This window comes from Electrophorus electricus, chromosome 9, assembly GCF_013358815.1.
Source record: "Electrophorus electricus isolate fEleEle1 chromosome 9, fEleEle1.pri, whole genome shotgun sequence".
Lineage (NCBI taxonomy): Eukaryota > Metazoa > Chordata > Actinopteri > Gymnotiformes > Gymnotidae > Electrophorus > Electrophorus electricus.
Genome location: NC_049543.1, coordinates 2,368,193 through 2,500,000, shown reverse-complemented (window position 1 = coordinate 2,500,000; position 131,808 = coordinate 2,368,193). Strand labels below are relative to the sequence as shown.

Here is a 131,808-nt window from a genome sequence, read left to right as displayed (position 1 = left end):
TCAACATCCACAACCATGTCATTTCCATGTCAGTGTTAACGATGTGTTATGAATGCTCCCCCACCTTCCAAATGGCATCTGGTCAGAAGTGGTCCTGTGGTCAAACTGACCAGTGAGCATAATAGAGGGAGACTGATGAATTGTGCAAAAGATTGTCTACAGTCTGTAACTGACACTCACACAATACATCTATAAGGTATATGCACCTAATAAAGTAGCCAGTAACAGTAGGTACAAACGAGGTCTTTCTGAGAAACTGATTGGGGAGGGTATGTGTACCTTATACTTTTAGGGACTCTTTAGTATGTTTAAAATAGGTTTCCCATTACTACAAGTAACTCCATGTTCAAATACAGAGTATGTTTCTGTTCACTCTTGGTTTCCAGACTCCGTGTAATAAGCCTTGGACATGAACGTTAGAACTACGGCATGCTGGTCCCCTCTCTGACTCTTCCATTAGAGCAAATGCACAGGAGCACATTACCATCTTCATATCATAGTCAGAGGCCTGTATGCTGGAACCAAGAGTCAGTGGCAACAAAAAGCCATTTTGTTCACATTTGCATGGCCTGTAGACATGTGGTATCAAAACCTCAAGTATTTTGGCTCGGGGTAATGCAGAATACTTGTGCTTGAAAAATGAGGCATCTAAGAGGTGTAGTCTGAGAGAATGAATGGGAATATTCCATGAAACGAATGGAAACAGAAATGGCTTGACAAATGCCTGCTCGCGGTTTTAAGTGGAGCGGGCATATCCTGTGATTAATGCTGGCAGGCTGACAGGATGAGTAATCATCTTTAGGTTGATACCGCGTGCGGCTGAAGCATCTAGAGTTGCAGCAGTGCCGAGGGGAAAGCAGAGGAGTTTGTGAATCAATGCGAGGATGTGGGGTGGGGGGGGGGGGTTACTACTATATGCTTCACCGAAGAGGATCTCCATGGGGGATGAAGTGTAGCTCCCAGTGGAACAAGTGCAGAACTCTGTCTCTCTCACTCTCACTTTCTCTCGTTTGCTCTCTCTCACATTACATCAGAATTCTCTATATTGCTGCTAATTTTGTAGCTGTTTCATTGAAATTTTATGAGGTATTTAGAGAGGGAAAGAGAGGTCCCAAATCATTCTTTGCCCCGCCTGACCTGTGCTCATACAATACTTTCAGCCTCATCAGATCTACCATCAATCCAACCCCACAAATGTTAGTTTTGTTTTGAGAGATGGACGTAAAATAGCCATAAAATAACTGAAATGGTCATAAAATAACTAAAGCATGACTGAAATACTTCTATTTCTCCTCTTCTATTTCCATTGCATGTTTACACAAAAAATAAATTCTGAATGCTGAAATTTGCTGAACACATTAACCTCTTAAACTGCAAATAACCATAGATGGTTCCAGACTTAAAGGAGCAATAAGTAATTTTTACCAACAAAAGTAGCAAACAATATTTATGAAAGTGATAATTTCTTATTTTTACATTTTTCTATCAAAGGCAGCTCACATGGGATGAACAATCAAATTGCTTTATAGTCCTCAAACTAACCAGTTTATGCTTCATGTGGTTCCCCCATATGGAGGCAGCCATGCTTAAAACATATTTAGCACAGAATCTCTGAAACATCCAGGCCACTAGCTGTCAGTTTAATGGCTATTTCATAATGTGAAGAAGAGTCATAGTAAAAATTACTTATTGCTCCTCCATTTCTTGACACTACATATATTTTATATTCGTTACATTATTGCTGATGAATAATTTCTAATAGATACTGAACATTATATTTTAAGATGAATAACTGAATAATAAGCTTGTAGGTTAAGAGATTGAGCAATTACACGTGGAACGTAAATGCTTTTTTCATTATTTCCAGCATACGGTATGGCGCAGTGTCACAATAACGAATAGTAGTTCAGATCTTCTGTGTGGTGCAGCATACCTCTGCAATGGGGCATAGACTTGATTATAGTTTGGCCATTGAGACACGCACTGGGGCAAGTACCGCAGTCTGTCATCGACTGGAACTGTCGAGCCCACTGGCTCATGAGGCCATGGTGCCTGTGAGTGGCAGGACTGCAGTGGCGAGACAAACAGGCGTGCATGCGGGGAAATAAAGGCAGTGCAAAGGCCAGACAGTCGCTTCCCAACATGCTCGCACTACTGGTGGGGAAGAAACGCTCCCCTAGAAACTGCACCAAAACACTGGTGACATCCACGGAGCAGGGACAGTAGACGTCGTCCCGACCCTTCCCACTGCTGGCCTCCCGGGCTCTAGTTACACACACGCAGGCGCGCCCGCACGCCAGGGCACATGCCGCATAATTAGTGCTGTCGACGGGCTCAGGCACCGTGTGGCTCTCCAGTGTCACCTAGCGTCTCAGTGCCGTCACCCCACATTTGGGTTCAGGGGGTTCATAGCTCCAGGTCTCCTTTAAGCCCGCGTGGTAATCGGCAGGCTGGATAAGTCACACTGACTGGATTTTTTTTTTTTTTTAGAGCTTCAACTTAAAGTCGAACTTGTTTTTGCAACTTGAATGTTTAAGTGTTTATTCAAAACTGTTGGCTTTAACGCATGCCACAAGTATTTGGGGTAATTTAAGTAGCATTGTCCCTTCTGTTCTTGCTTAATGGTACCCTCTTCTCAAAAACATCCTTGTTGGGTCAGAGTCTAGCAATTTCTTTTTATGAGATCTAATTTCTGCAAGCAGACCTGTTGATCTGTGCGCTTCCTCAGAGGTGTGCAGTCCCTAAGGCACACACGTTGAGTACCAGCAGGTCCATCTCTCTGTCTCACCGTCTCTCTATCCCCGCCGTCCCTTTGGTTCTGCTGGCTTGCGTTTCATCTGAAGTGGCAGTCTAACCTTGCCAGGTCTCTGCTTAATTGTTAGTTTCCAGATGGTCTATGTTACATCTTGATAGGGACATGTAGACATGGCACACGCATCATTACTATTGTGTAGAATCCCTAAGGTAATTTGTTTATAATTTACTTTGAAAATTAAAAATTGGAAATAAGAAATCTTGTTCTGTTACTTGTTCTATTACACATAAAAGTTAGTAATGCGCTGGACAGTGGATATAGGCTGCTGATCAAGTATGATTGAAAAAAGCTTTCTGAGATGGTATACAATGATGTTCCATATGAAATAAAACTATTATTTATTATGAAGAATGTTCTCATCAGAAGTTTGGTGTGTGTGTGTGTGTGGGTGTGTGTGTGTGTGTGTGTGTGTGTGTGTGTGTGTGTGTGTGTATGTGTGTGTGTGTGTGTGTGTGTGTGTGTGTGTATGTGTGTGGTGTGTGTGTGTGTGTGTGTGTGTGTGTGTGTGTGTGTGTGTGTGTGCTCCCAGAGCTGCCAGTCTAAGGTATTTGACCTCTCTGATGGTGTATCTCAGTATGCCTGGTTTCCATGTGAAGAGGCAGGGCACGTGTGGAATGGCCAGTACAGGTTAAAGGTAAACAGGACACAGTGGTGTCACTGACACACAGCTGACTGGATCACAATTACAATCAGGCTTTTACCAACTATGTTTGCACATATAAAGATTTTGTCTTCAGTTACACAGTAGTTCATGATACACAGCAGAACAGTAACCACACAGTCATCCATTCTTAAATCTTCATAAGTGCAAACATTTTTTTCTAGACCTTCACACATACACACATTCAAATGTATAAAAACAATATACATTCATAAATATACATGTATAGGTGTTCAAAAATTCTGCATAGAGTTCAGGTAAGTATTAGACAGCTAGAAAAGTATTAGATGCAGGTTAACACAGAGTAATGGAAGGTAATAGTACTATACAAAACACTTATGTTCACAAACTTATGGGCACTTGCATGTGTAGTCAGGAAATTACTCACTGTACCATATCCAGCTAAATAACTAGAATTACCATTCCTGTAAATGCTCAGAATTTGGTTGCTATACATTGTTAATTGACCTACAGTATTAACATTTGTTTGTACTGATTCCACGGTTTAAACATTTGATTCCATTTGTGATCTCCATTGGTAATCTCGCACTCTCTTCAGGCGCACTACGAACACCCCATGGTAGCTGCAGCTGTCATTATCCACCTGGCCGCAGACGGAACGGCCTACAGTGATCAGACCCAGGGCAACGTCACCGTCCAGCTGGTGGACACCAAGGAGCAAATCCACAAACTTGGTCTGCCTTGCTTCATTCCAGCATGCATTTCATACAAACATATAATTAGAAAAAAAGCGCAAAACTGGATGGAAAATGCAGAGAGGCGATGGAACACAACTCAAGCTTTGGGACATTTAGCGGAAGGAGCGCCTTTTAGAGCAAAAACTTTCAATTTTTTCTTATTCTTATATGTTTCTGTTGTGTTAATATAAAAAAGTACAAAAGAATAGCCTGGTTTGGTGAACCTAATGTATAACCACTATGTATGAGAGTGTTATGTTCTAAATACTGGTGCAGTTGACTTGACATGATTTATCATTACAAAAAAATCTAAGGCTGAACATTTTTTGGCTATCCTGACTTCTTGAGTTCTTTCAGCATCATATTTCTGATGGTACCACCAGTTCTTCCTCTGAAGCATTCATCATTTCATCCTATACAATAGCTAGTGCTAAAAAGACCATGTGTCCTGGGCTAAAAAGACCATGTGTCCTGTGCTTTCAGGTGAATGGAGGCTGAGTTGCCGGAACAATCCACTGGTTATCCCTGTGAGTCACGACCTAAGCACAGCCTTCTACAGGACCAGGGCCATCGTGGTGAGCTTCCGCTCCACCCTGGTGGCTATCTCAGGTGTAGGCCTGCGCTCCTTCCAGTACTTTGATCCCATCACCATCAGCGGCTGCCAGAGCAATGAAATCTATAATCCAATGGGCAAAAGGTGAGCATTTACCACTAGCAGAGGTGAGCCAAAGACCAACCAGTCAGATCTCGCTTGGTTCGGACTGAGGGCACTTCTAAGGGATAAGGAATCAGATTACACTGAGGCATTTGTTGAATTACTACCTAAACACAGCAGTACACAGTCCCTGCAGTGAAATTCAAACATAGTGGCATAACTTGGAATTGATTTTTTTATGTATCTAATTTTGTTTGGTGTTATAAGAAATTACAGCAACCACAGGCAAGCTCTTAAATGCAGTTCATTGAAGTCTGGCTAACGTCAACATTGATGCTTTTTCAGCTGTGTGCATTACTCATGTGATGCCATCGACTGCCAGAATCCTCTGGTCCAAAACGCCGTGATGAACTGCAGTAGTCAGAGCTACTTCAATGGCGTACGCTGCACCATCACCTGCAACCGCGGCTACACCCTCAAAGTCCACCAGGATGACATCATCATCAAAACACAGGTGCTGCGCTCTCATACGGTGGGATGAAATATCCGTGCACAGGAGTTTGTGTGGGCATCCGTGTGTATGTTTGTGTGAGTGGGCCTGTTTGTGGTCTCACACCTTCTCTGATGTTCTGCCCCAGCTTTTTACAAAACAGCATTTCATCTGGACGTCATTGCGCCAGTACACATGTGCAACCTTACACCCAGGCAGGATGTTACACCTGCACACAGCAGTCCTGTCCCAGTGCCCTGGGCCCTTATGGAACAAGCGACAGTAAAATCCCGTGGTTCTCATGGGCTGTGTGCCATGAGCCAGGCTGCTGACGAGGACCACAACGCTCCCGCCAGCTGCTGCCTGGTGCACTGGCTCCACGCTGCTGCTGTCTTCTTCCTGGTTTTATGTCATTCTTCTGAAACCGCTTTGTTTGAGGGGCCTGAAACCATGGGAACGGTTGTGTGACTCAAATAAAAGTGAAGGTCCTCCTCGGCAGCATTGAGGAGTAAGGGGAAAACGCGCGGGGCGTGCCAAATGGTGGACGTGGGAGGGTTTTCACTGCATCCGTTTTGGTTGCAGAGCAGCTCTGGAGATTTAAAAAACTGCATCAGAGTGAAGTCAGCGAGTCTGTCCGCACAGGTTCAAGATCAGAAAAGTGGAGGTAACCTCCACCGTCATTCTCCCTGAGAGCCCCGCATCGATCAAGCATGCTGCTAGACTATCGCTAACCCTGTGAGGTCATGACCGGCTGTCGAGACCCGGTCACAGGACTGTATTTCTGGCTCTGTATAACGGAGGGCAGAGGTTCCGCTGCAGGCTTCTGCACCTGCCTCGGTTCTGTTTCAAAAAAAAAAGAAGAAGAAAAAAATCCAGCAGGCTGAATACAGTGAAAGACTGTAAACAGTGGAGCCGGAGTGGCAAAAGTGTAAGACCACATCCACGGTGTTTTGCAAGCATGAGGGCAGTACTCTATGTAGGTGTTTTGGCTGCCAGTTGCCAGAGACTGCTGTCCACTGAGAGGCTTGGCTTCCGTACAGCAGCTATTACGCATTTGGAAAGAGGAGAGAGGCAACAGACAGATTTCCTTGGCTTTTTGAAGGCTTTGGTTTATATAACAGTAGTGTGCTTTGGGGGCCAGTGGTGGAGGACGGTAGGGGCCCTTACAGGGGAGATGTCTGGTCTGGGTATGTAAGGTGAGAGAGTTTTCATAAAGTCTGCTGCTCCAGCCATGGCAACAATACAGTCGCCACTTCTTGCTCTAGATTTGTTACTTTACCATATTGCCCAGTTTGAACAATTCAGCACAGTGGCACAATGTCTGACTGCGAGGAAAACACATGAACAATGTTTTACCTTCGTGAGCGCAAACGCCCTGTGCGTAAGCGTGTTCAGAGTGTGAAAGCAGGTCTGTTCGCTGGCTAGAGAGTAGCGCATTACACTTGCGGCACCTTTCGATCAGATGCCCTGCTTGCGAACTCACCTGAAGGAACTCCCTAACTCTGCCAGGATCTGCTGGTAATAGCAGAGAAGCGGAGAGAAAAAGAGAGTGGAAGAGGGGAGATGGCCTGATGGATGACGTCAATATGAAGGGGCCCATGGGCTTGCATTGAAAGGAAAAGTGCTGATCCCAGCATAGCAATTACTGCTTATCCGCCATCTCGAGGGACCACTAACGTCTGCTTCTGAAAGGCCCAGTCAGTGAGAAATTAGCCATTTCACCATTAACCTCTTACTATAATGGAACTCAGAGCGTTTGCAAAAACCTTGCGCTTAGGAACAACGGTGTGAAGCGTTGCTGAGCCAAGCGTGGCAGTGCGTGCATGAGCGGAAAAGGTCTGGACGAAAGCGCTTTCCGTTGGGCTCGGAGCGCCGGCCCCTGGGGTGGCACATCGCTGCGAGTGCAGCGGCGTTTGCGGCTGCCGCGTCCTGGCTGTGCACTGCTTGTTTTTGCCAGGGTGTTATTGAAAGCAGAGCATGTCCTGAAATCACCATTAGACAAACAACAACATCTCAGCAAGCCAGAAGGCAAACGGAGAGTCTGAGGTTTATTTTGCTTCTTCTTTTTTCCCGCTTTCTAAAAGGTGGGTGCATGTATGTGTCCGTGGGCGAATGCATGTGTGCGTATGTGTGTGTATGTGAGAGTGTGTATACGTGTGTGTGTGTGTGTGTGAGAGAAAGAAAACGGCTGGGGTGGGGAGCAGAAGGAGGTCCACCAGGCAACAGGGGCATCTGTGTTGAATTAGGCACAGTAGTCAGTGGTAGTTAAATTCTCAGTGGAGGAGGAATCAGAAGCTGTAAATTTTTAAAAGAAGGAAACTCCTTGCACGCAGACACCCCTGCTCAGCTCCGCCGCCCCCCACACCCCAGCCTTCTCCCAGAGTCGCTCTCACTCAGACGGGATGCCAGCGATCTTTTGTGACTAGCTGCTCTGAAGCCATCCCTCTGTAAAGAGAGGAGAAGGAAGCCTGTGACAGCCTGTTGAGCAGCTATTTCTAGTTCTAGAGGTGTGTGTGTGTGTGTGTGTGTGTGTGTGTGTGAGAGAGAGAGAGAGAGAGAGAGAGAGAGAGAGAGAATTGCAATAGGGTGTCTGGTATTTAAACAGCTCCCTCATTGTGTATTAGTTAGTGTTTGCTTTTCGTTGGCACTCCTCTCCGGCACGTCTCCTGACACCCCCGCCGCTCATGCAGCTTGTGTCAGGGCTGCAGTGGCGGACCAGCACTGTACAGCAGCCGTCTGAACTGCTGCTTGGCTTTCAAACAGGAGAGGGAGTCAGAGCAGGGAGCGCAGGGGTCAGGAGGGGGATGCCTGCTTTATGCTCTTCTGTCATACTTCTGGGGAGTTTGTTAGCATGGCGGTGACGCTTTCTGTATAAGTTGTTGCACAGTAGTGAGGAATAGTCAGCAGACAATGAAAGCCGAGAGGGAAAAGGAGCAAGATGGAATCTTTGTGATCAGGCATCTTTCTCGGGCATCTCTGCTCTGTTAGCTTCCGGCTGCTGCAGGTTTGAGTGTTTTGTGAAATATCCGCACGAAATATGGAACGCTTGTGTTATCCTGCCAGTGGCGAGTTGTTTTGAATAAGAGACCTTGTCCAAGAGGAGTAAGAGGCAGAGAAAAGGGCAAGTTTTGTAACTGGGTCTGGATTGCATTTCAGCTGCTTCCTGCTGGCTTGCACAGTTGTAGGTGCTGGTATGTTTCCTGAGAGGGGTACGGAACATTAGATAAGCATTGGATAACATAGCCTTGCTGGATTCCACTCTGTCTTAAATCTGCCAATAGAGTGAAAACAATAGACGGAGAGAGAGAGAGAGAGAGAGAGAGAGAGAGAGAGAGAGAGAGAGGGGCCAATGCACAACAAAAGGGCTGTTTCTATAGTGTTTAGTTTTGTAGAAGTGAGTAAAAGTCTGTTTGCCACAATAATCTATGGCTCGCCAGCAAAAACGTTTTGTCTTCACAGAAACTGTTTCAACAAACATCTCTGACATCTTTTTTTATGACCAGTCTTTTGGCACTTAAACAAATGAAGAGATCTGTACAGGAGAGCACGCTTTATTCTTTGTTCTACTAAAGCAGGCTGGCCCCTGAGCATACACACGGCCTGAGTCCAAACCTCCAAGGATGGTTCATGTTAAACAAGACTTGTTCCCGAATGCCTGATACCACACAAAAGAATAGGACAACCCCATAAACCACATTTTATAAGCTGGGAAGCTCACATTAGTTTTGTTGGCCTAAATTTGCAATCATCAACTAAATTTACAGGCATTTTATTGCCCCTTCAATTGACTATTTAAAGATTCATTGACAGTTTGGTTTTTTGTTTCTTTGACAGTAACTGTCAAAAAAAATGTTTCATTCCAAGTTAGATTTCATCCTTCTTCAGTTTGTGCATATAGTTTTTGGCTTGTACACTGCAGGTGTAAAAAAAAATGTATGTGAGTTATATAAACAAGGATCCCTACACATAACTTGCGATGCTAAATAGCCATGGTCCAATAAAAACCTCCTACCGCATCTTGCAACAGGCTAGCATCCCTGAGCCTGTACAAACAGGCTAGCATCTCTCAGCCTGTACAAACAGGCTTAATGCTCTAATGGAGCTCTAGTGGAGGCAGACTGTTCCTCAGTGCTGGACCACCTTTGGCCCTGATGTTGCCACGTCTTTTCACAATAGCGAACCGGTTTACGGCGCTGTACAGACGTCACTGTGCACTTGCCGCTGCAGGGGAACGGCGTGCGGAGGGGAACAGGCAGAGAGCGCGCAGGAGGAGCCCTGGCGGCTATCGTCCCCTCCAGCGACTCCGACAGCCCTCCGCTGATGTCTTTACAGGCGTTCCACGCTCCTGAAATGACTTATTAAATCAGCCGAAATGACCCCTGACTCCTGCAGCTCCTGCTCCTGACAGCTTTATACGCTGCGGCCGCGTCGTTTATTACGGCGTCAGCCTGCACAACGACTGCTGCCCCCTGTTCCCTCTTGCCAAGAGATCAATCACAGACACGATAACTTTTTATTGGGAAGGGGAGGTCTCCACGCTCCCTCGTGTCAGATATTATCCTCGCTCTTTTTCCGTGCGTTGCTAGAGCTCCAGGAACCGCCACGGGACAGATCTCTTATCAGGTTCAGAAAGAGTAAGAAAAAGAGAGAGAAAGGGAGAGAAAAAATTGACTTTTTCGGCCAATGTCAGTTTTTTCCAAAATTTTTTTTTTTTCCACCCTGGACAGTTGGACTCCAGTGCAACCCTCACCTGTGCAGATGGGAAGTGGAACAAGCAGGTGTCCTGTGAGCCCGTGGATTGTGGCCGGCCCGACAAGTACCACGTGCACCCGGCCATTTTCCACTTCTCAGAGGGCACCACCTACGGCAAGAAGTGCACTTTCCAGTGCCGACCACCAGCACAGCTCATAGGTGGGTAATGGTACGACTGAACCCCTAGCAAAAATCCTCAGGGGTTAAGAGGTCAACCCTCTAAAAGTCAACGTTCCTCTAACCACAGAGCATGGCTTTCCTTGTCCTGGGTGCATGGCAATGTACTTCAAGTTGGATTTGAATTCACCTTAAATTTGAGTCTTCTTCTATAGCACAGTGTGTAAGTGTGCTGACACCAAAGTCTTGGTGAATTGTCTCTGTAATTTAGCAGATTTGAGGATAAGGGCCTGTTGTAGTGGGTACTTGGTTGCTGTGTACTTTGTTAGCATGCTCTGCTTTTGCCTTGAGAGTGATCTCTATCCCGATTTAGAGAAGATGATTCATGCTTAATATCCACCCCTCGTCTTTTATCATCTTAACACCTTTGACGCTGCATATCAAATGTTTTTGGGTGTGTGAGTGAGCTGTGAGTGAGAGTTTCATTTCAGTTAAATGAGAGGTTCTCAAGAAGCCTTTTAAAATGCTTCCTTGGATGACTAAAGGAATAGTTTATTATTAATGCATTGCCACCTAATCCCACACTGTCATGAGTAAATATGCGCAGTGACCATTGCAGTTCGCAAACACTATTCCGCAATTCATCTGGCTTTGGCTCAGTAGTCCAAGCATCGAAACAGTGAGGTGTAAGAAGCAGAAACCTTTACTTTCCCACAATTCCCTGCACGTCTGACCTCCCATAGGCAACAACAACGTGCTGAGGTGTATGGAGGACGGAATGTGGTCCTTCCCCGAGGCCCTGTGTGAGCTGCGCTGCCCCGCCCCTCCCGCCGTGCCTCACGCCATGCTGCAGACCCGCCGCTGCAACGCCACGGGCCTCAAGGTCGGCTCCATCTGCAAGTACAAGTGCAGGCCCGGTTACCACGTCCCCAGCGCAGACAGCTCCCGAAGGTAGGCCACTACCAGCCGTAGTCAGGGCCACGCCAGACATCACCTGACTCTTATTGTTCTTATATTCAAGTGTGTGTGTGTGTGTGTGGCTTTGCGGCATTCCATACCAGGCGGGCATTCACACGGCAGTGCACGGAGGATGGAAGCTGGCAGGTGGTGGCCTGCATACCCGTGACATGCCAGCCGCCTCCGCCCGTTTTCCACGGCAGCTACCAGTGCACCAATGGCTTCCAGTTCAACAGCGAGTGCTGGCTGACCTGCCCTGCCCCCAACCACACGGTGAGAGCACGCAGCCAATGCCAACAGGTCTGTCACTTTCCCTCACTCTTCCCAGTCTGTCGTGAACTCCATCTGACATCCAACATTCCTCACAGCCAGTGCCTCGCCCACACCACTTCATTCACTTCTTGTCATTCTCAGCCATCCTACATTTCTCTCTTTCTTCTCATTTCGTGTTATAATAGAAGAGTTTGTGTAGGGCATCTCAGTCTGTGACTACTACTCATTACATCAACATCCCTGCCAAAATTGTAACAAAAGTCAGTCAGACCTTATGTTTTCATTAGTCTAATGATAATTGTGAACTAGTCATCCAAGCATTGTCTTCACTGATGTCAAACACAATTCTTTCACTATTCTTCTTTTAAGAAGCTGATTTTTCAGAACGGATCTTTCCTTCCCCCCTCCCCCCCAGGTGGACTTTACAAGTGCGATCCGTTGTAGGAAGGACGGGAACTGGACTGGCTCTTTCCGCCTCTGTCCCGACCTGAAAGGCCAGTGCCGCTTCCCTCAAAACCTGAACCCCAGCATCACCAGTGACTGCGCTGGAGAGCACGCCATCGGTCCGTACCACCACGCACACTTCACCTCGGGCTGAGCTCAGGCTCAACCTTGTGTCAGGAACGTCGGGGAACAGATTCAGCCGATAGGATAAAAACGAACGTCTAGCCTTTATGGCATTCATCAAAACAACTAAAACAACATTTCGATTTATCTGTTAGTGTAAATGTATTTGTTCAGCTTGGGAGGCCTTGGCCAAGCCTCTTTGGCTGATCTCATGTGTTGACCTTGCAATAGGAGAGGAGTGTAAGCTGACTTGCAAAGACGGCAGCAGCAGTGTGGTGCTCCTTGCTCACAACATGACTGTCGACACCGTGATGACAGACCACTGGAGAAACCCACCAAAAGTAAAGGTGCGTTCAGGTCCTGTTTTCCTCCGACTCTGGTTGCTGATATCAGAAAGTGTTTTGTGTCCTTCGTATTTGTCAGCGTTTTTAGTCCTCTTTTCTTAATGTTTTGTACAGACATGGTTGATAAATATAACCTAACCGTATTTAAAGCAGATTCTTTAAATATCTTCACTGTTTCACAGTTGTTTAACACCTAGGCATGAGATAACTACGCTGAAATAATTCATGGAAGTTTAGAACATAGTTAACATAAACATCAAAGAATGAGCGCATCCTTAAATAAATGCATTCTACAAGTGCTTTTGTTACTTTGATTAATAACAACATTATTTATTAGCATTAAAATAGAAAGGGTAAGTGCTTACTCCACTCAGTCCTAAAGTCGACGTATCACATTGTTTACTGGACTGAACTGGAAAAGTTTGGTTGGACCACACACTCTCACTTTCTCTCTCTCTCTCTCTCTCTCTCTCTCTCTCACACATAAACACATTCATGTGGGGGGGGGTATGAAATAAAGAAGGGCTTTTCTTACCTAATATATATATATATATATATATATATATATATATATATAATACAGCTTCCAGTCACACAATCAGCTATTACAGTAAATTTCAGCAAAACCCAACATCTACAGTGGTATTTTTTCACATTCTTAACATAGTGCTTTTGAAGCTGTTTTCAGACGCCTAACCTCAGTAAACTTACATTTTGTCCTAAAACATGGTTCAGACACAAACACAAGCATTTAGACAGTCATGACACATATCTTTTATGTTCTCTTTTCTTACGAGTCTCCGACCTGACCCCGTAGTACCTCTCAAAACGATTAGTGTAGCGGATGAGTGGGCACGCCAACCGTTATTTTCCTGAGAATGAATTTCCCTTCAAAACTGTCTGACCACTGTGCTGGAACTGAGGCGTGGTCCCCAGTGGCCCCAGGTCGTTTGGGAAAGGGCCGTGACAGCCTTCTGAACTTCCCTTGAACCTCCAGCCCCTGCGGGAACAGCAGGTCCAGCTGCTTGGCCCGGGTCTGGCAGTGGTGTGGCACAAGCAGAAGCCCATAACTGGCACTGCTAGCCCGTCTTGCCAGTCAGTCTGCCCCTCCGCCCATCGTAGTGTGTCTGTGTGAGCTTTCCTCACAGCGACGATGTTATCTCCTTGTGTATCAGACAACCACAGAAACTAGTCTAAGCCTAAAAAAAAAAAAAAAAAAGACTATATTAAATGACTAATTATTTAGACTCAGTGGTGGGGGTTTGTTGGTTAGAAAGGTCTCCTGTCTTTATTCTTCTCAGTCTTTGTGGAGGAAGGCAAGATTTCATGTAATATCAACAGAAACATCAAATAAGCCAAGAGAATCCAGGCTCTGATCAGAAACGGATCACAAGAAAGCCGAGAGGAATAACCATCTCCGCTACTTATTATGTCATTGATTTATTCCTAGCAGACTGAATGGTGTTTGGGGGTGACATCATGCCTGTGAGTGGTTAAGAGGTTGTCTGGCTTCCTCTAGCCTTTCTTTCTGTCCCCAACTCCGAGAAGCTATGGAGGATTTTTTGAGAAGCCTGACTATTTTTCACTCACATTGCGATTGGCCTGCCTAGCTCAGGCAGCAGTGGAGTTTGAGGTGGCAGAATGTGAGCGTGTGAATGGTTACTCTCTCTCTATCTCTCTGTATCTATCCATCTCTCTTTCTCATGCTCTCTTTTCTCTCTCTCTCTTTCTCTCTCTTGCTGTATCTGTCTATCCTCCTCTCAATATATCTTTCTCTCTCTCTCTCTCTCTCTCTCTCTCTCTCTCTCTCTCTCTCTCTGTCTCTCTCTCTCGCTTTCTCACACTGTGTGGCCCTGCTGTAGGGTTGTGTGCTGATGGACCCACTATAGAAATCAGCATAATAAATTAGTGAAAGTCAATTTAAAAATGAAGAAAAGCAGAGTTTTAGAAAGAAAGACCAACCTAATCTAAACTCTTAGGAAATCACCCTTAATGCCCTACACAGACGCTACAAATGTGTTGGAAAATGTCCATGTCCCAATGGCACTCAGAAAAAGGCTCAGAAGCACGGGGGAGAAAGCAAATGTCCCTGTGATATGGACAGTATAAAAGATTATTTAATAGAAGGCAGATAGTGCTTCTCCAACCCAGAAACTGTAAAAACAAGCACACGGCTGGAAGAAGACAGTTTAAATGAGCCCTGAGTGAACATGCTGCTTAGGTCCTCTGTGTAACACTGAATAATAAGTGTGTAAGAGCATATGTGTGTGTGTGTGTGTGTGTAGATTGCCCAGGCCAAGGCTCACCACCCTAAGCCATGCAGGAATGGCAGGCAAATGCTTGCTTTCTTGGAAATGTTATATTTACGTTCCGCCTTTTTCCCTCCGCATGGCATTTGGAGCTCCCCCGGAGCGTGTCGTTTTGCCTCTCCAAACATCCTCTATACATGGGCTAACCCGGGAGCCCGGGCCATGGCGCTCACCCGCCAGACAGCCAGCCTGCCAGCTACTCCAGTTCAACGGATCCCCTGCTTAAGCAGGGCTCTTAAGAGCGTACTCCTCCAACCCCTCTTCTATAATGCATTCACCATGACTCCCAACAAAAAAAACAAAAAAATTCTGTAAGCAAAAGGAGTTTTTGTTTGTTTGCGCTTTCCTGTGCTTGGATAGAAATCTACCAAAAGACATGGTCATGAATACTTTCGTGTTTAGTTCCATGAAATGTTCTCAGCCTGGAATTTGTATCCATGAATTCCTTTTTAGCCACAAATACCAGCTCATATAAACTCGTCACGTGAATGGTTGGATTTCTAAACTAAAAATAATACCTCAGCCTTTGTCTTGGTGTCTCTTTTGCAGAGTATTGTATGCACAATTGGACTGAACTGGCATCCCAGCCCTGGGACTCTCCATTGCATTAAAGGTTGTGAGGTAAGGCTTATTTACTGTTATTTTTGTGATATTTTCAGATTGCATGAATAGTTCACTTGAACTCAGAAATACCTAAACAGTACCAGTACTTCGCTTTTATTTTTTATCAAACTAAAAATGTCATCTTATCCTCAACCCTATCCTATAGATGTGCGTGGTTAAGTGATGGTTTTCCAGAGTCTGACTTGGAACCCTTGTTTTTACCAACCTCGCCACATTGTATTGAAGTCCAGCACATAAATAAATGTGCAGTTGGTGGTTGGGGTCTTCCCTTTTTGTTATGCGCCATGACCGAACCCCAGCCCGGTGTGAGTTGACTTTAGCAGGGATGAAGAGAAGCTGATGGGGGCGTTTGCAGACAACTCTGTTTTATTTAGACGAGGGCGATTTGTTTTTCCTTGGTGTTTTAGAGGGGCCTACAAACCCCATCTTGGACTTGACTTTCACAGGCTGTAGAACCAGGGTGAAATGATTCTCCTCATTACACAATTATCAAATTTCCAATTTCCATGATTTAAGAAACCCTCCAACAAATCATCTTTAAGAAGGCTGCTCAGTTTTGGAGCACTAATAGCATCTGACCGTTTGAACAACTGTTCATTTGGTTGGTTAGTTAGTTAGTTAGTTTGTTTGTTTGTTTGTTTAGATTTGTTTTGCTTTTGTGCCAAAATTGCATGCTTCAGAGCCTAACACATCCTAACCTACTTTCAGAGGCTGGGTAATTAATTAGTGGTCCTCTGAAAACAGTTGGGTCAGGACTGGGTGATGATTTCAAGCTGGATAAAGGTCAGAGGTGTGCCAGGCAACCTTTGGAGCCTGTCAAGATGGAAATGTGTAGTAACTCTCAAAGGAGACACATATAAGTTTAATAGGGCTTCAGTTTCCCCATTAAAAGAGGCCTCCATCCACAAGCTCGGCAATACTAACTCAGTTTTTCCAGGGCAACATAATTGCAACAGACTCTAGACTGTGTCTATTTATACGTGGTTTGGATGTATATGTGCGAATGCTCTCTCCATCTCTGTCTCTGGAATTACAGAGGACAGGTTTATCCCAGTATATGTGATTTTCTGTCATCATGCCACACATTCATGATTAAATAAGTTTTTTAAAAAACCTTGTATGCATGCTCCATTTCGTTCAGAAATGCGCCGCAGGAAGTGTTACACACTTTTCAAAGCCTGCTGTTGTTCTCCCTTCTGTAGCCCTTCATGGGTGATAACTACTGTGATGCCATCAACAACCGAGCATTCTGTAACTACGATGGTGGAGACTGCTGTCACTCTACTGTTAAAACTAAAAAGGTGAGCAAATGCATTTGTTGAACAGAAAGAATCCTGAATCGATTGCAAATGTCACCTTACAGTTTATAGCATTGGATTTGCAGTGCTAGGTGCAGTGGAAGGAGGGCCAAGCCTAGAGCTGGGGAAATCATGTGTTAAGGTCAAGCGGTCATGGCTAGAACCCTCTGTTCTCTGCTCCACCATCATACCTGTTGTTAATTGATCAACAATTTACAACTTCTCCCCACCGATTGATACAGATGTTTGTTACCCATAACCCCAGTCAGGAATGTCTTTTATTTTGTAGTCTATAGATTCAATATTATGTAATGCAGACTAACATTCACAGGGGAGTGAGCTGGTTTTATTTCTCATATATTTGTTGTCTTCTATTGGTTGATCCTCTCTTTGTTTTGTTTTGGGGGATTTTGTTGTTGTTGTTGTTGGTGGTGGTGGTCTTTTCTGCTTTTGAGGGGGGGGGGTTTGTTGGTTTTTTTTGTTTTTTGGGTCCAACCTCTTTAGAATTACAGCTCCTTTTTCTTGTAAGCAGACATAGCTGTTGAATCACTATGTGGAGCCAGAAAAAAAGAAAGATGGAAAAGATGGCTTATTTGGCATTTGTTGTACAACGTTTCCCAGTGGAATCGTTGTGAAACATCTAGCATAAGGAGGTAGATTCTGAAGGTTTCAGTACAGCTGCACATAAAACAGTTTCTGAATTTGCTTGGCCACACCTAAGTACTACCCAAACAAATAAACAGAATGTGTCATCTGCCAAATATTAAGGTTCTGACCAGGGAGCTAAGGGCATGATTTCCTGAGTAGTTAAAATAACGCTAACTAGAGATTTATTAAAGTGGACAGTATGGTCATAGGGCTAAAGGACAGAATGGAGAATCCTGTCACTGTGAACGTTTGGTATGAATTTAAAAAGCTTGTTCAGTTCCAAAGGTTTGCAAATTGCGATTATAATCCTTCTTCCCTTTTAGTGAGTTAGTGTTTGGTATGTTTGTTTGTTTTTTGACCATCATTATGTGAGAGCTCTTTTACTGAAGTTATGCTGGTAGACATTGCAGCAAGTTTCTGAGAATCTAACACGTTTACTATCATATCTTTGCCCAAACTCCAACCTCCATCTTTCACCAGCTGCATTGTAGTTTTGGATGGTGTGCGTGTGTATGTATGGGTGTGTTTCGCTCCAGGATTCCAAAATGTCACGGCGCACATTCGTGTGCCAAACCTGGTGTCAGCCAAGGCCTTTTCCTCCCAAACATGCCAGCAATAGGGCATAACTGTTCTCTTTGGACCCACTGAGCTGTTGGTCGAAGGAGCTTGCTGCAGACAGCAAGGCAAGAGTGACACAAAGCATCCTCGCGCTTCTGCGGGACTTGAGGTCATGATGAGATCATGGCCTTGCTTCCAAAAAGAGGTGTTTTAGTTGGGGGAGGTGCAGACTGTCTCCAGATTTTTGTCTCAAACCCAAATTCCAGTCCTAATCTGAACAGTCTTTCAAATTATGTGATTATCAAATAGCATTAGAGAGAACTGCAATGCCACTCTAATCCTAACGGTATTAAAATGGGAAATGTTTGCGAGGAATTTAGATTTAGATCAGGCTTAGATTTCTCGGGTTAGTCGAGCTATCTAGCAACCTTTAAACTGCGGTCGTGTAAAAGAAAGCCATGTATGTTAAGATAATCCAAACTTAGCCCCTATGTATGTGTTCCCATGTGAAACCCTGTAGAAAGCTCATAGCTATGTAGGATATAACATCACAATGTTTGTATGGTGTCCATATGCAAATTCCATAATTATATATGCAATTGAATTAGGAATACACCTCTGATTTGAGATCATGGTAAAATAATGCTTATATCAAAAAAAAAAAAAAAAGGGTCAAAGTGGTATCATTATTCATTGCGCCAGTGTCATGGCTTTGAGTTGAAAACTGACTGTTGGCTCACAATATTCCCATGGAGACTGTTGACAGAAGGCACACCCCCCTGCCTTCTGGATGGCTGAGTGACGTCAGTATGAATAAGGTCAGTTGTTGTCAGAACATCCAGTGGTTCTTAGATTTGTAAGGACAAGTAAGTAATGTCAAGGTTTTTGTATGTTTGTTGTTTTGTTTGGGGGTGGGGGGGGGGGGGTTGTTTTTACTCTGCTTATTCCATACCCAAGTCTCACCAGCACTGTTGAAGCTTGTGTTCAGACTTCAGACTGAAACACATGATATTTATACTATCCAGATGTTGGGGTCCAGGAGACTCACAAGGAATGGTGAGAAGCAAGCTTGCCTGTGTCTTACCTGACTTTGGCTTTCAAAGTCATCTTCTCTCAAACACACAACATTATGGGTCAAACTCAAAACAGCCAGTATCATTATACCTTTCTGTGCCAGTCCTGCTTCTAAGCACTGGGAGTTGTTTCATATGCCTTTACTGGATGAGAAAGAATGCTATAGTTCACAGAATATAGTACATTAGTTTGTGACAGCGAGTTGAAAGAGGATCGTTTTTGATATGGAATGATTCATTTTTCTTTTTTTTTTCCTCAAACCATGGCTTCTTATACAATAGAAGGTTACATTTTTTCTCAGTCAAATATATCTCGCTATTCATTTCAGATACTTACGCCTTTGAATCGGACGCTGGACCTGGAGAGAATGTGTAATGGATTTTTGGTCTCCACAGTTTGTGTTTGTTTTCTTGCCCCCCAACCCCCTCCTCACCCCCACCCCCACCCCCACCCCAATTTCTGAAGATGCCTGAGGGCAACAAAAACATTTTTGCGCTTGCACACAGGCGAAATGAGTAGCATGACTATGGGGGAATGCTCTCAGTCTCTGCTTATGGCCATCATGAATGGGCTGGATTTATAGCTGGGAAAATCCCCCGTGGTGTATGGGGACACCAAGAGGGAAGCCCTGGGTGTTTCGCAGGGCAACGAGAGGCCATTCCTCCCTCTGCCGCTCTCTGCACAAGAGAGCCCTTGTTCCTCAGTGCCCATATATGCGGCTTCTCCCCTCCCCCATGCTGGGACCCTGTGCTGCCATTACCCTGGGATGTGTGCTCAGACACTCAGACCTGCTGGCAGAGGGCACGCAGGTCTGTGGAAGCACGGGAAGCCCCAGGAAACAGTGTGCTACTGTTCGCACTGAAAGTGAAGGGAGGCATTCGTTTAGGTGTCCTGCAGTAAAGTCTGGATGCAGCGTCTGGGTTTTAAATGGCAGGATGGAGCGTTAGGAAAGCCAGCTTACCTTGTGACATTTCGTATGGTAATACACAAGACAAATGTCTGGTTTGTATTCATGCAAGTCTGCTTATCACACAACTTTTATGCTTATGTTGGTTGCAATCTTGATCTCTCCAGCTGGTACTACAGAAATGGAAAGATGTTGCCCACAGGTGGCATAACCTTGATGCTGGGTGTTTTCCAGGTGATCCCGTTCCCCTCGTCGTGCGACACCCAGGAAGACTGTGCATGTCGAGACCCAAATGCCCAGGAGAACAGCAAAACACTGAGCTACCGCTTGCTAGGGTGAGACCTGGGCCACCAGAATGCAAGCAAACAAGCAAGCAAGCAAACAAGCAAGAAAGCAAACAAACAAACAAACATTCCTTTCCATGCTGCTTACAAGAGGGCCAATCCACTCACACCATCCTCTGACATGCTCACTGGCGCATTCTCGCCTCTCCCCCATCCAACGATGCCTACCCACCAAGTATAGCATCCCAGAAACATATGATACAATGCAACAACATACACAAGGTTCAGACACAAATAAAAAGGGGAGGTAGATCTTTTTGTTTGTTTTAGGAACCAGCGCAATAGCAAAACCAACTGTAATTGTCATCCATGGAAGCAGGACACAAGTCTGGACCTCACACCATTATTGCTTTTATGTTTCAGTTGCAATTTGTAAGGTTGACTCACCTCAAGGTTACATTTATGTGCATGTTATGTACTGCAAATTGATCAGAAAGGGATGCAAAGAGAAAACCTGAATCAATTTAAATACCTGTTCAATTTAAATACAGTTATTAATATATTGAACAAAAAGATTTTTAAAAAGTTGATTATTAATAATCAAACACAAAAAAATGAAATGGCTATTTACTAAGTGACATAAACCCTATGAGCACCCAGCATACTCACAATTCCTTCAGGTGTCTTACTGTGTGACATCTTTGTCTTGGACTGTCTTAGACTTGTCTTAGACTGTGTGACAACAGTCTTAGGAAAAGTGGAAACAGTGCATCCTCTTTAGACTGGCTGAAGGTACAAGGGAGATCAGTTCAACAAACATTCCTCTGAGACCAAGGCTTGCTGCAGGAGTGGTGCTAAGCCAATAATCTCTCCCCATGCTAGACTGGAAGAGGCCAGTTGCCTGGTATGGTGGCAAACTGAAGGAAAATAAAACACAGCACCTGACTGGGAGATGCATTCATCTGAGCCTGATAAAAGTGTCAACTCAGAGAGATACTGATCCAGTCAATTAGAGTTCCAGCAAAGAGAGAGTAAGTGAGGGAGGGAGAGTGAGATGTGAAGCAGACGGGTCAGCACAGCTGCTGCTTCTGGCTTCGAGGTTTTGGCCGAGCACCCAAATTTCTCCGCAGATTGAGTTTCGTCTGGAATCAAGTCACCCTGCATCCAGTACACCTCCCATCATACCTCTTGCTATAATGCAGCAGTATCAACCAAACAAAAGTGTGCAAAACACTCGCAGACACACTTAGACACTTAGCTGGTTGTACAATTTCCCCACCTGGAGATTAAAGTCTGTTCTGCATGTATGCACAGAAAATGCATAGGTGCATTTGAACTTTGATCTCCTCTTTAGCATAGCCCTGTCATATTTATACAATCTCACAAATGACGTGAGAATTTACACTCAGCCTTTGAGCAGTAGAATGGTATACTGTAAACACAGGCTCTCATTACTCAATTACATCATCATTCCTATGCGTTACTAATCAGTAGTAGAACCAAGGACCCAGCAGTTCATTTCTACTTATGTAAAAACCTTATTGTGACATTAAGAATGTAATTTGGAATTACACAGTTGTACTTGTGGCAGTATACTCACATGTAGCATTGTCAGTACGGCAAAAACCTTCTGGAAAATGCGTAAACCTTTGAAGAGAGCACAAAAGAATTTCTATATGCAAAACTGACTCTTTTCCGCCATCCTGAAATTAAGTGGTAGTGTATCTTAATTTGGTTTATGTTTGCATTTCTGGATCATAAACATTAGTTTAACATTGCACGTTTAAACCAGCATTTCCCAGCCCTGTCCTTGGGTGCCTTAAGACAGTTTACACTTTTGCTATGTCCCAGATCTCAGCAACACTATACCAGATATTCAGTGGGGGTTTTTTTTTATTGTTTGGGTCAACTGTGCTGGAAGCTGGAGCAGAGAAAAAATACAGACTGTCTACGGGTGCGTAATGACTGGACTAGGAAACTGGTTCAAACCATTCCAAGGTCATCTGGGAATACTCTTTAGGGACTAATATGATAATGAAGTGAGTATGGCAGTCTGTGTCTGAATATCCGTCAATAATATCGCGTATACCCATCTGTTCTTTTCACCCGTTGCACACGCATGTCTGTTCAGTCATTATATGACGTCAAGAGCTGCAGAATGGCTTAGACATTTATCAGAGTCCTTCACCATGTCCATGAACTCTTTAAGAAGACGCTCAAACTGTGGCTTTCTCTCGTGCATCTGTTACTGATAATGTGGGAATAACAGTCGATGTTGTAACATAGTCACATAAATGCAAGACTGCAGATGCAATACAGCTGGAACTTTTGCCACTTCAACAAGTGATCTGGGCAAACAGGTCTTTCTGGGTGGAATCTGTGAAGAAATGGTTGCAGTGTGTTTTTGTGAAAATTGGAAGATCAGAAAAGATGAACTATGTTGATTCTTTTATCATGTCTTTATATTTGGTGGTGTATTCTTAAACTGTATCACTATAAATCAGTATTTTTATCATTGACCTCAATTACTGCACTTGTCTTTTTAAAGGTATATGTAGATTTTAAAAAAGTGAAAAGTTTACCATAAGAAAGCTGCTATGGTCAGACAGGTAATCATAATCGTTACATGAAATAATGTTGGTATTGTATTGCATCATGTATCCATCATGGTTTTTTTTTATATATTTGTTTTTTCAAAACTAATTATGGATGTAAAAAATAAGAAGAAATGTGTATGCTTCATGAGCAATCCAAATACAGCCAGAATACAGCTTTCCTCTTATGGTCATCCAAAGGAAAGACATCAACCCCAGTAGAAAAAACATGGCAATAAGTAGAGTGAAAAGACAGTATAGATACCATGTTAGAGTAGTGGGTTTGTTGTTTAGCACTCAAAAGTAGATCTGTGAGCAGTTTCTCAATGTACCCTGTGATATTTAGTCATTATCAATGTCTTTATACGTAGTGTTAACCTGTATGCTATTGTATGTAATAATTAATACAAAAATACTGCTGCTTTATGTTTATATCAGTTGGAGAGAGTGCCTAGAACAAATGCTCGTACATGTGCAATTACATGACCAAGTATCACAGATCATGTCATGCCTCTGAGCTTTTCCAGTGTGTCTTCTCCTGTTTTCGGGAAACGCTCATAAAACCTCAACATTTTAATTTTGGTCAAAATATTATGTTAACCTGTTTTCTTAAGCCATGAAAAACTACATTGAATTAAGTGAAGTCTGATAGAGTTGTTTGAAGAAACATTCTACTGTAAACTTAACAGGATCCTTTTGCTGTACCTCATGCCTGTAATGTTTGCTGCTTACCTATTCAGTATTTTAGTAATTTAAGTCACTTAGCAATATACGATGTTGTAAATAATAGAATTATTTATTAAGAATGTTGGTGTTTTTATTTATATTTACAGTGTTCATCTAAGTTATTTTTGTATGTCTCCTATGTCAGTTACTTGGTTTAATTGAGTTTTTTTCCTGACTCTTTCTTTTGCTCTCTCTCTCTCTCTCTCTCTCTCTCTCTCTCTCTGTAAGGCCATACCTTTCAGTTAAAACTACAGATCTAACCTTACTGCTAACAGAAAAAAACAACCCATTTTTTTTCGGCCACACTCGCATCAGTTCTAAATGATTCGCTTCTTTAAGGGAAAATGTTACAGAAATGTCAAGTGGGGAAAAAGCTGTACAAAGATCCTCTTTGGTCCATTGAATCCATCCCCTGTTTTAAATTCCATACATGTGTATATTCAGTCTGGGGGTGGGGAGTGTCCAGGGAACATCTATTTCCTACACATGTGTGTGTGTGTGTCTGTGTGTACTTTGAAAAGGTCAGGGACTGAAGGTGCTCATGTGGTTTAATGTAAATAGCTGAATCCATGAGAAGAGCAGCAGGAGGTATGTGATGGTTTAGCTGCTGATGTTTGGCTGAGTATGGATGGTCTCCTACTCACTGTCTCTCTATGATACTGCACCTTCATTTTTAGCATTATGGATAGATTCATAAACAAGCAGGCCATCAGAAATCCATTTTATATTTTGTATACAAGAGCAAATGTTAATTATTCCAATTCAGATTTTTTTCTAGTTTACATTTTAAAGTTTCTGATATATTTTGAACTGCTTGATCAGTGTGATCAATATTTTATGACATACCTACATACACGTGTTTTACAATATTAAAACCAATTATTAAAATAGCCCTGTAAGCATGTGTAAATGAAAATTATCATCCTGAGTATTGTTTCTGAGAGAATAAACCACAAAAAAAGCAAAAAAAAAATGTTTTTAATTGTAATTAATACAATTAATTGTTTAATTGTATGTTCACTCCTGTTTAGGAAACCCCCTAAAACTGAATTTCAAGATGAGGTTATTTACAATACAGTACAGTATGTTACAGTGCATGAATAATTCTGCTTTTGGTGCTGCACTTAATACAAATGAAACAGCATGTTCAAAGCTGACAGCTGCAGTTGTTCTCCTCTCTGATGTCCTGTGTGGCCCTACAGATGATGATGCAGAGGGTTAGAGCTGTATGTTCACACTCCATAAGCACTGGTCTCCATAAGCACTGGTTAAACTTACTGAATCCACTTTACTCTGACTACACACATAATGCACTAGTTTGGCCACTTACCACCCCTCTGTTTCTTTTTTATCAGTTGACTTTATCGTATTCTCAGTTTTCCATAGTGATCCTTGATGTTTTATTGTATTTTTTCATGCAACAGACAACTGGTGTACTGTATATTTTCATAAACTCCTCAAGCATTAATAATAGTAAGGACATTGACTTTATTTTTCCTGATATGTATTATTTAGACAATAAACACTGGTTACGTCAACATAATTGTAAAGTTTGTATTTAATTACATACCCATGAACAGACAGAAATGCGGATGAATACAATACACACCCACACTTTAAGATGAGGCTATGACCTTATCTTAAAGCATCATGGAAGCAACAGAGACCTGCACAAGTGCTACAGCTTCCCAAGCTGCGTCTTATCTCTTCTAAGCTTTGGTTCTTGTCTTTGTGGAGGTAAAGTTCACTCCTTGATTACACTCCTGCCCACTGTTACCCCGTGGCCCTTTAATTCTAACTCTGCCCAACTCTACAATCACCAATGGAAGAACCATGTGTTGGGGCAGCGGTAGCTCAGTGGTTAAGGTATTTGATCTGTAATTGGATAGTTGCTGGTTCAAGTTGCCACTGTTGGGCCCCCGAGCAAGGCCCTCAAGTTGTACTCAGTCATAATTGTAAGTTGCTTTGGATAAAAGTGCCACTGAAGTGCTGGGCAGGTGAGGGGGCAGATTACTGCAGTGCTGGACACAGTCTTGTCTATTTATCTATCTAATCTTCAAGTACTGTTTAAAATGTTAAATAATGTAACATCCAGTGTCATTTTTAAAACCAATTTGTGTTATTTTTAAGAAAGGATTTCAAAAAATAATTTCTGTGCAAAGTACTATCCAATATTTATTTCATCTAAGTAGGAGAGACAGAAACTTATACAGAAAGAAAAAAAATTTAGCATTTAGCTTTACTATGAACTGTATTGTATGTTTTGTTTAAAGGGTTATTTTTATAAGAAAAGTAACAGCTTTGGCAGTGCTCAGTCTTAATATTCAAATATTGTGTAAACTCCACCATGAAGCAACCCTACACTGGTTTACAACCTTTTGTGATGACAATGTTAGTGCAAAATGATATTTTATTAGTAAATTGTAGCGACTGGCCCTGGATCAGCACAAAGGCAACTTCTACAAAGATTCAGAATTAAACTCTGTCCAGAAACAAACCTACTCTGGCCATTGTGAGTCCAGTAAACATATTTACTCTCCTGCAGTCCTTGACCACTCAACTCACAGGGCAGGGAGAGGAACCGAGGCTTTGTGGGTCCCCTTTATGGGTTCAAGAGCAGCAGTGTCAGTTATGAAGCACGAGAGGTCAGTGGGAAGCCGGGCAGGTCCTAGAGGAGGGCTGCCCCCAGAGTGAGGGTTCCCCCTCGACCTCCCGTGAGGCAGAAAAACGCTGAAGGACAAATATATTTCGGAAGCATGCTTGACCTCGGGCAATTGCAGTGACCCGTTACACGGAGGTTGTTATTTTTTCATGCAGTTGCGCAAGGCTAAATGAAGACAAGATCTACCGCGATTGCTAAGGCTAGCGGTCAGAGTGAAAACACACAGCACTGAAAACAAGAGCAACAGCTATGACAGAGGGGCACTACGGCACCACTCTGACCCTGCTATGCTCCCAAATTTTACTGCGCTGAATATATGACCTGGAATTAAATCCAGTGCCTGATTATTTTGTGTGATTTAACCATTCTAACCAAAGCACACATTCTATAGACAAATGGATTTAAAATGACCGGCATTAACTTAAAAAACAGACATAATGCATTAAAATGCAATAAATAAAACATTATATATATATATGGAAGGCAGATATTGCACATTAAAATGCAATAAAACTCTGAGTATCAGTGAATAACAAAATGATCCATCAATGAATATGTCAGGATAGTAAGTGATGATTGATAGAATTTATTTTCCAGCTGGTGCAGCTGCTTTGTGGATGTTTACTGATTTGAAAGGCCTCCTGACTTTGTCCTCAGAGACACAGAAACAGGAACTTAGTTCTATTGACAAACTCAAAACAAGCACAGAATGTATCAGGATTGTCAATGAGGGTACTGCTATTGGCTAAGATTGTATTCATTATTGTTTTAGAGTCTGAGACTTTGTACTGTATCATACTATCATACAAGTATCAGTGCCTAGACATGGTGTAGAATCCTTATACAGACAACAAACAACCCAAGGGTTACAGCTAAGGACTTGCAGGGGCCTCTTGCTCTTGATGATATCTGTCTTCTTGTGTTTACCGTTAAAAAAAACACTGAACAAGTTTGGTGTTCACAAGAGGTACTACTGAGGAAACCACAATGCCGTAAAAAAGAAACACTGGTGCCCGACTTAAGTTTGCCACTGACAGTCCTGCCAATAGGGCCATATATCAGTAGTGTCTGCATTTAAAGATGTGAAACATCTTGATAAATGTATACAGCACAGAGTTTGGGGAAAGCAAAACACTGCATACTGGCACGAAGGGTGCTTTCAGACTCGGCAGCGTTGGCTTGATTAAAACCAACCATTATAGCGAGTGAGAATGCTGCCTTTAGAAGCCTTTTGCATACTAGATGAGTGGACCAAGCTCCACTGAGCAGGTCAGTCTTGGTCTGCTTACAAATAAGTTTGGACAAACTGTGGTGCAGTTTGTTTGAAGTATGAACACAGTACAGACCAAATAGATACACAAACCCCAAAAACGCATTTAGCTCAGAATAAGTCATTGTTTTCAAAATTCACCTGGCATTACTGAAGCAAAATATATGTCATAAAAGTTGCCCTGTCAGGATGTGACCTTATGTTTATATATATATATATATATATATATATATATATATATATATATATATATATATATATATATATATATATATATATATATCTGGACTACAATGTATTATTTCAGTGGCACTGAATACAAATTCACCCTAAAGCTTCCTGGATTCTGTGAAGCATGGTGGTGGAAGCATAACACTGTGGAGATGAGTTTTTGCCTTTTTTCAGAGTGGTCTGTTTATAATCACCAAGAAAGCAATGAATTCCAAGTTGGAATTGTCAGCATGCCTATCCGGGTTCTAAAACCCAGAAGAGGATTGTGCATGTAACACGACTGATCCAAAACACACGAGTAAATCAACAACAGAGTGGTGAAAACAAAAGAAATTCCATATTTTTTTAATGGGTAAGTCAGTGTCTTGACCTGAATCCCACTGAAATGCTGTGACGTGATCCGAAGCTGGCCAGTTAAGCGAGGCATTCCATAATTATACATGAACAGAAACAGTTTTGTATAGAGGAAGAGGGCCAAAATATTTCTAACCATTGTGCAGGACAGATCAGCAGTTCTGCAAAGCTTTTGATTGAAGTCATTGCCTATAAGGGAGATTCTAGCAGTTACTAAATATAAGGGGTTTACCTACTTCTCCATCAAAGACCTTCATTGACACTGTTATCCAGTTTGTGTTTTGCGTAGTAATGCTGCCTGTTATACTTGGATCAACGATAGGTGTTGAAATATTTTCTTATCCATTTCCATTCATAAAGAGATTAAAGGTGTTTAGCATTTGACTGGTAGCAAGGTATTGGCATAGAACGTAACATGTGCCAAAAAAAGCCGACACATTCATGAGCAAAACAAGAAGCTCTACACATAATGACTTGGTGAGGTAAGAGCTATTGTATAGAAAAGCATCCCTAAAAGAAAGAAATCATATATCAGTGACTAGATTTTTCTTGCCACTGGATAAAATGGTAGGCTTGGGTACAAAATGCACATGGACTCTGTATATAAGATTTTCACGGGACTGTGCTGACACCCACAGAACTCGGTACTGCTGAGTGAGAAAGCTAAAGTGCAGTGCATAGCAGGACAGCAACGAGGTTTCCAGAGGATTGTGTTACCCTCCAAATTTCTCCTGGCACCCAATCAAGATGTGGGACCATTATCCCAACAAGGATGCCTCCATAGTTTGTTCTTCCCATATCGTTTCAGAAGTAAGGTTAAGACAAACACATGTACTTGCCGTTTGTATGTGACCTATGATATGATCACCTCCTCATTTCATGTTCTCCTGTGGAACCCTCGGACCCACTCTGTCCAAGCAACACCCTTGGACCCGGCCAGCAGAGAAAAGCAGTAGTGCAGAGAAATGGTGTAATTGTGAGAAATATTGTGTGTGGAGATAATGTTTAGCAATTATCACAAATTTCATTCATCATCATCACTGTAGATGTCTTATAAATCACAAGTACAGAACCAGGGTGGGGCAAGACTGGAAGTACACCTTAAATTAAGGCCACATTTTTAAGTAATGAGACAATCATAAAGTGTTTGGTCATTATATTTTACATTACTGTTTTGCTTCATATCGAGATGCAGTAAAAAAAATTTGATTTGGAAGGACTTTGACAGAAACAGAGGCATTTGGCCCTTTTACATGGCAAAGCATTTTGTGTTCCAATAAAAAAGGAAGAAGGAAAAATTGTTTTAATGCATACAGAGGATGTCTTACCAGCCAACTATGATGTTATGATGTCACCCAACTAAATTATGGCTAAATAATACATCAAAAAGCACTCAAATGGATGCAGAGAACAGGACTGCTTCTGGAAAATAAAAATTTATCTTGAGCAGAAGATGAATGCCAGGTGACAATACAGCTGCATAACAGAATAGGTAGATTATTTTAAGGACATGAAGAAACCCTCCACATCCCAATCTGATAAGCCAGTGGCAGTTGATTTTCTACAGAGGCAGAAATATACATTGGCTAATAAAGGTGATTGCAGGAGTCGTATGTTTCGTGCCTTACAAGTCAAAGTAAATCACAGAGCATCATAAATCAAGGTGAAAAAAATCCCATCGTTTAGATTACAAAGTCGTAACATTTATGGTAGTCCTTCTCAAGGAGCTGAACCTTTAGAACCAGGACACATTCAGTACTACAAAGTGTTTCTATGCAACTTTTTTTCAAGTTGGGCTGATATACAATGTTAATATAATGTTATCTCAACCTTATTTTGTTTTTAATGAGAAGGTGTTTTATTATTGAGGACACACACACACGTGTGTGTGTGTGTCCCAGGTTTGCTAGGCTAGTCTAGTTGGCCATGCTCCATTGCTCTGACCACTCTCTCAGCACTCTCTGCCAAAAAGCGTCAAGAATAGTGTTTGACTGTCACTATATCTATGCTATGACATCACACTGCATTGGAAATGCACAGACAACTACAATTCCTTCATCTACTCTGTTGCCTGAGGGAATCATAACAGCAACAGTCAGTTCACTAATGAAGGGATCTTACCATTTCTAGGGCATAGAGGTCAGGGCCAGTGCCATGCACAGCTTTAAGAACTCACGCACTGTCAATGTGAGACGAGCAACACACAGCTGTTTAGTATTTCCCAGGAATTTTGTTTGGAGGTGGGGGAAGGGAGGGAGACATGTTGTGGAAACCCTTTAATCTTTTGTTTTGCTTCTCAATGAAAACCTGATGGCCTGCATCAGGTGAGCACGTCGTATGACAGGGAGAGAGGTCGGTTTGTTTTGAAAAGGCGTTTTGTCTTGAAGCGTTTTCATTCTCAAGGAGGAATTTGGTCTCTGGCAACTGTGGTCACTGTCAGTATTATTTATTTCCAATCATGATGCTTGCTCTGTACTGATAAGATCAGGGAAAGAGAAGAGTGTGATATTTGGAAGTGTTGACATGTTCGTTTGAAGTCAGGTACAAACTAGAAATCAAATCAGTATGCCTATTAGTACCCACAGAGGTTCCCTTACTGAATCGGAATGCCTTGTTTATCCAGTTTATTTGCTGAAAAAAACAGCAAAAGGATCATCTCCACAGCCTAAAATCAAATGCTTCCCACGTTGGTTTGATGGCCTCCTGGAATTGTGACACCACCGAACGCATTTGTGTACATGGAACCAGTACATTAAGGTTGCTGCCAGACAGTCAATCTGCAGAAGCTCCCTTGGTTACAGCCATGTCCTGAAACGACCCCTCCATAGCATCGCTGATGAAAACAGCTTTGCAGCGATTACTGTTTCCCTCCTAAATCTGTTGGCCGCTTTAATTTGCATCTACGGTGCCACATCTGGGCCACTTATCACCAACACAGGGCAAGAGTTCTGCTTTGGTGTTGCCCATGGTCATAACAGTAAGGAACAGGACAAGCTTAAAGCTGCATTCTTATTACGAGCCAAATTGTTTAATTCCGTTGGGGTGTTTTGTGTGTGCACAGATGGCATTTGTCTATCTTGCTCCAAATTGCTCCAAAACAGCACGTATGCAAATATTGATGCGTTTTTGGACGTATCACCTGCATCACCAAAAACATATTTGCGACACGATTTACGGTATTAAATCCGGCAATACTGATGCGCAAATACCTCAGAGCAAACGCATTTTGCTCTTGGAGGCGGAAAAAAACAGATGGGTCGTTTTTTTCTGCTTTTGCAGGTACTGCTGTCAATCTTGTTGCTCTCCTCCGCTGTTATTTTGCCCGGCACAGAATAAGGTGGCGTTCAGATGGCTTTTTCAAACTCTCTGAAGCGCACTTCTTCACCCACTTGTCGGTGGCACTGACGCGGGGTCTTCCCTGTGCAACATCTACCCTGAACACCCTGATGATGCCTGCTCCGCTCAGCCAATATGGACAAAAAGCTGGTTTCAGCTGGTTTCGAACAGCTCCAGCTGCACAACACTCGCAACAAAGATTCCTGTAACTGAATGTGGCTGACAACACTCAGTTATAGGGTTAAGCCCTTCTTGTTTGTTAACCTCTACTGTAGTGGAATGGTTGTTTGTCAGGACTAAGGACTAAGAAGAAGCCAGAGAACCCGAAGGCTGACCGAAAGGGGTCAAGAGCTGAAACAATTTCTTACCAAAAAAATGGAAAGATCTCACTAAGGAGACTAAGAGGGCACTCATCAGAGCTCTCTCCAGTGAGATCTTACAAGACCTTATGACTAGGATCCACTTTGCTTCCACAGATGTAAAACAAGCTTATGAAGACTTGCATCAATACATCACCCCTGATGGAGAGACCCGCCACCAAGTAGACACTTGTGATGCTGTCTCAAGTCACATCTTGGAGTATGGATGGAATTATCTTGAAGAGAGAGAAGGGGGTCAAGATACTCATGAGGAAAAGCACACTGGATAGAGACTGAGTCAGTGTTCTCTTCAGCAGCATCTAAGAGGTCTTGTTTGAGCTCTCAAGATTCAAGGTCTTCAAGAATAAGGTCAAAATGCTCCAGCCTGTCCTCTGCAAAGAAACAAGAAGCTGCAACAGAGCTGGCCACATCTCTGGCCACTCTGAAGATCTTGCCTGAAATGGAGCATGAGAAAGAAGAGCTGGAGAACCTTGAAGCTGAGAACAGACAGAGACTTGTACTACAAGAACCAGAAAATGCTGCAAGATGAAATGCCTTAGAAAGACAGATAGAGCGCTTAGAGACAGTTAAGCAGGTAAACGCTGCAAAGGCACGTCTGCAAGTCTATGAGCAAGAAATGAGCTCAGATGAAGAGATAACAGAGATGTTCCATGAGTGCAAGCTTAGGCAGAAGACACTTGTCTCTAACCCAAGAAGTTTTCCAGTATGTCAACCAACACCATCACAATATGCCACACACATACAACCTGCCATGATACGACAACCCACCAAAAGAGGGCAACTTGTTACTGACAGAAATCAAATGGATAGCACTACAGCACTTGCTAAAGCAATACCAGAGTCCATCAGTGCAAGCCTTCTCCCAATACCGGAGTCTTCTGTTTTCACTGGAGATCCACTAAGGTTTAAAGATTGGAAAATGTCCTTTCAAACACTGATAGACAGGAAGAGCATTCCAATAAATGAGAAGGTCTATTACCTATGCAAGTATGTTGGTGGATCTGCAAAGAAAGCTATTGAGAGTTATTTCTTGTTGGGTACAGATGCAGCTTACCAGCATGGGACATCTAGGACGAAAAATGAGGAAGCTCATTTGTGATTGTTAAGGCTTTCAGGGATAAATTCACCTCATGGGCTGAGATAGGACCTAAGGACAGTGTTGAACTAAGAGAGTTCTCAGACTTTCTTCAAGGATGTCAAACAGCAATGTTTCAGATCAAGAGTCTACAAATCCTACAAGGATACTCACAACGCTTCCTGATTGGTTAACTGCCAGATGGAACAAAAAGGTTGTCGAGCTTGAAGAAGCAACCAAAGCATTTCCTTGCTTCAGCCAGTTTGCTGAGTTTGTCACAAAGGAAGCTAAAATAGCTTGCAATCCAGTCACCTCTCTTCACGCTCTGAAGTCTAATGATGGTGAAAGGTTGAAGGCACCAAGGAATCGAATCATTGGTGCAAAGGTGTTGGCAAGCACCTCTGAAGAAACCTCAGATTCGAAAGGATGCATCTTCTGTGAGAAGTCACGCCATGACATTCATGCATGTTGAAAGTTCATGGACAAATTGACTGCAGACATAGTCAAGTTTGTGCAAACCAAAAAACTGTTTTGGGTGTTTGAAATCAGGACACCACTCAAGAAATTGTGAGTGTCTGCGACTTATGTAAGGGTAAACAACCAACATGTTTACATGAAGACCATCCCAAGAAAAGCAGAAAGAAAGAACAGGACAATACACAAAGGAAAAACGGGAAACGCTCATGGGAGAAAGAAATATCAAATGAACAGAGAAAAAGCAGGTTGCTAAAACGTCAAATGAAGCAACATCTAACAGACTGGTGCAAAACATAAATAGCACCTACATATCTACAGTTGTTCCAGCATGGTTGTCCACAAGGAGTCATCCGGAAAATGAAGTTCTCATTTATGCAGTTCTGGACAACCAAAGTGATATCACCTTCATCTTGCAGGAAAGCGCAGAAACTCTGAATACACAGAAAGAGCCCGTGCAATTAGAATTCTCCACATTGTCATCCAGAAGCGCAGTTATTTCAAGTCTGAAGTTAACTAGGCTGCAGGTCAGAAGCTTTTATTCATCAAAGAAAATTGCTCTCCTAGTAACGTATTCGAGAGAATTTATTCCTGCCAATCTAAGTCATATTCTTACACAAAAAACAGCAAGGCCATGGCTTCATCTAGAGTACCTGGCTGAAGAGATTCCTCCTTTAATTGAAGGCAAGGTTGGTCTGCTGATAGGTTACAACTGTTCTTAAGCCCTGTTACCCTGAGAAGTTGTGTCAGGCAAGGATAATGAGCCATTTGCACAAAGAACAGATTTTGGCTGGAGTATAGTTGGCTGCATCGATCCCTGTGTTGACTATGGTGATGTGATTGGAAGCAGCCTTCGGACTGTTGTGAGACATGTGACACCAGAGTTTCAAGCAAATGCTGGTCTAACAAATGAAGTCCGATATATATGTTGAACATAAATCAAGGAGTTAGTCACTCCATCAGATGTGCTAAAGGTACTTGAATCAGACTTCAGTGAGAGAACTGTAGAGTATCCTAACCTCTCTCAAGAGGATCTGCACTTTATATCAATAATGGTGGAAGGAATTAAGATCAAAATTGATGGTTATTGTGAAATGCCTTTGCCATTTAAGGAAGAGAGGCCAAGTCTGCCAGACAACAGAAGATGTGCAAATCACCATCTTAAGTGCTTAAGAAGGAGATTTGAAAGGGACAAGCAATACCATAAAGATTACACCGCCTTCATGAATGAAACAATAACTGCTGGAGATGCTGTAAAGATACAAGAAGAAGATATTGACAAGAATCCTGCCTGGTACATCCATCACCATGGGGTATATCACCCACAGAAGCCAGGCAAAATACTGCTCAGTAAGATTTCAAGGAATGTCATTGAATGACCATCTGCTTACAGGACCAGAGCTCAAAAACAGTAGTAGGTGTTCTATGTCGATTTCGTAAGGGTCCAGTAACCATAATGTGAGACAGTGAACGCATGTTCCATCAATTCCACGTAAGATCAGAAGATCAGGACTATATGAGATTCTTATGGTGGGACATTGGAGACATCGACTCCCAACCATCAGTCTACCAAATGAGAGTGCACTTGTTCAGGGCAGCCTCATCACCTGGCTGTGCAAACTATGGTCTCAAACACATTGCTGCTCAAGTACAAGGTTGCTTCAGTGAAGCTGCCATCCACGTCGTTGAAAGAAATTTTTATGTGGATGATGGCCTGACTAGTGTATCAACAGAAGATGATGCAATACAACTAGTCAGTGAAGTGAGGCAGCTCTGTAATACTGGCAAGCTACGAATTCATAAGTTCATTTCCAACAGCCAAAGGGTACTTGCTTCAGTTCATAAAGAAGAGTCTGCTGAAACAGTAAGAAGTCAAGACTTAGCCTTGGGCAAGCCGCAAATGGAGAGAGCACTAGGTTAAATGGTGTGTCACTTCAGATCAATTCCGATTCAGAGTAGTTGTGAATGAACACCCGCTCTCTAGGAGAGGAGTTTTATCAACAGTGGCTTCTGTCTATGACCCACTTGGTTTTGTAGCACCTTACATTCTATCTGGGAAACAAATACTTCAGCAAATGTGTTGAGACAAATTGGGATGGGATGATCCACTATCTGATGATCTTCAGTCACCAACTCTTGGACCTCTTGGAACTGCAGAACCTAGCTGATGTCAAGATTCAGTGATATTATTTTCCATCAAGCTTCAAAGAAGTCAATGGATATGAACTCCATCACTTTTCAGATGCAAGTGTCACAGGGTATGGAGAATGTTCTTTGGTTATGGGCAAGGTCAGAGTAGCCCCCATGAAAATGACCACAGTGCCACAGTGCTATTGGCAGCTATTGTTGCTGTCCATAGTACTGACCTACTAAAAATGGAGTTGGACCTAGAAAACGTCCAGGACTTTTTTTGGACAGACTCGAGGGTCGTTCTGGGATATGTGAACAATGATGCCAGACTATTTCATGTATTTGTGGCAAATCACATTCGACGTATCAGGGAAAGTACCAGTGCAAGTCAATGGAGATATGTGACCTTTGCAGAAAATCCTGCTGTTCATGCGTCAAGGGGTCTCAGAATGAAAGAGCTTATTGATTCCAAGTGGTTTACTGAACCAGACTTTTTCTGGCATGACAAGCTTCCCAGCAGAGATATTAAGGTGGGAGGCATTGTAATTGAAGACTCAGAAGTTCCTAAGGCCTTCACATGTAACACCTTGACAACAAAAGATTCACTTTTCAGTCGCTTCCTAAGGTTTTCCAGCTGGACGAGATTAGTCAAAGCAGTTGCCAGATTTGTATGATGTATCAGGGAGGTTAATGGTTTGGTAACAAGAACCAATGAAGCCACAAGTCTTGAAGAGAGAAAGGATGTAGAACTTACAATCATATGCATTGTCCAAAGGGTAGCATTTTCTGAGGAAATTCTGAGGAAAGCTTTCAGTACAAGAAGGAGATAACTACCAAGTATAAGGCCAGCAGGCTACACAGATTGAATCCTTTCTTGAATGAGCAAAGCATCCTCAGAGTGGGGGGTCGATTAGAGCGTGTTGCATTGCATCCACACATAAAGCATCCAGCAGTCTTGCCAAAGGACAGCCACATATCAAAGTTACTGATTAAACATTATCATCAGCAAGTACACCATCAAGGGCGTGGCATCAACTGGCATTTGGATACTCAGATGCAGTTATGCTGCGTCTTCGTACATCTACAAATGTGTCAAATGTAGGAAGTTCAGAAGGTATACAGAAGAGCAAAGAATGGCAGATTTACCCCAGGAACGCGTGGAACCAACACAATATGTGAATGGATTGGTTCCACGGGTTCCTGGAGTAAATCTGCCATTCTTTGCTCTTCTTCACATATTTCACATATTGTGGGATGGATTTTTTTGGCCCATTCATTGTCAAGGAAGGGAGAAGGGAGCTGAAGTGTTTTGGTCTGCTCTTTACTTGTCTCTGCTCTCGCGCTGTGCACATAGAACCGCTCGGCAACATGACAACCGATGCCTTTGTTAATGCTCTTCACACCTTCATTGCCCTCCATGAAAACACTTGACAACTTCAGTCTGATCGTGGCACTAACTTTCTAGGTGCAAAACATCAGTTTCTGGAAGCCGTAAAGGAAATTAACCAAGAAAGTTTAAGGCAATTGGGCTGCGAGTTCGTCGCTCTATCTGCCAGCCATATGGGTGGAGTCTGGGAAAGGCAAATCAGGACAATCGGAAGTGTGCTGAGATCCATTCTGGATCAGTCATCCCAGAGGCTTGATGTTTCATCCTTGCGAACCTTCCTTTATGAAGTAATGGCAGTCATAAACAGCAGACCTTTAACAGCACACTTACCCAATGTGTGGGGACACGGCCAGTGAGGTTTGGTCTAGATGGCGTAAGGAGTACAACAGAGACAAAGAGATGGCACAGGGCACGCAGAAACGCGAAGATCAATGACATAGTGATTGTATAAGATGACACTGCACCAAGAAATCAGTGGAAGTTGGCCAAGGTCATCAAAGTGTACCCCATTGAAGATGGGTGTGTGAGAAAGCTACAGTTGCTGATAAGTGACTCTGCATTAGAGGAACCAACGAAAGCGACTTACCAAGTCAACCTATCTAGAGAGGCCTATACACAGGACGGTTACTCTGCTTAAAGCTGAATAATACAAACCTGCCGTTTCTCAGCCTCATGGGTTCTAGGCCTTCTATTACCTTTATCCAAATCTTATACTTCTCAGGTATTAGAGAAGTCAGAAGTGATTTGGTGGGAGTGTGGCTGACAACACTCAGATATAGGGTTAAGCCTTTCTTGTTTGTTAACCTCTATTTTAGTGGAATAGTTGTTTGTCAGTTGACAAATATACTTAGGAGCATGTCCATTGGTGTAGGAACCATGATGGAATTGTTCTTGTTGTAGTCGGGTTGTTATTATTGGAGACACACTTTGTATCTCCATGAGGAGCAAAACGTAGTTGTGTGGTTTGATGAAGAACAATTTGAGTTTGACTAAAGCTGGAAGATGTGTAGAGCCTGCGGTTTCCTTTCTTTTCCCCCTTTTAGTTAATGTGACCAATGAGTTCTGAAGGCATGTTTGAAGGCATGAACATGCCAAATAAACGCCTGTAATCAAGAACGCCTTGTGTTCGTGACTTAACTGGAAGAGAGCTAGAGGAAGCTACACTGAGCGTGAAAAAGAGAGAGCATAAGTCCGTTTAGTTTTCTATTTTTATTGGCAATCTTGTTCTTTGTTACTTTGTCTTTAATTTTATTGTGTCTTTTTTACTTCTCTTGTTGTCCAGTGTTTACCTATTTGGCTCTGCCCACCCCCAAAGAAACGCGCTTTGCTTTTTCGACAGCGATATGCAGCGCGTTGCGTTTTTAATAAGATATAGTGGACGCTCCACCGTTGCGTTTTTAATAAGACAGATAGTGGGCGCTCCATCGTTGCGTTTTTAATAAGATATAGTCGATGCTCCTGCTAAGTCTACTTTTTTTTATCAACAAATACTTTGATTTTGGAATAATCCAAAAATAAATGAAACTGTTTCGTAGGCCTGCTATTCCTGACCAATGCATAAGCTGTGAAACGTTGGTAAAATTCTGGTATGAAAGAAATATCCCAGTGTTGCTTATCGTATGATACGCTGCCTGTGCGTTTACACAAAAGCTACGTGTTGCACTCGTTTCGGAGTAGGAGATGTCAACTGCTTTTTATACAGTTGTATTTAGCTTAAAATTTTATTTTTATCTGTAGAAAATGGATCATATAGCTGGCTACAGGCATGCTCATAATATTAACTAGCAAGCGTAAAATATAGAATAGCAAAGGCTAGTCTTTCTAATAAAATTATATGTTAATACTCTTCAAAACCCACCAGAGACACTAGCATTCTCTGCAACGTTTCTCCAGGCATTGTTGCGTTGATAGAAGTTCCTATAATTTGGCAGTGATGGATCCAAAAGGACAGGGATTGCTGATACTATAATAATAAGTTTGACCAGAACACCTGTTTATACCTGTTTATGAGGAGTCTGGAGACATCCTATTCCTCCTGTTATATAATTTAAAAAAAAAACAACACTGCAAAATTCCAGAAGGTGTAAATATAGCAAAGAAACTTTCCTGAATGTTTCCTTTTTTCTACATCAAGCGGGTTTTGTACTCTTTGACTATACTGCATAGCACTATTGGGATCAGTATGCAGTATATACTGAGTGCAGTATGAGGTATACAGTATGTAGTGTTTCGAACATAGCCAAAAGCATTGCAATTCATTTGAATAAAGTTCAGCTCGGCTAAAGTTATATATGAAATATAAAATAAGTTTTATCATCAGAAGCATTTACTTGTTATTACAAATGTAATAATTTAGACTCTCAGCTGTCCAGTTATCCTGAATCACTGGCCACCACACTACTGCATTTCTATTTACTGCTTCAGGTTGCTTCAGGCATCGGTGGCAGGACACTCGGCATCCGTTACCCCTTACCAACGTCTTGAGTGCCGTGTTTGGGCCACCGCATCCCTCTGTCACACAGATAGCTTCTCCCCAGCATAGCGGCTCTGAAATTACCTTCTTCCGGAGTCCTCCAGCACGTATCAGCAGGGCAGGTTAGACTGAGGGGGCAGCCTCTCACGCATTGTTTTGTAAAACTGGAAGTGATTTTCAAGACCCGAATACGGTAGGGGTATTAGCATCTACTTACCTTGCATGTACTTCGAGCCCAAGGTGGGAGACACTGGAAAGCATTTTTTAAAAGGTTACGCTGTTTGTAATTGCCCAGATTTTTCAAATCATCCCATGGCACAGTTTGAAGCAGGCTGAGTGAAGCATATGTTAAGGTGAATGATGCAAAATGAAAACGTTTGGAGGATTTCAAGCGTTGGCAGAAGGATTGCAGACTGGGTTATTTACAGTGGGAAAAGGAAAACCCTAATGTGAAACATCTGAGGCTCTACAAGAAGGTGGGCACCAGAGAGAACAGTGTGATAGTGCCTCCCACAACAGTAAGGGGGCCTTGTCGTTATAATGAGGCCCAGCTGAACTTTTATCATTCGGAAATGACCAAATGTTGAGCTGATGGCCCTAAACTTATACAGAGTCACCACAGCCAGCATTGTCATTTAAAGTATTTAAAGTATTTAAGTATTTGGAGCAAAAATTCAAATGGACGACAAAACCGTTGTGACCCATTTTATATCATTGCGAGCAGTTTGGAATTTACTCTGACTTTATTTCTCTTCTCATAGCACCTCGAGGCCACAGTTGGGGTTGCCAGATAGGGCAATTGATTAAACTGCTAAGCACAGGAATGATAGACCCATCACCCAAGCCAAAACAGAGTATTAGAGTTGGCTTTCCCATTATACTCCAGAGCTCCCTGCCGTCTCAAAAGGGACGTCCGTGCCGAACTGCGTGGTACTGCTTGCAAAAGCAGAGCTGTAAGCATGGGGTTTTGGAACTGTGGTGCAGTAGGATACACTTCTATAATGCCCTTTGTGCAAGTTGATCCTCCACCATGGACACTTCCGCCTTCAGAGTCGTCTCAGAGGAAGGTTTCTATAGCTCACGGACATAATCGATGTCAGTAAATTGGCCTTGATTGCGTGTGTGAGCGAGAGGTAGCAGAGAGTGAGACTCAGAGCGCCCTGGCTTTTGAGGTACTGCGCCTCGCGCGTGCATGAAGGGAAGACATGACAGAGGCTGTGGGAAGAGAGACAGAGAGAGTGAGACAGAGAGAGTGAGACAGAGAGAGAGCTAAGGGGGGAGAAAGAGCAAGAAAGCAGAGGGAGAGAGAATGGAAGCCAGAAAGAACGGTAGAGGCTGTGCCTTTAAGAGATGGAGAAAGCTGGCTCCGTGCCCATTCTCCAATCTGCTGATGATGAGGCAAGGAAGGAGCCTGGAGCCATTTTTAGCGATGAGGTCATCTCTTATGGCAGAAAAAAAAAAAATACAGAAAGAATGTTGCCGTAGACGATGTCGTCGATGATCCTGTCTGATCCTGTCAGCCAGTATGTGGTAGGTCCTCCCATGAGCATCTACGTCTGCGTTTGTCAGTCTCTTACAATGCAGCCCTTGCTGCATTCTGCAAGAGATTTCTCCATCAAGGGAATAGCACACCTGATTTATGATATTTATGCAACAGGTTCTTTGGCTGGTGTGTCATACTTACATACATAGTCTGCTGGTGCATCTTTGAGGTATGCTGCAGGATGCTGTAAAATCATAAATACTGATAAATTCGCATATTCATGAATTCAAACCAAAAAATAAAAAATAAATCTAAGAATAATTCCTCAGATGTTAACAGCATGTCCATCATTGCTGACATGGAGACGGCTCTTACCTAATGGCTTGAAATGCATTCAGTTCCTACCTTGCAGTTCCTACTTGCTTCATCAGACTTAGCTGTATGTAACATGTTTGTGGTGAATCAATAAATGTTTCTAATTCAGAAGAAGAAAGGAGTCAGTGAGTGTGTCAGTCAAGTGAAGTGAAGCTTGAGTGTTTGTCCTCACATAACCTTACTATTGAACAGAGGATCTCATGCACGTGCACACAAATGCACACATGTGCACACATATACACACATGTGCAGCCAAACGAGCACACACACACACACACACACACACACACACGCATGCGTGCCTGAATGCACACACACCACCTCCCATCCCTCAAATGGTTTGCCTAAATATAGACTGGCCAGCACAGCTGTGTCAGAGGAAAAAGCAATGATTACAGCACCATCTACTGGGTCAAAGACATTTTTAAAATCCATAACAAATCCCATAACATAACCTTTGGGAAATTGTGTGTGTGTGTGTGTGTGTGTGTGTGTGTTTTCCAGGCCTTTCCTCCTACATCATCCAGTTCCACATTGTAATTATTATTAGTTTTATTCCTCTACTTGTGTCTAATTTCCTTTCATTTGTTTTTATAGCATATTATCCCACAGGGTTACACGAATGTATCCATTTCAAAACCCTTTTGAAGAAGTGCTTCTACCTAAATAGCTTTCACACCTGCACATAGAGCTTAGCCTTATCCAAACACTAAGATGTGTGGCTTAGAGTTTTCTTTTGCTTTTTAAACACTGAATATTTCCTGGGAATAGACAGGGCCTGCAGCCAATAAATTACACAGTGCCCCATTTAGCACCTTACAAAGCGAGGTCTACTGTACAAATTATATTAACACACTGCCAGTCTCAGTTCTGTCCAAAATCTGCTCATGTCTGATCATGTTTAACCAACAAAGACTTTAGCCAAAAACCAAAAAGTGTTGTCGCTAAAGTATCACACCAGGACATACAAACAGTCTGATTTTGGTTCAATTGAAATAGCTTTTTATGTAACGTAAGTTGTCGTGAACACAACTACTGTACAAAGCCATAAACATACAGATTTTATCCGTTTGGTGCATCTTGTGGTTTGTTGTCATAGCCTTTACTGCCCTCTAATGTTACAGAAAGTGAAATGCAACCTTTCCAAGCTCATAACAACATAACAAAGGATAACATTCACTGCTGGTGAACTGATCACATTCCTAATGTTAAATAATTCCAAATGCAAAATACCATTAGTGTAAAATGGAGTTATTATTTAATGTAGCTTTATTCTGTCTGAATATGGGTATACCCAAAGCCAGAAGTGCATAATAAGCCCACAAATAAATACAGCAATAATAATTACATGAAGGAGATACTTACATAGGATTTAAAGAAAAGACAGCAAATGTTATGCAACTCGGTTCTCAGGAGCCTGAAGCACTGGCCAAAGCAATGTTCCCCAAATGAACATGGAATTCCTCATTTTTGATGTTTATGCACAAAAATGGTCTGGTAAGCTCAGTTACTCAGCAGAAATTAGAAAACAATTACAATTACAATGATGTTTCATTTTTGTTTAACATCTCAGATGTATGCTTAAATAATAGCAGATTCCCTACGAACAGAATACTTCATATATATCCACATTCTCAGCAACAAAAATGACTAGTCTATATTTTGGAGAATGACAACCTTTGTTACCATGATATTCCACTTCCTGCCCATTCATTAAGACACAAACCTCTTCAGAGAATTGATAAAGATGGACACTGAGTTCTGGAAATTCACTTTGTGAGGTCATGAGCAGGTCATGAGGTGGTTTGGGGTCTTGTGTATTGCACTTTTAAATGAAATAGGCACATCTTTAGGAATTTGTACAAACTAATTCATATTAAAGGTTTTGGGGCTGTGGCTTCCTTTAAGACTCCATTAGTGTGAAATCTAACAAGAAGCACTTATCCTTACATATACTTGTGAAGACCTGACATTTTTATCAGTTTATTTACAGTGAGAAAAGCCAAGAGCACTTTTGAGTGCTTCGGGGTACTGAACCTGTGGTTCTCTGACCAGTGGTGCTTCATGTCAGCATAAAACATCAAACCATAAATCTATCTTAAACACATCTTTATGGAGCCAGCTCTCGTGAAAAACAGAGTTGTAGCTTAAAAACTGAGACAGGTACTGATAAAAAGCAGGCAGCATTCTTCTCAGGGGCTGCATGTAAACTGGCATGCATGGGTGAAACGACTGGAATGAAGTAAAGGCAGGTTGCCTGCTCGATAAACTCTCATGTACCTTGTTCTCAGGGAAAGAAAGCACTGCAGCAATAGCTGATGAAAGCAAAGTGAAACAAAACAGTACCAAGCTTCCCTCGGTATCTTCATCCAAAATGCTTTTGTCCGTCTGCACACCACCTGCGAGGCCAACATCTCAGGCCGGGAACCCGTGTTCGCTCTTTTACCAGCGTCATCCAACAGGGGGCAGCATGAGGTCAACGCAAACCCACTGATTTAGAGCAGACATTTCCCTCCAAATTAGCACTGCAGCCAAAGAGGACCGATACATACAGTGCTGTACATCGGCATGTTAACCAAACTGACACTGACTATTGTCTTACACCATCCATATAATACATAAACCTGCTTGGTCTTTGTGGTGACTCTCTGGAGTCATAGATGGCAGGATTAGGAGAGCTCTATGGCAGAGCTGGGTCTCTTTTGGTGGGTCAAGTCCAGGTAGATATCTGAGCGGAGGAAGCGAGGATAGGGGTCCTTCTCCATGAGTCCGTAGATCCTACTCTGTGCCAAGTCGAAGCATTCGGCGTTAATGTTCTCCATGTTTTCCTTGGTCTGCTCCCGGGTGTAAGAGTCCAGATTAACCTGGGGAAACAATACAGGAACACATTAACCCCAGTGAGCACCGCTTGCTTAAATAAAGCAGCTTTCAATACTTGGGCTCATTGCAGCAATTATTTCTTAAATTAAAAATTATAGACTCTTCAAAAGCTACATGTGCTCATTAAACATTGGAAGTATGATCTTATTATGTGTTTTAATTTAACCTAATCTAATTTAATTCCTAAAGTCACTGGGAATTAAGTTTATACTCATGTTTATACAAAATGTAATGAATCACTCCTCTGATGTATACAAATGAGATTTTTTCCCCCTTTCATTTATTTTTACCCACCTCTTTGCACGACTTAATAGAAATGTATTCTGCATATATTTTTTTGGCTCTGGAAGCCATCTTGGAGGGAGACTTGATCCTCCTGTAGTCCTCACAAGCCAGCCAGAAATCCAGATTCTCCTCGCTAAACTCTGTCTGCAGGAAGGCGCGGAACACTGTCTGCCCATCTGTCAAAGAGAAGCCCTCATTACGCCCGCCATCACTACGGAACGTGAAACCACAGTGCGTTAGGGCTCACATCAGAATCAGAATGCTGCGAGTACTGGGTGCAACTCCACGTTGTTTTCCACGTCCACTTAAAATGGGAAAGTGTGCAGATCTTCAGATAATGCCATTATGTAAGATAATGTTATAGAACTTCAGTTTCCAATAAGCAATAAAAACGATGATATATCTGAAACTTACATTTGTGAGAGAGCAGCAGATCGAATGATTCACCCCACTTGAGAGCTTCCTCTGGCATGGGCCTACCAGCGTAAGCAGACAAAATGCTTAACTACGGCAAGATTTCCCAGTGGTGATGCATTCACTAATATTTACTGCAGACAACCGAACCAGAGCATCCCACTTTACTTTTCCTCTGTTTTAACCACACCTGTCTTCAATGCCACTCATGACGATACAATACCCTCAACACTTGATATATGAATATCCACTTTTTCATTTCCTCTCTTATCGTCCATGAGCTTATGTGGCGCTGAAGTGCGTGCTTTGATGCGAGGGCGGCACTCGGAACCATAGCGTTGATAAACATTTCAAAGACTGCGACATGCAACGTGACTCATCCCAGCCTCGGAGCCAGGTCGGTAAAAGAGGAAGCCAACATCTGCACTCACTTGTCCGATTTGAGGGCCTTCTCGAGTTTGCTGGCTGGATTGCCTCCATGTCTGTCGTTGCTCTTCTTCCTGAGGAAGGTCAGTCGATTTTTCATGTCTTTGGCCCTGTGGGATGAGCGGGAGGGAGTGAACGCCAGCTCAATCGCGAGCACTCCTCTCTAATGAATCATGGGCCGCGTGCGAGTCACACGGTGAGTCAAAGACGAGCACTGAGAGAAATGACATGAGATCATCGGCGGGAGCAGCAGCGCAAATGCAGCTGTGATTCCCAGCAGGAGACAGCTAAGAGGGAAGCCATCTAAATGATGAGCGGTTTAGAGAACATCAAAGGCCTTAAACGCCCACTCAGTCTCCTACAAGTGCAAATCTACCGACTGCACGTTGAGCGAAACACACACAACATCGCTACTTACAGGTTCTTTGATGTCTTCTTCTTCATGATGCTCTTCCCCATCTGACATTTACAGTTTGGCTCACCGCAGACCTTGGAGTTGAAGAGAAACAGCTTTGTCACTGAGCGACACACTATATAGAAATTGGATGTTTTCTTGGACGTTTTGACCAATAAACCAAAACGTTTTAATCAAGCAGGAAATGACAACCAGACTAGCGAGAATGTGAAAGCGGTTGAGGTTGGGAGGAGGAGATGAAGTCTGTAAGCCTTGAGGAGAAACATACCCTTCTGCCCGTGAAAAGCAGGCAGATGTGGTGGACGGATCCTCCATTCTTGGTGAGCTCCTTTCTCAGGGTCTGGGGAGATGGAACAGTCCAGCGGTCCTGCGTTTCTCCGGCGCCGTCCTCCAGGCAGTGGATGGCCTGGTCCGAGATGAAGCGAGGCGAGCGAGGCTCCTGGAGCAGGCTGCCCTCGCTGTGCGTGCGTCTCCGCTGCAGGGAGACCTGCACCCGCAGCCCTCCATTAGCTTGCCCACGGCTGGGCGACGCTTCCACCAGGCTCCTCCGCTTCGGGCAGCCTTCATCGCTGTCCTCCTCCTCTTCTTCCTCCTCATCGTCGTCGTCATCGTCGTCGGTGGACGGCGAGGTCAGAGCGTCCAGCTTGAAGGAGCGATCCAGACATAGTCTGGGAACGATGAGCGGCGAGGAGGAGGAGGATGAAGAAGGCGCAGGCCTGGCGCCCGTGCTGACAGTCTCCGAGGCGCTCTCGCCCTCGCCCTGCTCCCGCTTCTCGAGCTCGGCCTCCTGCTCGCTTCTCCTTGGCTCCTTCCCCCGCTCCTTCCAGATGGCAGGCATCTCCGCGCCTTTGGGGGCGTCACCTGCAGAAGGAGGGGTCTGCTCAGCGTCCCCAGCCAAGAGGTGCGAATCTGGGTAGGAGAGGTGCTCGGCTGGACCGAATGTTCTGGTCCTGCTCCGGCCCGTCAGCGGGGAGCCCGAGGGACAGGAGGGAGAGCAGGGCTCGGAAACACTGTGCGCTCCGAAACCAAGCAGCCCGAGTTCAGTCTCATTCCCAGTCTTTGGCTCCAACATCTGTTAAATAATCAAAACACAGATCTAACTAAATGATCACAGATCTAAATAATCACAGATCTAACTAAACAGCAAATGCTTATCCAGATTTCAAATATTCATTTTTCATGTAACCAGATTATCAAAAAATCTAAAGACATGGTTCATGATATTGTGTTTAAATATATGCAATGTATATTGCTTTTGAGATTGCACAGGGACAATGTTTAAAGAATGTTTCTCTCAAGACTAGATGGTGCCAATTTTTCTAAAAGCAGGGCAAGCTCCAATCATGGCCATCATTTGTGCTGTTACAAAAAGATATTTCATGCCACATCTGATATCTTATACTTCAGGAAATTGCAGCATACTGGCAGCACAGCACAAGGAAACAACACCCACCTCTTCAACATTAATCACTAATAAATAATAAGACTGGATGAAGGATTTATGGCTTCAAAGCACTTCTAAAACTGTTTTATTTCCAATCTGACAGGCTTAATTGGACTTTTAAAAGTCCCTTTTAACAGTGAATCCAACCATTTAAATATTCAAGCATTCCCAACAATGTATCAGGCCTCTACATGTGACAAACATTAACATACAATACCGGTGAAAACATTGAAAGCAAATATAGATTTACATTTCTTCAAACCCATATGGCAATCAAATCAAATCACTTTTAAAAAGCCACATCCAAAAGGAAAACACAGTAAATACACTGCACATCTACTGACAAAAAACAAATGTGTAATTTAAATATTAGAATATTTAAAAATCTCACCTTCACAAAAGATCCTATGTTTATCTCCTAAAGACAACTAATGTATTCTTTCATCATAGCAGCATGCACTAGAGCAGCACTCTGTCACATCTCTCTCTCCGTCCCACTCTCTCTCTCTCTCTCTCTCCCTCTCTCTCTCTCTCTCTCTCTCTCTCTCTCTCTCTCTAAGTCACATGTGCGTATCTGCTTGTGCTGGTCTGATTAATGATACGTCTGCATCAGTTGTTGCTAATGCCAACCCATGGGGCACTCAGTCGCAGAGAAGACCAAGAGAGAGAGACACACAGAGAGAAGATAGAAGAAAAATCTCATTTTCTCTGCCCTGCTCTTCGAAGAGACTGAAATAAGATGATAAGAGGCACCTCACTTGAACACTAAACAAACCAAACACAGAACAGTGTGACCCAGTGCTTCGCTGAACACCAGCAGTGCACACTGTTGTGAGCTGTGGAAATCACTGGGTAGATATTCTATAGAGGACTATGTGCCTTTTGAATGTGATTCTGTTGTGTGTGTGTGTGTGTGTGTGTGTTTATGTTTATGTTTATATATCTCTGTGGGGACCAAATGTGTACGAGTAAAAATTGGTACTTTCATTTGAGATTTAAGGTTAAGGTAAGGGTTTGGTGTAGCTGTGTGTGTGTGTGTATGCTCATGTGTTGTACCTGGTCAGGACACATTCTCTCCCTCAGGGCAAGCTGTTTGTTAATATTATCTCTCAAACACTGGTATACCCTCCTCTTCTGCTCAGTTGAAAAGGCCTCCAAACTAAACAGGCACTCAGTCCTCTATGGAGAGAGAGGGAGAGAGAGAGGGGAGGAAGGGAGGAGTGTAGAGATACGTCATTCAAACACGTCTCTTTTCTTTGGGCGAAGAGCGGGTGATATGCTTTTTATTCTCAGGGTTTATTATGTGTGTCCATGCAGTGCTCAGCCTCTGAAAAGCGACCTTTGTCTCACACACACTGTAGCGAATGAGAGGTGAGGGAGCGACAGCAGCATAGATGGAAAGGAAGAAAGGAAAGAGAGGGAGGGAGAGAGAGAGTGATGGTGGAAAGACGAGAGAAAAGCAAAGAAGAGAGGTACACACACTGTCACTCACACATCACTGCGTGTGTGTGTGTGTATGTGTGTGTGTGTGCGCGTGCGTGTGTGTGTGTGTGTGTGTGTGTGCGCGTGCGTGTGTGTGTGTGTGTGTGTGTGTGTGTGTGTGTGTGCGCGTGCGTGTGTGTGTGTGTGTGTGTGTGTGTGTGTGTGTGAGTGTGCGTGAGTGTGTGTGTGTGTGTGTGTGTGTGTGTGTGTGAGTGTGCGTGAGTGTGTGTGTGTGTGTGTGTGTGTGTGTGTGTGTGTGTGTATGAGAGGTGTTGTCAGGGAGATGGGCAGATGGCTGTGTGTTCACTGCTTCGCCTCTGCGTGTATTTGCTGGACTGAGCCGTCTGTCTTGCCGACACGTCTACTCTGCTGAGAGTGAGGAGGTAGCACTGCACTCCCACATGACGTACACCATGGCAGAATCAAGAGTCACTCTCTAGAATATTATGAGTGACCTGGTGCAATTTATAAAGTTAGAGAAGATAAAACCCTCACTTTGGGGATCCACTACAAATACTTCTTCATCTGGGAGCCAGTTTTGACATATGTAGGGAACCGTAAAGATATGCTGGATTACTGGATTATGCTGTATTACCAATTACTTTCAGTATTCATCACTATCGGCTATTAGCAATTTGGATCTACAAAAGGGCTCACATAAGGTATATATATATATATATACACTACTACTACTACTACTACTAATTCAGAAGCACTTTCTGAAATGTCCTGTTTCTCTGGAAACTCTGTGTATTTCACTACAATTTTGAATATCTCCACACACCCACACACCCACATATATATATATATATATATATATATATATATATATATAAAATGCATATGTGTGTGTGTGTGTGTGTGTGTGTGTGTGGTGTGGTGTGGTGACCAAAACACAAACACAAATTTAACAATTTAGCCATGTCCAGCATATTCCCATATACACACACAGTCATCTGTGAATGTGTGTGCGTGTGTCTGTTTCTGTGTGTGTATGTCTGTTGGTTTGTATTGGATATGGCTACAAGGACACATTTTTGTTTGTTTTTTTCTCAGCCTCACTAGGTGACTGTCCTCTAGGTGGGAGGGACGGATGGATGCATAGATGGTTTGTTTGTTGGATATTATACATGTATTAAAATGCATTTCTTTAAGGACTTGTTCACTGTATTTTGTAATCCTCATTATTTCCAAAAAATCCTGTAAGTATTTAAAACATCATCATGTCAACATCATGCAGAAGTCTGGACATCATGTCTACAGAGTGGTGACCATTTTGAACAGTGAGTAAAATGCTATGTTATACTGTAAATTCTAAGACCCATACAGGGGTCCTTGGGGTAGCTACAGAATATTCATTTTAGATGTCAAGTGAGGAGAGGCAGAGAAAACAGACATAAGAATGATCTCACCTCTACTCTGTAGGAGACATACAGTCGCAGCTTGTCTGCAGGAACTGGACAGGAAGGGAGATATTTGTGTAAAAAACAAAACCTCACTGGAGTTTACAGTATGTTACATGCACTTCTCACTTGGCCAGATGCAGGATTGTAACATTCAGTTTCCACTAAAACTCCTAGTAATGTTAAAAAAACACCCATTAGCATTAAATGTACCTTCTGCTTAAATGGTACCAGATACAGTGTCAGAGATAAGGCTATCCTCTAAACATAGACACAGCAGGAGACATGCCCACTGTAACACGCCTTGGGGTATTTCTGTCCATCATCAGGGAGGTTTAAAACTCACAGGCCACCTCAGGCAGCCAGGAACAACCCCTGCCCAAGACAAGGCCATTGTTCGCAGAAAACACAGCAGCAGATAGGAGACACAGTGGCTTTTCTCAGGGAACCTCGCACACACGCACACACACAAAGACCTGCTGCCTCCTTCCTGACTGCTGCCGTTGGCTCATGTACACAATCACAAATAACCCAGGGTGGGGCTTCATCACATCCCCTCCTCTCTAAACAATCAGCCTACAGATATATCATGCACTTTTTCACAGACACATGCACACACAGACACACACGGCCGTGCACGCGCACACACATTCACATAGCTGGCTGTGTGGCCCTGCTTCCCACTGCAATAAATACAGAGGCAAAATACTGACAAGACCTAGCTGTTCCCAAACAGAAACATACAGTGACATTTTAAACTATAAACTATAACATTTGTTTATGAGTGACTATAGAAGAACAGAAACATAAGCATAGCAGACTCCACACTCCCTAATGTGTGTGTAATGGATGTGAGTAAACATACCATCCTGCAGCTGGATCTGGTGGAGGTATAAAGGACTCTGGAGCACATTACATCGGCCCTGGTCGTCTTCTCTGGTCAACAGAATCAGGTCAGTGTAGATGAACACTGTTGCCTACAGGGGGCGATAGAGTCATCAGTCATATCAATATACAACCTGCTAACCTCAGGACATTAGTGGCCTGCTTTAGTCTTACCCAGAAGTCATTCTGATCAGGCCATGTATGGTGAGATACGAAAAATGAAGTGTGCATGTCTTGAACTTTGGTTGATCTAAGTACTAGATGTTACATTATACTAGATGTTACATAATTATGGATCTTTTCCTTCTAGAAAAGGAGTGAACTATGACACCAAACAATGATCTGCTTTCCTCCCTGATCCATGGAAGCAGTTGTCCTTTACCTTGGTATAGGACCAGTTTCTATTTCTGAGGATTTGAGAACTGAGATTTGAGGAGCGCTGATCCTACATCAGTTTTTACCTGATGTAGTCTTTATTTGAACTCAGCTCTGCGGGCTTGTATCTATGGCTACGGTGGTACACGGTGAGGTCGGGTTTACTCCTCCTACAGCTCACAGCTTCATCATTACTCTGTTCTGATTCTCACAGAAAAGCCAGCTAGCCGGTAGGGAGTGTTTGTCTCTATCCTGGCCTGGAGTAAAGCCAACCTAATAAACTCGGCAGTTCCAAATCGCAGGCAAACATACACACACCCACACAGCCGCACACACACACAAACACACACACACCACGACACTGAAGGAATGCGAGCCAGTGATGAACAGCTCATCCTTATTAAATACGCCAAACTTTACAAATGCCAAGCTCCTCAGTGCATTACACACTCAGGTCTCACAAAGAGAATAAAGGTCCTTTAGCCATGAAGGCCTGGTGAAAAAAAGCTCCAGGAGGCTGCAAAAAGAGAAGGGAATAATTGCTCGCGCTACAGAGTGAATCAGAGTGGCTATTGTAGCATGGAGAGATTTATCTTCCCTCGATATGCCTCACTCTGTTATCTAGAGGTCAAGCTATTCCCAAAGCAGGTTTCTCCAATGCTGCTGCTAGATGAAAGCATGAACCTGGCTATCCTCTTCCCCAAGCCTGACAAGCATGTGTCCGATTTGTGCCCCCCCACATTGTCGATGATGAAGCCAATTTTTGCAGTTGTCTGCTCAGTGAACTGAATCTAATTCACAGGTTGAGAGGTAAGGTAAAAGAAAGGAGACACTGGGTGCCGAGAAACGAGGGTCACCTTCAGGACTAGCGAACAAGTTGTCACAAACAAGGACCCTCTTCATGTGTATTTCACCCAAGAGACAAAACGTTAGGCGTATAAAGCAGTAAGCTCTAAGCTAGTTTCTTGGATAATCATCCACTATTCTCAGCTAAGTCTCAATTCATTCACCAATCAACTTACACTCTATTCATCTTACACTCCACAATTGGTTTTCATTTTACAGCTTTCTGGAAGAAACAATAACCCTGATTTAGTTTGTAGAAGTCTGCAAGCTACACAACCCACACAAAGCACAACATGATTAAATATTAGAAGTACGGACACTTACACAAGTACACAGGGGAGTGTGTTTGGCCTTACCTTAAGTGACATGTGTGTACTGTCGTGAAGGATCATCTCCTCTGACAACAGCAGAGTTCTCTCCGGGCTGCACAAGTCCAGCGGCTACGATACAATCAAACGTCCATGAGTAACCATGGAACTAGCTTCAGAATAAACCATACAACTCAATCTACTGCTTGTTAGAATCACACTCAACGGTACAACCGCATGGGACCGCAAATGGGCAGAGGGGACCACACCTGCACAAACACAGGGAAGATGAGGATCTTGGGGGCCAGGGTGACGTAGGTGCCATAGTTGGAGTGTGGGAGGTGCGACTGGACGATGGTGCAGTTCTGGTAGTTGGCAAAGCTCTGTCTGTAGGCGCTGGGTGGCAAGGAGGTTGTCGTGCTGCTCACCGACCTGCGCAGGGTGGCCCGAGCCTCCAGACCCGCGTCCGGCAGGTAGCCCGGGCTTTGCTGGAGCCCTCCAGATGGGTGCGTCTGATAGATTCTCCCTAAACACATCAGCAAGGATTAGAGGATGAAGGCTGCCTGGGCAGAATCAGGTTATTCTGAAATGAGAGTGACGGTTGTGGTGATTTAGAACATTTTTCTCCCAACCCAAATGCTATCCTTATCAATCATAAGGATATATATAATATATAGATAAGATGGATTTTCTTACCAAGAGTTCCCAATGTCCCATTGCTGCCTGGATAAACAGTTTGTAATATCTGCAGAGAAACGACACATCTAGTAGACATCCAATAAAAGCAACTGAAATCTGATGATGACTGAAGGTCTTATTGGGATGCACAGAAAGCACATCTTAGCAGGACCAGGTGTGTTCGACTCTAGAGCAGCAATGGGGGTTGCATTAATATTGATAATACGCCATGCACATGTTGTATAAGTGGTTACCTGGTTTGCTGGACTGACAGGAGACAGGATGATGTAATTGTCCCCGCTCGATGATGTCACCCGGGTACCTTTGAGGGTCGGTGTGCGTGTTTTGTAGTCATTCTCTTCCCGTTTCCCTGTCCATGACCATGCTGCATCCGCTAATCTACTTCCCGCGCTCTCTGAACTTCCTGCTTTCTTGCGGCGTCCCTGCTTCTGGTTGGTGGGCCGGGAGAGCAGGGGTGGGGTCTTGTTTTGGGTCTTGGCGACGGGAGAAAGTGTCTGGAAGCCTGCCGGTTTGTACGATGGCCTGTGGATGAGGCCTTCGTAGTAGGGCTTCATGACCGGCACGGTCCTCCACACCACCACGGTGATCTCATTACGGCAGTTTCTATAAGAGGCGAGGACACTTTAGATGTCTCCAGTGCACCAAAAGATGGAGAGGTCAAAACAAATTCACAAATAATTCCCTATGCCAAATGCGCCATGAGTCATTCAGATGTTTGTCATGGTGCTCTGGGGAGGCCAGTCCCACAGCAGGGATTTAGAAGTCCCCACAGTAAGAGAAGCATACCTGATGGCATGGGCCAGGTCCACGCACTTCCAGTGCTCCACGGGTTGGCCATTCAGCTGAAGCACCGTGTCCAGCTGCTGCAGGCCTGCCTGGTGAGCCGGGCCACCTTGAAGTATATGACAGAAAGAGATTCCACATTCTAACACATTCGAGATATCAGACAGAGAGGCCTATATGTGTGCAAGACACTGCAAAATGTTTCTTTTCTGTATGGATGATGTTTCCAGGATATGACGAGACTGACCTGGGTCCACTGCCTGCACTCGCACCGGCGAGTCTGAACAAATGGTGAAGCCAAAACCATCCTTCCCCCTCAGAATGGTAACCTGCGCAACAGAACACACACATCTATTGTCACAAGGACCGTGGGAGCTAAATTACTCCATTACTGTATGCACTTGGTCAAGCCAAGCAAACAGTGCCTGAGTCACCTCCATTCGATTCCAGCCAACTCAGGAGTTTAATCGAAAGCTGCTCAATGCAAGACCTTAAACTGTCTAGACCAGACTTACTGAGCATGGGATCTATCGGAACTGAGGTGAATTTGATCCAGTAAACACACCAAATGCAAGTACTGCGATCATTCCCTACAACGTATCGCCAGCGGAGATATCGTTCGCACAGGCACAGTAGAGAAGAGCGACTGCTGAACGAGGTCAACCAGAACACGTGTGGAAAGAAAGGTCTCCCTCTGAGAGCTGCTTCAGCCCAGCGGCAGCCAGGCTCGAGCCTCGCAGCTCCCAGCCGTAGGGTCTGTGCAAACCTACATGCTGAGAAATTAGCCCAAGTTGCTGGGGGAGATCAGAGGAGGCCTCCGCTCTCGCTGGTGAGAAAAGGAAACGTCTGGCCTCGGGCGAACAGTGGCGAGAGGGATATTTGGACAGAGCAGAGGCGAAGCGGCGCAAGAAAACGATGCCAAACTAAACAGGGAAACGCGGGGGGGGTTGGAGAAAACACGGCTTGCGTGATGCTTGGTGAACAACAATACAGGGGGAGAGAGAAAGGGAGAGAGAGAGGCAGAAGGAGGAAGAGTGAGAGGAAGAAAGACAGAAAGAGGGGACAGACAGGGAGAAAGAGAGAGTGGACAGTGCTGACAGACTTTGCTGGTGTTCCTCTTGGTTCCTCTGGGTCAACATACTACCCTCATTAGATGCTCATCTGATTATGCTCATAAAATGACCAGCAGCGCAGGCTTTGTGCTGTCCCACCATTGCAGTGTCTTTGTGCAGGAGCCCCCACTGATCAATTCCTCTGACCATCCAGCTTGGTGGTACTCTTGGCAGAATGAGCTCTTTACCAGAACTCAGTGCAAGATCTCTTCAGCTTCCCTTTCGATATTAACACAAAGTCCAGGAGATCTCCTCGAAAACTGAAGTGCTGAAATATTCTTACCCAGCATCTATGACAGGTTGTTGACACGTATTTAATACTCACACCAAAAATAACATCTCAACGATAAATTTTAAAAATTATTTAGTAATCATAAATATTGACTCTCCATATTACTCTCAATGATAACTGCTTCTGAATATTTTCTATATTCTAATTATGCGTGAAATAATGCATGAAACTCTCCAAAGCTCCAGTACTTCCATCTTCACAGCTCTCTCCCCGGGCGAACTGAAGGTAAGCGGCGAGACCAACCTGAGGCAAGTTGCGTTCGATGCAGAACCTGCACAGCCCGTGGATGGTATGCATGGTTCCCGAGCTACGGCCGGGCGCGCACAGACGACGCCTCTGCCCTGTGGCTCTGTGTGCTTTGAGCACGGCTGGAGAGTCCCTCATGTGATGGCACAGTGGTTTCAGAGCAATGTGCTACTGAGCCGAAGCACGCCTGCTCATGGGAACCATGCAGCACAGAAGAATGACAGGAAGCCACCTTACAACCCCCCGGCCAGTGGCCAAGCAGTGTGTCTACACTTGATAAGCCAACGGGCTTCCTGAACAGATATGTCTGCACAGTAGTGGCGCTCTCTCTCTCTCTCTCTCTCTCTCTCTGATAACCCTGATTTGGCATAAACACAAACATCCATTATGACCATGGGACATTAAAGTTTAAAGGCATGTTTGTTTAAGAGGGGCACACATCAACAAGGTGCCATGGAGGGACTTTCTCTTGTACGTGACAGGTAGACTGGTGAAAACAAGTCTGGAGAAAGTTCCAAAATATCTCCTTTACATGCCTACAAAATGGAAGGAATGTCATGTTCAACATACACAATTATTTTTAAAAAAATGAAATAATGATCATACACAAACAAGGAAAGACCATAATTCCAGTGAAACCAGTGAAACCATAATAATAATCTACATCTGCTGTAGACATCTACCACAGGGTTTATCCTTGTTTGACCACCTTTTCAAAGAGCTTGTTTACGAATCTAATAAAACATGTTATAAAAGAACACAGCCGTTTCCAAAGAAATTCTGAACAGCTTGTTACGGTAAGAGAGGAAGGAAGGGCATTGAGGATTAGCCAATAGCTCCACCAGCTTCTACACTTCGGGTAGGAAAGTGCCACTCAGCCAGGAGCAAACAGAGTGGCAGAAACGAAAAATCAGGTGGAGATAAATCTTACACGGGGGAGGCCTTTCCACCGCCCCACTTTGTTAGCTCTTCCCGTTTCCCAGCTTTGTGTGGAGAAAGACAGAAAAGTCCAAGTGGAGAGCAAGTCCTGGGAATTGCAGCTCACTTAAAGTGGATGGGCGGGTTTGGAGACTCTGTGTGTGTGTGTGTGTGTGTGTGTGTGCGTGTGCGTGTGTGTGTGTGTGAAACTGTGGGCTGATGGTTAGACAATAATGCAATATCCAAAAGGCACATCCACACAGCTCCCTATACTCCTGTGGGTCATTAGAGTGGACGAGTCAGCCTTGGGTGCGACCCTGGTACTGGAGGTCAGTCCTCTCAAACACAATATGAGGGTCATATATCTGTAATGTCAAAGTTATAAAGATCTCTACAATAAATATTTTAAACCCTTAGTGTTAAAAAATATCTAAATCCTAAAATGCATAAAAAAGTTAATGGGCAGTAAAAATAACTATCTTAAATATTTGGATTAAATGAAATATGAACCATTTGAATGATTTTAGTCACCCTGCAGAACATTCCCATAAAATAAAAGGCTAGCAAAGAAGAATGCTGTTGCATTTACCACAGTAAATAAAATATAACAAACATCTCCTCATTACTATTTACAACAAAACTTTAACTTTTTCTAGATTTCTGTCATCTCTTACATGCATATTTCCATCAATGCATTCATACCACAGTATGAGATTAGACAAGTATAATATAATATTATAATAATATAATATAATAATAAAATAATAATATAATATAATAACATTAGACAAGTATAATATAATATTATAATAATATCATATAATAATATAACAATATAATATAATAACATATAATATCAAGGAAGCATAGCTGGCTACAGCATTACTCCAATTAATGCAGCTATGAATATGCAAATTATTTAGGCAAAAGAGAAGGGAGTGCACTTACAGTTGCGGACTGCATGTTCTCTCCTGTTGCAGTATCAGGTCCAGCAGCATGGTTAGACATGGCAGCTTCTGAAACATACATAAGCGAATCCCATGAGTCCCATGTGGAGAGGCTGGTCTTTGAGAACATTGCTTGCTCGCGCGGGGAGTCGCTTAACGCAGCAGCACGCTGGAGCCCAGGCAGGGGCGGAGCAGCGGGGAGCACGGTCCGGTCAGCAGTGTCTCTGAGGTTCAGATGAAACTGACTCAGACATGGAGAAATGTATTTAGTTTCTGTCCATCTGACACAAAACACTGTTCAGTGCCCCGGCCTGGGGTAGAAACAGTGGAAGGGGCAGACAGAGAGAGAGAGAGAGAGAGAGAGAGAGAGAGAGAGAGAGAGAGAGAGAATCAACTTCTCTTATTGTATTATGCCCTATCCAATCAACCACTGACAGATTTCTCCCACTATGTAACCCTACATGTAACCATAGTGATTACAACTCTCCCAGGAAACAATGTCTTTTTAAACATTTCTCATTGAAGTGGCATTCAGCTGGGACACAATACAGCTGGCTTTCTCCCCTAAGGTCTACCCCCAGTATCCTGACTGCTCTCGCCCTCTCTCTCTCTCTCTCTCTCTCTCTCTCTCTCTCTGTGTGCCTTTCTCTCTCTTTCTGTCACTCTTTCTCTCAAGTCTAATCTTTTCTAATCAAGTCTAATCTTTTCTGATTTCCCCAATGGCACATATTTATGCCGTCTCATTTAACACATTCTTCTATTCTTGCATAGCCATCAGTTGACAATTTCATGCACACACACACACACATACACACACACACAGAGAAACACAGACACACACGCGCACACACACACACACACACACACACACACACACACACACACACACACACACACACCCATGATTAGGACTTCCTCCAAAATGCTCACTTGCTACACGAGCCAGCCAAATGAACTCACTAGCATTCGTCTTAACTAGTCTCTCTGGGAGTGAGCCCTCACAGGGATCTGGGAGGGGCAGCCTACAGCGGATCTGCACTGACTTGGAACCACCACGGAGCTTTAGCATTTAAAGCCTGATACCTCAGCCTCGGATACCTCGCAGTGACACAGCATGCGTCCAGCTCTTTGAAATGGGACACAACAGAGTGGCTTCTCTCTTCTCGGAGACACGTTTGCTTACTTCACAAAGCTCCGCCCATGAGAAAGGCAAGAGAATGTTGGCAGTACTGCATTAGCAGTGTTAAAGAAACAGAAACATGACCGAAACTGCAACAGAATTGTGTTGCCCCAGCACAGGTTTCCACCATCTGGTCAGAGGCAAAAAGAATCATGTAATTTTGCTTGTTTTTAATTATATACGGTATGTGAACTGATCGATATTGCCAGGCAGAGGTCATGTCAGGTTTGGCTTTAAGAAAGGGATGAGGAGGTTCAAAAATGTCAACTGGGATTTGGCCAACTTCATTTACTTCTCTGCAAGTCAATGAAAGAAAAGAGAGAGAGAGAGATGGCGTGATGGGAGCTCACCAGCAGATCGCTTGATGCGTCGGGAGGCCACTCGCAGATGTTTGCTCCTACCCAACTCCTCACCCAGGAGATAATACCAGCCCCTGATCTCCTGGCCAATACAAAATCCCAGACAGTCAGCTCTCCCCCACAGCAAGGATCACATCTCACACACAGTGAAAGGTGAGAAACAAAAGCATCAGGCAGTCAGACAAAAAGAAAGAAACTCAACAAAGAAAAATGAACAAAAAAGGAATACAGAAAGAGAGGAGGGGAACACAGAAAAACCCCCTAAAGCTAATTTTTGATTGAATTTACTGTCCATGTCTGTTCCCTGTGGTTGCAGCGATAATCTGCTCACTCTGTGCTCCCCGTCAGACGGAATCACCACTATTCAGCATCTAATCTCCTTCTCCTCCTCTCCTCTCCTCTCTTCTCCTCTCAACTCCTCTGATCTCCAACCCCACTCACCAGATGGCTTGCATTACATAAAATACCCAAAGTCTACTGCCTGTCAAACTTCATCCTATGGCACTAAAATTATTTAGATTGCTTTATGTACACTGCTTTATTTATTCTGTTTAACTGTTTTATTTACATACACTGTGAAGCACTCTAAAGTACAATTTAGGTGACACATAAATGGTCGTAATAATAAGTATTATTATAAAAGAAAACGTGGCCCATTGCATAGATTTGGTAGATGATCATTTCCAACATTTCCACCTTTGCTGAAGTAAAGAGGGAATGAACTCCAAAACTCATGCAGCCCAGGAAGTCAGTCCGTCTGCAACCAAAAACAGCTCCAGTCAAACACAACAGTCATAGAAAAGTTGTACTAGTAAATGTGCTTTCTACCAAAAGTAGAAAAGTACTGAAAATGCGTCTTAACCTTTATATTAAAAGCAGAACTTTTGATTAAACCTAGCACAAGTCACACATACACACACACACACACGCAAACACACACATGCAAACACACATATATATGAGAGAGAGAGAGAGAGAGAGAGAGAGAGAGAGAGAGAGAGAGAGAGAGAGATTACATGGAGTAACTGCAGTGTACAGTAGTAAAAGATGTAGAGACACAAGGTTTCCAGAGAAACAGGATGTTTCGGACAGAGGACCTTCTTCAGCTGTGCTATTTATACATATATATATGCATATAATATCACACCTAGAAGTCCGATTGCGATTCCAAGTGGTCACCAGCAACCTCTTCTGCTGCTCATCCTCCCCCACAGTTCTGTATACAAACATCAAAAACCTCAAAACCTCATCAGTCAATAGAAAAACACCCACCCACCCCCATCCAAAAACCCCCAGTACATTTCCTTAACAAAGGGCTTCTAAGCCCTTAGAGAAAAAAACGTTTCTTTTTTCTGATACTATAGAGTCAGCACACCAGTGTCTAATGTGCAAGTTATGCCTTTAAGGCTAAATGCACTCTAGAGGAGGACACATAGTGACACATCGTGGAATATTCAGCTAATATAATGTGGCATTTAACCTTTTTCTTTTACCATGAGTGTAGTGTTGAAAAGAATGTTAGTGTTTTTAAACTTAACCAAGGTGCACAGTAAAAGGGCAACCACTTACATCACAAAGGTCTCATTGAAGACAGGACTCTTGCAGTCAATGACAGTCTGAGTCTTCTGCCTTTTGCTGTGGTCAACATCAGGAACCAGGGCTATCTGCAAAGGGACACCACTTAATCCACCCGCAATTCTCGTTGTATGTGTCCTTTGTACTGGGCAATTTCACGTCAACATGGGGGGGGGGGGGGGGGGGGGCATTTGTGAAGTAGGGAATGTGAGTGACACATCAGGCTGTACAGGAGGAGAAGCTGACCACCAGCAGATGATGGACCCTGCAGACCCTGAAAGGACAGCCAGAGCAGACCAAGGGCAGACAGGCCCCTGAGGAAAACGCATCAGTCAAGGGCAAAACAATTGCACCACTTCCTCCTCCTACCCACTATGTATTCAACACAAGATACAACTGAACAAGTCTTTTTAAAATTGCATATTAAAAGTCCTCTTTAAAAGATTCATGAAAAGCAGAACGCAGTGTTAGTATCAGTACCCACTACTTAATGCAATTCACGATACAGCTGAACAAGCTTTTTTTAAAATTGCATATTAAAAGTCTTTAACAGATTCATTAAAAGCAGAATAGAATGTTAGTATGTGTTATGAAAAAGATGCAGACTTGTGTGTCCTCACACACGGGCTGTACATAGTACCCAAACGGTGCACACACTTGTTATGTAAATAACACACCTACCTTGATGTATGAGTCACATGGCCTGTATTCCTTTGCCAGAAGACCCCTGGCTTCTAGAACTGTGAGAACAAATGCGATAAGCAGAAATGGTTGATTTATTCATGTTAATGAACAAGGAAGTTATGAAGCTGACTGTACAAATTTTCAATGAAGACATTTCCTTGTTACTGTAACAAATAATTTACTTCAGCATTTGGAAAGTAATTGTCCAAATAATCTAACAGCACCCATAAATACAGGAGCACTGCAAGACCAGTGCTGATGGTCTTTTTTCATAAAGAATTTCATTTTGTGCTAAATGACACACATGGCAGGTCACGGAACTCACTTTGAACATACAGCTTTCCTTGGACTGGTGTTACGATCAGCTTCAGCTGACCTAGAGGAAAGGTATCTGTTAAACAACCATACATACATGCATACGTACAACTGTGCACGCACATACAACTGTGCACGCACATACAACTGTGCACGCACACACAACTGTACACACCTATAAATGTACACGTACACACAACTGCACATGCACATACAACTGTACACACACACATACAACTGTACACACCTACAACTGTACACGCACACACAACTGTACACACACACACAACTGCACATGCACACACAACTGTACACACCCACAACTGTACACGCATGTACACGCACACACAACTGTACACACACACATACAACTGTACACACCCACAACTGTACACGCTCGTACAACTGTACATGCACATACAACTGAATCTTCCAATGAATTGATGGTGAGATCAAACACAAAATCTTTAATCTCAGGATATTATTTTCTCCTTTTTTTCCTTGTTTGCTATTAAACACACAGCCGATCAAATCCAATATGTGACAACTAAATGCTACCAGAAACCATTTAGTTAAAAAAATAAGTACAAAACATCAGAAAAACATTGTGACCTAACAAAAAATAAAACTCACCATGAGTTTGTAAAATAAATGAGGACCTCTCCCATTTTCTAGAGCACCTGAGTGTCCCTCTGTCTGTGTACTGACATTCCATGTCATACTCACAGAAAAGAAAAACTTCCCATATCTATCCAAACAGCTATGGCAAATGCCAGCTGTCAACATGCACACGCATGGCCAAAGGACAAAGGACAACAACCAAAAGCAGGCATACATTTCAACCGCCGTTCTATTTTTGAATAGTTGATAAGGCAGCGGGAGTACCGATTGGTCAGGGAGCTCCTTTGAATGGAGGAAAAGTGGGCGTGTCTTCAGGAGAATTCCACCTGCTGCACTTGCTGCTGTTTTGGCCAAGGCTGCTCTGTGCTTCTGTTCTGAGACCACTGATTCAGCACCACTGATACTGTTTTCCCTAATACTGAAACATACAATTTGAATGAAGGATGCAGGAAGCATTTTACCCAGAGCACAAAGAATCACCAAACTCATTCTCACCACTCCCTGCAGCTGGTGCGTTCACAATACAACGCTCTGACAATGCAACCTAGATATTCAATGACAAACAAACAATGGAATGGTCGGCACTTTGAAAGGACCTGAGACTCGATGACCAGATTTAAGTTTCCTATAGATTAACGCAAGAGCTTGTCATGAAAGAGCTTTTCACCAAGCACTGAAACGTGAGAGGGAAATGTCATTCTCTAAAACTATGGCAAAAAAGATCATAAAATCTCTCTTTTAGGTTAATATAGATTTATATTAATATTCCATTTGAATATTCATGCTTCCATATCAACACTTGTTATCATTCACTGTGCAGAACAGATTCAGAGCTGCGAGGAGGTCTCTATTTGGCCTGTTAACGGACTTTAAACCCACTGAGTCACTGATTAGCCCAACAGGAAATTAACCAGTCACAATGCCTCATTAATTCCTGGATGGAGTTTTTCACACCCATGAGCTAAACCCACGTTCACACATCCAGCTCGAACGGTATGGGAACAATGCCAGCAGTTATTTGTTATTGTAATGTAATTTGAGCACAGACTGCATATTGCACGAGCTGGTGTGAGACTCAGCCTCTGACGCCATACAAGGGTGCAGTTTGTGCTGCCCTCTCAGCAACAGCAAAGTGACGTTCCATGCCCCGGGCACCACGTCCTGTGTTTTCACCTCCTCTGGGAGAGGGGAGTCGTGGAAAATAGATGTGACACATGCAGCACCACTGCTGAAAATGGCCTTTTTAAACTGGGTGAGGCTTATAAATCTCAGCGGTACTTTTCGTGCTCTACTTAATGCAAACAGACAAGGTGGTGGACACATGGGGGTGAGTGTATTGGCAAAAGATTTCTTTTAAAAAATTGCTTTAGAGCTGCATGCAAATATAATCACAGAGCTTTAGTCAGAGAGGAAATAATGCAAAATTATAGCTTTGTACCAAAGTTTTGGGTTTTTTCCCTTCATATATTGTTTCATTATAGTCATTTCTGAAATCACAAACTTCATTAAGTCACGTACCCACTAGAAGAGGTTATAACAGTAGGTGATCCATGTAAGATAGTTTCCACAGATATATAATTCTGCCATCTAGTGGATAAATAGTGGAATGCAAGAAAATGTTTTTTACATTCCAGAGAGGACACTTAGAATACTAACACACAAACACACAGACACACACACACACTCCTCAACATTTTTAGCAAAGAGGTAAAATGGCAATCAGAAACATCTTGTGGACAGTGTATCAAATGTTAGGTGTGAAATATTGTGTAATAACCTTGACATTATGCTATGGTTATGATAACTACAAACAATAAAGAATTCGTAATAAAATCGCTTGCCTTTCCCCTTAAACACAGATGGGTGAACTTTTCTCTTCTTCCTGATGGCAGTTTGCATGTTGTTCTGCACAGAGGTTTTGACCACTGCTGCTACTTTAATCTGGGCTCTGGGACCCCTGAGACTCACGTCTCTCCCCCAATCACTTCTCTCTGGCTTTTCTGCAGAGACACTGACATAATAATTAAGTCAGTAAAGCCAAAAATATTACAGTATGCCATGATTAAGCTGTCGAAGATGAATGCATATCCTGGTGGTAAAAGCTACTGTACAGCTAACTCTTTTGATCTAATCACCCATCAGTCCACTAGAGAAAAAAAAAACAGGATGAGACAATAATAACAATTAAAACTGCTTAATTAAGAAACGCATTAAGTCGTCCAATGTTGCTATTGCAAGTTTTTAATGGTTTTGTGATGCTTGGAAAGAAACGCATCACAACACCTCTGATGTATTTACTTGGGCTGTTGGTGGCGCGCTGGCGCCCTCTTGTGGCTTGCTGCTGTTCTCCTCTCCATATTCTCGGAGCGTTCAGCATTTCCCCGGCTCCCTCTGCATCGTTTTATCTCTGGCTGGTCCTGGTTCAGGTCAGGGATCCGGTGGCAGTATGTTTTTTCATGTACTCTCCGCCTAAAGGGAATGGCAAAATGGCACTGTCAACTTCTGCTTGATAAATGTAAAGGGCAAAGCTGCCGGATAAATTAGCACAGCGGGAGTCTAAACTAATGACTATAGTCTTGTCAAGACAAGCGAAAAATCCGATGAAGAAAATAAATGCACCTAAGATTTACAGTTATTTTAGTGCGTATTTTGTGTAACTGCACTGTAAAACAATAGCCAGTGCAAGTACAATTACCAGTACTGAAATGTCAAGCCTCAAGAAGCATCTGATGTAAAAACGCTCGAAATAATTAAAGAGCTGAGAGCTCTAGACAGAAGGCCTTTCAGAATTAAACTCCAAGCGGTTTCAAGAGGTCGGGGTCATAATCCTTCGTCCGTCACAGTTCACTAGACCATACTATCTTGGTAAACGTAACATAGTGTTTCGATACAGCCTGACTGTACAATTTCATCAAATTAGCAATATTTAAGATTTCCTTTATTTTAATTGAAAAAAAAAAAGACAACATTATTTTAAAACTAGAACTTACTCATATGCATGAAACTTTAAATTCTCCCAAGTCTTTGTCTTCTATTTTGTATTAATCAGCCGGAAGTTGTTATGTCTTTATCCATTTAGCCATTACGCACTTGGGGGTTGATGGCTTCGGTGATCGTATATGCGCCGGGAACAACAACAGTTACAACCCCAACCCGCCTCTTAAGAACAGCAAGTGGCATGCAGTGATCTATTCTACATGTACACGGACAAATAACTACATTCTTACGTTTACTGCTGTGGTCTGCTGTGATACTATCCTTTTTAGAACCTGCTTTCGCAGGGTAACACACACAACACAAAATAAACTCCAGTACAATTTCTGGCTGTTAGAACTGAAGCCTAATACTTAATGGCAGAACAGTGGGATACACGGAGTTTCATGTAATCCCACGAATGGTCTGCAGTGGACGTCTTTCACATTCTCCGTTTGCATCGTAATTACTGACTGGACAGGAACGTGTCCAGGCGGACACCAAAACCTCCCCAAAACCCGAGCGCAGCCTACCTCGTGGCGATGTCTGCGGGTTGCGCCTGCATCTTGCCATATTCCATCTCTACCGACAAGAGGATCCCGATGTCTCGTTCGCTTCCTTTGTCAGATCAACAGCCGCCACACATATTCAAACTCCACACACCCCCCGCCCCAGCCTCAGTTCTGGGGAGGAAGTGTTCCTGCGCTGAGACTGCGAGGACGCATTCCACCAATCCGAACGCTCCATTTTAAACCACTCCAGCATGTAAGTAAACTTCTACAGACCTCTACATTTAGGGAAGAAAGTCGTGCCTCGTTTGTGTTCCATCAGACATTCATACCTATGTATTAAGATGTCTCAATGCGCCTGATCCTCTGTATTTAAGATGCAGCAAAAAAAAAAAAAAAAAAAAAAAAAAAAAAACAACGGTAAAACTTAACGTAACCGTCTAGATTTACTATAACCATTCATGAGGTCAAGACATGAATTATTTTTGTTGTTGCTCTGAAAATCTAAACTCAGAAAAAATGTAGACGTGAAGCAATAGCATACTTTTTTTTTTTGTCAAAGCCGCAGCTGGCAAATAGCGATGTTAATAAAAGAATACGCATTTAATGTATTCTGGGAAGAAACTAAATTACCCCATTTACTTGTTGGGGCGCCAGAATTAGTAAGCGCACAGTGACCGTTGTTGCCAGGTATCAGTAAAGAATTCTGTATCTTCTTTTCTCCTAGCTCTCACAGCTGAGCAGTACTGTGTAAATGTTTTGTCCCAGAAAAGATTTCTTCTCAAGTAAACTTGTATGCAATCCTGAATTTCTGAATTTCCCCTCTAGGACCAGTCTGTCTTTCTGTCTTTGTGTCTGTCTCTCTTTCTCTTTGTCTATCTTTGTAATAGTGTTATGCTTAATTCCAAACTACTTAATTCCAGACTATTTACTTTATCGCCTTATTGCTATTTCCCAATTCCATGGGTTTTTCATCAGTATCTGAGTTCCTACATGTCAGAGTACAAACAGTACACAATGTGAAAACACACCACAATTTAATCTCAAAGTGCCAAGTCTTGACCAGCTATTAGGGGTTTTATACAATGGATGACAACGTCAAAGAGCGGAGGTCATCCCTGAACAAGGATATAACAATACATGGCCGCTATTATTATGTAAAAACACTGGTCACACCCTGCTTATGTGTTATGCAAGAACCTTTGACTATCAAAGGTTACAGAGCTACAGAGGATCCCATCCTGCCATGCATAGGAACACACCAACCTGTGATAAAGCAGAAACATGCTCTTCTGATCATTCTCTGAGTCCCTTTTCCATAAAAACTTGGCCCAGTGTGGCTCCTTCACAAGACCAGGGTCTGATCGCACTTAACTGTCCTCGGGTCTTCTGAACGGGTGTGATTGAGCAGGGTTTTACTGGGCACTCCTCACCAAAGCTCAGTAGTTGAAACGCATTTTCTAAGAACTGTGCCTCACTGTGCAAGTATGCCATTGGAACCAGATGTAGTGTGTATGCTCAGTGTTGCATTTAGTGTGGTAGGAATCTTTACTGTGAGTGAAACTGCCATATAAAAGTACACTGTACATCACTGTTTTATGCACTATATTATTTTGTATGAAATCGCTCGCAGTTTACTCAAAGCTAATAACATAGTCATGGACCAATTTCAAAGATTTCTCAAATTGGTTGGGTGGAGGGTTAATTACTGGAGTTCCTGTTCTTCTGAACTCCATAGTCAACTCCCTGGAGGTTCCATGGCATGGTGAACTGGTTTTGAACCTTAAATGTTGCTTGAGGCCTTCATCCACTCTGAAGCTCCTCGGATGGGAACAATGCACATTATACGAATGCCTGCCTCTAATTTAAAATCAACTAAAGGTTCTAAGACCCATATTTGTGTAATATTGCACACTGGTTATGCAGTTAAACACACATGCACACATTGTTCTCTTCTATATTTTAAGTTCATCACAAAGCATTGGCCTGTTTCTGCAGACCAGACCAATGGCACTAAAATACAGAAGGCAGCAGGAAGACACAAACATTCATACTATTTGTTTAAATATGATCACTTAGGCCTCATAATATACACAAATATCATTCATCTCTTTACAGTCTCTTCTTTGAGTTTGTTATTAGATACTTAGTTACTATACAGTACCTGTGGACATAAAAGTAACAGAAGCACAATTCCCAGAGATGCACCACATACATACACACCAATACATTACGAATATGTGTATAACACTAAAAAATAGCAAATCATCTAATACAATTATTGGTTTGCTGTAGGCATTGTCCAGATAATTCTTCATTCACCTTCGCAAATTTCAATTAAGGATTTTTCAGCTGCTACCATTTCTTCTCATCAAAATTCACTTTAATAAATTATTCTGCTCATGTTTCATGTTTCAATTTAAAAAGCATATAATTTAAGAAACGTCTTAAAAGAAACTGAATAAATCTCTCATTTTGACTTCAACATAATTCTAAAACAATTTCTCATTCGGACACACATTACACAATACATATTCCAACATATTTATATCCCTTTGAAAGAAATACAGGATCAGCTAAAATTAACATGCAGCAAACAATGGAAGAAAGTCAGTAGGTACAGTGTGGCATGATCTCATTTGCATAATTCTAATCAAATCTTACCGGCTTTGCTCTATCGTTACAAGAAAAAACTCAGAGTATCACAATGTTCATCTTGTGTGACTTTGTAATAGACACAAAATCTCCTGCACAATAACATTGTCTGCACCACAAAGTGGATCAGTCCACTTCCAGCACCTGGGGAGGGGGCATGAAAACTGTTGTTCATGCACCCCATATTCGACCAAAAAAAAAACTTAACCCAGCAAAATGTGGTATGGGTACACCTTAACATGTCAATATAGAACACTCAGACATGATCTATTGTGTAAACACTGAAACACAGCACACCAGCCTTAGTACAAATAACACTGGGGCTGAGCTGACATGGTGATCCCAGTCCACACAGGGCCTTCAAACATAGACACCCTTAACGACGTGGGTGAGGTAGGGGTGGGCAATATGACAATGTCTTACTGTTAACACTAAAAGCTGCACGGTACACATCTATGACCATATGCTAGATATCGTCAAAACCTCTACAACACGGACTTGGTTTACAAAAAAGAGATTCAGTCCAATTGTAAATAACAACCAACAGGGTCACACATCAAATTGAAACTGAATAGCAACAAGCATTTCATTGCATTTTATCTTCTTCTTCTAATTATTATTGTTTTTTTGTTTGTTTTTTGCTCCTTTTCCCTGTTATCCCAGAATCCCATTATTCTTTTTTTTGTAAAAGTCGTTGTACTGTAGTTTTTCATGACTTTTAAAGAGCGGTTTTGCTTGAGCAATGTAAATTTCTTTTAAATTTGTTGGTGAACCACACAAAAACATCTGTCATGTATTGTGCAAATATCTTCATATATTATCCTTTATTTTTGCCATATCACCCACCCCTAGTATCTTAGGGCACAGTTAAAGATATTTCTCAATTCTCCCATAATCCCTGTACGGGTCACCCTGCGTCTCCTCTACATCGAATCACGCACCACCTGCTACTACTGTCAACTGACATGGGATCCAGAAACAAGCAGTTGCTCAGTGCCTACAGTTCCTTACTTTTGTATTTACCTTCTCAACATCCTGTAAGTCAGAGGAAAGACAGTAGATAGAAAGAGAGAGAGAGAGAGAGAGAGAGAGAGAGAGAGAGAGAGAGAGAGAGAGAGAGAGAGAGAGAGAGAGAAAGAAGGAGAGATGAAGAAGGAGGAGAGGAAGGGAGAGGAAAGGAGAGAGGGCCAGAGAGTGAAGAAGGGAAGATGAGCTTTACGAGTCAAACGAAGGGTGTGGGCTCTCTCCATGTGAAGGACTTCCTTTACTTGGACGGCTGAGAGAGTGAGAGAATATAGAGCGAAAAGAGAAATAAAAGTGAGAAAGAATAAAGCAGTGACTTAGCCTCCAGCCATCTCTATTTATTGCTTCATGTCTTTTTGAATGTTTCCTGCAACTGTAGTATTTACCACTTCTAATTATTTGTTTGCCATCATTAACTTGAGGCATTCATATTATTGTTGCTTTACAGGCTTTCAAGTTTGAGGTAACTTTTAGAAGTTACAAAGACTGGCTGTATGTAGCAGCACAAAGAAACGTAAAAATTATTGTAAACAAATGAATAATACAGTGAATGAATAAAACAAATATAATAATACACTGGTTTAATAAAAGGCGATTATTACTGTTCATACACTAATGCTGTAAACGCTTTATGTTCCACAAACTGCCCCAACCTGTCCAACATTCATAAGCTGTGACAGATGAGGTGCATAGTTAGTAAACACCTTTTAGACTGTGGTTATAAGAAATCGTACTTTGGCAAGTATTTCTTAACAAAATAAATAAATAAATAAAGCTGACATAGACTTAAAAGACCTACACTTAAATCCGAGCTGTCTAAACAGTCCAGAGACAAATGCTTCTTCCAGACAAGTGTTTCCCACTCAGTCGTTAGGGCCCTTACCACCAAACAGACATTTCTTATATCTCAAGACAACTGTACCACAGTGTTCATGATTACTTGGCTGAGGTCTGTTGGGAGTTGGCAAGAAGCAAAAATGTGAGCATCGTGTTTGCATTTCCCTGAAGCCTGAGTTGAGAAATTGTTCTAGAATACGCAGTGCCTTAAACGAAGTGCAAGCCATCAAAGCCGACGATTAGTGGCTACACGGTCATATGCAAGATAGGATCAGGTTTTAATCCCAGGGAAGTGTCAGTGAATCAGTGAGAGGGGGCATCTGTGTGCTCAGAACAGCATGCAGATAAGACCTGGGGGCACAGGTGGAAGGGTCATTCTGCTAAAGACCTCCATATAGCCTAGTCAACTAGCATTAATGGACTTTTTAAATGAAAAAGTAGCTACACAACTGTATGTTTGTCAGTTGATGTTCCTCATTGTGAAATATTTTACAAAGAGTTTATGCTGGTAGTGGAATATACTGATAACTGTACACATTATAATGTGCAAGACAAAGTCATCTGTAAATGTTAGAACCATCAAAGTGTGCTTTAAATGGCATTAACAGTATTATTTTCTGCTCTGTGTGTGATGGTTTAGAAGATAAGTGCGCATTTCAGTAAACATGTGCATGTAATGTTGCATCCATGGGCTATGCAACAGGAATTGTGTGTGTGTGTGTGTGTGTGTGTGTGTGTGTGTGTGTGTGTGTGTGTGTGTGTGTGTGTGTGTGTGTGTGTGTGTTTGTGTGTGTGTGCGTGTGTGTGTGTGTGTGGGTGTGTGTGTGTGTGTGTGTGTGTGTGTGTGTGGGTGCGTGTGTGTGTGCGTGTGTGGGTGTGTGTGTGGGTGGGTGTGTGTGTGTGTGTGTGTGTGTGTGTGTGTGTGTGTGTGTGTGTGTGTGTGTGTGTGGAGCAGAGGCAGTAGCTGTCCTCTGACTGCAGGATCCAGGGTCAGTGGTCTGTAAGGGAATCTGTGGATCTGTTGGGTCTGGCTGAAGATGCTGGTGCTCGCCGACTTCAACGATGGCAACGGACAAACGCAAAAAAAAAACAGAAGGGACAAGACACACTATCAAGGACAAAATAAACAATGCTAACAGTGAACACGCAGACATAGCTTACGGGTCTAATGAACATTCAACACACACTGAAAATGAAAACAGATAACCAAAGTCAAGTAGCAAAATGAATTAAACTTGTAATCCATGCTATCGAGCCAGCATGTCTATGCGCTACAAAAGTTCACCACTAGAGGGCAGGTAATTCCAGAGTTCAAATGTTATAAGTATTATTAGTTGGGTACAAGCTTTAAACTGTTATTTACTTCAGCCTTGCTATTGTATTCTACTAATAAGAAGCATTTTTGTCTTAAAATTAAATATGCATTTCCAATTTTTTAAAGAACATTTGCCATTGAAACTTGCCATAAGTTTGTATATAAACATATCTTTAAAGGACTTAAAGGTTTGTATATAAATTTGCATGTAAAATCTTGAACTGTTCCAAATGCCTCATCTATGGTAGCTTCAAAATATGTAAAGTTACCAACTAATATGCTCAGATACACAGGTCTGTATTTCTGCATAATAATAATATAGTCTACACAATATAACTATAAACTTCTTTCTTCAAATGTGTCACAATTAAAGTATTCAAAGACACCCAGTAAAACGGTGAAGCTGAATAAAGCTTGTCACTTCCATCTATGGAATTGACAGAAAATGTTTACTACTGTAGTCTGCAAACATTTTATTGTGCCAGACAGATAAGAGATGTAGTGGGGGATGGTTAGAGATGAAACCATGCACAGGGATGTTCATGTTACACTGGAACAATATGCATCAGACATACCATTTGTGGACCTCCTCATTGGTCACTGATAGAAATTCTGAAAGAATAACCGGAGTCATTGTGGGAGGAGTTTAGCAGGACTAAGATTGGGGTGAGACAGAGATGGACCGATCAAAGGGAAAAACACGAACAGCTTTCCTTTTAAACATGCCTCTCTGTCTCTTACCGTTCTTTATTACATTCTAGCACTTCTTTTTACATTTTTCATTTACTTTTTCGACTACGTGCGCTATCAGAGCATGATCTCACAAAGCCAATATTAGTGACTGATCAATGACTTATCAATGACTGAACATGATTTGTCCTAAAATGGGGTGTACAGCAGGAATGACATCACTGAGAAGGGGTGGACCGTTCGAAGCATGAGCGACTGCAGCTGATGTGTTTGAGGGATGACTCATGAGTTAGGGCCATGTCCTTAAGGAACCTGAGTGATCCGTACAGCTGAGTGACATCGACATGGTGACATCGCAGGAAAAAAGAGGGAGGAAAGGGTGTTAGTGATTCTTTTATTCCGGTGTGAAAGGAATAACGAATAATAAGTGGAGCAGGCCGGGAGGAGTGTGAGGAGGAACGTTTGTAGATCATTGCTCTCCGCACCAGCAGACTAGTTTGGGTTCATGCCTTTCAAATCTCACACAAAACGCTATAAGGAGCTTGAAGTGTATTGCCGTCTGTCTGCAGTTATAATAACCCTTACTGAGCTTTGTACATTAGCAATCACTGTTTACTCTTAATTCTGTACACGCATCAGTGACAGTAAAGCATTTTTCATAATAAATAGTCTAATAGCTATTAAAAAAGATACTTATTGGATGCCTTGTTATATGTAAATGCATAACTACATCACTACAGTGGAAGTGCTCAGCTCTGGGACTCACCTGGGTACCCCCGGTGGAGCGCGGTTGGGGCGAGATGGGACCTGTGGTGGTGCGCCACTGTGGGGGTCTGGAGAGGCTCCAGGTCTGGAGGGGACAGGTGGAGCTCCGGCTGCAGGGGGTCCTGGGGCAGTACGACCACCAGGACGGGGTGGCCCAGGCGGAGCCCGACGCTGAGGCGTGGGGCTAGACATTGGAGACCTGTGCAACATTACTTCAGTGTTTTATTTACCTTTACTCTTTAACCCTTATCAGGTCAAAGCACACTCATCTATACTATATATATATATATATATATATGAAAACACATATGCTATGCTAGTGTACTAATATTAGTAATTGAACATTTTACTACAATGACCTCTTTGATTAGCCAGCTTGCTTTAGCTAAAGCCACACCTGCGTCCAGACGGTCCTCCCTGCACCTGCAGCCAGGAATCGTCGACGGGCGGGGGCAGGGAGGTGGAGACCGTGGTGGTGCTGATGTCTCCGATGATGCTGAGCGCCTCCTTGAGCGCGTGGTACATGCGCAGCATCTCGTCGCGGTGCTGAGCCTGCTCGGCCGACTCCTCCATCAGTGTGTTCTGGTCACCGCAGGAGTACAGCTGCGCCAGGAGCTCCGCGTGGATGAACTCCTTAGTCTTCAACCGACAGCGGCAGGTGGGAGAAAAACTGCGTTACTTTTGAAACCTTAGAACATAACTCACGCGAAACATGGGAGTGAAACAAACCTGGAGGCTTTAAGTAGAAGGAATGAATTAAAAAAGGCTGGAAAAGAAATGGCCACAAACACTTACGTTGTTGATCATGAGGTGCATGATGGTCTTGGGCATGAGATCGCGAATGGTCTTGTTGACGATGGCCATGTAGGAGTCCACTAAATTGCGAATGGTCTCCACCTGCCTCTCCAGCTGGGGATCCATGGAGTGCATGAGGTTGTCCGAACTGTTATCCTCACTTGCCTCGCTCTGCCGCCAAAACAAAACGTCAGCGTAAAGACACAGAGGCAATGCAATGCAACGCAAGTGCCAAACCCGTCTTGGTAGCATCCACGTGATGTGGCATTTCTTGGAAGAGTTCATATACAAAGGTTACATAGAATGTGCATTACAGGATCAAAAGCTTCATTAGTTTTGTTGCTGTACAGTAATTAGACGATTTCTTGCTAGAACTGAATTAGATAAGGACTGTTATTATTGCAAAGCAGATTTGAATGGAGGTCTGTGTTTACCTTCTCTTTGTCCTTTCAATGAGCACAAGGGGACAGCAATAAAATCAAGGTCATATTCAAAACAAAGAGTTAGTATGGACAAAGCAGTGTTGGTCATGGCAACAGTGAGTGCAGAAGTAAACAAACATACTACAGTATAAAAGCAACTGTGAAGCACTGCAATGCCACAGTAAGAGTCCTTACTGGTACTGAACAGTATCAGGTCAGAACAGACAGAGGAGAGCAGAACAGACAAGTGGAGGTGTGGCGTACCACGATGCGTTCTGGGTAAACACCGGCACGCAGGAAGGAGGCCTTCCAGCTGTCCACTTCTTCCTGTGTCTCACAGGCAAGCTCTAGCTGCCTGTAGTCCTTGTACACGTTCCTGAGTTGAAAGAAGCATCACCGTCACGGTCATGAGGGTCCCGCCATGTTCCCTGATAGTTGCTCATTACTACTGAAACTGAATGTTCCAGTATGTCAGTATGTCAGAGGTCTTATGGTTATGGATGGACATAATACATTTATTTATTTGCAGTGACTTTCCAGGACTTCTTAAGTGCAACAGTAGCAGATGCCTTAAACAATTCATTTCAGCTTCAGGCTTAATACGGCTCCAAAAAAAGGCTCCTTAGGTTTTATATACACTGTGACTGGTTTCCTGGACACATGTTAAAGCTAGTCCTAATATATCCTACAGCGCCAATGCTGAATCAATTGGGAATTCTTTTTGTACTCGGGCTTAAACTTGCTGGAGGCACACTGACCTTTGTTCGGTGTTGAAGAGGGCAAAGATGTGCTTGCTGGACATGAAGCTCTTCTCGATGTCTCTGAGCTTCAGGTTGTCTACGGGAAGCATGTATTTCTTCTCTTTCTCCTGTAAAGGAAATCAACATAAGACAGCAGAAGCGAGTATCGTGCTGGCCCGGAGATTTGGAGAGTCACGGTTGCTACGTTATTAAACATCACGTCGGAGTCGTGGTCTCAAGCCATTTTCGCTCCGCATGCAAAATCCCACAATAGTAATTACTTAAGTAACTATACTATTCCTGAATAATAGCCTTTTATGAGATTATTGTGCTCTAGATTCTGGTTTCCACTGGCACTAAGCATAATATTATGTTTGCTTATAAATACAATTGTTACACTTTGAGAATCCATAAATAGTAAGAACAGCGTACTTTTAAGTACTGACAGGTATCTGCTGTCAATCATTACTGGCAAGTGAAGAGGAACGATTTGGTGCTCTTTGAATGCCTGAATATGGCGACGGAAGCAGAGATCCAATGACAAAATAACAGTGAAAAGGTATGAGAGCAGTATGAAAGCTGCCAACCTCAGGAATGCACCCTAAATACAGACCAGTCACAGGAAGCTTCATGAGCAACAGTGAAAATGTGCTAGAAGTATGACAGAACCTTTTTTAAAAAGGAAGCCATAAATCATCATTAATTTAACAATGTGATGATCCTATTACATCTGAGATTTTTCCTACAAGGGAAATTTTACTCTAAAGAATTTTTTATACTATTATGCAAATCTCCAAAAAGCCATAAAATTTAAGTAACTCTACAGTGTGCTACTCTAGGCCAGCTTTCAAATGATCTCCAGTAAATCTCAAACCAGCTTGTAACATCAAGCATTTTTGCTTGCTCAATAAGTGTCCAGTAATAATACACAAGTCTCCATAATAACAGCCTCTTGCAGAAGATGACCGGTTTCAGGGATTGTAAAATAGGTTGAATCATAAGAGCCACAAACCCAGAGAAAGTGCGTCTGACTTTTCCTCCTTGGCTGGGCACTATAAAATTAATGACTATATTTAGCTTTACTCTAAAATAACTGCATGTTGAATTACTCTACATTTCACTAGCCATGGTTTTAAAGTCAGAGGCACATTTGCTGTAGTTCTTCTTCTAAAGTAAATGGTGGGTTTTTTTTTACTGCTGTTTCTTTATTTTAACCTTCTCAGCTGTAAATTTCTTACCGTAGCCTTGCACGAAAGAGGCACTACAAAGATGTTGGTAAAAAACCAACAAGATTATTTCAAGCATTCACCACAGTGTCATGGTGCTTTTCCGACCATTTCTTTAAACAGCCAGGGAGTTCTGACAGCTAAATAAATACAGGGTATGCCAATCAAGAAAGAAACCTCAAAATTGGCTGAGGGTCTTTAGCTTGAAATGGATGTTGTGTCTATATGCGCGAATGGTTCACTACAGGGAGAATTCTCCCTTTTCATACTGCCTCTCAGTTCTCCTACCAGGGGCTCTTTTGAAACTGCTAAGCCCCCAGTTCTTCTACTTCCCTCCTCCCTTCTGCCATATGTAATGCTCACATGCACTGTCAACAGGCTACAGCAGGAAAAGATTTTAGGGGGATGAACTTTGAATTTGTAAGGCTCCACCTATGCTTTAGAGAAGTGTGTGTGTGTGTGTGTGTGTGTGTGTGTGTGTAAAACCCAGTATAAAGAGCTCTTTATGCAGCCTGAGGAAAGGAAGTGAGCTTCAGAGGAAAAAGCAGTATGGAGAGAGGTGGAATCCAAAGGTCTGCACATCTGGAGATACTACAACTCACCCACCATGCCAAGAAAGTCCGACATTCCTTAAGTCAGCCTCTCCACCCTGATCTCACACACAGCGGGAGGGAAATGCACACACACGTTCGCCCGCTCTCGCTCTCGCTCTCTCTCTCTCACACACACACACACACACACACACACACACACACACACACACACACAGAGACACACACGCGTGCGCGCATGCACATGCACATGCATACACACACTCACACACACGCACAACCAATGACCAGAAACACATAAACACGCAGGCTAACGCCAGCCTTTCTTCTGACAGATCTTCAACATTAGTCTGACTTGCAAAAGAGGCCAGTTCTCACTTCCTGTTGACCTCTGACCTTACACTTCCTGTTTAATGAAAAAAGAAGAGAAAGACAAACCCAAAAAGGGGGAACATATGCTCCTCCCCTCCCCTCCCTTTTACTTCTCCCTTTTTCCATTTCTTCCAGAAGAAAATCTGCCACGTCGATTCAGCAAAATCTACACTTGACCTTAAACGAAGAACTCTTTGTCCATCAATGATAAATCTCCTATAAATTTTTATTTTGATATACGAGCAGTTTCGCTGTGTTAAAAGTTTTTAATGTGTTGTCATGGGATTTTATTTTTTGCTCAAGACCATTTTGTGATTTCACAGCCTCTGTGATTTGATGGCGATTTATGAGCTGACTTGGGTGAAGGAGCCGAGAGAGATGGGACTTCATACCACCCACGTTCCTGCCTTCGCTCTGCACCTTCAACAAACTACCACCACTCAGAAGACCCTCCTCCTCCACCCCCCACTCCCAGCGACCCACCCACCGCTCCCTCGCTCACTCACTCGGACCTCCACCAGTGCTCCGCCACAGCGAGAGAGAAGGAGAGAGGGAGGGATGGAGGAAAGGATGGATGAAGGGAGAGGAGAGGAGCAGAGCAGACATCTGATCGCCGTATGCCAACGCCATTTGGCACAGACGCCGGGGCCTGGAGGTATCCTTTATAGCCGTTTCAAGTACTTATGGTCTGCATGTGGGGAGATGGGGTTTGAAATCACAGGAGACGCTGCGCTGGACAGATGATGGATGCTGTCCAGCAGACTAACTCAGCCTACTGTGCCAACAGAGATATGAAGACATTACTGATACACTCACATGGCTCAGCAGGGTATCAGCAGGGTATCAGCAGGGTATCAGGCTTGTCGTGGTCGCCTACACCTTTTTTTGTTTCTCAATGATGTAATGCTTTCAGGACCACTCAAAATTCACAGATCAAATCTTGCATTATTTTGCAAGTAAAACTTGCATTATTGCAAGTAAGACATGCTATATGACATATAGAAGAGTGTTTTGCATTATAGGGTAGAGTGTGGTGATGCATCTGCAGTTCAAATCTATTATGTTTCTTACCAAGCTATTTTTGTAAAGCTCAAATTAATTCCATAAACTGAAGTGAAATTGATCAAATTCAGAATAATGAAAATCTGTAGTTAGTTACGTGAATTGGGGTGTATGCTTCTCTGTGTTTTTCCATGTGTATGTATGTATCACATTGCACGTATTGATTCTTCAGTGGAGAGTAACATTTCAGAGTGGATGACCCTGCGAGACCTGGCCCGCCTGCCCAGTGTTCAGACTACCTGTTCAGGAAGTAATGATTGTACAGTAGTCTGCACATTGGTTAGGCTGACCAGCGGAACGTACACCGAAGCTCACTGCATTCAAGCCTCTGTGTGTGTGTGTGTGTGTGTGTGTGTGTGTGTGTGTGTGTGTGTGTGTGTGTGTGTGTGTGTGTGAGTAGGAATGATGGTGTGACAAAATTGTTAAAATAAAACTAAATAAAATTAATTCATTCTTGGAGAAAAATATGCTTAGCTGTGTACTTTTTTTTTTTTTTTTACATCGCCTGAGCCATAAAGGTATCTCCAATCCTACCTCTGCAGTCATAGCCATTTCTGGTTGTTTTACTGGCTAGAATAAAAATAAAAAATGTACTTTTTTATCATATCCCCTTCAGGAACATTCCCCCACTTGCTTCTAGTTTAGTTAGACTTTAGGACGTTTTGGCCTGGATTCAGAAAGGCCTGGGGAAGTGTTGGGCTCCAAGGCTCCAAGTCTGGTATGTATGGTAATGAAAAACAGATGCCCCCTCCCCAAGGCCCAGCGCAGCCCCACTCGCCTCAGCCAGGCCTTCCCTGGTTCCATGCCTACCGTCTGGGGCAGAGGGTGGGGGGTTGGGCTGGGAATCACTGGAACCCCATCGGCACACGTGCTTCATCGTTGCACCGTATGACCGCCATGCTACGGCGCAGCTACGGCTAAGGATGAAGCTACAGCAAATGCTTTGGTTCCTGCACAAAAGGGTTTTTTGGGGGGGTTGTTTTTACCCTGCAGCATCTGCCCCAGCTACCCATCGCCTTCAGATGAGCTGAACGTTTTCCAGAAAGGCAGTCTAATCAAAACAATACATTAAGGCCAACGCATTAATCAAGGGTGAAACTGGCTCCCAGACACACAGTCTAAATAGAGCTGAGCTGATGGCAAAAGGGCAACTAAAAGCCCTCGCTGGCGCTGAAGCATGAAGTATCAGAACCTTCACGTAAACATGAGATGATTTAGTGACTTCTGGGAGGACCTCAGCTAAAGTTTCTGATGTATTGGGAGGCAGAGGGACTCACCTCATCATCTTTGTACCAGGACAGGGTCTCAGCGGTCAGCACGAACCAGTACTCCTTTGCTCCCCCCTTCATTATGCCAATGTTGTTGATGGTTAGCCAGCCCTTCCTAATCACCTATACACATGCACATTAGAGACGTTTAAGGCCACTGAAGGCCATAACACTGTACTGCTCTAGTGTGTGTGTGTGGGTGTGTGTGTGCGTGTGTGTGTGTGTGTGTGTGTGTGTGTGTGTGTGGGTGTGTGTGTGCATGGCATTAGAGTGAGAGAGAGAGAGAGAGAGAGAGAGAGAGAGAGAGAGTGTGTGTGTGTGTGTGTGTGTGTGTGTGTGTGTGTGTGTGTTTGTGTGAGTGTATGTGAGTGTGTGTGCATGGCATTAGAGTGAGAGAGAGAGAGAGAGAGTGTGTGTGTGTGTGTGTGTGCATGGCATTAGAGTGAGAGAGAGAGAGAGAGAGAGAGAGAGAGAGAGTGTGTGTGTGTGTGTGTGTGTGTGTGTGTGTGTGTGTGTGTGTGTGTGTGTGCATGTGTGTGTATGTGAGTGTGTGTGCATGGCATTAGAGTGAGAGAGAGAGAGAGAGAGAGAGAGTGTGTGTGTGTGTGTGTGTGTGCATGGCATTAGAGTGAGAGAGAGAGAGAGAGAGAGAGAGAGAGAGAGAGAGTGTGTGTATGTGTGTGTGTGTGTGTGTGTGTGTGTGTGTGTGTGTGTGTGTTTGTGTGAGTGTATGACATCAGAGAGAAAGAGACACAGAGAGAGAGAGAGAGAGAGAGAGAGAGAGAGAGAGAGAGAGAGAGAGAGAGAGAGAGTGTGTGTGTGTGTGTGTGTGTGTGTGTGTGTGTGTGTGTGTACCAGGGCATGGACAGACCCTGGTAGCTGGTATTTTATATCAAATAGCAGCAATTAAATATGGTCATGGAATCTTTATTGCAAGTGTATTGTATTCATTCACACACACTCTGGTCCATTAACAAACACGCGCGCACAGACAGCTCACAACCACTCTTTGCACACTTACCATTATCTCATCCTGAAGTGCCGTTGCCATAGCGACAGTGGCAAAGCAAAAGAGGGGGTTTAAGAGAGGTAATTAGATAGGCTGAAAAAGACGGAGCACAGAGAGGAGAGTGGGAGGTGTGGGACAGACGAGAAGAGCAAACAATGAGGCAGCTAAAGGAGAAACACAGTACAGGTACAATGCACTCAGTCAGACCTTAAAAACCAAAGAGCCGGAGAGCCAAACGCAATGCCCCTTATGATGCGCCCTGATGGCTCAGGAATAACAACTCGCCACAAGTTGGACATATCACCACACGGTTATTAAGATATCAAATAGCCATGACATTTGGACCATCCAATTTGAATTTGAGTGTACAATCCATTGAGTGTACACCCGTTTGAGTGTACAATCAAGGGTGAAGGAATGTGTCAGATCATGGGCTGAGTAGCCTCATCTTGACCACAAGTGTGGCGCAGGCAGTGTGCCAAGCGCTTCACTGAGAGTGTGTGTATGTGTGCGGCCCATGGGGGTGGGCTGCTCCTGCCCACCTGGTTCCCTGCTGCCTTCTTCTTACTCATCTGACTGCTTCTCTGCTGGGCACTGAGGAGGAGCAAACACCACCTTCAGTAAGTGTCAACCAATCATAGGCCGCAGCACCGATGCTTTGGCTAAAAGCAAAGACAAAAAGTCCGTGACAAAGGTACGCTGTCTTACTTAGCGAAGCCGATGAAATCCTCATGGTTGGTGTTCATGTAGGCCAGCTCAATGTCAATGAGAAGCATTACCTGTCGGCCAAAAGACAAATGAACCGTGCCACCTGCAATTGCACGTATGACCGATACCATTTATGTGATTCACTACTGATCCTGTCTTTAGCCACAGTGTTCATAGTGTTATAATCCTATGGCAGATTAGGCACATGTTAAATCACACCTGGTCTTTGGTGCGACTCTCTCTGTCGCGAATGTGCTGTGTAACAATCCTCTCCATCTCTTCTCTCAGCATTGGGTACTGCGCAAGCTGTAACAGCACAACGCACAGACCTCACCATAACACTGCCAACTACATGCGAATGGATGTGGTATTGCGAAACTGAACATAAACGGCAGGGCAAGCTGTGAAAATATCCTAAGAACCTCCAATGGCTGGACGGTCAGATCCAGGCTTACCTTCTTAGTGCACTGCCGGACTGTATTGACCAGCTCAGAGATGACAAGGTCCACGCATTTCTGACATGGCTCTTTGATCTTAGCAATCTGTCTCTTCACAATCGTCTCGAAAGCCATGTCTGGGGTAAAGAGACCAGTCCTGGGCAAAAAGAGAGACAGACAGACAGACAGAATCATTTTGTGATAAAACCCCTTCCCAGCATCCTGTCGCCATGGTAACACTATCGCGTGGTCACTGTGAATCCCTGCTTCTTTTGTGTTCTAGTAGTCAACAGTTTGTTTGGGCAAGTTGTTTATTTATTTTGTAGGTTTTAGAGCTATGCAATATTGGATCAATGAACTCTGACAAGCTGGAGCAGGCAGTGTGTGTGTGTGTGTGTGTGTGTGTGTGTGTGTGTGTGTGTGTATGAGCATGTGCACAGCAGACTACACACCTGATACCATGGATATTCTTAATAGCGTAGCTGATCTCCTTCCGCAACTCTTTCTCATCAAACTCCATCTACACAATCAAAAGAGAGTGAAGATCTGCAGTATCACAGGTGCCAGTTTCCATAAATGTAATGACATACTAACAAATCCAATTTCAGATATAACACCCCTCCCCCTCCCCCACAGAACTGTAAAACCACATTATAATAGCTGTCACCTTGACAAGTTCAAAAGGGAAGCGTTCATGAAAGATCCGATTGATCCGGGCTCCTCCGGAGAGCTCATAGGTGTCGATCTGATCACCAGAGCCCTCGATGCACTTCTCAAAGTCCACAGCAAACTGCTGGACCATCCTGCCGAGAGAGAGAGGAGCTGCTCACTCACTTGCCCCTCACTGATATGCGCTTGATAGCGATGTATGGTCATGTGTGCCGTTCACACACTGCTGGGCACGTTGAAGCCTTGGTACAGAGATCCAACTCACTGCAACAGAGCCTTGGTCTTGCGGGAAGGGTCGTCCGGGCGGAAGTTCTTGTACCCTTCCACCTCCTTCTCAATGGAAAGCAGCTGGCTTTGTAGCTTGTTCCTCAGCCCAGGCAGCGTGTCTCGAATATGATTGGTCAGTTGCTATACGTAGAAAGGGTCAGTCATTCAAATTAGGAGAAAGATAGTGACGTACTTTATTATGTGGTGCTTTATGATGAGTCTTATTGGAATGCAAGTACAAAGCAGGTTTCTATCAAAATATGTTTTCCTAACAATTTTGCTTTCAAAAGAAATGTACCTATACAATTAATATCCACCCATCTACATAGAAATGGTGTGCATGTAAACCTAACCTAAGTCTAATGAATTTGTAAGTGTGAAGGTATTCCTAGGGTATCCTACCTGATTGAGGACTTTCTGCAGGTAAGGGGTACCCATACGGTCAGCCAGGTGCCGATAGGCTGGGTGGCTGAGGAAGAACTTCCTCTCCGCTGCCATTGCAGCACAGATGTCTTTCTTTCCATCAATATCCTTCTGACTGCGGTTCACTACCCCAATGTAGCCTGTAGGGGGCATTAGACCATAAACTGGGCCTCAGGCCTCAATGTAGCTGTGAATTTGTTTTTCTAGCAATGGGTCTAATGGCCCTAAAAGCTCCTCTGTGGCACTTAGTTACTCTGCCAACAAGGACAGCATTTATAAAAGTACTCAGTATTGTTTTTAGTATAAATTTATAAATATGAATGAAAAACATTCATATTATTCAGTATATTCTTTGCAAATGTACCAAATATACTCACCAGAAACCAACTGTAATCTCTCTTTTCCTGCCCTGAACAGCCTGTTCCATAATAATGTCTAATATACTGCATAATGAAGAGGCATTTATTTTCTAGAGGACTAAATGTGATACAAGAGAAAAATTGAACAGTACAGTTTTTCTTCACAGGTTTGATCACCCCAGAAACGACTGGAGAGGGGGCTAATTCCCTGATGGCTGGATAAAAGGGCATCTAAATGACTGCTCTAAAATAACTCAAGAATGACGCACAAATGAATGTGATGGCCTCTAATGAACGAGGCTTACCTCTGCGCAAGGGCAGAAGCTTGTTCTCCAAAATGTCTCGAGCATCCGTACCCTCATCCATAAGGTCCAGTTTAGTGATCACACCGATGGTTCTCAGGCCTGGACAAAGGCAAACATGCACATACGCAAACCCGAAGACTGGCCAAAACAGGTTCATTCAAAAGAAGTATTAAGTATCATTCATTTTACAACTACAAACGAACTAAATATCCTTCTGCATAACCATCTTCTATTTCGCAACATCAGAGACGTATCAGGCCAAGGTTTTTGACTGGGGGTCATATTAGTATTGTATGATTAATGAAGCCCCTTTAAAAATAACACCTCTTTGGCCTTACCCAGAGAATGCACTTAAAAAACAGAGGGCCTCCACTTTACTTCTCTATTTTCATGCATCCATCTGACCCCTTCTGACCACTTAGGGCTAGACCAGCAGTTTAGATCAGGATACATTACATGGAGGGATTTGAATGAACACACTGTACAGTTTCAGCTCACACCTTGAATGTCCACTTCCTTGGCAATCTTAAGAGCGTCTGAGTTGGCGAGGTCTGAGTTGGCAGGGGAGACAGCCAGAAGGAGGCAGTTCTCCTTGGTAACGAACTGCATGATCATATCCCTGATCTGGGACTCGATATCGGCTGGCTGGTCACCCACTGGTACCTTGGTCATCCCAGGCAAATCCACCAGAGTGAGATTCAAAACTGGAGGGCAAGCAACATGGGGTTCATAAGTGCCTGCAGCTACTGAGAAAGTATATGTGTGTGTGTGGGGGGGGTGTGTGTGTGTGTGTGTGTGTGTGTGTGTGTGGGTGTGTGTGGGAGGGGGGGTGTGCGTGTGCATCTTTTGTCATGCCTTACCATTAGGGGAGTAGACTCTCAGGTTAATGGGTACTGGAGAGATGCCCTTGTTCTGTCCGGTAACACGGTCAGTCTCGGCCTCGATCTCCTGACGCACCTCATCAAAATCAGTGAACTTTTTCCCTTTGCAGTGCAAGAACTCAGCATACTCTACAAATCAGGAATTTGTAGTCAAGTGAAAAACAACACTACTTGACAAGAGAGTGAAGACAACCAGCTCACTGTACTGTACACCACAGTATATAAATGCTTCACTTTAACAGCCACTGTATGCATCATAGGTGTACATATTATTATTCAGGTCACAGCAGAGTCCTGATTTATTGTTACCTGTAGGACAGTTAATAAGCTGCAACACCAGGGGGCGCCGAGTGACAATGCCAGAACCACGGGGGAGAAAATCCCTTAGAAGAAAAGAAACAACGATCATTCCTTTATATGGGCAACAATCAATGTAGGGGCAGATACTGAGTACACTGTGACTGCATAGTGAGTACATTATGGAGCCTTTTTTTTTTTTAAAGAACTATGACAGATGAATGTGAATATTATATGAAATATCTGCTTGAGCCAAAGTTCTGGATGATGCTTTTGGAAGACTTCTCAAATGGTACAAAGAAGTAAAGGCTTACACTCTATTGCATGTTATGATCTAATATTAAAAATTAGAAAATGGGACATTCTTAGTATTTAAAAGCTGTATAAAAAACACTAAAATAAAATGCTGCATTTTGTTTACTTTGGGTCTGTTTGCATCTTTACTTTGGGGCTGATTGGAAGGGGTGTGTGTGTGTGTGTGTGTGTGTGTGTGTGTGTGTGTGTGTGTGTGTGTGTGTGTGTGTGTGTGTGTGTGTGTGTGTGTGTGTGTGCGCGTGTGCGTGCTTGTGTGGGGGTGGTGTGATACAGATGGCAGGCATGAAAAGACCAAATCTATGTGATGTATTTTGTTATACATCCTGAGCATGGCATACAAATAGTTTTAGGCATAGACTGCACTGCTCTTCTGGGGTGTAAAGGTTCATTTTTACACACTCACTTATCACACACATACACGTTTACACACGTGCAGGTCTGCATATATACACACACACACACACACACACACACACACACACACACACACAGTCGTATAGAATCGTGAGAAATGCTTGTTTGTTCCTCAATCTAAGGATGACTGCATGCTAAAAATACATGTGACACATAGCGTGAATAACTATTTGTCATTACAAGAAACCATCACAAAACCTTACCTAAATGAAGCAAGTCTACATCACATGGATATTAGTAGCTAAAAAGGAATGTTATTGATTCACATGTCGTAAATTAGTGGCAAGTCTGTACTTGAAACAAGCTCGCTAAAAACGCAACCACAAACAAAACAACCGTCCACAGGCGCCAACTTGATCTCCCTCCTTTAAAGTAAACAGCGGCGCGCATTGTCGTGTCAGTCAATAGGCCCGATTGTAACAGAACAGCATGACAAACTCTTCAATAGCCTACACACAACGTTCACAGTCCTGGGAAACGCGTACATCGCGCAAAGGCCTCGCTGAATCCGAAGGGTACAATGGGAACCCAGTGAACATCGAGGAGAGCAGTGCACGTCACGACCCGAGAGCCGAGGCCATGGTGTCGTGCTGCGATTTCTCAGCTGTGGCTCAGAGATCGCACTGCTCTTAGGAGGAGCTGACCGATCGATGCACAAGGAGGTGCAAGAAGCCGTTTGTCCGTATGAAGCATATGTTTCTGGGATGAGTCCTGTTCTCTTATTATACTGTAAGCACTGTGAGCAAAAGGAAAACGTTCCTACAGTCCTCTGTTAGGAAACATGTTAGGATTATTAATAGCTGAGACAAATCTAAATACAGTCCAGTTATCGTGGTTGCTTGTGGCATCGTGTCTACACAACTGAACGTTTTAGATAAAGCCTTTGAAGAACTGTCCTTGGTCCTGAAACCACTGAAGCCCTATCTCGCTGAGTCTCTTTCAAAAAGATACTGGCACATACCAAATTGAAATGGGAAGCCTAAAAGATTACTTGATGGCTATCTTCCTTTTTCTTGTTTGATCAAGCAGCACGCTTGATTCATCAGACTGACCACCACGATGGCATCAAACACGTTTTAAAACGTGCTGAAATCAACGAAGGGGCACTAGCTTCAGTCGAAACGGAAGAGCCATGTCCCTGAGGTGTGCAAGTGACGCAGAGCGACGCCCAGTGTGGGTTCATACGCATGCATCGAGCGGACGGTAATTCCTTTGGTTTATTTCAATTTCGACATCAGGAGATTGCCCCAGAACGACTTGTACCGTTACTGGTAGTCTTTTCCTTACTAGTTAAGTAAAAATGTTTATATTTACTATTACTGCTGTAAAAGAAAAAATTAAGGAGACTGCAGTATACACAACATTCGCTCCTTGAGCTCATCAGGCAGTAGCCAACAACAGATAGGCCTGCTTTCAATTCACAAAAACATTTGGGATATCGATCAAAGATGCGCAGGGAGAATTCAGTGACATATACTCCGAATTGAAATATGATATACTCGATTATAAGATATTAAAATAACCTAAATGAAAATTTGTCCAGGCAAAGGATCGTCATAAACTGACCATGATCTCTGTGAATTGAAAATAAATAAAAACCCACGTTTAAACAATATCGGATATTTTGCAAATCCGTGGACAGGTTATTTATGTAAAATCCATTACTCCAACATAGATATTCCTCATTCGCCAAAGGAGCAGCCTAAGGGAAGCATCACTTACTTCCCTACGAAGTTCTCCAGTACCGAGCTTTTTCCAGCACTTTGCCCACCAACAACTGCGATCTGAGGAAGGTCCAGGTTGGCATTTTGTCCGATTGCCGAGAAGGCATCCTGTAGTTTGTTTACCAGAGGAATCAAATCCTCCATTCCCCGGTTGCCCATCTTCACTGGTGAATTATCTTCTGCTTCGCACAGAACGGGAGAAAGGGGACGACCTTTTAGCCGCGTTTTTCCGGTCTCTTTCAGTACGACCGTGATGTCCAAATACCGTCCAGTTTTTCAGGTTTGCGTGCACCTCTGAGGACTGACATATCTCAGACGGCTAGTCTCTCTCTCTCTCTCTCTCTCTCTCTCTCTCTCTCTCTCTCTCTCTCTCTCTCTCTCTCTCTCACCACAGTTATGTAGTCAGAGATGATGCGTTTCCTCCCAGTATGTGTGAGGCCGGTTGTGTACACAACGCGTGCCACTGGGGGCGCAGCGTCAGGGAATGTCACACTATTCTGGGAAACTGGTTTTCATTCAAATGTAGTTGTGTGTCAGTGAACTACATGAGTTTGTAATTGCACTTTATTTGTAAAGCAAATAAAAAGCATTCTTAGGGTGAATATTTTGCTTGCTTACCAGTATTATTCTGTATAGAATGGAGCCTTGATTCATCTGCGCTCCAATCACACCATCTAGTGGTGAAATTGTGATTTTTTTTTCATAATGCAACCCATTAGAATGTATTGTGTAAATTGCTGTATGTGAAGTGACTGAGAACACATTATAATACTAACTGTGTTCATTACTTTGTTAGTATGAACATTTATTTATTAGTAAGTTCATTTTTTTTGTGCGTGTCAGTGTTTATCTCTTACAGGCAATATATGTGTCCCTTATTATGTCTTTATTGGAAGAACCTAAATGTAAAATGTAATGTAAACGCAATGTAAAATGTAAGAACCTCACACACACACACACACACACATACATGATAAAATGTACATGGTGAACAACGAATGCCTTATATAAAATTCCTGTGCGTCAGAAACTTCAACTGCGTTATGGTGTAACATTTTTCCTATGCACTTGCAATTCTGCTTCCGTGTCGCAGAGAGGCGCAGTTGCTGTACACTGCACATCTGTGGTTACACCAACTTAGACGAAGAAAACGCTCCACCGCTTTACGTTTTCTGAGGCGAGTAAACACTCGAACGGTATGAACTAGTTTATGTGTTATATGCAGAATTGTATCTAATTGACTTCAGTTTCTGGTTACCGCTGCAGACATCTTTACAGACTGAACTTTGTATTGTAGATAGGCGTCTAGCTCCATTGCTAGCCACGCAATAGCGGTTAGCAGTCTGGTTCTCTCTCCCTTGCTCTAAAGCTATCTTGCTCCTTGTCACAGCAAACACTTCTCACACAGATAGCAGTAGCTACTTGGGAAAATTATTATTAAGTCATCATCATGTCTGCAAATGTACTTACTCTGAGCAGACAGGAAAAAGGATTAACGCACACAGTGACGCCAGTTCTTAGCAATGCATATCTCAAGTTACTTTTAAAGATGTTATCCGCTTTTTCCGCTTGACTTGTTCAGGTTTGTGCATTGCACGCTTTGGTCGGCAGAAGAAACGATGCTCCACGCAAAGCACAAGCAGTTGCACCGTGATGCACGGCCGTGTGATTTGTATCCGCGCGTGCAGCACATTCCCCGAGTTCCTGCAGCGCCGCGAGCGCCGGCCACGCGCCCTCCGATACCGTCGCTCCTTTCACTACCGAACCGCCCAGGCCGTCTCCACGCTAATCACCGACAGCCTGAGCATCATCTGCGTCCGGGGGGACGGTAACGGTCCTCCGTCTCTTTGTAGATCCTAGAAGTCGACAAATGCAGTGTGTGTGTGTGTTCAGTGTTCATTTTGCACATCGCGTGGAACATTCTAACCAGTCTAATAAAGGACCAGTTCCCTCTGTGAATTGGTGTTTTTGCTCATGCTTCAGTCTGTCTAACCTTTCGAGCCTGACTCCCAGTTGAACATCCACCTCCCTCTTCCCATATAATTATTCCATCCTTCACCAGCCCACAGCGGTTCCTCGGACCCAATCCTGTGATACGGCCCCCAGTGGTCATGCACCAAATGCCAGGTAAAAAATGTCCCCCCTCACTGCATGTACTGACTTAAGGCTTTGAGCACTCTGTCTTTGCTAAATTGATTCACTGTTTAATTCACTGCTCATTCATGTTTCCTTATCATTACAATTATAATCTCTTTCACTTCCTGGACTGTTAAAGGAGTACCAGTGGCTCGTGGAAAGCGGTTCCCAGCGCCGTTTCTCCCAAGAGGAGTCGGGCAGTCGCTTCTCGGGCTGCCTCCAGTGCAGGCACCTCTGAGGAACGCGCCCGTCGGGTTCATGTCTCGGCATCAACCCTGTCTGCATCGGCCTTGTTTGAATAAGGCAAGTGCCTTTCATCTCTACAGGCTGTACTCAAATGACTATTTCCAGGTCCAGGGAACTGCGGATTTTGTTTTAAGATTTTTTAATCTAATTATGGCCACTGTTACTGTTCTGTTACTGTCCTCTGTCTCGAAATGAATCAGTTGTTAATATTTGCAAATTGAAGCAGTTTAGAATTGTTTAGGGCCTAAAGATTGATGTGTAATGATTTCCCCAATGTTGTGTCTTTCAGGAGGGCTTTATAAGTTCTTCACAGAGAAAGAGAGACAGTGGCCATGTAGCAACAGGAAAGAGTAATAGTCACATGACCAAAAGTAAAACTGATGCAAAAACCACCAAAGCGGGTGAGTTTACTGTCTGCACGAAGGCACAACCCAAACACATGTTTGATTGTTGGATTTGCTGTAGCGCTATGGTGACAAAATGCACACTGTGCAGTACTGGTCATAAGACCTCTGCCTGCTGTCTCTATTTTCATAGAAATCAAGCGGGAGGTGTGTGGTGAAGGCAGTTGGGCTTCGTCCTCTGAGCAGACAGAACCTGCTGTGAAGAAACTGAAGAGCTTCGGGTAATCTTCATTATAAACCATCTTTTTGACACAGTGATAGTATTTCCTGTTTGCAGTAAAGGCGTTAGAACATCAAGATCTTAGAACATGGCTAGCAAAACACAGGTGCCATTTATTCCAGCACTCCCATGCTTTGGTTTGCACAGGGCGGATGAGCAGGTGGAGCAGGCAGAAGGTGGAGATGCAGAGCAGACTGCAGTAGACACCGACTCGCCAGCGATCCCAGAGCAGGAAGGTATGTGCCAAAAGCTGGCTTGTTGAAACTACTGTCCCACCTGCTGAGTGCTAACACCAATCAGGAATGTATATTGGGTGTAAATCACCGATCAAGAAAGTAAATTACTGAAACAAAGTTCCTCTGTTAAAGCCATATCCACCTGTATTGAAGGCTGAAGGCAGCCACCCTACCTGGTACTCGAACCCGAGTCTGACAGGAGGTAAACGTGAGCTCTGAACCACGGGAACAAAGAGCCAGCGTAGCTGCCAGAGCACCCCATTTAACGTTCCTAAGTGACAGTCACCGTCGCACCACCTTAAAACAAACCCTTGTCTCTTTTTGGTGTTAAGGTTTGAGTCTCTGTGGAAGTACTCCTAACCTCCCTGTAGCCTTTACTCATCTAACAGCTTGTTGGTAAATTGTTCATTGATTGTTAATTAATTTCATTGTTGAAGTTTGTTGAAAATCAGTTTTCTGTATGACAGAGACTAAACTTAGTCCGGGGACAGCAACTAAATTACTACACACAGACTAAGCACTGTAGCTCAGTACTAGTGCTGCAGACGTGTTTGTGCCTGTCTGTGAATGCAGCACACATGTGCTTTCCCATTACCCCAGAGGAGGAGAGCGTGTCAGCAGAGGCAGAGGCGGACCTGGAGCAGAGCAGGACGGCAGAGGTACAAGCCATCAGCAGAGTTCTGGCACATCCCCACCACTCCGGTTTTAGTTTCAGCTGCTTCCACATCTTTTTGTACACACTGTTGTACACACATTTTCTCTGCTTTCTTCTCCCTTAGCAACTCATGTTCGACTTATGCACTAACCAGTCGTTAGCGACATGTGCAGCAGATGTCTGACTGAATGATACATGCGGGACCGTGCAGGTGCAGGGCGTCGGCACGTCGCTGAAGGTGACCATTCAGCGCAGCAGCGAGAGCCGGGCCTTCAGCACCGGCCCAGAGGACAAGGTGGCAGCGACAGGCCGCAGTCCAGATAAAGACACGAGCACCACCGCGGGCAAATTCTGCTGCTATATTTGCAACATCACATGCCCCGACCAACAGGTAGGTACTGTTCTTTAGTAAAATTCTAGAAAAGGAGTCAGTATTTTTAAAATGACTTTGCGTGTTCTCTTTTATTAGATTGTTGCTACACTACTATACTACTGGTAAACTTGCTGTTCGGTCGATTGAAGTTTTAATATGACACACAAACGTGGTGTGACGTGTAGGCTTGAACCATTCCAGCTTCTGTTCACTGCAGGAGTTTCAGGCTCACATGATCAGCCTGGATCACCAGCAGAAGATGATGGAGATTCAGCACCTGAGTAACACCTGCCTAGCCACACTGCTGCCCAAGATGCAGTATTCCCTACAGAGCTCTCACAGGCAAGCACTGGCCACATTCTCAGAAACACTTCCAGCTTTAATGGAGCAACTACTCTGAGCCAAGGACAGAATGAGGGTCTTATGATCAGTGTTGAAAGTCAGTCAGGAAGGCTGATTTAAATCACTTCATTCTCTACCTCTTAAAAGGACTCAGAAATATGAAGCTCGTACAACATGTGTTTTTTACAACTATAAACCTTTTTGGTCTGTCTCAACACTGATAACCCATTAAAGAAAATGTGAGTTTGTACAAGATTTCCACGGGCTGGCCTTTTTTGTAACATTTAGAGGTGATTATGCATTACAGAGAGAAGAGGCAAGGCTTGCAGCACTGGTGTGCCATCTGCCAGTCTCACTTCGCTGGTGACCTCATCGAACACAGGAGAACCAAGAAACACAAGGTATCAACCAGGGGCCCTTCAGTGGCCCTGAGCTGACGCTTCAGTTTGAGAACCAGCTCATCAGTGACACGAAGACGCAGAACCGTCAAATATAAACCCTGTTTGCTGACTCTCCTGTTTGGATCACAGGTAGCAAAGGTCTCCTCCAGGCCATTCTGCACGGTGTGCGAGCGCTACTTCAGAACTCCTCGGAAGTTTGTAGAGCACATGAAATCTCCAGAGCACAAGCAGCAGGTGGAGGAGGTGTGTGCGGGTGATGGAGCAGACCACATCTGCTTCCTTGACAGCAGGGTTGCTTTTCTTCAAGCATTGTGATGTTGAGGTCATCAAGCAAGAAAACTGCAGTGATTTCATTAGATCCCATTTCAACTGGCAGATCTTTTCATTGGCTTGCCCTAGCTCAGAGAAGAAGGAGGACCTGAAGTCATGGAGGAACTCATAACAGTAGATGCCATTGGCTGTTTTGAAGGTGAAGATGACTATGAAGAAGAAGAAAATGAAGACAAGGAAGAAGACACAAGTCCTGAAAAGGTCACTGTGTACCATTACTGGGTTTTTTTCACCATTTTGGCTTGTTTTGATTAGTGAGCTAATGAAGTAGTTGATGAATTTCTACTGTGTTTTCCCGAGCAGGTTATTTCAGAGATGATGAGTGATTGTGAAGGGTATGATCCAGACACGCAGTACGGTGAGCGCTGAATCTGGGAAACTCCTCCATCTGTGAAATTCTTAATAAATTGTCAAATCTGACCAGTTTTTCTCTTCTCTTTTGCAGGTGCCAGTTTTGTAGTGCCAGCGGCAGGATTCCTCTGTAAGCTTTGCCACAAGTTCTACCACTTTGAGTCTAGCGCTCGGGAGACCCACTGCAAGTCTCTCGTACATTACCAGAACTTACAGGTACTACAGCCTTTAAAGCAGTTTAACAGCGGCATAACACAGTTGGTTCTAATATGAAGCAGAAATGGACCTGGTGCATGTGTTGATATGATTATCTTAATTAATATATTACAATATGTTGCCATCTTGAGCGGCTCTCGGTGGCTTGTTCTTATCGGATTTCTGAACGCGAGGTGTGAATGATGCGTATCTTTTACAGAAGTACAAGGCCGTGCTGAGCCGACCTCGAGAGGGTGAGGAGAGCCTGCGCAGCTCCAACAGCAGCACCCCAATCCCTGAGAAGAGCAGTGACACAGCTGCCAGAACGCAGGCCGAGGGTGGCCAGGAGGAGAAATCCCAGAGCCTGAAGGAATGCTTAACGTCCTGCCATGACAGCCCAAGCCCAGAGCGAGAGCCAACGTGCGCAGCCACGCTGAGCCCTGCTGGCACTGCCAAGCGCCTGACTCGCAAGGCAAACAGTGACTGTGGACCCACCGCACAAGAGAGAGAACCCAGTAGGAAGTCTTCAAAAAGCTGAGAGTTTCAGTGACCATGCCTGTTACTGCCTTAGTGCTGCTTCTGACAACTACTCCAGACCCACTACTTTAGGCTTTTTAAATAACATAATAAACACTCTATAAAGGCAGCTGCATCAAGGTTGTGAAAATGTCCCGTTAGGGGTGGGCGATGAGGCAAAAAAAATAATCATGATACACAGAGCACCAGCAAAACATTTTTGAAAAGCTATGTAAGTACATTTTTACAAGATTTTCAAATCATCTGTTATACTGAAGTTTTAACTTGACAATGTGACACCCGTGGTTATTATTTATGGACTTCTGAAAAACTCCTTTTTCTGACACGTGTTGTTGGTCAGAGTTTTGAAGGGACTAATGAAACGTGCTATGCTCGGAAAAATGAATTATGATGTATCATGATGACATATGTCATCACACAGCCCACCCCTGGTTCCACTGGAAATTCACTACAATTTGATCAGATATAGTGCAGTTTGTCTGGACACTGACAAGTCTGTTGTTTCTGGCTCTACTCGAACGCATGGACATCAGTAAAACAGTAGCTAAGACACTGAAGTGCAGCCTGTCGGCATGTGGTCATCCACAAAGAAATCGCAGTAATTTAAATACATGTTCCCCAGTTCTAGGAGACCACAAGTAATTGGGCAAATAAAGATACTTTTAAATTATGTTTATGGTTGCAAATATTTTGAAATTGATTATGTAGTAGTTGCTGATTGCTTGATCACTATAAAATAAAATGGCCTTTGATACCCATATGGTTAAGCTACTGGTCTACTGATCTAAACACCTTCATACATTTTACTGTGTTTAATTTCTAATTCTTGTTCAAATCCAGTCCAGTTGCTTAAGAATTTTCTGTACATGTGAGTTTGAGTGAGATTTCCTGATATCGTCCTGATGAGCTAATCATTAGTTGCTCTTTTTGACTGACCAGTGACGAATTTTGTAGTTGTGCTTTTCAATATCGTTTTTACAACCTCAGTATTTGTGTATGTTAGTCTTAAAACCAGACAAGAATTTTTTGTTGTTTTTGACCTTGTATGCAGTTGTCATCTTTGTTTGTTTTTGCTTGTTTGTTGGTGTTTTTTGTTGTTGTTTTGTATACTTGTGAATCTCTTGGGGAGCCAAGAATTGCCAAGTGCGGATACCTTATGTTATGTTTCACTTATCAGTTAAATGGCCTGTGCAGAGATCCCATTTTGGCTCAGTGTTTGTTTTTTAATCGCATGTATTTATTTGAATCTGAAATCTCTGTTTAGATAAATGGGAATTAAATGATGTCTAAAATGGCGCGGTGTGACTGATAATCGAATTGTTTTCGGTCGTGCTTGGACAGATCTCTGAAGTAGGATTTTGGTGGCACAGTCGTGGGATGCGAGTAAGCGCAGAAACGGAATCACAGCATCAGTCGGTACACGTGGCATGCAGTTCCACTCGCCGCCGACGGGGGGCGACAGCGGCCCTCATGCTAGGCATTATGGGGTGGCGATGGTTTTCACACACGCCGACGTCGACGCGAAGCCGCTTGTGGGAAACCCGTAACACGTCTGCGAGACCTACTGTTGCTTTTACTCGACGTTGCACTCTCCTCTTATAAAATCTAGCACAAAGATAGCGCCATTCAGATTGATGTGCGATGGTTCAAAGCAGTTTGATGAGCAGTGCGGAGGACGTGGCGGATCAGGTAAGAGGCCGATGTTCAGCCTCCGAGAAAAAAAATCAGTGACGGTTTGGATTAGAAGCTCGCTTGCTAACCTAGTCACTAGATGCTTGTCCATCTTGGGTAGCTACTTTAACTAACTTTGTAGGGCTGGTTATCTAGCCAGGTTACTCATTTGTTTCCACCTGGAGTAATCAGGCGTCCAGGAAAGAACTGATTCGTTTATCAGTGATGTGCATGCTACGTTTAGCCACTTTAGGGGAGGGAAACTGAGCAGAGAAGTACGTTAACTAAAACTGGCAATAGCCCTAGTTAGGCAGGCTAGCTAACGCTACAGTAACTTAATGCTGTAGCAGGAACTTCACAAAAGTTTGCTTTGACCACAAGACTGAAAACTGTTAAGTTCAGATGTTAAGGAGGCAACTGTTTTATATTTACTAACCTACTTATCCCAGCTAGCTAGATAGCCTAGAACATAACGCTAGGTGGGTTTTACAAACAGTTTCAAAACTTTATTAGATGATGGACTAACACGTTGAGTAGGCTACTGACCTAACCTAGCTAACATTGTTAAATGATTTTATATGCTGGGCCCACGACGGGGAGGCTGGTTAACCTCAGCTAACTGCACAAGTATGGTTTCCTAACGTATTTTCTCAATTATCTATACTTTTTGGTCTTGTTGGCTACACCTAATTACATAACCTTTTTTAGGTCAGAACTGGCCCTGGGAAATTTCTCAGTTATTAACACCTACTGTAACGACTGATTAAAAAAAAAAAAAAAAACTTTTTAGCGACATGAATAATCTCTATCCACCCATGCATTCAAACACGATTACCAGTAGCAGAAAAGGTATTTTGTTTCATTCTATTAGTTGCTATTGGTACTGATTGTTACTGCAGCTGTCAAATAAGTCTTAATACAAGTTCCTCTGATTAATTCTTTTGCGCTGGTTTGGCCATCACTTCAGCCTCGGTTTACGGTTTTAGTTAATTTTCCCTACAGGCGACTAAACGGATATTCTTAAGTACTCCTTAATGTGTGTAGTATGCTGGCTAGCCAGACTCTACATTGCTTCCCATTCATATGGTTTTGATGTTACTTGTTGATTGTTGATTGGCTATTTGCGCTTCTAAGCAGCGACGTGGACAGTGTTGGGGGCGGGGCCTGACAGCGTAGTGGCGCCGTCGTTCAGTACAGTTTCACAAGGTGTGGATCGTATCTTCACAATAAACCCGCATTACAGCAAATTATAGTGTTTTCCCTGCGTGAGTCATAAGAAACCCTATGGTCTCGCAACACCAAATTCTATGACTAATCCTGTGAGCCGTGTAAATGGACAGTTGGTGCGTAGTCACAGCTCTAGTGTTTATTATACTCATCTTTGACACAATCTTAGACATCTGTCAGTTTCTTCTATCTGAGAGAGAAAGCTTGTGGAAATGTGGAAAGCTTCATGTTTGAATTGCCTGCCCATGCTTCCAAGCAAAACCGGATTTTAATAGACTCCATACTACATTTTCTGACTGAGCTGACCTGTAATCTTTTTCTTGCTGCCTTGTCACTTATGTGAGATCACCAGTGGAAGCTGTGTTAATGTGCTCAATAACTCCTAATTGCTAATTTTCCAAATCTGGGCCACAGTCTAAAATTAAACCTCATCAATGCCATGCTTTACCCATACTTAAGAAATATGACTGAAAATGGATTGTTCTGTCTTGACAACACTGACTTGTGCTTGGCTTTTATGCAGTTGCCATGTATGGAGATGATTATCAGCAGGGAAGGTTGTACTGGCTTTTATCTTTTCCTTCCCAGACTGTTAGGCCTAATTGCTGTGAATGAGCGTAGGCATGTCTTTTGTAGTTTCTCCGGTTCTGAGTCAGTTACCTGTTTAAAAAGGGAGAAAATTCAGGCTTGTACACTGACCATTGGGTGGGCTACACACGTTCTGTAGTTTTGCCTTGGCCTAAGAGACTACCATACGGTTTACAGTCATTTGTAAGTTTTAAACCACTTGCACTGGCACAACTATTGTACTCTGAAGTCAGCTGACTGGCTCAGCCTGAGTTGTGCACCCTGTGTATGTTGTCAGCTTGTTTTGACCTGACCTGATATGATCAAATGGCAGGTAATAGCTGAGTGCTTTTTTTTAATGTATTTGTAAGCATATTTCTACCTGGCAAATGCTGAACACAATCATATCCTGTATTATTACAAACACCCAGTAGCAAACCTAAGATATTAACCTGTTATAAGCCTGTTAAACCTATTCAAGATGCCGAAACATCCTTTCTGTGGAACCACTCCCTCTCCTGATGACTCACGGTCCCAGCACAGAGCCGTCAATCTGATTCTCGCCGTGTTTGTGCTGCAGTTCCTGCGGGTGACAAAGCAGTACCTGCCTCATGTAGCACGCCTCTGCCTGATCAGCACCTTCCTGGAAGATGGCATCCGCATGTGGTTTCAGTGGAGTGAGCAGAAGGACTACATCGAGAGCTCGTGGGGATGCGGCGCCTTCCTGGCCACACTCTTCGTCTTAATAAACCTACTGGGGCAGCTGGGTAAGGCTCACCGTTGGCCACCACACCCCAGCTCATCTTGGAAAGTGGGTGGGCTATAGCGTCAGCCAGCCTGTCACAGGCATCTTAAACCTAGACTCAGCTCATTACGGCCTGCTGCCCTTGATCATGTTCCCTTTCCTGTTCTATTTTAATACCTTTCACTGTAGGATTGCACAATATGTACTACACTGCAGTGGCACGCGTTGTATAAAGCAGACACCACATCTCCTCATTTGTTCTCTGATGGTTTAGAAGGAAGTGACTGCAAACCACTGATAAATACTGTGATAGGAGTGTCTCTTGCTACATATAAAAATGCATTAGGAACCCATAATATATTATGGTTAAAGATCGGTCTGCGTCATTTACATGCATGTAAATGTTGCATCAAACCCCCATACAACTTTTGTCTGGAATGTTTAATGTTGGTTAGTGTTCATAACACACAGTAAATGTTGATTATTTTGTTTAGGTTTATTAGTGGTCTCATTTACATATTGGAGCCTTTAACAAAACCAATATTGCAATAATGATTGACAAACTATATAGTGTGCACCCCTGGTTTGTAGAAATGGACCCCTGGTTTGTAGAAATGTGTATGACTGACTGAGATTCTGCAGTTTAGATGAATTAATATTGAATGTTTTTGATCTCTTCATACAGGTGGATGCATACTGATCCTTAGCAGAAATTTTGTGCAGTATGCCTGCTTTGGGTTGTTCGGAATCATTGGCCTCCAGGTATGCTGATATTAATATTTAATTGGCCTGCAGGAATGCTGATATTAACATTAGCCCGCGGGTATGATGATATTAACATTTTATTGCTCAGGCTCCAGTTTCATCCTGTTTCATCACTTTATTGTGAAAAATCCCTGTACAGACGGTTGATGGGCATGTGTTGCCAGAGCTGATGTTAGTTCAGCAAAAGGAAATACTGAATTTGCAGTACTCCAAATTAGATTATTATAGTATATTGTAGTATTGTAATGCAGCCCTGAATGTGTAAAGCTGGAATGAAGGAAGGGGCTTTATATGGCTGTTTTTAAAACCCTAACCTTGGCCTTTGTTAAATTAGAAAAACAGGGAACTTGTTCATGAAATTGCAGTGGCAGGAGTTTGAGCTCACGCAGTGGCCGAGGCTCAGGCTCATGTTGCCCTTTAAGGGCTTTACGGGTTGTAAGACTGCTCTTGTGTTGTCTTGGGTTGCATCTGCTGTGATCTTTGAATACGGCTGTTAAGAGGCACAGGAGGATGCTAAACTCTGTCCATTATGGTTTTAATCTGTTCCAGACTATTGCTTACAGCATTTTGTGGGACCCAAAGTTTTTGATGAGGTGAGTTTGGAAGGCACTGACACACTCATGGATTTCCAAAACCTGATGTACGTATTTAGGCTCCTCTCTCTCTCTCTCTCTCTCTATCCATAAGGAACTTGGCCCTGGGGGGCGGCCTGCTGCTGCTACTGGCTGAGTCGCGCTCGGAGGGGCGGAGCATGTTCGCCGGGGTGCCCACCATGCGGGAGAGCTCCCCTAAGCAGTACATGCAGCTTGGAGGTCGCGTGCTGTTGGTTCTCATGTTTATGACCCTGCTGCACTTCGACGCCAACTTCCTCTCTGTGAGTCCACGCACACACCCAGCACGTGCACAGCATGGCTTCTGTTCTAGAGGCAGGTGTAATGCACTGATTGAACCACTAACTACTGCAAGTGTCTTGCCCTTTCATACACACCCTGGTGGTACTGTCCATGTTGCAGGTATAATACAGGCTGTTGTGCCATCCAAGGTTTGTCTTTGCTGTCCAAAAAAAGATATCATCTGGGGTTTTTGATGCTGTCCCTTTATATGTACACAACAAGGCAAAATTTAACAACTGGTGCCAAATTTATGAAAATTATATTTGAGTGGTTACTTCTCCTAATTACATTGTTTTAGAAAGGCAACAATAAGTGTAATTTTAAGAATTACACTAGTATTTTATGAATTATATTTTACCACTAGTACATTATTAAAGCTTAATAAAACATTTGTTTTCTTGTTCAAATGCTGAAATACTGTAGAGTTGAACTGTATCTCTCCTAGAGCAGTAACTGTATTTTACCACTAGAGGTCAGACTAAGATAAGTATTTGCTCTATGTCTCATGAGGCTGTCACACTGTGGTCCCTTTTGTAGTTCACTGATCTGCTTTTCTGAGCTTAGAGAGGTTTGTGCCTCTAATGTTGCCTATTGCCTATTACAGATCTTACAGAACTTAGTGGGCACCGCCCTCATAATTCTGGTTGCCATCGGCTTCAAGACCAAACTGGCCGCCCTCACTCTGGTTGTCTGGCTCTTGATCATCAACTTCTCCTTCAATGCCTTCTGGACCATCCCAACCTACAAGCCTATGCATGACTTCCTCAAGTATGACTTCTTCCAGACCACGTCTGTGATCGGAGGTCTGCTGCTCGTGGTAGCGCTAGGCCCAGGCGGGGTCTCCATGGACGAGAAGAAGAAGGAGTGGTGAGACTGGGTGGGCCTCCGCTGGCTCTCTCGCTCACTCTGTAGTGTGCACTTGGTAGTAGTTTTCTGTTGTTATCCCATAAAGCAAGCACGGTGCACTATACAGGGAGTGATGAGCCGTTTGAGTCGTGGCCGCTAGTCGAGGACCGCAGGAGCCAACCGCATGACCCGCTCTTCACTTCTGCAGCCGAAGCACTATCTCGTTTTCTCTTATTTCAATGTGTTCTCTTGGTCAACTTTTGTTTCTTCTGGCACTTTTAAATCTTGTTTGTGTCATATTTATTATCACCATGTGTGTCCAAAACCCAATTATACTTCTTATCAATATAGCTTCCTCATGAGTACTCTAGAGTATATTTCTCTTCCCCCTCACTGCTTCTTTATTGTGGCACCGATTTACAGTCCACCAACCAAAGAAACATTCCATCATCATTTTGTTCTCTCTTCAGAGGACTATGGTGACTCTGGCGTGCTCGGAGCCAGTAGGATGAACTGATGAATATTATTGGGACATTTCTCGGCGATCACAGTTTTTATTTGATAGCTTTGTAAGAGGTTTAGTACTGGGTCATTGTGATTGATGGTTGTCTCTGGTCCCGGAGTAGTTCATGAGCATACATTTATTGCTGTGCCGATATTTATACCACACTGGTTGACTTCTGTAGAACTCATGTGTGTATGGCAGCTGATCCTGTTTACAGATCAGGTGTTTTACAGATGAACTGAGGTTGAGGTGTGGTTTAATTTCTGTTAATTAACAAAAGGGGTCAATTAGATATGGAACACCCTTAATGGCCTTTTAGAATCTTAATTATGATTTTCTCATGTCATTTCCAGTATAAGTTTACTGATGTTTTCTTGTCGGTATATGGCATTGTTAAGTGTGAGTACTGTCTGTTGTCAGGTCACTTTAAAGTTTACAGTAGCTGAATAATAGTATTTTTCAAAACAAGCACAGCAGGAAGTTCCACAAATGAAACCCTGTGATTTGTCACTCCGTGATTTTCCTCTTTTTGTACAAAAAAGTGCAGAAAAAGTGGTTTTCTAAGTGTCTTAAATATGTTTTGACATTTATAAAGAGAAAATGAAAAGAAAAATGTTTTGTTTCAGTGAAAAATTCTATTGCCTTGTTGGTAGCTGTCTGTGCCTAGTCATTTCAAAGAGTAAAACATAAATAACAAAAAAAAAATTCTTGTTTTGTTGCAGATCCAATGGTAACTACTGTCATTTATGATCAGGGTTCTCGGAAGTGCTCTATATTTTGTTGTAAAACCAGCCTGTTGCTCACAAAAAAAACAAACAAACAAACAAAACCCAAAAGGAAAAGCGCTCCTGGTGCCTGGCCTGGATGGCTTTGGGCCCATTCTGCCTTCCCTTAGATTAGCACGAGGGAACCACAGACGCCACCACCTTGGTTGCACACACCGCCGAACCTTGCCTGGGCGCTTTTAAGGTTTGTCCTTAACTCCGCAATCGGTTCCAGTCTTATGTGCATCCAGTGCAACCGTTCAGATTACTGTGCTAAAAGAGCGCGATGTATCGCGCGCTGTGGGCTTGCGCGATCTCCATCTGCCGCGTGCGCTCGAGCTGAACACGCGCATCCTGCGTGTTCTGGAGGATGTGATAAATAGGTTAATGAGCTTGTCTATGATATAATTTAGCACTTGCTGGTTAAAACGTTTTTAAGTATCCCAAATTCTTGTGTGTCGCGTTCCAAGACGTGAACGTTTTGACGCATAACATGCGGATCCCTGTGCAGAGGTTTAGTCAGCCGACAAGATGTGACAGCCTTACCACGAGATACACGAGAATGCATTAATGCCTCTGTCTTTACGCCACGCACTGTGGACTACTGTGCCTATATGTCCATAGGAATTCAATTTTCAGTGATATTAAACTAGCTGTGATTTACAAACTAATTATAAACACAAATATATATGGCCCTTTTTAAATTTTGAATAGTATCCACACGAGTAAAGGATATGGATAAGTAAATGAAGGCTCATAATAGACGAATCGCGCCATCGACTCTTCGCAAAGTTCGTATGAGTCATTTTCGGCAGTTTCAGGGAAGCCATGTAGTCGAATAACCCATCTCTTTCCCTGTGCCTGTTGTCGGGACTTTTATAAGTGGCTGCGCGGCTCACCGTGCCTGCGCCAATAGAGCGCAGAAGTGTCGGCAGACTCGCCAGGTCATACTGAGGCTGGCTGGAGCTGACAGCTCAACACAGTACTCTTCTCCGCAGGGGAAAGGCTATCTGAGGAATCTAGAGGAAAAGTGTATAAAGTGGCTGCCAGTCCAGTCTCATCACTATATGCATAATTTACGGCCTTCGGCAGTTGAGCTCTGTGAAGATACCGGGAGCGAACTGTAGTATTTACGGTTTAGTGCAATGATGTCGCCACTGAAAACTAGGACTGTCGCTGAGACGAAGCACTACTGTGAAATCTATGGTACCGACGTACATACAACTTAGTGGAGTGCTGGTAGCGCCATCTTGAGGAGAATTTCCTGCTTGCTAACCGTGAATATGTGAGTGAGTTGTAAACCAGTTCCATCAAGTGGGTGCTTTGCATCTAAAAAAATAATATATAGTGATAAGTTACTGTGGCAAAGCATACTTCAACCTCCTGGTCAGTCACAAATCGCTGATCCCTGGTTCAAGGTTTTTGATGATAGCTAACTGCTGAAAATTGCACTGGCTTAGCGATAGATGGTTGTGAGGTGATGTGAAGTGAAGTAAAAACAGCTCTCTGCTAACAAAATTTCAAGCTCACAGTTCATATGAAACATATCTGCCATTAACTACAACTCTATGCTTTCAATGCTTCTGAGGTTTTCTGGTCCCCCGCAGCACTGAATAAATGGTATCGCATTATATATTAATGCCCCTCCATTGCTATCCAATAACTGCACAGTTCTGGCTTTTCCAGTGTCAGTCAACAACAACAATTGGAATCTTTACCATATATGTTGGGTAAGCATTCCCGGAGATATCCCTGCTATCAGATACCAGAGCGCTGGTTGTTAAAGTTGTGCATGTCCAGGTTATGCGTGTGATGTAGGTGTACGGTTTCCACTTTGTTCATCTTCATTTATATCAGAGCTATTTGGAAAACTTTTTTCATCTACATGCAACAAAGACATGAGATGATAATTTTCTACCGCTCTCTTCTGGAGCAAATGATGTCAGAGTAATTTCAGTGATACAGTGACATTTGATTTAACCTGTGAAATTCTGTACACTGGGGCTGTGAACTAGTTGGGTGGCGGCTGTGGGGTTTCATAAATTAAATGAATGCTAAGCTTACACTAATGGAGAATAATGCGCAGAATGAAATAGGACTAATGCTTGAATTAATAAAATAATTACTGTATGTCCAGACATGAAACCAGACATAAAAGGAAATGCCCTAGACATGCATATGTGTGATTACGCAAGAAGACATGTGTACGAGACGGTCAAACAGATGTGACGGCTGAGATGGAAAAACACAAAAGCAGAAGCGGTGCAAGGCGAGAGAAACTCTAAGTCTGTCTGTTGCAAAGTTATGCTTTAGATCTCACTCGCACTGCGTTGTGAAGTGACATCTCCAGAGCTCTGCATTAAGAAAAGGCCACAGGGTAACGCACTGGTTCCTGTCTCTTCTGCACTGAACATATGATACAGAACATGAAAACCCGCAGGAAAGACTACATGTTAGACTTGCCTAAGAAGATCATGGACCTCGAGTTCCTCTCACATAACAGTCACCATGCTTTGGGCATGATTTATTTGGCTAGATACACAATTATAATACATGTAGAATCTTACAATATAGAGAGAATCTTCATGTTTCTTTATTTTCTTAAGCTATTTGATAGAAATGGTGTTGCAACTCGAGTTGAGATATACTCAGCCTTACTCAATCAATTTCATGCTTTCATCAGTAGATGGCACACAGAGTTTTCCAAATAGAGGAATGTTTAAAAAAATACACAGCCTGAACTAATTTTATTTTGGTGCCAAAAATTAATTACTTGAAGGAAAAATATTGTGTGTTGTTTACTACCTAATAGACTTTCAAATACAAAATCTCCTTCAAAGGGTAAAATGAGTAATCCGTGTTTTGCTATAAAAACTATAGTTTTTATATTGGTTTCTATATTGCTATAGCCCTGTTATACCCCTGCATTCAATATTTCAATGTTTTCCTTCTCCTAACACACCTAACGTACCAGGTGATGAATTAACAAGCCCTTCATGAGTGGGTTAGAACAGGGAAAACACTCAATTGTACCACGGGTTCCCCCAAGCAGGACTGTGTAGGGCATTGAGTTTTGTCATGAGATGAAGTCTCATAGTGGTTGGAGTAGTTTATACACTGGCTGGGCCCATATCCCTAACCTTTAACAGCACAGTGTGTGACAACAGTGTGTTGATCCTGTTACTATAGAAGATGAGTTATACAATTGAAGCTAAGAGTTGTTTTTTTGTTCTGCATCCAAAGCACAACCTGAAGAAACATTTTACCACAAACTTGCAGGGTCTGCATATACACTATATGCAGCTATGCCTAGCTCTTCACGTACTGTTTTGTGTGCATGTGTGTGCATAAAACGTTTTAATAAATCTAAAAAAGAATAAAACTCATCTGTTAGCTTTTGAGTTTCCATTTGCATGTAAGGCATATAAAATGAAAGGAATACATAGAAAAAACAGTAGTGCTTGAAATGTCATATGTACTATCTCAGTTTTTAATCACAGCTATTTTAATCACAGTTCTCCATTTCATAGTATTGCAAAGACACTGAACAAATGTAATTTTAGATGTATAGATTAGTATCATGATCATTTTCACCCTGTAATCATTTTTTAATTATATTCTGGACTAACTGATGCATTTGAAAACAATAGATTGGCCTTTTTGAATTCACTTTTCATGTTACTCAAGTGTCTGTTGCAAAAGGTCCATTTTGTGATTACTTGCAGTTTTTTGTTTGTTGGTTTTGGGTCTGTTTTTTGTTTTTTTTGACAAATTTACATTCTTTTATAGTAAACCTGCATGAAGATCGGTTATACATATATAATTTGGAATTTGCAGGTCTCAGGTCAGTGGAGACCCTGTTAAAGCTTTGTTTTCTCTTCTCTTCTCTTCCAAGTGGACATGACTATCTAGTATTAATGAAGAGGTTCAGCTGAGTGACTGAAGAGACCTTCATTGTTTAACTCGGCATGATTGAAGGTCTCACTATGTCTGCAGTCTCTTTACAGATCAGTATTTCTGGGCCTGCATGGGAATCAATGAAGATCAATGCACATTTTACGAGCCCCGAGTTCAGGCCAGACAAAATGCTGGTCCCCGCTGGGACAAAAATTTAGTGGGGAAAGATGGAGGCAAGGTCAAACTTCGAACCTCATCAAAAAGTTGTTTCTGTTCCCCTTCCTCGCAGAGAGCCAGGGACACACAGACAATGATTTGTCATCAGAAACGGCCCTGGTAATTTCCAATTTCATGGGAGTCGTGGAGGAGGCCGGGCCAGAGGGCCGCAGCTGGGGCCGTGTGTGTTCGCCGCGGTCCGGTTCTTTGTCTGTACCACAGACCCCCCTGTCCGGAGGGGGGGCCTTCTTTTCCCGGCACTCCGACACCCAAGTGTAACCAGCGGCCATAAGCCACAGAATCGTGCCCATTCATGGTGGACGCTCCTTAAGGGCAGCCTAGGGGGTCGCAGATCACGGCTGCCCGAGTTCAGAGAGGCAGGCAGCGCTGAGATACGCTGGTGTCATGCTCGTGCTGCCCTTTGATGTCTCTTCAGGGCAAATCCAGGCCTTTTCTCACACTCTTTACGAGTGTCATTTTGACTGAATCTTGGGTTAAACAGTTGTGCCTTGTCACTTCCACCAGTGTGAAATCAATGATGTTGTGGACAAATTGGCACATCATTTAATCTGCTGCTGGTTGGTCTTTCACTGAGTTTGTAGTGGTTGCTGGATGACTTAAAACCAATTTGGAAAAGCTACTAGTGATCTTGTGCTTGCAAATGCTAAAGTGTAGTTGTAGTGTGGTTAAAGCCAGTGCTTTTTATATTGTGTTATAGAAATTGCTCTCAACATTTATTATGGTCAGTGAATTCCTATACATCCATTTTAGTTTTACTGGAAACTTCATACACACTCACGACTACACACAAAGATGTGTTTTACAATCTTTTGAGATATTTTCATTAATCTGTGTATTACTGGGCCTAAATAATATGGTGCCTTAACTTCAGCATACCTTTAATGAAAAGCTTGGCTTTTTTAGCTTTTCAAACGACTGCTAAATAAGTCAAAGTATTTCTAACAAAAGCTTTTAAAAAAGATAAATGTAAAACTTTTTTTAATGTGCCACTCATGTTATCCTATCATGGGGGATGTGAGGTGTTCACAAAGAGCTAAATGCATAACAAAAGACACACATACGCAGACACACACAGGTTCCAGGTCAGTAGTTAAATGAGTGCCATTGACTGCTGAAACCCTAAGGGGCTGTCTAAGCATCACAGTCGGAAGAGTGACCACACCTTGGCCCTGCCACACTTCCTACCGCACCGAAATGAGCAGGAATGCCGGCTTTTCGTCAGTGTTGGATAAATACGAGAGCCTCTTTGATCAGGCCGAGCGTGACCTGGTGATGTTGTTTGTAAGGGGAGGAAAGAGAGGGATGAAGTGGAGAGAGAGTAAGAATAGACCACGGTGCGACAGAGGAAGCGAGACCAACGTGTCTGTGATTTTCAATTGTCTTTTAAGGTCCTTGATTGACAAGACGCTAGCGGGCCTTGGCCCGAGGGAGATGTACACTCAATTACCCAATGCTCAGATTACTCCTGAGGTCAGGTGTTCCTTCAAGGCCATTTCATCTCAGTCAGAAGGGAGCATGGTGTCTTTCTAGATTAACATGAGTTATAATTGAGACTGTCAGTATTTGAAAGTTATCATTCTTGCATGACTTCTCCCGAAAACTACAGCTGTGTCCAACTTGCCAGTATTCTCTCTCTCTCTCTATCCTTCTCTCTCTCCTTCCTCTCTGCCCACTCTGCCGCCGGTTCTTTTTTCAGTCTACTCTCTGCCTTCTCTCTCCTTCTCTCTCTCCACCAGCTTCTTTTCTCTGGGCTCTCTAGGCTCCAATTGAAGGGCAATGAGGCAAGCTAATGCACCCAAAGATAGAAATTTACTTGCTTTAAGTTCATGCTGCAGGCCTGTCTTGAAGAGAGCATTCAGCGGCCTGCCACTCCACAATACGGGCCCACTGAATAAAGCCTGCGAGCAGGTTCCTCGCAGCTACACGAGGCTTCACTTCACGGCCCATTTGCCTCCAATGCTCTCCTCGCTCCCTCTCAGCTGCATAGTTTTATCTTCCTCTCTCTTTCAGAATGGTGTCCCAGGCCCCTCTAACTGAGGAGGTCGAAATGAAATGGATTAATACATTAATACACAATGTCTCCTCAACTGTGGGGTATTTAATGTTGGGGGGAACTATATCCCTGCAAGTGTTTCTGAGGCCTGAGCGTTCATTTATGAACGGCCAGACACGAGAAAACAGCCATGAATTCACAGATTCATGCATGTACCATAGTGTGCTGATTTTGTTCATATTCCAGATGTTTTGCCAGCATTTTCATTAGTAGGACACTGTTTCTGCTTTCGTGTTCAAATGCCTTTTGTGGGTCTTTGTGTCACACTGAAAAATTCAGTAGCAGAGCCAGGGACAAGAAACTCAAAGTAGAAAGCAGGTAATGCCTTCTGAGTGAGACTTTTTTCCTCTCTTTTAACGCTCAGCCTCACACTAACTACAACTGGAAGGCCAACAATCGAAGTTCCTTCACTCTTCACTCCACTCGAATGCCCAGCCAACAATTGCTTTTATAAGAGACACAATCACACATTTTTTTCCATTGACTGTTACACTTTCTCATAAGATCAGGTATAGTTGACCTTACCAACAAAGTGGTACAAAGAAGCCTTTGACCCCAACAGAGTGTCTGTCTGCCGCCCAGCCTCTAGTCTCTCTCTCTCTCTCTCTCTCTCTCTCTCTCTCCTTGTGTGTCTCTCTCTCGCTCTCTCTCTCTCTCTCTCTCTCTCTCTCTCTCTCTCTCTCACCCCCTGCCACGAATGCCCATTTGGGAAGAATGAAACCATCTAGAAAAGCAAATATCGCTGCTTTCTCTTTTCTTTTCTTGTTGAATTCAGTGCCCTTCCATTACAGTTTCTGGGACTCTATTTCGCTCTTCTCTTCCACTCCAGTTCCCACATGAGCAATATTGTGGTTGGTTCTAAAAGCCTCACAACCTCTGACACGAGAATAAAAATAAAAGCCAGTATTTACTACACAACCTGTGTTGCTGGAGCGAATATTTTACAATTTAATATCCACTAAGGAAAATCGTTGCTTTAATTTAAAAAAAATGATTGATGAAATTGAGTTTAAACTGAAAGAAAAAGTGGCACACTTGGGAACTGAAAATGCAGCTCAATATTAATTTCAGAGGGCAGTGACGCAGGCAAAGAGAAAATATGAGGACAAATTAGAAGATAAATTACAAATGAAAGAAGGCAAGAGTGTATGGAAATGTCAACAGCAAATAACTGTAAGATCAAAAACGGCATTAAGGATTCTAATCCATCGCTCTCTGACCGGCGTAATGATTTTTACTGTAGATCTGATTCACAAGCATCTGGCCAAACTACTGTACAAGTAGGGGCCATTTTTGTATGATCTCTTACTGCCAAGAAGCATGAAGTTAAATCTCCCCAGAACAGTAGCAGGGCTGCTGGACCTCATCAAAGTCTCTTCAGCCGGTTAAAGTTCTGCCCTGACTCACATGTTTTAAGTGAATATAAGATATAAGGAAGTAACATTCCAAAATGTTTTTAAAACTTTAAATATTGTGTCTGTTCCTAAGGAATCAGTGGTTATAGACTTGTAGCACTTACTTCTGTCTAGATTTCTAGTAATCTCTGTAATGTTGAGACAAACCTATAACAGTTTGCATACTAGGTTAATAGGTTTGCTGAGAATGCTATGTCATGTTTTTATATTACAGCTCAGTTTGTACAGTTTTACTTTTAAGGCTCTTTGGTTCTCTTCACACCTGGTATTAACATAGGTGAGATGATCCAGTCACAAAACACTGCCAAAAAGCACAGCTGTTTACACCTGGTATTTTAAATGTGTCTGAAGTGCCCACTTGTGATCAGTGCTGCACACGTTTACTGCCTCACTCTTTTACTGTGTTTGTTTTTGGACCAAAGTGTCCCATGAATCCTTGCTCATGTACCAGTTCTCACCCCAAATGAAAATGAGGCTTCTTTATTTGACTGATGCAGCAGCTACTAGGATTGCTTTTATGTATCAGCTTACATGAGGTATGTTTTCCAAATTATTTCATATTATTACCTCTCACAATTATGTCTTGTTGCATCCACCACTGGCCAGTGAAAGAGAACCTTTCTAAATGGGCGACAACATGGCTAGGTTTCCCAGGGTTCCGTGCCTCTCACCGCTGTTGGGTGGACTGTGGTGGGATGTGACCCTGATGTGTCCCTGTCGTGTATGTGCCTAGTTTGTTTAGTCCCATTGTTTTGTACTGAAGTAGTGCGCTTTAGTTTTGTTACTGCCATTGCGAGTGTGCATTTTGTTTATCCTGCCCTGTAGTTTTGTGTAGTCGTGTGTGAGTCCTGTTGCTCTGCTGTGTGAACTCTATAAGGGCTGTGCTGCTTGCAGTACAGCTGTGGGAAGCATTTTTTACGTCTTTTCTACTACTGGCACCACACTAGTGTCAGAAGTGGGATTGCGCCACCGAATTGACGTGGATCAGATGACACATTGAAGAACTCAAGAGTGGACGGAGAAGAAGAGGCAGCCCAGAGGAAGGAGGTATCAAGTTCTGCACACTACCCAAGATCAAGGCAGCTCACTGGGAAAGAACAGCACCAAAAGCCCAGCCTGCTCCAGCCATGAGAGACAATGAAAACAGCATTTACATTTATGGCATTGAGCAGACACTGTTGTCCAAAGGCACTTGAGGGTTAAGGGCCTTGCTTGGGGCAACAGTGGTAGCTAGCTTGGGAATGGGGGGTAATGGTTGTTTGAACCAGCAACCTTCTGATTATTAGTCCTGCAGCTCAACTGCCCCTGTACTTGCAGAATGCGAATTCCTCTGTTTCAGGTATTGAAACTTGAAACTACTCAAACTCTGTTATTATTTATTTTGTATCCTATGCATTTTCATCTAATGTGATAGACATTTTTCCTAAAAAATATTTTAAGGAACAGATGCACTGTTGGTGAGCCCTGTCAAGCTTTCTGGTATATCCTTTCTCTCGGTCCACCCTGGTGAGTGAATTGTTCCTCACTAGCGCCTTCATAACATTAATGTATATCACAGCTATTATTGACAATTTAAAAGAATTTTAATAGGCCTTAGCAGCATGGTTTAACTACAAAACACTCTTTTTATACAGCTTTGCCTTTTTCCTTTGTCTTCTCCATTCTTCCAAAGCCATGAAGTCCCATAAAGCACTCCAGGGAAAGAAAGAAAGGGCACAAGGCTGCAATTTTTTTTCTTTCTTCCGACTGAATCTTCCACTCTATTGTGCAGACTGGGTGAAATCCTCACGATAGGCTCAAGAGACAGATTGCAAGTGGGGAGACTCCTCCTGGCTGCCTTCATTCACTGCGGCACTTAATTTATTTGAAGTTTTAATCTAATTATTAACTATTTGGTGGAGATAATAAGCTTTGAGGCTGTAATAAGTGAGTAGTATCCCTGGACTCCTTTGGCTATTGAGAGCTCTGGCGCTGGGGCCAACTTTAGGGGGGGTGGGCGGGGAGTGAGGTCCCTGACAAAACCCTTGTCCAAAAATATTTTGTCAAGTCTTTTACGTGTCATTCTAACAGGGCTTACATTGGACCGCTGAATGGGGACGAGAAAGCCGCTTTTAAGGCTTGATTGGCAACTGCAAGCGCGCTAAATGCTAATGAAGCCCAGATGGATGGCAGATTAGCGCCGCCGTATTTTCCTTGCGCTTTCTCTTCAGGGCCACAAAAGTTTTGCCTCTCTGGCTTCGTAAATCCCCTGCTTAGCCCTCTCCTCCTTCCGCGCCGCCTTTGCATACTGCCGCCCCTGCTCCCAGGCCTAAGGTCCTTTTTATTGCTCATTTCATACTATTAATAACCTGGGTAATAGCCACCCCCCCCAAGCCCACCGCCCCGCCGCCTCTTCTCACCAAGCAGGGGGAACAGTAATTAATTCATGGGATCTGGCCCCTTGATCTGGCAAAGGAAGGGGCCCTTTGGGGAGGTCTGGAGGTTGGGGCAGGAGTAAGCAGGAGAATGGCAGTGTGTCGTACCCTCACCTCCACAGCATCGTGGGGGCATCTGAGCATGCACTGGCGGGGTCACATTTGTGTCTTTCCATATAGTAATTGACTGGGTTAAGAATGAGCCTGACGGAGGAGTAGATATAAGTCTCTTACTGTTTGTTTGTTTATTTATTTATTTTTCTCATTCATTCACTGGGAGCCTCTTGCTCCATTTTATCACCAGAAGGTGTGGTGGCACATGACAAAAGCGAGCCATGAAATTCAATTAAGAAAAGGTCTGTCTGTGATTTCACAGCCTTCACAGCAAAGAATAGCATTTGATAGATTGGTACTCCTATTTCCAGCCCATCTAGGCATTGCGATCATTAGCAAGCACGCCACCTCCAGCTCCTCCTTCTTCCTCTCCTCGGCTATCTGTGCTATCTCTTTCCGTCTCTCTCTCAATCTGCCCATCCTCTGTCTCTCCTCTTCACTTTGCTTCTCATTTTCTTTCTGTGTCTTCCACTCTTAGCTGGTTGTAATACAGGCTAAAAACACAATTCTCTATTTTTTTTTCTTCCTTTTGTTAATTCATAAAGAGGCGCTAAGAGTGCCTGTCACCAACTCTCGGAAATATGTGAATGTCACCCGTGCTGTGCTCATCCATCCACAAAAGTGGCCCGAACAGAAAATCCAGTGACTTCCCCAAACAGCACCTCTCCATTTCAGTACAGTTCAGTAAAAATCTTTGGCAGGTCCTTTAAGTCCAAGGGCAGAGGTATTTCTAGAGCTGCGAGGTCTTTTTCTGGCAAGAATTATTCTCCTTATGAGCGACTCTCCGGCGGCATTCCTCTTTAAACTCTGCCACCACTCTCTTCATTCAGTGGCCATTGTGCCTCTCAGTCACCCCTAATTTGTCTGATCAGAAATGCTAATGCAGTGGTGTACTCTTTTGGAGAGAGTTGCCCCCTTGTCTTGAAGGGCTCTCGCTTGGACAAAGGGCAGACACCCGTGCCTTGGTGACCCCTGCGTCTCTGGGCTTCCTTTCCTGTCCCATCCTGCTTTGCTCTCTCAGCCTGCCTGGACGTGTTCCATCGTCTTTCTTGGGCAGCTTTCACCCTCTACCTCACTCTCGCCCTACGAGGATGGCGAGCCCCCCCCCCAGCTGCTTGCCTAACTCCCACGCGCTTTTCCCAACACAAGAGCCACACAGAAAGGACTTTTAATAGGACTTTGTATTTCAGCTCATGTACACTGACTGCTGTTTTAGAGAGTATGCTTAGGGTCAGTTCAGTTTCGGTTTGTTCGGTTAACTATTAAGTACTGAGGTTTGACTCCTTATTGACATTAACTGAAGCAACTTAAAGCAGTTTCTGCAGATAATTCATTCATTCAACAATGACTCTGAAATGTGACTGAATTGCTGAAACTGATCTCAGCCCTTATGTCACTCAAGTGGCCTCAAATTCTGAACAAGGTTCTGGCAAATGCTTTTTTACATTATTAAGTTTACTTGGCAACCCGAAAGTGGTAGTACTTATGCCAGCGTTTGTGGTGGCTTGATGCTACATTTCAAACTGGATGAACAATAGTCACATATGGCAACCCGAAGCAGTGAGAACGTTTTTAATGGTGTGGGAACAATATCCAAAAAGCTCCTAGGGTGGGTGGTGGGTTGCGTGGTAGGCACTTCAATGAAAAGCAAAGAAAAGTGGCCAGTGACAGAGAGCATGGGAGGAGCAGTGGAGTCAGACTAGTTAGCCCTGACAAATGATGGTGTTTTTAGAATGTTCCGTGAAGTTATGATCACTCTGCGAGTCTCTCCACACACACACACCCCTCCCGTCCGCTTCTCATTTTTGTTGTCAGAGGGCCATTGGGTAACTGATGACTAGGAAGTAATTAGGGCCAGGCTTGAATGTTGGCAGGTACGGACAGCTGTCCTTTGTAAGGGCCTCAATGTGGGGTGTGTACATTGCATGTGGAGAGAGACAGTGTTGTGTGTGTGTGTGTGTGTGTGTGTGTGTGTGTGTGTGTGTGTGTGTGTGTGTGGAGGGGTAGGGGCGCATAAAGGCCGGGGGGGGGGGGGTCACACTTGGCCCATCTGTTTGCTTGAACCCCCCACAGCTGTGATGATGTCGGAGTGATCAGCAAGGAACCAAGGGTGATGTACTGAACCACTCTGTCTTCTATGGTAGCGACATTGGATTGTATTGTGTCGCATTGGCACATGCATGTTATGGTACGAGTTAATAAGTGTATGTCTCTACTGTGCAATGGCATATATAATAGGCAAATAGCCTACTCATTCAATTTATAATTCATTTATATGTAGACTGTAGGGTAATATGTATTGATGTGCACTTTCTTAGAGGTACGTAAAAGGATGTTCAGTCTTCTATCTTTTCATTCATTTATTTTCTATATCCAGTTAACTGTGTTTATGTATGCACCTTATGCTAAACCCTCCGTATCCTATTCTCAAAAGAGATTTCTCTTAAGCATATCATACAGTGGCCAATAAAGCTATTTTTTTAATTACTGGGGGAAATATTTTTCTTTATTTTTTTAAACATCAATGATATTTGTCATTGAAAATGGCAAGAGATCCTATCCTTTTGACAGGCTGTGTAATTTGTGTTTCATTTTGAAGCTGATAAATGCCTTCTTTTTATCTCTTTGTGCTCACTACACGTGAGTATGTTTGTGTCTAAATAGGAAGCTCTGTGTGTGTGTGTGGGGGGGGGTCCTCTTGGGGTAGCGCGCTTAGTGATAAAAGGGGTTTTTAACTGCCAATTAAGCCTTTGCCCATTAACAGCAATTACACCCAATTAGATGATGTTGTTTCAATATCATTTTGATTTGGTCATTATATGGGCCAGAAAGGATATAAATGCAATGTGTTGCTAAGGGACATAAATGCTGTGTTTTGTTCTGCAATCACACATATCCCCACAATTCAATGCCCTTTGAAGGTGTTTGGATCAGATTTACAAACCCTCTGCTTTAGTTTAGACAATGCATCGCTATGCATTTTCCACTTTCATGTTATTGATTTTTAAATCAGTCAATTAGTAGATATCAGAAAGTGCACATCTGTCCTTGTTTGTAATACCTTGATAATCGTGTACCACGTCTTCAGCCTGACGGGTTTAGAAACCAAATGGGCGCCTGTGCTAATGAATTCCATTGGCATGCTCTTAAGTTAACACAGTAAGGAAATGAGCCCCACTCTTCTCCACAGATGAGCAGAGCCTAATTACTGGTTTATGTTTCCTCTGTCTCCTCCTCTCCTGGCTCTCCCTCTCCCTGACAGGCCTGCCCCACATGAGCGGCCATGTGACGGACGAGCCCCTATTAAGTGAGATGTGAATCGCAGATTATCAGTTCTGATTAGGAGCTTCTCCCTTTTACGCACACACACACACACACACACCTGTGGAGGAACCAGGCGCTCCCTCTCCTCACACTCGTTCATGCACCAATCCCTTGCCCCACCATCCCCCTGTCCTGGCAACCTCAAAGCCCCTGTGGTCCTGCACCAGTGCATCTCCTGCGGGCTGCCACATGGACACTAAAAGGAACAGCACTGGGGGCAACATGGTGACAGCGCTGCCAGGTCAAAGGTGGCCTTTCTCCAGGGGTCGGGACACAGCGCCCCCTCTGGCGTCTTACGGTGGCGCTTGCTGCAGCTTCGGAGCTCCCCCTGATAATTAAGGCCCATAGTGTCTGGGTCCCCACAGCGGTGGCCTCTGTGAGAAGAGAGTGCCACTTGCACTGTAATGAAGTGGATAATGGTCATGTGGAGGGCTGTACTAAGCCAGTTTGCATGTCACAGTTGCTGGAGCCCAGTACTGAGGTGCATGCTGGGTGCTGAGGTGCTTGCTTTTGAAATGTCTGAGCTGTGATCCAGATCAAGTCTTTTCATTGTTGATTGCTCACGTAGGCTTTGGTTTGATTACTGTCTCACTGCAGTTTATCTGTTTTGGTGGGACCAATTGTAAATTTTGTCCATGTTTGTCTATATTCAGCCCTAGTTGTTAGCTAAACTGTGCCTCTCCAGTCTAGACGGTTCTGTATTAAAGCAAATTCAAAGCAAGAAATTCTTCCTTTTTCCCCTTTTCCTCTAAAAAGTGTCTTTTGTGTTGGTTGTGAAGTGCTTTCGGCATCCATAAACACAGGCAGTGGAGCTTTTAAACAATTGTTCTTGTATTGATAGCTGTATGACAATCATATTAACAAGAGTTTAGCCATTTATCATTCTGTAAATTAACATCTTAATATGGTTCGCTTTGTTTTAGGCAGTGTGCCTCACCCTCTTATAGACACACGCATTGTGTTTCTACCTTGAACCAATTGCGGAGATTTTTTTCCCCCCTCTGCTTTTAACATTCTGTTTGTCTGGGAAATAATCACCCCGGTGTTTCTCCAGTGACAAAAATAAAAGAGTAAAATTTGCCTCTGCCGTTTGAATATTGCATGTGGCGTAATCAAAACAAAACGAGAGAAAAACAATGTGTCGTCTATAAAAATAAAATTTAAATAAGTGCAAAGACATTAACGCATCAAGGTAAAAAGCGGCAAGCTGTTCTTCGCCCCAACAAAAACATTAATTACATTTTTTCCCCTTGTAGCGGTGATGTAGCGCCTTCAATGAATCAGCTATAGAAATGTGTCTCTTTTCAGGCCCCAGTGTGTGTCAAACAAATGAAGCAACAGCGATTTGAAGGGATTGTCATTTTAATGAGAGCGATTAATTACGGTGATGAGGGAGCGGCTTGCGCGACGCGGCTCGCACACGTTGGGCCGGAGAAGGACCTCGGTGGGCTTCCATGCTGCCAGACTGCTGCTCTTGTCTTATCCCAGTTTAGTTCGATTTATATTCTTTATCATGTACATGCTTGATATAAGGCTTGGGGCACCTGAGGCGTGACCTTGGTTAAAATCCTCTTTCAGATGTTCTGCGGATTCCTTATTCATCAGCTCGCATAAAGACATTCAATTTGCAGAATCATAAGTCAGGCGGCCGTTATTCAAACAGGAGACCATCATGGTAGGGCAGTCGTAAATGAGGCCACATTAGAGAGAACAACACGGGCCTCGTGAAGACTCTGAACTGAAAGCAGTCTGAAATATATTCATTTTAATCCGAATAGCCGTTATCTGTAGGGACAGGGCTTGGATCGTTGGATGCAAAGTGGTACTGGGACGCACAGCGTTTTCACACTGAGCTCCCAGTGAATGGTGCAGCTGAACTCTTAAACGGCCTGCAGGTCTGCGGTATCCGGTGGGTTCAGTCGTGTTTCCTTGCCGCTGTCCTCAAGCGCCGTCTCCCACACATTATCAAATTAGTTTCTCTCTCTAGAGGGACAATTACAGGGGCAAATCGTAAGGCTGGAATTGCTGACAAAGTGTGTGAGTGTGTTTATGTGTATTTTCACACCCAAAATATTCTGTGTGGGAAAAGTAGTAGTCAAGGATTACATACCTTGTTAAAGCCTTTTTGCTAAAAGCTACAAAGGTACTTTTTAAACTAAAGGAGCAAAAACATTTTTCTAGTTACTGAAGTTAAGGTTGATGTTAGATATAGGGTTATCTTTATAAAAAATTTTATTACATACAGGTATAAGGTAAAAGTAAAAACAGAGGAAAACATTACTTATGTATAGAAAAAAGCGTGTGTGTGTGTGTGCATTTGCATTTATGTTTCTATTCCTTGTTTTCCTAGACTTGGTAGTAAAAAGTAATCAGAAATATCTGGTGAAGTAATTTTACATTTACATTTGATGTTTTTTACATCTTCGAATATATTATTTAAAACAGCAAATGTCGAAGGCACAAATACAGCACACATGCGCACAAACGCATAACACACAAATATATATGTATAAAACAGGTGATAAGTCCAGATGTGGGTCTTTGCACATATAAAACTGAGGGGGACATATAGCCCTGTGCATGTGCGTTTATATGGAGGCACACGTGTTTGTGTTTGAGTGAACACACAAACATCGATGCTTTTTTCTTTTTCGCCACTTTGACAATGTTTGCGATTAACAGTGAGCTGACGGACTCCCCCTGCGCAACACAACACACTGATTGGCAAATTGCCAAGCATATCCACTCCACCTCCAGTTCCATGTGGCAGGTAGAAATTGAAAAATGTGAAGCACACTTTCGCGCTGATTGCCCAGGAGATTACCATCTCCTCTCTCTGGGTTATTTTCCACTCCTTCCTCTTTATATAAACGAAATAAATACATAACTAGCAGCAACTAGCATGACAACTGCTCAATTCACCACCGAAGCACCGACCTGAAAGAGCCATTGGGAGGAAGAATGTCATATTTGTCAAGGGGTTTTCACATCGATGGGCTGAGAGAATTAAATCTTAGCAGCTACAGCCCTGTCACGTTGTCAATCTTGGATTCGGGCAAAGCCTCTATCTACCTGTCAGCCAGTCTGTTAGTCCCTTCATACTTGATGGTGTTCCTTATTGGTATATTTGCTTTGCTGTGTTTTGCCGTTGAATTGAGTCCAAATCGAGCCACAGAATAGCGGGAACGAGACGTTCTTCGTATGGCTTCGGATCTTCCGCGTGGGGATGACGGTTGTCATTCGCTAGGCCTTTTGAACGTGCGGTGGACATTGGCAGCCCCTAATTTAGTAAGATTGCTCTGCCAGAATGTGGGCAGAGTGGTGGCTTTCTCCACAGCAGGTCTACCTTTCCTCGATTAAAATTCTCCCCCTAATAAAGGCAAATTTGATAAATGCCTTTTCTACCTGTTCCATTACTGCTCCCCTGTAGTGCAGACACACAAGAGCCTGAAAGGAGCCCTCCCCTAGAGAGCCAAAGCCACCAAGAGAGCAATTAAATGAAGTACATTTACCTTACTAGCCTGCTTACTCGTCAGTCTCACCAACTCTGTCTTTCTGTTCCTCTCTCACTTTCCCTGTCTTTGCCTTTAAACATTCGGCGCTGAGCACATGCTGTTCCCTCTTATTTATGGAGAGAAAGGAGAAATGATGTGTAGTAATTTCAGCCTAAAGCCTGATCATCGGGTAGCCACCAAAACGTTCCTTTTAAGGTTCTTTTTTTTCTTGTTCAAAATGAAAGCACCGAGTTGTTTTATCTTTTTGCCATACTTGCAGTCACTGTCATTATGCTCAGTGACTCAAGGACCGACTGCGTGGTTCATTTCTGGGTCTGATTTGCAGTTGACTTGCAGCTGCAGCTAGTGAGGGTGTAAGGTCCCCAGGCAGAGTCTATACTCGTGAATCCTTTCTTTCAGAGCTGTTACCCATCTCTGTCTCTCAGCTTTAGGGAAGGACTGTGTTTTCACTGGTGGACTTAAGGGTGAGCCAGCCTGTTTATTATCCTTCCATTTAAAATGATTGGTCCCCATTTTGCCATGGGTTTTGACTGATATGACGCAATGGGAGCATCACGTTTTGATGAGAGAATTGCTTTCTGCCCCACTTTATTCAGCCACAACCCCACCCTCCGCCCTCCAACTAAACACAGCTCCACTCTTTTCTCTATTGAACATCTTTTGAAAATGACCCCCTCTCCCCTTCCTCCAAGACAGCCATATACAGTCAACATGCAGCGAAGCTTCTGTCTGCCTGAAAATTGTTCCTCTATAAGGTCACCTGTGAAAAGCCATTCCACAGTGGAATTGGGGGGGGGGGGGGGTTCTGGTGAACATAGCAAATTAGCCTTATTCCCCCCCCCACTCTGTCTTTCTTTTGTGTTTGTCATCTTCCATGACATGGAAGTGACAGCTTCATTTTCACACTTAAATTTTGCATTTGACTTATTTTCTCTCCATGTTATCCCACCCTCTACTCAGGTCCCCCCTCCTCCCTCCTCAGGGCAGTAGCTTAATTGCAGGGTTACCAGAGCGCAGGATCCGTAGATGCTGGGCATCCAAACGGGGCCCTACCCTGTCATTTAGTGGCTTCATGCGCCACTCAGCCACAGGGAAGCCAGAGATTTTCACGGCGGGCCCTGGAAGCAGAGTGGACTTGTCTGCCCCTCAGCAGGGCCGTAATGACAGATGCCTTTTAACAACAGCACGGTGAGAGTTGGGGGTGGGGGTGCAGAGCCACGGGGGCGCTCGTCAACTTGAAGGGGGATCATTTTTGTTACCGACGTCGGACTGACTCCCTCCCTAGTTCCTCTGGCTTGCCTTTTCTGACTATAAGCAAGTGTGTGACTTAGTTCGGTGTGTTTGTGTGCGTTTGTGTGTATGTGTGCACTGTGAGTTGTTGTTTATGATGATGACTGAAAACATTTGATGTGCTTAGGACTTAAGAAATCTAACAGCTACAATAATTGAGGGATTTTAAGCAGACCTGGCTATATAGGCATAGCTCATATTTTGAACTTTCAAAGGCTAAATAATGCAGGGGTGATTAATTCTGTCAATGTGTTTAGCGCACTTCAGCATGCATTCAAAGTCAATCTTTCTCTGCATCACTAGTTTGGATATGCAGCTTAAGATGAATGTGGGAGGGTCTTCTGTCTGTCCCCAGGCACCGTGTGTGTGTGTGTGTGTGTGTGTGTGTGATGACTGCACCCATCTATGGCTATAGTAAGCTAAAGGGCAGAAGGAGCCAGATGGCCCCAGTGAAAGCCTCCATTGAGAGGGTCTATCCTCGGGCCCTGGCACAGCTGCTAGAGAGCAGTCAGTGGGAGGGAAAGGTGAGCCTTACCTGCTGAGACAACCAGACACAAGCAACATATGTGTCAGATTTGCTAAGATCATGAAGGAATGGAGCAGTGTCATGGAAGGTGAACACCTCCCTTGTGACAGCCACATGCTACGGTGTGGACAGGGGGCGGGACAGAAAAAAAACAGTAAACACAGCATGCTACTGCAAGATATAGAGGATTAAAGCTATAGGATTAGGTCACCTAATGTCCTCTTATTAACTTCTAGTATTACCTGCCAACATTTTTCTTAGTGGTGATACTGCAGTTTGTGTTGTGTATCCTTCAGCGTACTTGAACAGAATACTTTTTCAACACACTTCTCAGTGTGTCATGGAACAAAATATTGTCATTACCGCAGCCAAAATTAAGTCTAGACTGAGTGAAATTTGATGTAACTCACTCTAACCGTTCATGTTTCTTACTAGTTTTAATGTATTTACTCTGTTCCCTAAGGCAACATCTGGAAAGACCCCATCTGTTGACAAAGTCTCCCCAAATCCCCAGGACTTAATGGAAGTCACTGCTTTTCGTAAGGCATAGTTATATATAACCCAAACCTGGCATCAACTAGGCCATCTGACTCTGTAACAAGTCAGGCCTCCAAAGAAGACTGTAGCAGGAAGTGAATGCGGTCCCCCTCCCCTACCATTCATATGCTGAGATCAGTTTGAAAGGTGGAGAACACAAACATGGTCCTCACCTCCACTCCCCGGCACCAGATACCGAGGTTTAAGCACGGCGTGCTCTTTCAGTGGATCGCGCTCACCAGCACCGTGTTTACAGCATCCTCTGCTTTGTTCCTCCCTCTTCATTGGTGTCTTTTGATTTCTGCTTGACTGCCCCCCAAAGCCACTGAGTGACGGCGTCACATCAGGCGTGGGGTGTGCCGCCGTGCAGTGGAGGGAGAGAGCGAAAGAGAGTGAGAGAGGTAGGACCTCTTTGGCGCAGTAGGTAGAAAGTACCGTAATTATAGATCACGCACACTCTGGGGAGGAGAAAAGAACCCCAAGCACGCGGCTCGCATTTAAAAAGAAAGGTGCAAATATAAAAGCAAGTGTGTTTTTGCGCCAAAAGAAAAGAAAATGAGGACATTAGGCAAGAGAAAGAGAGGGAGAGAAAGGAGCACGGGTTTGTAATAGACAGAGAAGAGTTTAAACTGGGCCGGAATTGCTTGTTTGTGAGTGATTTGAGGTGGGCTTTGTGGAGACTGTGTGTTTGACAGGGTGTGTTTGGGCTTTTAGGAGTAGAGATGCTTTTCTGCTTGTGGAGTGGAAATACTTAAATCATGTGTCTGGTGGGATTTAGAGGTAAGCTGGCCTTTTGGTAAAAACATGGCAAGCATTTACAATATAAAAAGTAATAGTAAATAAGATCAGTCTGGTTATTTCCAAGACATAAAAGAGACATTTGTACTTCACACACAGGGTCAAAAACCATTACTGCCACATGGTCATTTTGTAATACAAACTCGTGGCATAATTAGCCTGCACTACACAACATGCACTATCATCAATCATGGAACTCAATGCAAGAGCGGTTCAGTTTAATTCCATATTCTGCAAAAGAAATGCAAGAACTTCAGGAGGTCAAACAAGAGATATAAACTAGTAGACCAATTTGAGCCATTCAGGTGCCTGGTGAAGTGTCTTGTCAATAGTGTGTGCACTTGGACATAATGGGTCATTTCTGAATCAGATGGTTCTGTCAATAAACAGAATAAATGAAGTCAAAGCATCCCACACAGCCCATGGAGACCCGAGTGACACGGTTAGCAACCTTGAGGGCAATGTCAAACATTGCCATTTATTAAAAGCAGCTTCCATTTATCTTGTCTCGTTAAATGAAGCAGAGGAAAACCATGGTTTAAAATTCTGTGCACAGCACAGATGAGTTCTGACATTGAATAAACAATGAACTTCCTCTGAATGTCTGAAAAACAAATCAAGGCAAATGAAGGTAAGAAAGATTTAAAAGAAAAACTGAATTCATAGCAAATAAACAGCTAATTCTTTTGTGTACCTTCAAATTGCATGTCTGAAAGCATCTGTCACCGGCTTTCAGCTTCACAACTTTCTACACAGTTGCGGCTAGCGTGCAGGACAAAATACTTAAGTAACATTTTCATCATATCGATTCTGATTATGGAGCCGATTGCTGCTTACAATGAACGATTTCTCGATGGTAAATGGGCATAAATGAAAGCACTGAAGTCACGGCAGCTTCTTTGGTCAGTGCTGACTATAAAAGCCTGCTGCTTCTCTTTTCATTTAGTGCTTCAAATGTTTAAGTGAGTCTGAAGGCCGCTGTTTATAGTGAAGGCCACAAGAAGCTCTTTTCTGAGATTCTTGTCCTAATGGCTCTTAGGTCCTGGTGCCTCGTCCGTATGTAAAAGATTTGTGGGCACCTGCTGCACTTTTATGTCCAATGCCATAAACTAGCAAAAGACCTTTTCTTTTATGATTTCACTATTATGACAACAAGGTTTGCAGTATTAATTCTGGATTATAAGGGAATCTATTATGTTTGTAGATACATTTTGTTAGTTTGTTACCATCAGATTTGGATGAAAGAAACAGTTATCCATGTATTAGGAAGTTTAAAATGGAGTGATTATGATAAGTGCTCATTTGGTTTTAAAGAGTTAAATCATCAGTTTTAAATGATCTTAACCTAGATTTATTCTTTCTCACATAATTTGTTTCACATAAATTTATCTGCCCTTTCACATGGTCCTCAGTCTTGTTTAATATTTTGCCAATAACTCACTTGTCTTCAAAGTCTGCCTCACATAGTATAAAATATTAAGTGAGCCTGAAACTACTTCTGATCACACAATTATTGAATATACACTTGTTTTCAAGCATGAACAGTTACACTTTTATCATTTGCAAAGAGAAACCAGCTTTCTTTTCTGCAAGGCAGTGAGGTGGATGTACGTGTGTGTGTGTGTGTGTGTGTGTGTGTGTGTGTGTGTGTGTGTGTGTGTGTGTGTGTGTGTGTGTGTGTGTGTGTGTGTGTGTGACACACAGAGAGAGAGAGCTGGCTAGAATTGACTCACATTGCATATATCTATATGTATAAAGATGTGGGGTCAGGCCTGGTCGATAGGCAATCTCTCAGCTGTGGCGGAAGTGATGGGACTATTTGTGGCTGGAATGGCTCTGCTCTTGTGGAAGGAAAGGCTAATGTGGTCCAGATGGGAGAGAGCCCAGCAGGTGGCTGCTGGTCATGCAACCTGTTCGGACATCAGCTCAGTCACCGTGTTTGTGTGGCAGCTCAGGGGCCCGGCCCTACTCCTCCAGACGATCTATTTTAGGCCATGATTTCTTCTCAGTACATTGCCGATTGCTCCGCTGTAGTTTACACTGTCATTTCTTTGTGCTTGGGTGAATATATTTTCTTTTGCACAATTCTGCAAGTTTAAAGTAGCATTGCTTTTTTTTTATATGCCCTTTCTCAGTTCACTTGCAGCCTTCTGTTTGCGGAAAATATGTGCAACCTTCTCTGCTATAATATTTTACGGTTTGTTTTGTGGCTGTGAGATGTGTGAAATTTTCACTGTGATTCTGTTGTAATTTAATGCTTTTCAAGCTTTGCTGCAGTGATGGTTTGATAAGAAGAGTTCATTGCGTCAAAAACAAAACAAAAGCTCATTCCCTGAGGACCCTCCATCCTAATTAGGTTGTAATTAGCTGTCTGATCCAACCTCTCTGTGAACTTATCTGCGTCTTTAACCAGGCTTACCCCAAATCATGGTGTAATGATACTCTCATCATTACCGTTCTTCTTTACTAATTGAATTTAATTGAGTCATCAGAATAGTGATACAAGCCTCCCAAATCTGATCTAGATGATCAGCTGATTTTGAAGTGGCTTTGATTCATTCTAATGCAGTTTTCAAAAAGAATCCTAAACACTACATTGTTATGACATGTGTCACTCTAACTAATTGAAAAATTATGCATTCAGAGGCACAATTAGGTTATACATTATGGGTCAAATGTGGGATAAACAATTCAAACATGCTAGAGCACAGGTATTCGAGATGGGCTTCAGTGCATAACACTGCGTCCCAACTCTGCTCTGCTTTGCTCTCAGGTTGCCTGAAATGCCTGCAGCTATAAGAGCTACCTGTCAGAGTGAGTGAGGAATTAATGATGCTTGACTCACATCCATTATATCTCATTAACAACACCACGCAGGCTTCGCGACCTCTCACGGGAGCCCTGCGAAGAATGATGGAGATATTAGGTGGTGTTTGGGAGGGAAATAAAGATTGAGGTGAGACACTTGCCCCCTCTTTGTAAATTTCTCCATCTCTATCACCTCTTGAAGAGAGCCATTGTGCTGGTATGCATTTACTGTCAGCTTAATGGCTACTGTTCCCACAGCTGGAGCTCAGACATATAGAGTCACTAATTTAGAACTTCCGCCATTCTGTACAGTAAGCAGATGTGCAATCGAACAGTTTGATTGCTTGATCAATTAATCTGATAGGTATGGTAAATTTAACCTTTATTTTGACTACAGAAGTCTCTTTGAGGACACAAATTAAGGATGTTTTGTTTAAATCAAACAAATGAAATTTACAATTACAGTTTCTGAGAACAGGCCAACCACACACTTTCCTCTGCAGTTGGAATAAATTATATTAATTACATGCATGTTGAGTAACATTCACCCAAAACACACATTCCCCCTTATGTTTCTTTCATTGAAGTAGAATCATTTTACCTCAGTTTAAATATTAGGCACAAAAAAATTTAAATTGTTGTGGAATTCTAATTAAGATGCTTTCCTGAGGTCAGTGGGAGCAAAGGATATTGCATTAACACTGTTCTTCAGTACCAAGTGCACTCTTTATCTATCTATCTATCTATCTATCTATCTATCTATCTATCTATCTATCTATCTATCTATCTATCTATCTATCTATCTATCTATCTATCTATCTCTCTCTCTCTCTCTCTCTCTCTCTCTCTCTCACTCACTCACTCACTCACACTCACACACACACACACACACACACACACACACACACCAGACCCCCTCCCACACCCCATGGAGTCATTCAATCCCCGATGACCCTCATGTGCCAAGGTTCTAGTTCGTTGACCTCATCACTGAGTGCCAGATTCCACCAAAGCCCAGCAACAATCCTAGTGGGCACTCAGTTGCTAAATGAGGGCCAGTGAGTGTTTGGCTGCTGTAATCTAAGCCCTGATCACGCCCTGTGCTTCCATCACAGGAGAGGAGGACGTGGCTCTTTGACACAGGGTTAGGACATTAGTCACACTCTCTGCTCTTATGCAACCAAACTCAGGATAGGGGAAAATAAAGACAGGAGTTCAAAACAGTTTAAAAACTAAAATAAACTTAATTTTATAGCCCAGACATTAGACAGAGGAGCCACACTATAACAACATTAGCTACCTCTCTAATATGTGCCAAATCTGGAACAGTTGTAGGAGATCATTTGGTTTACTTAGTTTGGTGAAATGTTTGGTTAACTCATCTCTGTGAGCCTGAGAGAGTGGGTTGTTATGTGTAGCAAGAGACAAGGTCCTGCTGGAAACAGACTGTTTGAGAGAAGGGCAGTGTGCGCATGAAAAGTGAACTAGTGGAATTCCCACAGTTACTTCTCGTTTCACCAATGCAGCGAGAGTAAAACTGGGGGTCGGACATTATCAAGGTCACAGATCTTTTACTCTGGGGCAGTGTGTGGGGCCATGGACAGAGACCTAGTGTTCCCCAGATCTGCAAGGCAGAGGTAGATCTTATCAGCCCATGGAGGAACTCCTCATCCTTAACCATCGGGTTATTCGTCCGATCACCCACTGGGCCACAGGGGAAGTCTCTGATTTCCTTGGTGTTTTTAGGAATCAATCCTTCATCCTGAACTCAGATATATTTGTAGTGTTTTTGTGGGTACTCGGTATGACTTGATAAACACTTTCTTTAGAGTGTAGTTTTGTGGAGACAAGAAAGCCAGCTTAATAATAGATGTTTTATCCTAAAGTTAAAACTTCAGTTTATGTGGAAACACAGACATCCTTTCCTGTATGTGATAATTTGAAGAAAAATATCAGAAGGTTTAAAGGAGCATCTGAGTTTGTTTACTTCATAGGTTTACTCTAATAAGTACATTACTCTACTTTATTTGTCTAAAAGCTGCATTGGGGCATAAAGCAGTTTTGGCACTTACCATGATTTCTTTAGATGCTGAAATATTAATACCCAGCATCGCTGCAATCTCCTGCCAGTAAAGTGCTGCGTTTTTACCTCTCTGATGTTACATCCTGACCCTCAGTCCAGCCTTTTAAAGTTGTGCTGGACAAAAGCTCTCCTTACCTCAGCCTTTCTTCCAAGGCAATTTATGTCGTGTCTTATTCGTCCTCTTTCTTCTCCCGGCACCACCGGACTCAACCTCGCTGCTGATGACGTCCTTATCAATCAGGCGGAATATGTCAGCTCCTCTGTTCGCTGTCTTTTCCTCCCGTGGCGAGGGCACTCCGATTCCTAGCTTAAATCCGGTCTAAGCGTTCGCCCAGACCCCTCTTATGTGGGCTGGAGCATGAGTCTGGTGTCAACTATTGACTGGGCCCTGAATGGGGGCCGAGTATCTTGAGGGAAGGGTCTGTAACCTCTCGCCAGCTGCCTGGCTGTTCAATGGCTTTGGCCTCTGCCACACCCCAGGGTGGCAATAATGCATCACAAGCTTATCTCGATCAATATGCTCATTCCACTAACGGGGAGTTTACCGAGTCCCCAGAGTGCTGTAGTTGGTTTGCCAGCTCACTTCTCAAAATGTTTGGATGCGTAAAATAAAATGGTGTGTCAACTCACTGCAGTTGTTTGTGATTTTTATGTTTGCGTGTCTGTGTGTGAGTGTGTCCTGTGCACATTTCAACAAATGAACGTGTGACATTTTTGCTTGTGCGTATGCTTAGTAAGGGCTGTTTCTAATGTGTGTAAAGAGGCCTTGCCAAGTGGAAAATGATGGTCAGCAAAGTACTCTTCAAACAAAAGCAGGCCAAACGCAAGCACAGACATAAGAGTACCCCAGCAAGCTGTGTGGGTCCCATCTGACATCAGGTCGTTCCCAGTACGCTTGTGTCTCCTCAGCCAAATAAAACAATCGTAACAAGTGGAAAATGCACGTGTCACCAATAGCTACAAGCTCTTCAGCATTCAGCATTTTCCAGATGGGACTCGGAGGATATCAGAGGGACAATCTGCTAATGTCACATGTTTCTAAATAATAGAAACAAAGGAAAGGGAGAGAGAGAGAGAGTGATGGAGGGAAGGAGCGCAAGGGAGAGAGAGAACGTGTGAGAGCCCAGATACCTGCAGTTTGAAATAGTTGAAAGGAAATTTCTGCTAACCATAGAGATGAACCATAGAAGGATATAACGACTCCACTGAAAAACTGTTTCTGTAGGAGATGGATTGACTTCAGCAAAAAAAAAAAAAACTGCTTCAAGGATAGATGGGTTTCCTTTAGTGAACAAGGATGAATAAACGTCAACTGACTGAAAATAATTGGTTGTGCATACAGACTAATATAATAGATACCTATATGAGTCATGAGGAAATAAAATGTATTTATACTGACTGTCAATAATTAAAAAGCCATTTATGGAAAGTAAAGTGTTATGGAATGAGGTGCCTCTAATTCATCTTCTAATTTAGTGGGAAGAATTCATAAATGCTTGACTAATTAATTTATCACAGAGGATTGATGCAATAATGAGAAACTGGAAACTAGATTCAGGATTGTTAGTTACTGAGTGTGCCACTAAGTGACACATTAGAAATGTGTAACAATGATTGCACTTCTATAACTTCTATAACTTAAATGTTCCTTCATGAAATATGATGATGTATCTCAAACAAATAACAGGTTGAGGCTTTGCCGGAAGGTGTTATTTTGCCTTTCTACATGTCACCATGTTAAAATGCCATACCTATTACAAAGCATTATTTTAAGACGTTTTATCAGAGGTGAAATTTGCTAAGTGCAGCTATTAAAAGATTACTTATGATTACAATCTGCACCACGCACACTTCAGTAATCACTTCCTTATTAAAAGAGCTCACTAACAACCCAATTTGCCTTAGGTTTTTTTTTTTCCCCTGTGCAGAGTACCACACCGTAATCAGCATGCATTTTGCAACAGATGGAGCAAGAAAAAGCAAGGTGGGGTGAAAGTAGAGGGGGGAGAGAAAAGGAGTGGGTGGGGGTGGAGCACAGCCAGCCTGAGGTCTCCCACGTCCCAGTCCGAAAAAGGGAATATGGGGGGAAACGTGTGTAATTTTCACCACAGGGTTCTGGGTAATTGAGTCATTTTAAATACAGATACGTAGATGAATAAAAGCGAAGAGAGAAGGTAATAAGGAGTACGCGCTCAAGAGATCAAATTGAGGATTTCTTACAACAACGGCAACTGTTTTCTTTCTTTTCATTCCAGAAAGCTTTTATGTGTTATCATTTCAGCCAGATACCTATCTTAAGTAATTTTGTTTTCATTTAGCTCTCTTTGTAATCCGCTTCTTTTGTCAAAATGAAGGTGATTTGTCTCCTGTGGCCTCCCCCCTTTGGGCCAGAATTCAGCAACCAAGTGGTTTTGTGCTTGGTCTACCAATTGGCTTTGTTCTGACTGGAAATAGATAAGCTATACAAATACATAAAAAAGGAGGAATCTTTGAAAAGATTATTGCCTTTGGGACACTGTCAAGGTTGCCAGATCCTCAGCACCATTATTTGTGGATTGAGATAGTCAGTTGATGTTGAGCTGGTTTTTCCCCTCCATTTTGACTCCTATTACGTAGCACCTCTTGGGTGGTTATTTACCGAGGCACTTCGAGCCATTCATGTGGGTGAACAGCACCTAATCCATCAACTTTCCCTTTGTTGCTTTAAGGACATCTCAAATCAACTTCAGCCACTTGCTCTCTACTGGCAAAACACGACACATCATGGAGGAGTAAGGCAATATTTCGCTCTCTCTCTCTCTCTCTCTCTCTCTCTGCAAACTAGTACTTGCTCACCCAAACCCACATGCACTCTCTCACTACAGTAAGAATGCGTCTCTTATCTCTCTCTCTCTCCCCCCGCCCTTAGATCCATCTGGACCTTTCGGCCAGGTGTCTGACCAGGGCAGGTGTAAGGTCAGCCCTATTACAGGGAGAGTCCTACCATGAGGTCAGTGCAGGACCTGCGGCTCTGGGGTTGGGTTTCTGACCGTTAAGGTGGTGGTCAGAGTCCCTTATGAGTATCACCTAGCAGGCAAAGTAAAAGGGACATTGTGCTCACGTTTAAATATTTGGTCAAGGATTTGTTTAGGGAACAAGATCAAATGTTTCAGAAATCAAATGTTTTAGAAATTTGTGAATTACATTATACAATTTTATAACATACATGAAATATCTGTAGGAAAAATGTTTTTTATGAGTGAAGAATCCTTCAGACTTAAATTGCAACATATCAGCATTCTTTTTATTTTGCCCCATGAAATGTGGATTGAAAGAAATAGGCATTATTATCACTGCTGCATGCGTTATATGGTACAAAAACAGTAGACATTTAAAAAGCTTTTAGATGCACTTTTGAAAAAAAGTCGTCTATGCTGGGCTAAATGTTTTATGCTCAGACTGTAACTATGGGACTGTTGCACTTTTAAATGAAATTGCTGATGTGTTTGTGAGAGTGAAATGATAGCGCATAGGTTTTGAATGTCAGCAGTATGCAACCACTTGCATGTGGCACACTGAGTGTGAACATAGACAGTGTTTACAGCTTCTCTGAGAGGTCAGTAAGGTATAATGTAAGGTAACATTCAGTGGGGACTGGTTAAGTTAGGACAGTTAAGACTCATCAAAAGTAATGTTATGCAGTTGTGTGTGAGTTATGTCCCTGGAGCTGTATATTTGTGCAGTGTGAATGTCTGATCAGTCATCGCTGATTTCATTGAAAATGTTCATTGAAAATGCTGACATTGTTTTCCTGATGTTTTTCCTAACACTAACTTCATTGTATTTGAATTATCCCATTGGCATCAATGTCTCTTTATTCATTATTCCCCACATTTTATGAATTGTCAGTTGCAGACCTGCTAAACAGGCCTCTTGGCTCTCACATGACTAAAGTAAAAAGAAAAGCAGCAGTTGGTGTTCAGAGACTTTTATTAATCACACTACCATCACGTCTCTGCTATGCTGGGGCTCTTTGAGAGCAAAAAGACCTTGAATGGGCAAACATTTGGAGAGTGGATAATCGAGACTCAGCCAGGAGGCATGGAGGGAGGAGGCTTTTAGGAGGTCTGGGAGTCTGAGAGTTCAGCAGCTCCTTCACTCACGCTGGTCTTTCCTGTAGTGAAGAACATGTCCTGCAGAGAGGGAAAGAACCGCTGGGTCTGAACTAGCTTCGAGAGAGAGAGAGAGAGAGAGAGAGAGAGAGAGAGAGAGATTTTAAGTCACCAGTGAGTGACAAATACTATTGTCCACTATGAAGGCACAGTCTTGCCGTTATGCCAAGTCATATCTTTTCATGTATTAAGATTCCTAAAAAGCTTATCATGGGAAGATACATACTGTGGTAAAGAGAAGAGGAGGGACACTGTTTTAATGAGGCTGAAAGCAAAGCCAAGTATTCAGTGGATTAACTTCACTCAGTGTAAGGAGGCTAGTATAGAATTTAGGATGAGGGTTGCTTCAAAGGAGAGATTATAAAGAGCACATAGCACTTTCTTTTCACACTATCCCACCACTATACTATTTTATAAATTCCTGAACAGTAAGTGTCTTATCCCTTTCCCAAGGCTACTATAAGATACGCACAAGCAAAATTCAGTTTAGCTATTGATAAATAGCAAGTAAACATTTGGGGAAATTAGAGGTTAAAATTCACAAATTAAATGCCTTTATGTAAGTATAAACTTAAGTATTCTCAGCTAGCAGCATTTGACACCAGTATCATTTTGGATAGGTTTTAAAAGTTTTCACTTGAGGTAAATATCACGCTGGCTGACATTGCATAGCAGAGGAGCAGAAAAACGTTCCCTAACGTTCTCACAACATTCCTTGTAGGTTCACGGAAAAAACTTTCACTCTTCCCAGGAAGGGTTGCCCCCCTCCCCCCCATGACACTACCACTAGCCTGGGTAAACACAAGATCGCACCTTCGCCTTCAATCCGTAAATACCTGCCGCTGCATCATTTAGCACAAGTCACATGTTGCATCGCATTGTTGAAGCTCAATGTGTTTGCAGGACAACACTGAGCCATTGGCACTGGAGAAGGTGAACGCTGTCACTCGTCTCTGTCAATAACACTGTGGTAGGGCCATGAATCGCTGTGGTGGGATGCTGTAGTGCTAAGGAGCTTTGATTTATACTTATACTGTTTGCCTTTATACTCTCTCAAGAGCTTCGAGCCAAACTAGTCACAGATCCCTCAGTCCAGCTATTCCCAGTGTGGACTGTTTTAACTCAGCTGTTCTGTGACTATAAAACGTCTTACATTTCACCCGACTGGCCTCAGACATTTCCCTGGTGGTTTTGGTAATCGTTTCTTGTTTGTGGCCTGTAATCACTGAAGAGTGTAACCAGCGCTGCTTTAGCACTGGTTTGCTGCTGCCCTAGCACCTAGTAGCTGTTGAAGCTAAGGGCAAGCAAGCATGCTATTGCCCCAACCTGCCCACTGGCAAGCAGAGCCAGG

At 43.1% G+C, this 131,808-nt stretch overlaps 5 protein-coding genes across 17 annotated transcripts in view; 3 read left to right on the top strand and 2 right to left on the bottom strand.

Moving 5' to 3' along the window:
* pappab (pregnancy-associated plasma protein A, pappalysin 1b) overlaps positions 1 to 20,372 on the top strand; it is a 50,720-nt gene extending 30,348 nt beyond the window's left edge. Inside the window, exons 11-22 of the mRNA XM_027003038.2 lie at positions 3,345 to 3,449; positions 4,036 to 4,171; positions 4,658 to 4,871; positions 5,175 to 5,343; positions 10,047 to 10,230; positions 10,932 to 11,139; positions 11,250 to 11,418; positions 11,834 to 11,981; positions 12,217 to 12,332; positions 15,188 to 15,259; positions 16,465 to 16,563; positions 19,982 to 20,372. Coding sequence (XP_026858839.2) covers positions 3,345 to 3,449; positions 4,036 to 4,171; positions 4,658 to 4,871; positions 5,175 to 5,343; positions 10,047 to 10,230; positions 10,932 to 11,139; positions 11,250 to 11,418; positions 11,834 to 11,981; positions 12,217 to 12,332; positions 15,188 to 15,259; positions 16,465 to 16,563; positions 19,982 to 20,086 — 1,725 coding nt within the window. The 3' untranslated portion in view covers positions 20,087 to 20,372. The remainder of the gene's footprint in view (positions 1 to 3,344; positions 3,450 to 4,035; positions 4,172 to 4,657; positions 4,872 to 5,174; positions 5,344 to 10,046; positions 10,231 to 10,931; positions 11,140 to 11,249; positions 11,419 to 11,833; positions 11,982 to 12,216; positions 12,333 to 15,187; positions 15,260 to 16,464; positions 16,564 to 19,981) is intronic.
* A 21,844-nt stretch (positions 20,373 to 42,216) lies between these two features.
* LOC113573034 (regulator of G-protein signaling 3-like) lies at positions 42,217 to 65,487 on the bottom strand. Of its 6 annotated transcripts, XM_027003039.2 has the most exons (25): positions 65,382 to 65,487; positions 64,174 to 64,344; positions 63,717 to 63,886; positions 61,265 to 61,315; positions 60,937 to 60,995; positions 60,250 to 60,344; positions 59,828 to 59,896; positions 59,377 to 59,437; positions 58,672 to 58,762; positions 57,143 to 57,210; positions 53,874 to 53,955; positions 53,630 to 53,735; positions 53,077 to 53,446; positions 52,841 to 52,889; positions 52,414 to 52,670; positions 52,193 to 52,276; positions 50,596 to 50,707; positions 49,740 to 49,783; positions 47,902 to 48,024; positions 45,670 to 46,473; positions 45,405 to 45,475; positions 44,992 to 45,096; positions 44,561 to 44,622; positions 44,156 to 44,322; positions 42,217 to 43,845 (listed from the first exon to the last, which is right to left on the bottom strand). In XM_027003039.2, exons 1-25 carry the CDS (start codon positions 65,426 to 65,428, stop codon positions 43,651 to 43,653), a joined length of 3,513 nt encoding a protein of 1,170 aa, XP_026858840.2. In that variant the 5' UTR covers positions 65,429 to 65,487; the 3' UTR covers positions 42,217 to 43,650. The 6 variants fall into 6 exon arrangements, with proteins under 6 accessions (XP_026858840.2, XP_026858842.2, XP_026858843.2 ...); XM_027003041.2 differs by lacking the exons at positions 63,717 to 63,886; positions 64,174 to 64,344; positions 65,382 to 65,487 and adding an exon at positions 61,888 to 62,043; XM_027003042.2 differs by lacking the exons at positions 57,143 to 57,210; positions 58,672 to 58,762; positions 59,377 to 59,437; ... (5 more) ...; positions 64,174 to 64,344; positions 65,382 to 65,487 and adding an exon at positions 55,274 to 55,428.
* Positions 65,488 to 69,143: 3,656 nt separating this feature from the next.
* On the bottom strand, positions 69,144 to 87,257 carry dnm1b (dynamin 1b). 7 transcript variants are annotated; one of them, XM_027003047.2, is made up of 23 exons: positions 86,885 to 87,257; positions 84,446 to 84,519; positions 84,116 to 84,265; positions 83,756 to 83,959; positions 83,256 to 83,354; positions 82,571 to 82,731; positions 82,167 to 82,309; positions 81,900 to 82,035; positions 81,685 to 81,752; positions 81,251 to 81,389; positions 81,015 to 81,101; positions 80,796 to 80,866; positions 80,630 to 80,681; positions 80,100 to 80,111; positions 79,088 to 79,201; positions 74,618 to 74,727; positions 74,124 to 74,235; positions 73,872 to 73,883; positions 73,438 to 73,608; positions 73,040 to 73,281; positions 72,644 to 72,841; positions 71,763 to 71,799; positions 69,200 to 69,288 (listed from the first exon to the last, which is right to left on the bottom strand). In XM_027003047.2, exons 1-22 carry the CDS (start codon positions 87,043 to 87,045, stop codon positions 71,778 to 71,780), a joined length of 2,538 nt encoding a protein of 845 aa, XP_026858848.2. In that variant the 5' UTR covers positions 87,046 to 87,257; the 3' UTR covers positions 69,200 to 69,288; positions 71,763 to 71,777. The 7 variants fall into 7 exon arrangements, 6 of the variants coding, with proteins under 6 accessions (XP_026858845.2, XP_026858846.2, XP_026858848.2 ...); XR_003410174.2 differs by having other exon boundaries at positions 69,226 to 69,288; positions 71,763 to 72,206; XM_027003048.2 differs by lacking the exon at positions 69,200 to 69,288 and adding an exon at positions 70,789 to 70,926.
* A 759-nt stretch (positions 87,258 to 88,016) lies between these two features.
* On the top strand, positions 88,017 to 94,608 carry ciz1b (cdkn1a interacting zinc finger protein 1b). 2 transcript variants are annotated; one of them, XM_027003066.2, is made up of 16 exons: positions 88,017 to 88,082; positions 88,469 to 88,714; positions 88,949 to 89,013; positions 89,162 to 89,325; positions 89,558 to 89,669; positions 89,806 to 89,893; positions 90,040 to 90,128; positions 90,729 to 90,787; positions 90,995 to 91,174; positions 91,374 to 91,498; positions 91,806 to 91,899; positions 92,029 to 92,142; positions 92,299 to 92,430; positions 92,533 to 92,587; positions 92,675 to 92,796; positions 92,996 to 94,608. In XM_027003066.2, exons 2-16 carry the CDS (start codon positions 88,506 to 88,508, stop codon positions 93,311 to 93,313), a joined length of 1,926 nt encoding a protein of 641 aa, XP_026858867.2. In that variant the 5' UTR covers positions 88,017 to 88,082; positions 88,469 to 88,505; the 3' UTR covers positions 93,314 to 94,608. The 2 variants fall into 2 exon arrangements, with proteins under 2 accessions (XP_026858867.2, XP_026858866.2); XM_027003065.2 differs by having other exon boundaries at positions 90,702 to 90,787.
* Positions 94,609 to 94,799: 191 nt separating this feature from the next.
* On the top strand, positions 94,800 to 101,207 carry surf4l (surfeit 4, like). Its single transcript, XM_027003079.2, has 6 exons — positions 94,800 to 95,001; positions 97,358 to 97,544; positions 98,208 to 98,284; positions 98,837 to 98,880; positions 98,975 to 99,161; positions 99,785 to 101,207. Exons 1-6 carry the CDS (start codon positions 94,954 to 94,956, stop codon positions 100,049 to 100,051), a joined length of 810 nt encoding a protein of 269 aa, XP_026858880.1. The 5' UTR covers positions 94,800 to 94,953; the 3' UTR covers positions 100,052 to 101,207.
* The last annotated feature ends 30,601 nt before the right edge of the window (positions 101,208 to 131,808 follow it).

Coding starts and splice junctions, on each gene's coding strand:
- LOC113573034 (XM_027003039.2), bottom strand. CDS start 65,428: ATGGAATATGGCAAGATGCAGGCGCAACCCGCAGACATCGCCACGAG. Junction 60,996..61,264: donor AGGAAAGCTGTATGTTCAAA/GTGAGTTCCGTG, acceptor TTGTTCTCACAG/TTCTAGAAGCCAGGGGTCTT. Junction 45,097..45,404: donor AAGAAGACATCAAAGAACCT/GTAAGTAGCGAT, acceptor CTCATCCCACAG/GGCCAAAGACATGAAAAATC.
- dnm1b (XM_027003049.2), bottom strand. CDS start 87,045: ATGGGCAACCGGGGAATGGAGGATTTGATTCCTCTGGTAAACAAACTA. Junction 84,266..84,445: donor GCTTATTAACTGTCCTACAG/GTAACAATAAAT, acceptor CCTGATTTGTAG/AGTATGCTGAGTTCTTGCAC. Junction 80,682..80,795: donor GATTTCATCGGCTTCGCTAA/GTAAGACAGCGT, acceptor GCTCCTCCTCAG/TGCCCAGCAGAGAAGCAGTC.
- ciz1b (XM_027003065.2), top strand. CDS start 88,506: ATGCTCCACGCAAAGCACAAGCAGTTGCACCGTGATGCACGGCCGTGT. Junction 90,788..90,994: donor AGCAGAGCAGGACGGCAGAG/GTACAAGCCATC, acceptor GGGACCGTGCAG/GTGCAGGGCGTCGGCACGTC. Junction 91,900..92,028: donor GGAGAACCAAGAAACACAAG/GTATCAACCAGG, acceptor TTTGGATCACAG/GTAGCAAAGGTCTCCTCCAG.
- surf4l (XM_027003079.2), top strand. CDS start 94,954: ATGGTTCAAAGCAGTTTGATGAGCAGTGCGGAGGACGTGGCGGATCAG. Junction 98,285..98,836: donor TCGGAATCATTGGCCTCCAG/GTATGCTGATAT, acceptor AATCTGTTCCAG/ACTATTGCTTACAGCATTTT. Junction 98,881..98,974: donor GACCCAAAGTTTTTGATGAG/GTGAGTTTGGAA, acceptor TCTATCCATAAG/GAACTTGGCCCTGGGGGGCG.